The sequence below is a fragment of the Cyclopterus lumpus genome, chromosome 21 (assembly GCF_009769545.1).
Source record: "Cyclopterus lumpus isolate fCycLum1 chromosome 21, fCycLum1.pri, whole genome shotgun sequence".
Lineage (NCBI taxonomy): Eukaryota > Metazoa > Chordata > Actinopteri > Perciformes > Cyclopteridae > Cyclopterus > Cyclopterus lumpus.
In genome coordinates, this window is record NC_046986.1 from 22,296,084 (window position 1) to 22,419,455 (window position 123,372).

General features: G+C 45.6%; 10 protein-coding genes and 1 long non-coding RNA gene across 27 annotated transcripts in view; 6 read left to right on the forward strand and 5 right to left on the reverse strand.

The window, feature by feature from the left end:
* Positions 1 to 7,430: 7,430 nt before the first annotated feature.
* On the reverse strand, positions 7,431 to 9,318 carry kctd12.1 (potassium channel tetramerisation domain containing 12.1). Its single transcript, XM_034561940.1, has one exon. It carries the CDS (start codon positions 8,708 to 8,710, stop codon positions 7,844 to 7,846), a length of 867 nt encoding a protein of 288 aa, XP_034417831.1. The 5' UTR covers positions 8,711 to 9,318; the 3' UTR covers positions 7,431 to 7,843.
* Positions 9,319 to 11,926: 2,608 nt separating this feature from the next.
* Positions 11,927 to 14,337, reverse strand: LOC117750364. Its single transcript, XR_004611798.1, has 2 exons — positions 14,278 to 14,337; positions 11,927 to 14,157 (listed from the first exon to the last, which is right to left on the reverse strand). It is a non-coding gene; the product is annotated as an uncharacterized LOC117750364 (long non-coding RNA).
* Positions 14,338 to 14,705: 368 nt separating this feature from the next.
* On the reverse strand, positions 14,706 to 17,072 carry zgc:162944 (uncharacterized protein LOC569993 homolog). Its single transcript, XM_034561550.1, has 4 exons — positions 16,834 to 17,072; positions 16,103 to 16,274; positions 15,727 to 15,925; positions 14,706 to 14,956 (listed from the first exon to the last, which is right to left on the reverse strand). The coding sequence occupies exons 1-4, from the start codon at positions 17,026 to 17,028 to the stop codon at positions 14,761 to 14,763; spliced, it is 762 nt and encodes a 253-aa protein (XP_034417441.1). The 5' UTR covers positions 17,029 to 17,072; the 3' UTR covers positions 14,706 to 14,760.
* Positions 17,073 to 17,555: 483 nt separating this feature from the next.
* On the forward strand, positions 17,556 to 21,489 carry cln5 (CLN5 intracellular trafficking protein). The gene is given in 9 exon segments (XM_034561256.1): positions 17,556 to 17,704; positions 17,993 to 18,190; positions 18,840 to 19,014; positions 19,657 to 19,746; positions 19,749 to 19,839; positions 19,842 to 19,884; positions 20,328 to 20,377; positions 20,380 to 20,414; positions 20,416 to 21,489. Coding segments are annotated over 8 exon segments (990 nt in total). The 5' UTR covers positions 17,556 to 17,704; positions 17,993 to 18,086; the 3' UTR covers positions 20,818 to 21,489.
* A 2,214-nt stretch (positions 21,490 to 23,703) lies between these two features.
* Positions 23,704 to 29,359, reverse strand: fbxl3a (F-box and leucine-rich repeat protein 3a). Its single transcript, XM_034561257.1, has 5 exons — positions 29,068 to 29,359; positions 26,388 to 26,781; positions 26,140 to 26,262; positions 25,272 to 25,443; positions 23,704 to 24,818 (listed from the first exon to the last, which is right to left on the reverse strand). Exons 2-5 carry the CDS (start codon positions 26,778 to 26,780, stop codon positions 24,178 to 24,180), a joined length of 1,329 nt encoding a protein of 442 aa, XP_034417148.1. The 5' UTR covers position 26,781; positions 29,068 to 29,359; the 3' UTR covers positions 23,704 to 24,177.
* Positions 29,360 to 30,399: 1,040 nt separating this feature from the next.
* Positions 30,400 to 88,815, reverse strand: mycbp2 (MYC binding protein 2). Of its 16 annotated transcripts, none has more exons than XM_034561290.1 (83): positions 88,068 to 88,815; positions 85,905 to 85,980; positions 79,482 to 79,697; positions 77,339 to 77,492; positions 77,037 to 77,233; positions 76,037 to 76,279; positions 75,490 to 75,561; positions 75,216 to 75,312; positions 75,045 to 75,118; positions 72,806 to 72,944; positions 72,536 to 72,612; positions 70,370 to 70,574; positions 70,095 to 70,259; positions 69,780 to 69,938; positions 69,433 to 69,637; positions 69,093 to 69,238; positions 68,445 to 68,531; positions 68,018 to 68,122; positions 66,150 to 66,269; positions 65,900 to 65,981; positions 65,502 to 65,619; positions 64,980 to 65,338; positions 64,473 to 64,645; positions 64,067 to 64,192; positions 63,784 to 63,911; positions 63,400 to 63,491; positions 63,156 to 63,290; positions 62,947 to 63,030; positions 62,750 to 62,846; positions 62,466 to 62,658; positions 61,876 to 62,150; positions 61,217 to 61,438; positions 60,943 to 61,134; positions 59,604 to 59,810; positions 59,350 to 59,487; positions 59,029 to 59,207; positions 58,787 to 58,929; positions 58,572 to 58,672; positions 58,268 to 58,486; positions 57,943 to 58,165; positions 56,194 to 56,312; positions 56,003 to 56,090; positions 55,862 to 55,911; positions 55,585 to 55,757; positions 55,269 to 55,413; positions 54,943 to 55,149; positions 54,584 to 54,639; positions 54,393 to 54,508; positions 54,087 to 54,184; positions 52,630 to 52,746; positions 51,866 to 52,006; positions 49,129 to 49,353; positions 48,048 to 48,180; positions 47,694 to 47,819; positions 44,259 to 44,444; positions 40,544 to 42,178; positions 40,263 to 40,432; positions 39,888 to 40,135; positions 39,632 to 39,799; positions 39,082 to 39,239; positions 38,783 to 38,982; positions 38,483 to 38,632; positions 38,232 to 38,392; positions 37,830 to 37,986; positions 37,504 to 37,728; positions 37,349 to 37,414; positions 36,878 to 37,117; positions 36,687 to 36,776; positions 36,521 to 36,601; positions 36,177 to 36,443; positions 35,345 to 35,628; positions 35,154 to 35,250; positions 34,667 to 34,786; positions 34,474 to 34,575; positions 34,244 to 34,372; positions 33,999 to 34,131; positions 33,787 to 33,890; positions 32,926 to 33,114; positions 32,717 to 32,824; positions 32,302 to 32,511; positions 32,104 to 32,211; positions 31,471 to 31,636; positions 30,400 to 31,338 (listed from the first exon to the last, which is right to left on the reverse strand). In XM_034561290.1, exons 1-83 carry the CDS (start codon positions 88,343 to 88,345, stop codon positions 31,223 to 31,225), a joined length of 14,163 nt encoding a protein of 4,720 aa, XP_034417181.1. In that variant the 5' UTR covers positions 88,346 to 88,815; the 3' UTR covers positions 30,400 to 31,222. The 16 variants fall into 16 exon arrangements, with proteins under 16 accessions (XP_034417181.1, XP_034417190.1, XP_034417184.1 ...); XM_034561299.1 differs by having other exon boundaries at positions 49,318 to 49,353; positions 68,445 to 68,555; XM_034561293.1 differs by having other exon boundaries at positions 49,237 to 49,353; positions 68,445 to 68,555.
* A 12,935-nt stretch (positions 88,816 to 101,750) lies between these two features.
* On the forward strand, positions 101,751 to 110,987 carry slain1a (SLAIN motif family, member 1a). Its single transcript, XM_034562096.1, has 9 exons — positions 101,751 to 102,175; positions 104,110 to 104,240; positions 106,904 to 107,020; positions 108,096 to 108,191; positions 108,307 to 108,456; positions 108,782 to 109,144; positions 109,776 to 109,964; positions 110,142 to 110,469; positions 110,859 to 110,987. The coding sequence occupies exons 1-9, from the start codon at positions 101,751 to 101,753 to the stop codon at positions 110,932 to 110,934; spliced, it is 1,875 nt and encodes a 624-aa protein (XP_034417987.1). The 3' UTR covers positions 110,935 to 110,987.
* A 1,419-nt stretch (positions 110,988 to 112,406) lies between these two features.
* On the forward strand, positions 112,407 to 113,486 carry wu:fc50b12 (uncharacterized protein LOC103911624 homolog). Its single transcript, XM_034560866.1, has 3 exons — positions 112,407 to 112,427; positions 112,515 to 112,678; positions 113,252 to 113,486. The coding sequence occupies exons 1-3, from the start codon at positions 112,407 to 112,409 to the stop codon at positions 113,484 to 113,486; spliced, it is 420 nt and encodes a 139-aa protein (XP_034416757.1).
* A 1,113-nt stretch (positions 113,487 to 114,599) lies between these two features.
* Positions 114,600 to 117,907, forward strand: kbtbd7 (kelch repeat and BTB (POZ) domain containing 7). The gene has a single exon (XM_034562466.1). The coding sequence runs from the start codon at positions 115,004 to 115,006 to the stop codon at positions 116,873 to 116,875; it is 1,872 nt and encodes a 623-aa protein (XP_034418357.1). The 5' UTR covers positions 114,600 to 115,003; the 3' UTR covers positions 116,876 to 117,907.
* A 616-nt stretch (positions 117,908 to 118,523) lies between these two features.
* Positions 118,524 to 121,235, forward strand: zgc:101559 (uncharacterized protein LOC492776 homolog). Its single transcript, XM_034561530.1, has 2 exons — positions 118,524 to 118,807; positions 119,799 to 121,235. Exons 1-2 carry the CDS (start codon positions 118,550 to 118,552, stop codon positions 120,243 to 120,245), a joined length of 705 nt encoding a protein of 234 aa, XP_034417421.1. The 5' UTR covers positions 118,524 to 118,549; the 3' UTR covers positions 120,246 to 121,235.
* Positions 121,236 to 121,729: 494 nt separating this feature from the next.
* The window catches only part of katnal1 (katanin p60 subunit A-like 1), a 7,593-nt gene continuing 5,950 nt past the window's right edge, over positions 121,730 to 123,372 (forward strand). Inside the window, exons 1-3 of one of the 2 annotated variants that reach the window (XM_034562507.1) lie at positions 121,730 to 121,829; positions 122,385 to 122,558; positions 122,644 to 122,804. In XM_034562507.1, the coding sequence (XP_034418398.1) occupies positions 121,824 to 121,829; positions 122,385 to 122,558; positions 122,644 to 122,804 (341 nt within the window). In that variant the 5' untranslated portion in view covers positions 121,730 to 121,823. Of the gene's footprint in view, positions 121,876 to 122,384; positions 122,559 to 122,643; positions 122,805 to 123,372 lie in introns of both variants that reach the window. The other variant, XM_034562508.1, reaches the window with a different exon arrangement.

Below are 123,372 nucleotides of genomic sequence, written 5' to 3' on the forward strand. Positions count from 1 at the left end.
AGTCATCCATAAGTAGAGAGAGAAGAGGAGATAGGTGCTCAGTGTATCCTAAAACATCCCCCAGCAGCCTATAAGCCTATAGCAGCATATCAAGGGGCTCAACCTGATTCAGCCCTAACTATAAGCACTATCAAACAGGAAAGTCTTAAGTCTATTCTTAAATGAGGTGACTGTGTCTGCCTCCCGGACTGAAAGTGGAAGCTGGTTCCATAAAAGAGGAGCTTGATAACTGAAGGCTCTTGCTCCCATCCTACTTTTTAGGACTCTAGGAACCACAAGTAGCCCCGCATTTAGTGAGCGCAGCTCTCTAGTGGGGCAATATGGTACTACAAGCTCCTTAAGATATGATGGTGCATCACAAGGCTTTGTAGGTGAGGAGAAGCGACACGTGCTGTTGTGTGTTCCGTAAAAGAGCTGGTATATGATTTGATAACATGATATTGGATCGGTGCTCAGACTTGCGTCCTCGCAGATAACCGATCCAGGGGTTTCAGGCTGTATCTGAGGCGTTCGGTATGGGAACAACCCTGGTCCAAAGGTAACTAAACGCCCCTACCAGCATCCCTATAGCTCACAAGTTAAACCACGAATTTAGCATAAAAAGACAGCGTGAACAGTGAACAGTGTTCATACATTGAGTTTGCGAGTAAACCAGAGTGCACGTATACGTGAGTCTGTGGTGCACTGTGAATGTTGTTTGGCAAGTCAACTTTAATTGACTAAAGAGGAGACTGTAAAGGCAACACGAGCTGCTGTGGTTCATGTACAAGCCTATAATTTACATTATTCCTGCCACGTATCACGTATCGCTAATTGGGCTCCAATATGTCCAAAGATTTTTTTAAAGGAGAACAATGAGCCATATACTGTAGAGTACCAGTACATACAGAGCAGTTGCTGCAGTTACCCCCAGAACTCCACCTGACCATGCTTCACACTCTCTGTCCAGAGTAATACATTTATACATATTTCCACACTCAGAAGTCAGAATTGAGACGTTTTCCCCTTTATTATTCATGCTACTGCACCCTGTAATTCTGTCTCTAAACACAGACAGGCTTGTTCTCTAAACCGAGCCAGATGTGGAAAACCTGAGACGACAGCGATGGCTACCAAACCCAAATCCTCTGAATTTATGTGAATAGCACTCGAACGGGAACCACATTCGTGCAGATGGAGCCCTGTCATTGTGGACGAGGTCGACTCTCACAGGGTGATTCAGACAACTTGTAACAGCCTCCCAGAGTCAGCGAGAAAACAGAAACACATTTGACATTACACCGTTTGTTGTGCCACATATAAGGACTTTTTGTTGTTCCCAAAACAGAGAAGAAACACCTTAGGATGCCTCCCCACATTTTAACTTGGAAACACAAACATGCAAACGCAAAAATAGTTCACAAGTTCAGTTTTTCCAGTACAAGGATCAAATACAAAACGTCATAAAGGGTATTTGCAATCACGTACAGCAATTTAAACTGTGCAGCGCATTAAGCAGATAACAGCTGTCGCTGGCTTAAAAGGACATCTGAAAGAGCAGACCGCTCAAAGGAAAGGCCTCCGTGTGAGAACAGTGGCCTCAGTGCACCATGCAGCGGTGGAAAGAACATTTGCTATTTGATGACTGTAATTTTCAAAAGTTGGCATGAAATGTGGGAGGTTTAATGGCCATGTGAGTGGATGGAGCAGCATCTCAGCTCAGGTGACTGGGGCACATTACTGCACATCAGCCTGGATGCTGCTGATCACAAATTATGACATAACTCTGAAATAAAAGGAAGTCTAAAATAATGCAGATTAGAAACTCTCAGAAGAAGCCAAATGCATTTAAAATGTGCTCAGTCTGAAGTTACTGGCGGTATAAAAATATCAGCGGGTCCATCACACTTAGGGCTCAGCGGGACACAGTGTTTTTCTCCCTCGTCTTGTCTAATATTTTTATTTCGGTCTTTCATTTCCATGCAGGCACATGCAAACACACAGAGGACGCAGTCAGTCGATCTTCGTCCTCTGAAGCGTTTCTCTGGACCACATTTTTAAAAAGCCCAATCATTACTATCACTGATATAATATTCCTAGTGATATTATCATTGCTGACGCTATTCTCATAATAGCGCGAAAAGCTCCCAATCATGTCAAGCTGTGATTAGAACAAGCAAGCACGGCATTTGTTCCTGCAGCGAGTTGAGTCACAACTGTGTCCGTCTTTGCCGTCTTTCTGGATCCGTCTCTCTGCAGTTATTGTACGTTCAGCTGAAGCTTGTGGGATTGGACGAGCATTTCATTCTCTCTTGGTTCTTCTCCATATGGTCCAATCTGTCAACCTGAGCATAACATTAACCCGATTCTCTGACAGCAAGTCTGACAGTACATATCTGCTGACACATTATTTATCATCATTTTTATTAGACTACGTTCATTTTCCCAAATTCCTTTTCCTGAGTGCAGATAATGTTACCGCTATCTTTACATGACACCACCAAACTGGTGCTGAACATCAGGGCCAACATATTAAAATCATCTACGCTGACAAATTGTTAAAGCCATTTACATCATTCATATTTTGCTTAATATAGGCTACTGAAGCCTACTTTAAGGTAAACTAAAATGAGCATATAATGCATCTCCAGTCATATATTGTCAGAAGGCAGTCCCCTTTTCCCTATGCCGTTAGTCATGTAGCCGAGTCGTTTGGGTGCAAAATGTTTTCTCCATGTCCACCTGGGTGGATTTCAGAGGGGGATCTTTGCTTCGTCATTCAAGTGACATGCTCACCATGTGAGGGATAAAGGTAGAGAGAGTGCTGTACATTTGACTGTGAAAGCAGACTGTGGGCCAAACAAAAGCTAGACGAGAGATTTTTTTTTGATGGATCCTCTAAAATGGGAACGACCCTCTCCGGAGCACTGACGGATGCACACCCGCCCCCCCCCCCCCCCCCCCCCCCCCCGTTGTGAAGTCGAGTTCAGAATTTATTTCTGACTCATTAGAATAATGACGCCTTTGGTCCAGAGTTACTGTTGAGATGTGCTAATGAAGGCGACTTTGATCTAAAATAACTCGGGAAGCTGAGACGCATCCTGGATCCATGCATGGAACTAAAACATTCTCGATCTGCTGATGGTTCATGTCGGGGAGCATGATGCGCCTGGAGCATGATGCGCCTGGAGCATGATGCGCCTGGAGCATGATGCGCCTAGAGTATGATGCGCCTGGAGTATGATGCGCCTAGAGTATGATGCGCCTGGAGTATGATGCACCTGGGCCTAGAGCATGATATGCCTGGAGTATGATGTACCTGGGCCTAGAGCATGATATGCCTGGAGCATGATGCACCTGGGCCTAGAGCATGATATGCCTGGAGCATGATGCGCCTAGAGTATGATGCGCCTAGAGTATGATGCACCTGGAGTATGATGCGCCTGGAGCATGATACGCCTGGAGCATGATGCGCCTGGAGCATGATACGCCTGGAGCATGATGCGCCTGGGCCTGGAGCATGATGTGCCTGGAGCATGATGCGCCTAGAGTATGATGCGCCTGGGCCTGGAGCATGATGTGCCTGGAGCATGATGCGCCTGGAGCATGATGCGCCTAGAGTATGATGCACCTGGGCCTAGAGCATGATATGCCTGGAGTATGATGCACCTGGGCCTAGAGCATGATATGCCTGGAGCATGATGCACCTGGGCCTAGAGCATGATATGCCTGGAGCATGATGCGCCTAGAGTATGATGCGCCTAGAGTATGATGCACCTGGAGTATGATGCGCCTGGAGCATGATACGCCTGGAGCATGATGCGCCTGGTGCATGATACGCCTGGAGCATGATGCGCCTAAAGTATGATGCGCCTGGGCCTGGAGCATGATGTGCCTGGAGCATGATGCGCCTGGAGCATGATGCGCCTAGAGTATGATGCACCTGGGCCTGGAGCATGATGCGCTTGGAGCATGATGCACCTGGAGCATGATGCGCCTAGAGTATGATGCGCCTGGGCCTGGAGCATGATGTGCCTGGAGCATGATGCACCTGGAGCATGATGCGCCTAGAGTATGATGCACCTGGGCCTGGAGCATGATGCGCTTGGAGCATGATGCGCCTGGAGCATGATGCACCTAGAGTATGATGCGCCTGGGCCTGGAGCATGATGCGCCTGGAGCATGATGCGCCTAGAGTATGATGCACCTGGGCCTGGAGCATGATGCGCCTGGAGCATGATGCGCCTGGAGCATGATGCGCCTGGAGCATGATGCACCTAGAGTATGATGCACCTGGGCCTGGAGCATGATGCGCCTGGAGCATGATGCACCTAGAGTATGATGCACCTGGGCCTGGAGCATGATGCGCCTGGAGCATGATGCACCTAGAGTATGATGCGCCTGGGCCTGGAGCATGATGCGCCTAGAGTATGATGCGCCTGGGCTTGGAGCATGATGCGCTTGGAGCATGATGCGCCTGGAGCATGATGCGCCTGGAGCATGATGCACCTAGAGTATGATGCGCCTGGGCCTGGAGCATGATGCGCCTGGAGCATGATGCGCCTAGAGTATGATGCACCTGGGCCTGGAGCATGATGCGCCTGGAGCACTAGAGCATGATGTGCCTGGAGCATGATGCGCCTGGAGCACTGGAGCATGATGTGCCTGGGCCTGGAGCATGATGTGCCTGGAGCACTGGAGCATGATGCTCCTGGAGAATGCACCTTGAGCATGCTCGCACCTGGAGCACGCTTACAAACAGAGATAAGCAAATGAGGACAGTAACAATGGGCGACAATCAAAAGTATTTTTTCTCTCAGCTATTTTCCTCCGGTCCTCCTCACTTTGTCTCACAGCTCCTCCCGTTTGTTCTGTTATCTTATCATCACTCCATCATTCGCACTGAAAGAGCTGACGCCGCATTTATTGCATTTCCATTTTACTGAAAGGAAGCACAATCATTGGAATTGTAGGCACTTGTCAGTAACTAATTTGTGTTTACTACATTATATGTGCTGTGAATTGCTATATAGTTATTATCATTCCTACTTCTCACAGTTCAATACCAACCAGAATCCTAATGGTAGTTCTGTTCCGTTGTTTTTCTTTCCGTTTTTCTACGTCAATAAGTAATTACATTCAAATTACATTCAGATACCGTGACTGGTATATAAATATCTGCGTCTGAACATGGAAAAGACAACTGGAGCCCAGCCTTAAAGAAGCAGGATGTAAAGATTCATATAAATACAATTATAGACCAAAATGTCTCTCATTTGGGGATTCCTATCATTTAATTCAAATTACAGATAAGCGTGACGCTTATTATCTGTAATTTGAAGCAATGTTGAAAACCCTGCTCTCTCCAAACTAGCTGAAATGTACTAATTTCTACGAGTGCACAGCAGCACCACATCTGCGTGCTGAGCGAGGAATGACACCCTTCGCTGCACATGTTCCAGTGGGCGTCCTCCCACAGTCCAGAGACACGGCCGTGCTGTGGAGACACTGCTGCCCTGTGTGAACACGTGGGTGTCGTTTGTTAGCGGATATCTGTGGTCTCCAGGGTGTTGCCCTGCATTTGGTCCAGTGAACGTTGCTATAGAGCAAGTTATTAATCCAGGGTTTGCTTTTTTCTACATTTACAAAAAACAAATGTTTTAAATGAAACTTGTATCAGCTTTTGGGCCTACTTTCATATTTTAATATTATCAACTTCAGGAGATAAATGGACCATGCAAAAAAAAAAAAAAGAATCCAAAATGGGATTTATTTGTTTTTTGGAACATATTTTATCATCATGTGTTCACCCCGATTGCTTCGACTGAGGTTTCTGCAAAAGATGGACTATTTGACTCTGAATAATTTACATATATGCAGGCGTGTGACAATATTTTATTTACAGTGCCAGATAGATTTGTCTTCTAACAGTTAATATTACTGCAGATGTCTGAGGAGTCGTCTCAGTTACTGCAGCTGCGGTGTGTCGCCTTTACAGCAGTGGTGGTTATAGTTGTTTAGACTGTCACGTGATTATGTGGGTTCAACTCAAAGAAGCCACCAGTAAATTTGAGCTTTTTCCTTAAACACGGAAAACACACGACAGAGCCAACTTAGGTCTTCAAATAAAGCATGCGTCCCCAAAAAACCTCACAATGACCCCAGATAAGTATCAGGTCATCCAAACTTCAACTTCAAAGTAACAAAAGTTTATATAAGTTAGGTTAAATTGATTTTGTTTCACTTCTCCATTCATTAATTTAATATTTTTCAAATGAACTCGTCAGAGAGGCTTGCTCGTGCTCAAATAGCTGCAATGGGACTACATCTCTAGACTCAAAGAGCATGTCCATTTTAACCAGTAGGTCCATTTGACCTACTGGTTAATGTGCATGGAGTAGAAGCTATAGTCATTTAGCCCTTTTTCCCAGAACTGATATTTTTGATAAACCATTGTAGGAAAAAATTAGTAATGGCTCTGTACAATTTAAGTGTCCCAGTGAGCCAGCGTGCACAATACCAGGACCTTTAATCGGAGGCATCTAAATGGAATTCAGCCGCCATCGTAGTATTGTTTACCCATGTGCTCCTCTTACTGTGACTTGCCAATGAAATGGTCCTGCCTATATGCCAATAAACATATATTGAGTCTGTGTGTCCACAACGATCCCCAAACAGATCCCCATCTCAACAATATTTTCAAGGCCAAATTGAACCAGACGGATGTATTTAGAACATGAAACCCAAAAGATGTTCCTGCTTAGAGGATGTTCCCCCGACCCACACTGGGGGTTTTATCACTGCCTCTGGTCCATAAGCCCCGGAGTCTCTCACCACCCATGGCTCCAAATATCCAGCCTCTTTGTCGTGTGGATGAACACACATAATCCGGCTCTGGCTGTACACTGCTCTCGCAACAGAGGTGCACCAAGTCCCCTCTCCATTAATTCTCCCTGGCAGACCAGACCCTCCTATTCATGTGCAGCTGGACCCTCTCATTAGTTACACTTGAAATAATAATGACATCATGTGTGTGCAGCTGCACCATTTGCATCTGTGTGGCAGGCGCCTGAATTTGTGTGACAAAACAAAATAAAAGTGAATAGGTGGGCACGGGTTCCACAGTATTTACAGGCACACCTCTACTCAGGCGTGGAGGTTGTCGTAAGTCAAAGCGGTGACTGATTGAGCTGGCAGCTTCGGTGCCGGGATGGCGTTCACTGGGCAGTGCATCTCCCTTTGAGGCTCTTTGGTTCCCCACGGAGCAAAGTTTAAAAAGTCGGAGGATGAATGCCAGTCGGCTCTGAACTGCACTTTGTGCCGGCGTCGAGAAGAAGATAGGATGATTGGCAAAGTGCGCCCAGAATAACCGAGCACAAGATTTTATTTAACCTTTTTTTTTTTACAAACACAACTCTACCGAGCAAGCAGATACACTTAGTCATGTCAGCAATAGAACTGGGATGCATTAGAGCCTATTGGATGGTACAAGACTTGGCCAAAAACATGTGATCAAGTGAAGAAGTTACAATGACACTGAATACTAATGGAGCTTCTTGAATGCTGCTCAACTCACACAGCAGTCAGAATGGGCTGAGACATTCATATGCAGTTCTATGACGTGGAGAGATGGTGGCATCTCTGTTGGGGTGTTTTCCACACTGCAGGGAAACGTGTTTCTTGGATTTAAAATGATTTCTTTTTTTTTTTTTAAACACTGAGTTGGCAATACTGCCATTCTTAGAATAATGGAACAATATGTTGCAGTCACTCGAAATTCAACACAGCAGACGCAAGACTATATTAAAAAGACATTCCCCTCTAGATTATGAAATGTCTATTTACATCAACCTCGACCTGCTGGTTAATCCCGACAGAAGACATATTCAGTGTAGCTCGTCCAGATTTTGTCCTCGTTCGGGTCATTGCTGGTGTAGGCGCACGTGCCCGTGGAGCTGCAGGCCACCATGTGGAAGCCCACCTCTGTCAGCTTGTCAAACGCCTGCTCTAAAAAATTATACTTGAGATAGTACCGGGACGTGTATCTCTCCGGGGGCCGGTCCGGGTCCCTGCTCTCGTTCAGGGTGTCCCCGAACACCTCTTTGGCCAGGGCCGTCTTCCCGCACACCGTGATGCGCGCCACTCTCCGGAACTTGGCGTCGGTCTGGATGTCCCTGCCGATGGTGTACGAGCCGCGGTATCCTATCGTGATGTAGCCCGACTTCCTGGAGTCCAGCGACGGGGTGCGCGTGGCCCCGCCGACCGACACGACGCGCAAAGTCTCCGCGCCGCCGGAGGGGCCGCCCTGCTGCGCGCCGTCCTCCGTGTCGCTGTGGCCGATCTCCTCGCTGATCGAGTTGTCCTTGCTCACGCGCGGGATGAGTTGCTTGGCGAGTTCCCGCAGCTGGAAGAAGTCGGCCTCCCTCTGCAGACGACTTTTCTCCGGGAAGTAGTCCGGCAGGACCAAATTCAGGTCGCGGAGATAATCTAGGATGTAGCGGAACAAGAAGCCGTCCCTGTCCAAGAAGAAGCGCCCTTTGCTGTCCCTCGCCAACTCCTTGGGGGACTTCTTGTTGAACATGTTCCACAGCAGCGAGTCCGGGACGGCGATGAGAGTCGTGTGCCTGGTGACGTACACCTGTCCGCCGACGTTCAGCTCGATAATCTCCGAGAACGGGGAGCCGGAGTCTCCGCAGCCGGGCACTGCGCGCTCCGTGTCGGCCAGTGCCATCTTCTCTGAGCCGCTGCACTGATGTGGGGGGCCAGTGGAAACACTGTGCAGCCAGGTGGCAGCGGCTTGTTTATGAAGCCTTGGGTTTACCACGTGCGTGGGTGCGCGTGCGCGATGCGGGGCTCGACTGTAAAATTAGCATTTATTTATAACATGTCCAAAAGAAATATAGAAGCAAGCGGTGCCGCGTGCACGTCAGAGCGCATGAAGCTCCCTTTCTCCCTCTTTATGTGTGTGTGCGCGCGCGCGTGTGTTTGTGACAAGAGAGAAAGAGGAGAGAGAGAGACAGAAAAAGAGACAGAAAGAGAGAGAGAGAGACAGACAGAGAGAGAGAGAGAGAGAGCTAATCCAGCCTAGTCTCCTCCAGCATCTCTTGAAGGAAGCGCCACATCTGATTATCTGATTATGTGCCTTTTGTTTTGTTTTTTTCCTTCCTTGTTTGGCATAAATATAAATGCAGTCCACCTCCTGATGATTATTTAATTAAAGCCACAAATCACGATGAGATTTGTTTTTCTTCATTCTTTACAAATCCCATGTGAACACTCCATCCAGAAACCGTGCAGATGCCCGGAGTTATTCCAGCGCTGACATCAAGAAATGGTTCGAAAATATGGAAAGAGTGACACCCATTGTAACTCTGATGGAAATGCAGCCATCTAGAGTAACACACACACACACACACACACATACACACACACACACACACACACACAGACACACACACACATACATACAGGGACAGGGATGTCGTATGTGTACAGATTGTAAAACCCTCTGAGGCAAATTTGTAATTTGTGATATTGGGCTATACAAAATAAACTGAATTGAATTGAGTACACACACACACAGACACACACTGACAGACACACTCACACATACACACATGCACACACGCGCACACACATACACACACATGCAGACACACACACTCACACACACACAGACACACATGCAGACACACACACAAACATACACACGAGCGCACACAGACACACACACATAAACACACTCACACACAGACACACACAGACACTCACACACATACATACACACACACACAGACACACACACACACACATACATACACACACAGACACACACACATAAACACACTCACACACAGACACACACAGACACTCACACACATACATACACACACACACAGACACACACACACACATACATACACACACGCACACACACAGTCTCTCCAACAGCCCTTTGAAGAAGTGAGGATGTGCAAAACTGCTCACTCTCAAGGTTTAAAATTAAAATTGGCTATCCCTAAGTGAGATGAGTAGAAATATTCAGATATTGCATCAACTTCTGCATCACAGACATTCACACATGCACACACACACACACAGACACTCACACAGACATACATACACACATGCGCACACACACACACACACACACATGCAGACACACACACACACACACAAACAGACACACACACACAGACACACACACATGCAGACACACACACACACACAAACACACACACACAAACATACACACACAAACACGCACACACCCTCTTGCTGCCCAGTGAATTTCTCTATGCTCCATTTAAGTGATGGACGTACACGTATCTGGTGTATCATTGTATTTTAGTAGATATTCAATAGTACATTTATAACATAGTTTGGAAATGTTGGATTGGCACACATTAAGTTTTATGTTAAAAAAAGACCAGCGCAAAGGAAGCACAACAACAAGATTTACTGAAGATGCTGACGCACAGAAAGGACGAGGAATAAATCTACAAGACATCCGTATCGGAAGCCCTGTCTTAACACCAAATTGGACATGGATATCATTATCCATGTCCAATTTTCAATAACTAATACTTGTGTGTCTGTAAGTATTTTGAGAGCAGTATTTCCCAACCAGGGCCACTTACCCCGCAGGGTCCATGTACTCCTGCAGTCGCCACGGGGCGCACGTCAAGATTGACTAATTAACTTACATAAAAAATGTAAATTGTGTTGAAACATATATCCATTTATCTCAAACTAAACGGCCACATTGGATCACAAGCTGGTGTGAGGCTGATCATTCGTACATTCACAGTAACTGTGAGGCTGCCCGTCAACCTGGACTGTCCCTGTAACTCCACTGTGTCTTCACTGTAGACTGACAACGAGCTTGAAACTGATAACTGAACAGTTAGTTTTACGGATTGGTCGACGAAGGGTTACTTGAGTTCATCTGATATGGATGTCGGATAGAATTGAAGTTAGCAGTGGTGGGATTTAACCAAGTACTATTTACACTTTATACTTCTACTCCATTACATTCAAACAAGGCTCCACATCGACTAAAATGCTCATTTGTTAGTGATATATAATAACAAAGTCAAAGGAGTTATTCTGCAATTCTTTCACTTTTGATACTTCAAGTATACATTTGGCTCAAAGCACTATATTTCATTTTGAATTCAGGCCTTTTTTATGGGGTATGGACCATGGAATTTCTACTTCTTCCTGTAAAGGATCTACTTCTTCCACCGCTGAATGGTTGTTCCCCCTGTGTCGACATACACACTTGAAGGATGTAAAGCTGTCTTTGCACAAAGTCCCCACCCTCTTGTCCTGGGGTTGTCAGCGGCAACTCATTTCCCGTTAAAAATTTCTCGTGGCAGAGAGCAGAATTTCCACCGTCTGTTATCACAAAACTGGTTGTGATGACATCTTTACACTTTGGGTATTTTATTCACAGGATTAAATACAGCCAATGAAAAAGAAATACTGCATGTATTCACTGTGATGTTTTTCTTTTCTTTTCTGTCATGTGATTTCCACATAACACACACGTCTTTCCTTTTCTTTTTTAATAACCTTTCCGCATCAAAGAAAACCATCCTAGGATGTTTAATATGTCTGGGTCACGGTTTTTCAGAAAAACCTAGAGATTGAGGAGATTTCCCAATACGTTCCGAATAATGAAATGAAAATGAAAGAAGACGTCCAGTCATTGTGAAAGTTCCCACTTCTCCTTCTGGAGGTATTTAGGTATTAAGTCACTTTGGAAATTCGGGAGCCCGGCCTTCAGCCACTGTACCTAACCCTATAAAAGGTAGCTGCATTCACGTTTTGTCAAGGACGCAGCTGAGAGACAACAATGCTACGCAAGGTACAACTGCTTTTCTTAGCTTACATTTTCTCAACATTTCATTATATGGGATTAAATATAAGCACTTTTTTTGGGGGGGGGGGGGGGGTGTTAAAGAATCACTAGATGCAGCACATTTGAACTTCTTCACCTGGTTTGACCTTTCACAACTGCACCGTCTCTGTGGAGGTTTGCCTCTGACTGGCCTTTGTTTCACCTCTGCAGGGTATTACAGCGAGCTTTGGAGCTGCTATCCATGGCCTCTCCCCCCCCCAGCTGACAGATGGTGTGATTAACAGGAGCAAAAGGATGATGCTGGACGCCCTGGGCGTCGGGCTGATGGGAACCAGGACGGCTGTCTTCAACAAGGCTCTCGCATATAGCCAGGTACGGAAAGGTGCCTCACTGATCAACTGCACCCACTGAAATATGGCTCACGACCGCATCATATATAAAAGAAGAACATATTTAATGAGAGATTTGATCTTCAGTAAAGTAGGGTTGAAAACAGTTTTAGGAATATCTGTCAACCTGTGATCATCTTCATATCTTTTGGGCCTATCACAAGTCGTCTGTGTTGATCAGAAACTAAAGTAGAAAGCTACTGAATGTCAAATATCTTTTACAGCTGAGACAAATAGTTAAACTACTGTTTCCCTTTCTGTTCTATGAGAATTCAATAAATTGATTTGATCCCTTTTAGGTTTATTTATGTAGTCATGAGTGTATGTGTTGGACATGGGTCGGAACGCCTCTTCCATATGACCGCACGCTTGTCCTCATGTCGCTGTCTGATTGCAGATGTTCCGGTCCGATGAGAGGAGCAGCGTTTGGGGTAAATCGGAGCTAACGCTTCCTCCTTACTACGCTGCATTCGTCAATGGCGTCGCGGTAAGGCCGCTCACGTGAATGCACCCTGATGGACATAAAACAGAAGCGTGACACAATGATTTTGTGTCTGACCTCCGTCTCACTGTCCGGGAATAGGTTCACTCCATGGACTTCGACGACACCTGGCACCCCGCGACCCATCCCTCGGGGGCTGTGCTGCCCGCCCTGCTGGCCCTGGCAGAGACTCTGCCCAGACGGCCCTCTGGTCTGGACCTGCTGCTGGCCTTCAATGTCGGTATCGAGGTGCAGGGCAGGCTCATGAGGTTCTCGTCGGAGGCCTACAACATCCCTGAGAGGTGAGCTGTTCAATACCAAACATCAGACTCTGAGTTGACGTGCCAAAAGAAAAAATAAGAAAAAAAAGGGGAGAAAAAGTTGTTTTCAAGCAGTATATATTATAACTAATATATGTTCACTATAATCTGTTGAATATTCTTTTGATTAATCAAGTGATCGTTTGTCTTAAACCTTGCTTGTTTTGTCGGACCAACAGTCTAAATCTCAATGATATTCAATTAATTATCACATAACCAGTAAAGGTGTGGTATTTGTGCTTGAAACATTTACTTTTCATTAATTAACTATTCATTAATCTTGAAGAATGCTGTGTTGAAGTCAAATAGAGCCTAATGTTTGGGTCCTCCGCCAGATTCCACCCCCCCAGCGTCGTTGGGGTGATGGGTAGCGCTGCAGCCTCGGCCAAGCTGCTGGGTCTGTCCCCGGCTCAGTGCGCTCACGCCCTGGCCATCGCAGCCTCCTCTGCCGGGGCTCCCCTGGCTAACGCCGCCACGCAAACCAAACCTCTGCACATCGGAAACGCTGCTCGGAAAGGCCTGGAGGCCGCCCAGCTGGCCTGGCTGGGACTGGAGGGGAACCCGGCCATCCTGGATAATAACTGCGGGTTCGGGGTTTACTACAAGGACTACAGTCCGTCGGCGATGGCGGTGTCTGCCTCCGCTGACTTTAAATGGATCCTGGAAGACCAGGACGTGGCCTTCAAGCGCATCCCCGCTCACCTGGGGATGCACTGGGTGGTGGATGCGGCTCTGGAAGCACGCGCCAAGCTTGAAAACACGGCCGGGAACTTTGACCTCAGCCAGATCAGGCAGGTCACCCTCAGAGTGCCTCCATCCAAGTACGTCGACTGCCCCTTTCCCACCACAGAGCACCAAGCCAGGCACTCATTCCAGTTCAACGGCTCCTCTGCCCTGCTGGACAACGAGGTGACGGTGTCCTCCTTCAGCAGAGCTCAGATGAACCGGCCCGCTCTGAAGGAGCTCCTGTCCAAAGTGGAGGTGGAGACCCCCGAAGACAACCCACCCAGCTTCGACAAGATGTACTGCGAGGTCGAGATAGAAACGGAGCGGGGCCAGAGTCACGTAGCCAGGTGCAATACCTTTTACGGCCACTGGAGGAAGCCCCTGAGTCAGGAGGACCTGCTGGACAAGTTCAGCGTCAATGCGTCCTCAGTGCTGTGCACAGAGGGGGTGGAGGGCGTGATCGACGTGGTCGGGAACATAGAGAGGGTGAGGGAATGCTCCGTCCTAAGTTCATACCTGAGAATGACCAGCGGTCCAGAGGAGCAGCGATACAGCACCAGGAGTTTGTGATCATACAGATCACATCTGTGTGAAGACATTTGTTTTTTTACATTTCCACAACAATGACACTGTAAAGGTTTTATATTCAGCATTTTTCTTCTAACGGAAGTGAGAAATACAGCACGCTGAGAAAGTGAACTTTAAACATTTAATTTAGTTTTTTGTTTAGTTATTTTGTACAATACCATAGCTGCTGTTTGTTTTCTAAAACTCTGATGAGCATTGCCACATTGACACTGATCCACTTCATCAGGACAGACACCGGTGAGATTGAATCACAGAGATTTAAACTAAATCAGAGCATGTGGTGCACATCACTCCTACAAACATGTACTTTGATCAAGGGGTTCAGATCATTCTCTGCCCCCCCCCCCCCCCCCCCCCCCCCCATTGCCTCCCCCTCCTTCTGTTCTCTTCTCCATGCGAGTTCTGGGACAATCAAGCGCGTTTCAGCACGTCCTGCACCATCGCCCCGATGCCATCGAATACCTCGTGTATCGGAGCGTTGCACATGTACGCGGCGGTGGTGACCAGCTTGTTCTTCTCGTCCACGTGGCTCTCGCCGACGCCCTTACTGACGTGCTTGCAGCCCAGCTGGCTGATGGCCGCCGCGGTGTCGGCCGTGTCGGGATACCTGAGAGGGGCGAGAGAAAGAGAGAGAGGCGCCGCACAACGGTGAGCTGCTTAGGACAAAGTTATCGAGACGGAGTCGGTGAAACTCCCCGAGCTGTGTGGGCCTACAGGTGATGTTATGAACCCAAACACCAGGGCGTTAGATGTTCCGACGTTTATGGGATGTCCACAACAAGTATAAAGCAGAACTAGTGGTTATTTATTCCGTGGTGAACGGCGGAAATAACTGACACGCCCCCTTTTCCTGCGGTTTATAGACAAGTGCGTCTTATTTATGTACAATTTCTTTTTTCTTTTAAAAATTAGCAGGTGCGCTCTATAGTCCAGAATTTACGGTACCTGTTACCTGTGCATTTTCTGAATAAAGGGTTGGAAATTAATGCTTTAAAAAAAAAAAAATAATCCAATTCATCGAACAAATAATCTACAGATTAATCTCGATTATTAAAATAATCGTTAGTTGCAGCCCTACTATACAGCTGATGTAGTGTGGAGCAGCTATCCACAAGCAGAGATGAGGAAGTCTGGTGAGCTCATCATCTAAAAACACCTTAAGCCCAGTGTTGTTTTTCATTTTCAAACTCACAGTCTCGAGCACCAACTGATGCAGACTCAAGTGATGTCACTTGAGGCAATTTATCCGGCTGCACACAGCTCCCTGTGGAGCCACAAAAGGCTGTATATGCAACTGATATGCAGCCGTATTGTGTGAAGTGACCGGGGTTCCCCCCTTAAGACACGTCTCGTCTGCTCGGCTAAGTTAAGACTCACTTGTCGTCCTTCTCGATGCCGACGGTGACCTCGCAGCCGGGGAACACCTTGGCAGCCAGGACGGGCGCGATGCAGCAGAGGCCGATGGGCTTCCCCTCGCCGTGGAACGCCTGCAGCGCCGCCTTAACGTCGTCATTCACCGAGCAGTCCTTCCCCTGCACGGCCCACGTGCAGAGGTTCTTCGCCGCCCCGAAACCACCTACGAGGCGTTGCAAAGAGTTTGATTATTAGAGCCGTTTAAAAACACTCTGTGGTAGGTCAAGGAGAAAACGTTTATTATTCAGGAATATTATTGGTTAAAAACTCTTTTCCAGTGTATTGGACTATCACACCGACCATAGGGCGAGATCTTCAGCGGTGCTGTTGACCAACTTACCCGGGAATATAACGGCGTCGTGGTCTTTGACACTGAGGTGAGCCAGGTCCTGGATGTTCCCGCGGGCCAGCCTCGCGCTCTCCACCAACACGTTGCGCTTCTCCTCGGACGGCTCGCCCTTCAGGTGGTTCACAACGTGCATCTGGTCAATGTTGGGGGCGAACATGTTGACCTGCGGCAGATAAAGCGACGATCAACGAAGAAGCTGGTGGGAATTTCTTCCAGATACTAATTCATACATCTGTCTATCAAATGTGAATAAATAAGAGAAAATAAACATCACAAGTTCCTGAACTCATCACATGATGTTCACTCTGTGCTTCTTTTGTGAGAACAACATTCCCAGAAACTGAAGGTATTTAATTAAATGGGTCACAAGCAGACTGAATTAGTAATGATCTAATTAGTAATTGTTCATATGAATTATTACTGGTGGTTGTACAGAACTCACCTTAAGAAGGGAGCTCTTTACAGGAAGTAAAGTGACCAGTGAAATGCCCTTATATGGGCATGTGAGTATTGTGTTGTGTGTTAGTTGGAGGGCAGTTTGACCTTTTGACCTGATCCAAAGCCTGCAGGCTATTCAACCACACAATGAAAACACGTCCACACTTATCTCGCATTGCATCAGCCTCACTGGAACCCACTAGATAACACGCTCGTGCGTGGAGCTCACACACTTCCGGCAGCAGCCTCACAAACAGAAACTACACCGTCGGTGTCAAACTTACGCTCGCGCCTCCTCTGCTCAGGTGGACCAACACCGCGGAGGCCTCGTGGATCTCGCTGCCATCATAAACCCCGCAGCCAGCCAACACCACAGCCACGCGCTTACCCATCTGTGTGACGTAGTAGCTGTTGTTTACTGTGTGAACGGCACTGGGTGTCAGCAGGTTGTGACCACAGTGGCGCAGCAGGGTGAGCATGGCGGACTGTCAGGGGAGAGGACGCCCCCCTCCTTCTTCTACGTCTCCTTCTTCTGCAACCCTCGGCGGTTTCTCTGCGCTCCAGCGCCATCTTGTGTCTGAACTGCAGCGCTGCTGCCGCTGAGGAGACCTCTTCTTTCTGCTTCTGGTTCTACGGGTCCTCTTGACTTAGTTCCATTCAAATTGGCCTCATCTCTGAAATCTGTTTTCTGTCAAATAAATTGTCAATTCATTTCAGAAAATCTATTCAAAAAGAGATAATTTATATGAATTTACATGAAATAATGCCAATGAAAAGTACTGTATTTGTACGGAAAAGGTCAATTTAATAGTATCACTGCGAAATAATAATAATAATAATAACAACAATTATTAAATATGATTATATATATATTATAATAATTAGCACAAAACAATACAAATACTGTAACCGAGCGTTCTGGGTTCGTGTGAGGTTCACTTACAACCGGTTAATAAACGGAGTCGGGAGATCAGACATGTCGTTCAGCCCACAGCTTCACTCTCAATTTTATTTTGTCCCCCCCACAGTCCAGTTACTTTTTCTCTCAACAGCAACCCCGCAGGGACATATCATCTCCAACACCAACACATGAGACAGTCTGTTACACTACAATTCATAGAAAGAAATGTAATAAAAGACACGACTGTACATACTGTAAGTTGGAATTGTTTTTTAATTACTTGGTATGTCATCATATGTATTCAGACTTGTTATCCTCATTCAAATTATGGAGAATACTCATTTTATTTTTACATTTGTTCTTAACATGTTATGTTGTTTATTTAATATAATTGTGTAGCATTAGTCCGGTTACCGGTGCCCAAAAGTGACCGGGGACATCCCGACGGATTGAAAATAGACAAATAAAAAACAATTAGCTTTTGTCCACATTGTGTTCAACTTTGCTTTCACGTGAATAACTGCTGTCATGTGACTTCGTAGCATCAACACAACCACGTGACCAGCGACGAGGAAGTCCATTCGGAGGGGAAGGATCCCCGAAGCTCGTTCTTCTGCCAGGTCGCGAGGCTTCAACATGGCTCACGCGGGGGCTCTGCTGGGTCTGAGCCTGCTGCTGGTGCTTCCGGTAGCCGCTCACTTAACTACCGAAGGACCGCAGCAGTGGCCCGTTCCCTACAGGTACGGGGCTTTCTTCTCTCCGTGCTGCTTCTGCTCATGTGACCGTCAGGATAGAGTTCCTGTCTGGACAACGTTTGGACGTATCTGACAAAGTCTTAAAATACGAGTATTGATCCTCATGCAGGTCTAATGGTGGACTGTTGGCTCTCGGGAGGCCAGTTCACAAAGTGTACAGTCTGGTGCGTTCACATGACTTTGAGAACTTCGGAATTCGGAGAATCTAACTGAATGAGCGCGTGAGAAATCCAATTAAAGTGTTGTGTTATAGTTTGTGTACTTCTTTTTCTCTTTTCAATCTTTTTTTTTCCCAATAATTGCCCCATTTCATGGAGTCTACTTGTGCATTTAATTGAATTCGGAGAATCTAACTGAATGAGCGCGTGAGAAATCCAATTAAAGTGTTGTGTTATACAACACGTTTTAAATTCCACCAGTGGCGGAAAGTAACTAAGTATATTTACTCAACAAGATTTCAATGTTGACGTACTTTACATAGTTTTTTCCACTTTTTGCTACTTTATACTTAACTACACTTCAGAGGCAAATGGTATACGTTTTACCCCTTTACGTTCAGATTAGTAATACAAGATGCAATGTTGCACAGCTGCAATATTACGTGATGTAGTGCACCAATTATCCACATCAACAGACGGTTCGACCGTCGCCCTGCTGTGGACTCTTACTGTGAAGCTGTCTACCCGTTCTGTCCCACCGGAGACCGGGACGGACGGGTTCCCGACATGAGAGACAGTGACGTCATCTCCGTCTACCGACTGCAAACTCCGGTGTGGGAGTTCAAGTATGGAGATGTGATGGGGAAAGTTGTAAGTTCACGGAATCCTCCGGTCACCAGTTATAACCTGTTGCTTATATTTCACCACATTGAGGTCACAATAAGATGGTCTAGAAATGCATGAAACAACCAGGTCATGCTGGTGAAGAGACACTTATAAATACTTATATATACTTATAAAGTCTGAATGACTCATTCTAACTCGTATGTCTTTTGTTTAGAATAAAATGTTTTAGTTTAGAATACAATTTACAAAATAATTCATGTTTTCCTTTTTTTGTCTCAGAGAGATTGATTGAGCTCACAAATAAAATGAGTTGAGTGGCATGACTGTGACAGCCTCACATCTGTAATCTTGTAAAAATGGAAATTAGTCATCACACATGTTTTGTTTTGGTTTAATTTAGTTTGATTACATAAAGGAAGTTATTTACGTAAAGGAAGGCATATTTTGCCAGGAAAAATAATTGTGTAAATCATTTTAAACTAAGAGTGGCCTCCCCCAAAACCACGGACATTCGATTAGCACAGATGTTCTCTGCTGCTCTCTGAGGTTGAGATGAAGATGCGACTGTGTTCTCGGACACAGACGTGTTTAAGGATAGTGTGGCTGTGAGACTTGATTCATGTCCACAAACGGAGAGCCGATGTAATGTTTCTGTTGGGTTCACAGCACATCATGCACGATGCCGTTGGGTTCAGCAGTTTGGATTCAGGGGCCAACTACACCATGGAGTGGTACGAGCTGTTCCAGCTGGGCAACTTGCACCTTCCCCGCATGTCAGGCCCGAGGTGTACGCACCGTTGTGGTGCAACCAGGGAGCCGCCTGCTTCTTTGAGGGGATCGATGACCTACACTGTCACAAAACGGCACCTTGGAGAAAATCGGAGAAACTCACAGGTAAGACTTCATGTGTGTGGGAGTCTTAGAGGCCAAAAGAAAATATAATACCATCTTTCAATTAGAATCCTATTAATTTGTACGCAGATGATGTTCTTTTATATTTGAATGACATTTCTTTCTCAGTACCAAGTCAGACATTTTAAATGAACGTTTTGCATTATATAAATATAATCTGTCCGCTTTTTGGAGGCACAGTAGCGACGTGGTCTCCAAAACATGCGGTTCAGGTGACTGATAATCTCTCCAGTGTCATCCAATGCCTTTTTCCCATTGCATTCTGGGAACAACTAGAACACCTTCCTTGGCCCAGAAATAAACTGCTTGGGATGTATGCACTTTCACAATGCTGCTCTGGCCGCCATGTTTCGACAGCCTCCCTTTGTTGGACTTCCTGCTCGACGCGCGCTGCTTATTAAACTAATTCATCTTTCTTTGCTCAGGGAGCCAGTTCAATGACGTGGCCCGTGGGTCCAGGACGACAACAACACCGGATCTACTACGAGACGTGGACCGTTCGCTCCGGGACCCGGCCCCAACGCCACGGTGTGGTTCGAGTCTTACGACTGCTTCCAGTTTTGTCCACTCGCACGTACAGGAAGACTGACTGAGCTGGGATCCAAACTAGCCAGGCAGATCCCAGACCAACTACACAAGATCTACCTGTACAGCGGAGAGCCCGCCTACCTCGGCAACGACAGCGCAATATTTGGGCAGCCCGCTCTGAAGAATCTGGCCGTGGACATCCGGAAGTTCTACCACACATTCAGGCCGCACCAGTCGTTGGCCGACTTCGCCATCAGTCTGTTGGAGGCGTATGAAAAGGTCGTGATAGAGAAGAGCTTCTACCTCTACTACAACTTTGAGTACTGGTATCTGCCAATGAAGCCTCCCTATGTGCAGATTACCTATGAAGAGGTGCCTTTGCCATAACACTTTATTTTCATTAACAGTCAACCTGTTTTTAATTGTTTCTATTAGTTGAGTGAGTCTCCAAAAGCCAAATATGTTAACAAGATAGAGAAAAACAGCAAAGAAATGTTCACGTTGAAGATTTTGAAAAGTTGTTGGTGATCAAAGTACCTTGAGGCATTCCTCATAACTTTTACAAAGCTATTTATTCGATATCTTGAATTGTTGACTTAAATTCAGCTTGCAGTCTTCTTCTTGCCCGCATTTTGAGTGCTCAGAAAAACATGGACATTTGAATATCTAGAATTCCATGACAATTGGGCAAACTGAAGATTATTTGATATGATCAAAAGTTCAGAACGGCTACTAAATAGTACTTGTGGTGAGATTATTATTTTTGATTTAGTCTTTTCTGAAGAGTGTGGAGTCTAAATCAATCAAATGTCTCAGAGTAGGAAATATGTACAATGTCATTCTTTCTACGTATGAGATGGGCTAAGAGGTGCACTGCACCAGGCCATCATTCAGATTGGTACAGGTCTACTATAGTTTGTGTACTTCTTTTTCTCTTTTCATCTTTTTTTTTCTCCAATAATTGCCCCATTTCATGGAGTCTACTTGTGCATTTAATTGAACTAATTACAACGACTGCAGTGTTTTGGAAAATAATAAAAACAGACGCAACAAAGAGTACATTCACAATGTTTTTTATTGTCAGTACAAGATCACGCGTCTAAAACAATGTTAATTTCAAGACGGGTGACCAGTAAAGTAGACCGAGCATGTTCCCAGACTGAAGCCAAACCACGAGGACAGCATGGTCCACACCAGTGGACCCCCCACCACGGGGGTTCAAATAATAACGGATGAGGCTTCTTAACGTTGCGCTTCGTCTGGATGCAAATGAAACCGCGTTTAACGGTAAACCTTACACAGGGTAAAGTGATTAGAACCAGTACAGGGTGGAAACACGACACCTTCACTTTAGAGCCGTTTGACCGCACACATTCTGAAACCGTTGAGATGCACAGGAGCACAGACAGTCAGCACGGCGTCACCTTGGTTACACAAAACACCACACGGATAAAAGGAATGGAGTCTGGCTCAAAGCCAGGGTTATGTACAGCTCTATTGACCTGCTAGCCTTGTCCACAACTGACGGCTTGTTCAACTTTTTATGAAAAAAACATGCCAAATTCTATCTCTTCTTTAGTTGGATTGAGACTCCAGCCAGCGATCTCTCCTTATTTGGTTGACCTACCGGGTTTCTGCAGATTTCTACCACATTTAAATGTAAGCTTTTCCCTAAAGCCCGAGTCAAAGTAAGTCTAGGATTCACATCCGGAGACTGGAGAGAGAACCATGCGAGTTGAGACTACTTTCTTTTCCTGAAAGTCAAACGGGTGTGGAGCAACTTGTTGTTGAACTGCCGTACTGGAAGATGAATCATCCTTCAGACCAAACCCAGGGCAGCGTTTGATTCACTAGCTGTTTTGGATTTAAATCTCTTGTTAAAATCTCCTGTGTGCTGAGAAAGGATTTAAAGCCTGTGGCAGTGGACTCAAAACCGTGAGACCACCACATGCTGCTGGCCTGCTTGCTGGTTCTAGTGATTGCTTTTGAGCAGAAAAACCCAACGTGATTCCAAAAGCAGTATCCATATCAATGAATTCCACAGCTTATCTTCTCCTAGTGTAGATGCTACAGTATGAAACATATCCATCCAACTCACTCTGGTGTGTATAAAAGACACCAGCCGTTGGTTAAGGAAACTTCAAACCCTGACATAGGGCAAAATCAAGAAATAAGTACAATTCTAGTCATAATCAAAAACACACAGCGTTTTATTTACAGATGCATTTGTCTTCCTTCTTAAAAAGGGGAAAATAAGTTTGTGTCTACCATCTGACAAGACCAAATCTCTTTCGACTGAAATTAATCTGTGCTTTGGACAGCAAGGTCCGTAAAGATGATGAAGAGATGGACACCGCCTCGTCTCCTGCAATCACGGCGTGGTGAAGCACATGTGGGCTAACAGGAGGACACGCAACACACAAGTTGAGGTTTAGAGGCAAACAGCAGAAGATACGAATGAATCATATTTAGGGAAATATAAGGAGTTCAATGCACCCGAGAGACACAAAGGGGTAAGTTGTGCATTTCCGTGCGTGCATTGTGAGCTAATCCCCGCAGAGACATCTGTTGAAGTACTACGAAGCAATCGCATTCTTTTCTACCTCCAAATTCAGACATTTGTGCGCTATCTATATTTACATAGAATTATATCTCTTTTTTTCATATTAGTAATTATGGCTTTATTACTTTAAGATACTGCCCATGGTAGTTGATTCAACAGAAGCCCGGAACAGTGTAAATAATCGTGAGAATCCGAGTCCAACTAATACAAGTTGGAGCATCATAAAGATTGTTTCTTTAATTTCTTTAGGGCATCATTTTGGTATTCATGTAAGGTGCTTAGGAACTCTGTCCGTACAGAAAACTTATTAAAAACAAAACCAGTATTAATCGAGCCAACTGATGCAGGAACGAAAAACGAATTGTGAATCATTTGGAAAAAAACTGCATGACTGCGATCAACACGGCACATTCACGTCACAAGGAGAGAGAGACCCCCCCCCCCCACACACACACGCACACACGCACACACACACACACACACGCACACGCACACATGCACGCACTCACACGCACACACACGCACACACACGCACACGACCTCTAACATTTTCAACAATCATGTTTTCTTTCTCGGTGCATGATGAGAGCTCGTCGTTCACGCTGCTGCTGCTCTTCTTGATTAAAGTAGTTTAAATGGAGGCGTAGGACCTTTTGCTACATTAAGTCATTAAGTGCCCCCCCCCCCCCCTCCCTCCCCCTCCCTCCCACCGACGACACCTTACAAACTACCTGAACAAAACACCTTCTGTCACATACAATGGACAAATAATACTGCAGCCGTTTTGGAAACCTCTAATGCCATATTTTGTTAAGAGTGCAGAGCTGCTCTCTCAGACTGGAATTAAGTAAAGTGGCCAAGTGGTAATGTAACAACATGCAATTGTGCACCTAATCTTCCCAATTACTCCAGTGTTAAAAAACATCAACATACACACACACACACACACACACACACACACACACACACACACTCTCACACTCTCGTCATAAAGCTCATGTGAAGTTCTCGCCCCAGATGAAGCATGACGTGATAACGCTGTATAGCAGTCAGGTGCCACATCACATCCCAGCCCTGTTTCAAGAGTGTACGCTCTCCATGTCGGCCCCGAAACATTCCACTACGGCTGAGCGTTTAAAGGCTTTTCTATGCAAAAACGTACTGTAGGCCTCTTTGGCTTCACTTTACCAGGTCGGCATCATGTCTGGGAACCAGACCCGGCCCAGGTGCTTCGAGACCTCCCAGTGGATCTCATCCAGGGAGTATTTGTGGTCTGGAATCAGCACCTCCTCCATGATGGACAGCTGGGAGAGCCTCCGGCCACACAACTTGACGAACTCCACGAACGCACTGCAGGAGACCTCGCACTCGCCCAGGCCGATGGCCGACAGCTGGGTGCAGCGCTTGGCGATGCGGATCAGCTCCTCATCCAGAGGACGCAGGCCGTTGGCGCACACCACCAGCTCCACCAGACGGGGGCAGTGGAGGCCGACGCGGCCCAGGACCTCCTTGCTCACCGAGCGACCAAAGTAGAGGTGCGTGACCGGGACCTCCTCGTTGAAGAAAGGGCCGAACTCGTCCTCGTAGAGGAAGAAGTACATGACCAGGTTGAATTTGGGCGAGTGGCGCACCATGGCGTCCCAGCTGGTCTTCTTGATGGTGTGGAAGTGCTGGCCGGGGTTCTCGCTCACCACGTCGATGCGCAAATGTTCAAGGTGCACGTGTTTCTCCGAGGAGAGGGCCAGCAGGAGTTCGTCACTCAGGAGGTGGTAGTTTAGTGCCAGCTCTCTCAGGCCGTAACACTGGTCTGCCACACACAGGATCCCTGCACATTAGGACAGAATGGTCGTTTTAAATCCAGCTCACCGTGAAATATTATTATTATTATTACATTTCTAAGACGGGTTGACAAATATTGCTCCTAAGCAATACAGATGTCGACTATCTTTGCCAGACAAGTTGGAGCTGAATCGGCATTTATGATCATGGCTGAACCATTAAAAAGAAGTAGAAACAAGGACACAGGTATGCGTGTCTGCTAGTCCACAACGTGAAATCACAACACCTTTTGGAGGGCAAGACAAGAAAATGACACTGGATTAAAAAAATTGGAGTTCAAGAGTTTAGGCTGAAGGACTTATGACTCAAAGGAAATCAAAAACCCATGACATGAAAGTGCAACATTGACATGGTTTAAAAATAAAATGAGAGAAAAACAAACACGCGATAAGGCCACTTCCTCTCAGCTCAGCCACCGGAGTGTCCACGCCCACCGTACCTGCCGGAGAGACGTGCGGGCAGCTGCTCATCTTCAGCAGTTTCAGGGTGTCCCTGTTGTTGGCCACCAGGACCTTCAGAGACGGATCGTCCACCGGCGTGTCGTCGATCTTCAGTGAAGACAACGATTTGGAGTTGACAAACACCACAGTCAGGGCTGAGATGAAGTGAGACTGGAAAAAAGAAAAGAAAAGAGAGAATGAGTTATAATATACGGTCATGTTTTTAGAAGAGACCACCATAACTCTATGTTATGTAAAGTGTCTTTGAGTACCTTGAAAAGCGCTATATAAATTAAATGCATTATTATTATTATTAAGATGGCAGGTTGGTTGGTGGGCATATTTGAATAAACTATATTTGGATTGATGGTGACCCATATATTTATTATATTGTTGGTCAGTCCCACAGAAAAATGCAAATAGGACAAAGGATGTTAGTAAAATGAAGTGGCTTCAATAATAATAAAATGTATAGTTGTCAATAATAGACTGACATTAATACATTGTCAGTCGTATAATTAACTGTATCGTAGACGGTGTGTGCATGGACGTTTCAAATTCCAATGAGGATAATGCCACGAAACAAACAATTCATAGTTCATAGAACAAAAATATCACAGTGCCCTTCAGAGTAATGACAAATATCCTTGTCCTTGGCCATGCACGATACAGACACTGCTTTTCAGCCCCAGATAAGAAGAGAATGGAAAAACTATCCTATCGACCAACTATTACCCCGCTCAGCCACAGCATTAAAAAGGCATAAGGCATATATGATGAAATAAAATCGTCAACTATAACGGAAAGAGCTCATTTGATCTGCGGTGTAAATCTGTCCCAGACCCCTTGGTCTTCTGCTAACTGTACCTTTGGAACCTCCATGAAACTGGGCCTGGCTGTAGAAATGAGCCCCAAGGTCTTCAGTGAGCAATTCACCAACTGTGAGAGGATGTTGCACGCTGCTTCTGCAGACTCTGTACTGCTGTCCACCTGGCAGGTTCAAACAAACATGGGCTGTCACTTCAGAAACCTGGAAACAACATGTGCTGGCGAATTGTTAACACGGAATCAGGACGCATATATCAACACAGACACCAGCGCTTTTCCATCCTTACCTTAAAGCTGACATACTGCAGGTGGTTGGAGTGCCTCGTTATGATCTGCTTGATGAGGTCCGGGTGTGTGGCTTTCAGGTAAGAGCTTGCTGGCTGGTTAAGCTCAAACTCAAAGTATCTCCACAGCTCGGGCATGTGGAAAGCCTGGTTCCACCGGCGGCACACCTGAGAGGCGTATGCCCGATCTAGCAGCGGAAGGTACTGGAAGACGTGCAGCAGGAGCTCCTGAGGCAGTCTCACCCAGTCACTCTCTGGTGTCTCACTGGCCTCCTCCTCCTCCTCCTCCTCCTCGGACTCCTCGCTAGTCTGCGTCCGCACCTTCTTGCAAGCCTCCGGTGAGCTCTCGCTGGAGGAGCCGTTGCCGTCCTCCTCTCCTCCTTTGATCCGCTTCATCCTGGAACAGTGAGGTGACGGGTTGGTTATAGTCCCAGACATGTTTAATTACAACACAGCAATCGATTCACTATTAAGTCCATCCCCAACTGATGTGAAAGTAGATCCGAACACCACTTCATTGATCCCAACCTTCATAGATGTACGCATTAGTACATGTTATTGTATGTGGACATCTGTGCTATATGTCTTAATGTATTACACTTCTGCACCAAGTGTAACGTTATTAGAACACTTCCTAGAATAGTTGACGTTATTATTATTCTTTTAATGGATTTTTCTTGTATGCGTTTATCCCCGTTTGGTTGAGTATGTCTATTTTAACCCCCCCCCCCAAGCCGTTTTTTCACAAACATTGCAAAGGTTTGCATACCCAGACTAAACAGACTGTATCTCCTCTACCACAAGAGCTATTTGAATAATTGTAGTTATAATAAAAAGGAAACTTCAGATGTGGAATTATCACCCTATATGTTACTGATTGAGATTAAATGAAGATGGCACACAGCATAAATGAAAAGGTTTCAGGTGTGCCTTGTAAAAAGCACTTACTATGATTATCTCTTTGGATGCAGCTGAAAGGTTTAAACTTCCTCAGCATTCTAGTACAATATATGAACAGTATCTCTGCAAAGTTTGACTTTGAAAAAGAGAAGCAGAAAAAGATTAGAGCCTTGTTAGTAAAGACAGTTTAGGCGAGGCCTCCAAAATGGGTATTTTGGCACCTCGGGCACCATGTGTGCCATTTGAGTTTTCTCATGTTTTGTAAAAAATGAAAACTGCTTTCTAAATATTGTAGCTCATGTTGTGCCGTTTAATTTGATGTGAAACATCATTATATTATGTTGTGATTATCGTCCCGTTATACCTGGTTACAACCACAGCATCCTGGGCGGAAACAAGTTAAAGGTGTCCTATTCTCTCCATAGAAAATACCGCTATATTACACAACCACGTTCCCCGGTAACTTCCCGTTACTTCAGAAGCAACGAGCCTGGATTAAAGCTCGGAGTTAAGACTACCTTTAAGCAGGTAACGTTGATTTTAGCCGTCAATACATAGTTATCATATAACATATATATATATATATATATATATATATATATATATATATATATATATATATATATATATATAAGCAGGTAAAATCAAGAATCACATTTAAAATTCTTCTCCTCACCTACAAAGCCTTGATTGGTGATGCACCATCATATCTTAAGGAGCTTGTAGTACCATATTGCCCCACTAGAGAGCTGCGCTCACTAAATGCGGGGCTACTTGTGGTTCCTAGAGTCCTAAAAAGTAGGATGGGAGCCAGAGCCTTCAGTTATCAAGCTCCTCTTTTATGGAACCAGCTTCCACTTTCAGTCCTGGAGGCAGACACAGTCACCTCATTCAAGAATAGACTTAAGACTTTCCTCTTTAATAGTCCTTATAGTTAGGGCTGAATCAGGTTGAGCCCCTTGATATGCTGCTATAGGCTTATAGGCTGCTGGGGGATGTTTTAGGATACACTGAGCACCTATCTCCTCTTCTCTCTCTCCTTATGGATGAATTTACATCTCTCCATTGCACCTTATTAACTCTGCTTCCTCCCCGGAGTCTTTGTGACTTCACGTCTCATAGGGTCCATTGGACCTGGAGGTGTCTGATGCCTGGTGAGCCGGCCTCCCGCGTTGGCCCTGCTGATGCCCCGCCCCCCCCTCCTCTCTACCTCCTTCTGTTTCATGGATTGGAGTTCCATTCATACATTGTCATATTCATGTAATGTGTTTATGTAACTTTGTAATGCTGTTCATTCTGTACACATGACATCTATTGCTTCTGTCCATCCGGGGAGAGGGATCCTCCTCTGTTGCTCTCCTGAAGGTTTCTTCCCTTTTTTCCATGTCAAAGGTTATTTTTGGGGAGTTTTTCCTGATTCGATGTGAGGTCAAAGGTCAGGGATGTCGTATGTATACAGATTGTAAAGCCCTCTGAGGAAAATGTGTAATATTGGGCTATACCAAATAAACTGAATTGAATTGAATTAACGACAACCTGACTGAAGGAATCAAAGCTCGGGTTCAAGTGAACGAACAAGAAGCCGCTTCCGTAACGAGCGCAGCGACAGCGAGAGCCGAGTTAGCTCATTTTAATATTAGTCAAATGTATGTGCCGCGAGATATTTACGGAAAGCCATCTGTCTCCAAATGATACTTTGCACTTGTAATACTAAACAAACATTATACACAGAATGACACGCGGCTCCTTTCGTGAGGAGTTCGCCACAACACCAGACAGGTACCTTGTTTACACTCCGCTAGCTTACTAGCTAGCTGTTAGCAGGTAAATCCGACAATTGGCACTTCAGCCCGGGCCGCTGGAGGAGCTCCTCCGCGCGGAGCCAGTGACCTGCATCGGAGCACAATGTCCGACCGCAGCGAGAAGGAAAGCGATGGTGAACCCGGAGACGGACGGACACACTCGGGCTCCTCCGCTCCGCTAAGCTACTTCTTTCGCGGGAGTGTTGGCCCCCCTGACTCTGAAATGGCGAAGAGTTGTTGTTGTTGTGACAGCAGCGGTGCACCATGGGACATACAATGCAAAATGGCTGTTGGTAAAGATCGTCTGTTTTTTGAGATGACTCACACAGAAAATATAAATACATGTCTTATTCTTCCAAACATGACATTAACATTAACACAAATAGAAACCCCGCTGCTGACTTCTTTTTTTTATACCCTCGAGTATGTTGCATGTTAATTACTGTGTGATATACTCTCCATCTGATTAATTAATTAATCCTTGTACAATCAAAATTCACATGCACGTTGTGAATGGAGCAATACAAATCTTTAGTAACACCAACACAAAACAAAATAGTTAATTATTTTGAATCCCCTGGATGTTTACACTACCAACTGTCATGTAATGTAGCCCTTACATGTATTGTAGGCCTTCAGTGAGCTTTATTTTGACGTTCAGGGAGAACTGGCTGATTTAGTTTTGCAGGTTGGCACCACAAAATAAACGGCAGAGTAACACATCTCTGTTCTTTCTTAGTCTCTGCTAAGTTGCACGAGAGTTTAAGCATTTTCAAATAAGTAATTACAGGAATGAAGTGTACCACCCACTTTGGTCTCCAGCTCAACAGTGACAGCAGGTCATTCAATGGAAACGCCTCCACTCATTAATGACACAGTGTATACTTTGCGAAACAGAGAACCTGGTTTATTACCATTCGACTCCATCCACCACAGATATTACAGAGCAGATTCACAAGTATTAAGCTTTTTTATATAACAGCAGCTTTTTTTTCTTCCTTTTCCACACTCTGTTCCCCTGACCCCCCACCCCCCCCCCCCCCCTGCCTCCTACTAGGGAAAAGCGTTACAGGTGCACAATTGTATTTGGTGTAAAGACTGGCCCCCCAAATTATTCAGCTGTAATCAGTCTCACTGTGAGGTCTTTCGTTTGTTTTTGTATTAGTTGGATTTTGGTTGTTTCTTTTCTTTTCGACAGAGCTGCAAATAGGATTTACATCCACATTCACTGCAGGCGCCAGGCTCCTCCTCCTCGCCACACAACAAAAGAGATCCGACATTTAGAAGAGGGGGAATTACGACTGTCTACTGTATAAAAATGTACAGTGGCTTTATTGACATACATTCCATAGTTTAAACAGCTGCAAAATAGGAGGCACACCCAGTATTGCACTTCATTAAAACTTCTGGCTCAAAACATAACCCAGAATATCAAACAAAACTGAAGTGAAGAGTAGCAACTTCGGAATACAGCTATTTTGAATAGTATCATTATATACAAGATTAGATAAATCGTACACTATTTTCCTCCCAAACATAATTATTCTTAACAGTCTTATCCACCTTCTTTTCTTTTTTTTTGTCCGTCAACCCATGATGCACTTGACAGTGGAGAATACTGTGCAAGATTACGAAAAAGTTTACATACAACAATATTTAAAATTTATAGTTAGGAAGATGGAAATACGGCATGTTCCTTTTTCTTTTTTTATACCCACGCTGATCCACAGTTGCCTTTAAGCAAACTTATTTCAAATTAAATTTTTAATCTTGTATAGTTACACTTCAGTGATCAGGAGGTGTGCAACGTCTATAGAAGCCGAGGGAGTACAACGGCCGCATGCAAACACGTCACAAGATATTTTCTTTTTTTTCTTCTTTTTTTAAAATTCTATTGTTCTTCCCCCCCCAATTCAGGTTACTCTGAGTCCAAAGGAGCCACAGCTCGTGTTTGTAGCAGAGCCCGGATACTGATGTTGGTAGAGGAGCGGACCTGAGGACTCTTGGCGGAGGGCAGAAACCTGGTCCGGTGTCCAGGAGACTTGACAATGCAGGAGCCAAGCTTCATGGCTGAGCTTCAGCAGCAGCCAGAAATCACAGTAGACAAACTGGTTTTCAGTAGAAGTCTTGTGTTGTTTAGAAGGTGTGGGCATTTCTGCACACCCCACAGCCCAGCGCAAACTCCTCCCCCGTTGGCGGGTGGACCACATGCAAAGGGCACTCTGTACCCTCCAACTGCTTGCCTTTGGGACCTGTGATAAAAAAGGACAAGGACGACATCTTACTTGTGCTTTCTTATAGTTATTTATGTCTGGTATTTGCCGTCAGTCTGACTAATGCAACATTCTCCAGAAGAGTGTAGTCAATAGAAAACAGTTGGGCACCTGCAGGACAATGAGGCAGTTCCTCCTTGGGGACGCTGGTCATCCTCTGGAAGTCATCATGGCAGGCGTTGCAGAAGTGTGTGGTGCCGAAGCAGAAGAAAACGGCCACCGAGCAGCAGTACCGGCATTTATACTCCAGGAAGTCTGTGCCGTGCTTGGAGCACATCTGGTGACAAGTCAACAAGAATAAATGAGGGGAATAGAACATATTGACACCACTTTTAAAGAAACAGTCACACATTTTGGGAAATTTCCTTCTGCGCCCATTGTGCCAGAAAGAGACAAAAAGATTGATCCCAGTTTTCTGGCGTGATGGTAGTAAACCCTGTAAAAACACATGCTTTTTGTTCTGGATTAAACAAGCATAACATATGAATTAGCGCGCTTCAGGGGATTCTGTTACACTCAGACAGAGCCAAGCTAGCCGTTTCCCCTTGCTTCCAGTCTTTGTGCTAAGCTAATCGCCTGCTGATTCCAGCGTTGCATTAAGCACACAGAAACCTTTCCTTCAACTCTCGGCAAGAAAGAGAATAAATATTTCCCAAAATGTCTGAAAAAAAGAAAGAAAGAAAAGATTCTTCTTTTATATTAGCTCCAGTAAAGCCAGGATCCTGCCAGGCATCATTTACCCACCTGAGCCCTGGACACATCGGAGCACGCTCCACAGATGAGCTCACTGGGGTCGTAGTCGTCTCCCTGTCCGGCCTCCGCATCGCAGCGAGCCTCTCCCCCAAAATAGGCCTGGGAAATAACGGCAACTATTAATTTTCAAAGCCTAAACGATATCAAAAATACGTTTAAAAAAAAAAAAAAGGCTAAGTTGTGTCGTACCTTCTTGCACTTGTAGCAGACATAGTATGCATATCTGTTCATGGCAAAGCCTGCGGGGTCGTTGTGGAAACGTGCTCCTGGTGTGGTTATTGCCTCACTCTTATGTAGACCCTCGTACTCCAGCCTCATCAGAGCCTTCCGCCTCACGTCCTCATAGAGCTCCTTAATGGGGTCGAGCAGGTCCTTGATCACCGAGTGATTGATTTTGTTCTGGAGGCGCACAAAGAAAGAGAGAAACCAGCCCCCGTTTATAAAAGGGGTTCTGTTGAGGTCGCTGTATGTGTCACAGCGACGACTGAACAAAGCTTGCTCAACAAAAGCCATTGAGCCGAATCCACCTGGAGGTGTGGTGGAAACAGTTCTGTGTTCGCCGGGTCAATCTCTTCAAGTCAGAGAGGCTCGGGCAACACCTTACCTTGCAGATGGGACACAGCATGAACCCAAACGTGATCCGGGGCCCGAGCCAGCGGTTGTCAAGAACGCGGCGAGTACACTGGAGGTGGAACACGTGAGTGCAGTCCAGCTGAGAACAGAACGCAGGGGTTAGACGAGAGGAAAATAAAAACTAGTAAAACTCAAGTTTGATTCCGCATGATGGACAAGCGCCCACACGCGTAGCGCTACCTGTACTGCAGGAGCAGCGGACAGCGCCTCTGTGAAGCAGATCATGCACATGTCGTCGGCGTCCTGTTTCAGACAGCCGGTGTTCTTGTCGCAGCCGTGCAGACACGGGAGGCAGGCCTCCTCGTTCTTCACTCCTCCACAGGGGTGTCCACAGGGATGGCTTTTACTGCAGGCCAGTTTGGCGTACTCCTGAGGGAGACAACACAAGAGACATCGGTGAGCACTTCCACAAAGTGACACACTCTACTACATCCTGTAACTCTACGTTGCTTAATATGCGTCTTGAGTAGGCCGGCCCTCTCTGATTAATGGCGGCTGGTCGACGCCTCATCCATTATTTGTGAGACTCAAACTTCAATGGACACTCAGTTCAGGCTATGCTTGAATCCATACTCATCTTCTCAAGTATTCATATACAATGAATATTCTACTACAATGTTTCCACTCAGCAAAACCTCAAATTCCTCTCGCGAGGAAAGACACTTCCATCAAAGTCCTTAGGTTTGGGAGTAGGATCTGTGTGTTGTATTAGGTACATGGTTTCAGAGACAAAACTGGTATTTCTATCTTAATAAAATATTGTCATAGATAGTTATATTAGAATATAATTGCATATACAGTAAGGAACCATTTGTTCCTTACACACACACACTTTTCAAGTTTCAACCTCTGGGTCAAAACCGCTATCATCACCACCTCATGGTTTTCTGTCTCTGCCGAGGATGGGATGGACGGACGGACTACCAGAACACATATTGCCTGCGGCAGTGTTCGTCGCCGGCACGGAGGCATAACCAAATAAAAGGACCAGGTGGTTCCAGTTGTGGTCAAGTTGTCTTGGTAACAGTTGATGTTCAGTACCTGGCAGTCTGGGTCTGAGCAGACACTTCCCACGGCGGACAGCTCTGTGCCATTCCTCGTCCCACAGAACCTGCAGAAATCAGAGCTGCTGGAGGCTGGTTTACCTGCAAAAGAAAAGTTTACTGTACTGTTAATAAAAGTATATATATTTTTTTTTAAATAACACATTTTTTAGCAATACATATACTCATACCCAAAACATGCTATGTTACCTGTGTGCTCTCTGAACTCCACCATAGCCTTCATAGTCTTAGAGTCAGCCAGGGCCATGAGCCAGAAGAGCTTAGTCCTCCCGCAGCCTTCGTGGAGATCTACCTTTATGGCCTCCTCTTCCTCTTTGAACACCTGAAAGCAGCCACGGAGACGAGATTAAACACCTGCTCGCTCTGCTCCACATTCCTTCCGTAACTACATTCATGTCATCACCAGTGGGAGAATCAAGATGGCCGACCCTGACCTGTCTCTGGTGAGAGCGCGTGCGTCGGTGCAGGTGAAGGAAGCGGTCACAGTCGGTGCAGAGGTTGCCGCACACGTTACACAGGATGATGGCCGCCGTCTCGCCATCATCGTGATTGTCACACATGGGCTGTGGACGAGAGGAGGGGGAAATCCATTTGTTATTATTTTAATAACCCATCAGTCATTTTTAACTCTGTATAGCTCCTGGCCATTTAAAATTGTGCTCACCATCTGCTTCTGCTGTCCATCTTTGCCCATCCAGCGACCGGAGGACAGCCTGTCGACATGGTCCTGGTCCAGCACGCATAGCGAAGCTAAGGCCAGCCACAGCTGTGAGGCAGAACACGATACAATACGTGATCAGCTGATACCCGGTACTCGTAAACGTGTGCGTTGCGCATGGTGACATTTGAGTGCGTACCCTTGTGGTGGCGATACAGCGTACAGGAGAACGATGCTCTTCCTCCATTTTGGTCAGAGCTATGATGGTCTCAGCTATTGCATTTTTGGTGACTCTGGACCAACCGTCTGAAAGGTGGCCCTAAAAACAGCAAGCGCAATACAATACATAGGAATATTACATTTATAACAAAGATTGCAGATGTGGTTCTGTATCAAATTCGGCAAGATACAGTTCACCCGATACATCGGGGTCCTAGCTCGTAGAGATGTCTGCCTTCTGTCCAATATAATGGCACCACACTCGGCTTTTGAAAACCTCAACATCAATGTTTCTTTCCAGAAATCAGAACTCAGTTACTCAAGATAATGCACAGAACTTGTAATGAGCAGTTTTATGGAGGAACTATGGTGGAAAGAAAATAGCTCCTATGTGAAACTGCTCACAACAAGGTCTGTGGATTATTGCGTGCACTGCAGGTAAGGAGACTACGAGAAGGAGAACTTACCGCTGCCATGTCTTTGACCAGCTTTATGATGATCTCTGCTATCTGTGGAGGAGTGGAGCCTTTCATCCACCAGTGGCTCTCCCCCCTGCGGATGTAGCTGATCATGACAGAAACAGGCGATAAATATGAAAAATCGAAAAGAGCCTTGCCATTGGCCAAATGTTGATTGGGCCTGGCAGAAAGTAAGTCACCTGGAGTTGAAGATCATGGGCAGCGTGACGGTGGTGACTCCTTTGACCGGGGCCATGCCGGCCGTGCCAGAGATGGTGGTGCCTTTGGCCTTCAGCTGCACGGTGAGGGCTTTCGCGATGCAGCCCAGGAACATGTCGAGGATGCAGAGCTTGTTCCAGTCGCCCTTCTCTGTGGAGTGGATGATGTCGCTGATGTCCGCCGGTGGCAGGGCCTTCACCCCGATGATGCTGGCGAGTCTCACTGGCGTGACCTCCGGAAGGACGCGTCTGAGCAACGATGTGACCTGAGATGAGGTCAGAGCAGACAACAACGTTTGTATAGCGGTGCGAGGGATTCACTTTAATTACTTTTATCAACATGTTCAGGTTCAATCTATATGTAATATAACTTTCTACAACTTGTTCAATACTTTTTCAAGCATCACGTCTTATACACTTTAGATTTTTACTCTGGTACTGAATCTTTGCTGTTGTACTTTACTTTTTCCATTTAAGTTGAATTCTTTACTTTACTTCTTTTACATTTTTTTAATTACATTACATGTCATTTAGCTGACGCTTTTATCCAAAGCGACTTACAATAAGTGCATTAAACCATGAGTCTTTACCTTAGTCGGATTGCTATTGTGTTCTATTTTGCCATGGTGTCGGTATTGTTGCTTTCACACTTAATAATTGTTGTTCTTTTGTTCATATATGTTTATATTGGTATCCTATTGTTTTTTGCTATTCTTTTGTTTATTTCTCTTCGGTATTAATAAAGTTCCATCTTATCTCAACTTAGCAATCAAACGTGGACATAAACAGACCAGGTGCTGTACACGTCACCCACCTGTCTCTGAACTCTCGGGGAGGCCGTGTGCAGCAGAGAAAACAGGTCCTGCATGAGCGTTAGCTGCTGAGCGAGGTACTGGCGACCCACGTTGGAGCCGCTCAGCGCCAGGACCATGGACAGCAGCTCGAAGCAGTAGGCGTCCGAGGAGGCGTCGTCGTCACTGGGCTGAGAGTTGGCGTTCTCTTTGCTGGAGATGGCGTGCTCCCACTCCTCCCTCACGCGCGTGGCCTCCATGCGGATGGCCTGGACGATGTGCGCACACACCTGAAAAGAAAACGCACGTTAGGTAAAAGGGCTGAGAATATAATAACTCCTACTGTCGAATGGTTTAAAGAACTGACCTGTTTCTGGAGGTTGGTAAGTTTGCTCCTGCTGAAAATGATGCCCACCATGTGCTCTTTAAGGTCAGCGTCAGATGGAACCTATTCATAAAAACGTACACGTGTAAAACATCAGGCTGAAGGTCAGCACAGTTTAACAGCACAGATAAACTGTCACAGTGCAGACCTTGTCCTCTCCCTCGGGTGACGAAAGAAGGTTTTTCTCCTCCTGCTCTGGAGTGGGCTCTGCATCTCCACAGATGAGCTTTCCAAAGACCTAGACGGGCACAACAACGTAAACGCACAACAAAGTAAAGCTTCCAAGAGACTCCAGATGTTTGTCATGCGATCACGTGTGGAAGAAGCAGCGAGACGGACCTGTGAGGTGATGAGGCGAAACACTCGGAGAGTCTCGGCCTCGCAGTTCTTCTGCTGGGCCATGCTGGCTGAGATCTGCCCCAGGATCTTGATGCTCTCGCCCTCCTTCCAACCCAAGACCTTCACCTGGCGCACCCTCAGGGTGTTCTCGGGACCTTTCAGCTCCACCTTGATCACATGGTGGTCCCCTCCAGGGAGCTCGCTTGTCACCCAGCCCATGTGACGAGAGTCCAGGTCAACCTTTCGATGAAAAGTCGCGGGGATGTTTAACAGTGTTCTGCCATTTGTGTATGTCAATCTGGAGCGTCAAGGAGCACCTCATAAAAACAACTAGGTATCGTTTCTGCACTTAAAGGAAGTTATTGTGATTCGGAGAAGAGACAAAATAATCTATATCCACAGCTTTACAAATAGACTAGACTTCAAACTGATCACTCCGTAGTCCCACATTACCAAAGCAACTGACCATACCTGTTTGATTCTGCAGAGGTCTTCTACTGCTTTTCCACATAGGAATGTAACCGATGTGACTTTGTTCTGTGGATATGAAAAATATATCATCATCAATTCCACTTTAGTCTAAACTTTGCAGTTGCCCAACAGGAATGCTGCGGTCGCCCCCTTACCCCAATGTCTCTGGAGTTGTCCACATGAACAGTCACATTGGAGGCGTTGAGGCCCTTCACGCAGCTGATGGTGATGCTCTTGGTTTTGTTCTTGTCCTCGTCTCCGGATTCCCAGAAGGTCTCTGTGGAGCCGTCTGTAAGGCTGCCGATCATGGCAGGCCGACTGGACGTCTTGATGTCCACTACGCTGGTCAGATCCTTTAGACAGGTCACCAGGCAGAGGTCCTATTGTCACACAATCAGGTTAGTGCGTGTTAATGTAACGGTTCAATCCGTGTTGACCAACAGGAGACAGATCTGAGGTAAGCAACTGATGGTTTTCTTGCCTGGCTCATTGCTTCGTAGCCTGACTGCACGCTGATGTTGAAGCTCTCCTCGCTGTCTCCATCGTCAGACTTGGACAAGATATTGTTGATGTGATGGAAAACGTTGCTCTGGTGGAGGAACTGGTGGTCGGACTGCTTGAACTTGAGACTCCAGCACCTGGAAGAATAAGTCACAGAGATACGTTTCCCTTAATATGCACAATCCCCGATCTGGTATCAATGAAAAAGAGGCAGTGATCATTTTAAATATGACTCTTAATGTTTCTGTCAGTTAAATTAAGTGCACATGTCAAACCTATTGCCTAAAAGTTCAATCTGTTCTTGAACAGCTTGAAATCAAACCATCCAAAAAGTGTTGGCTGGTGGAATGGTAGTATTCTTAATCATTCAGTGTAAGTGTACCTCAGCGCCATCTGCTGAAGTGAGCTGCCACTGGGAAGTGACATCATGAGGTCAGAGATGGTCTGAAGGAGGCGGTGGAAGGTGTGGGGGAGAGGATGAGCTGCCTCCCCGGCAATAACAATGTCTGACAGAGGGTGTTCACAGACGCCGAGGTCTCTTTCCTGTGGAGCGCAGAAGTCGGCGGTTAGAAGATGTGACAACAAAGCGAGCGAGTAACGCTGCGCAGCTTTTGACGTTTAACCAGTCGTTACCTGTTCCACGTTTTCCTTGTTCCCCTTGTTCTCATCGTCTTCCTCATCCTCAGGTTCAAAGGGCGACGGGGTGAGAGATGCTACAAAATGCCAAAGGATGTCGTGTAGGGACGTGGTCTGGATCACATTGCACAGCAGCCAGTTGAAGGCCTGACAAGGACACCAAGAAATAAGTATACAAATCTAACTCACTAACTAACAGTATCCTAATTGCCTTTAACCTTGATTCACTGCTGGATAAATAGCAACAATTAAAGCGAGACTGAGCTTGGAGATTCAGAGCGATATTGCTGCCCGTACCTCCATGGCAAACACCCTGCAGGCAGACTTCCTCAGTGCATGCCTCATGGCCACCTCCAGGCCCTCCAGGTCATGGTGCTGGATAACGAAAGCCAGGACAGGCCACTGGAAGTTCCTCTCCCCCTTACTGAGGGAGCCGTGCGATGAAATCAGCCGGGACAGCTCGGGGGACGGGTGCCGTAACAGGGAAGAGCCCACCTCTGTTAAGGAGGGGGGTAAAGTGGGTTGATGATACAGATGACGACGCCGCAACGCATTCATTCTTAGGCATCACGTCTCAAAGTAACGCGTGCAATTACCTGCGTCGCCACTCTGGACCCTGCGCCTGGGCACGGCTTTTACCCGAGCCGGAGAGGGCGAGTGTTGCTTGTCATATTCAGATGCTACGACTGAGTAAGACCTCTGAAACACAGTTCGTTTCGCCGTATCGCTGTCTGTGATGGGACTGGTCTCCAGACTGAAAGAGAGGATACAAAACCGTTTAGCACAGACAAAAACATTTAAATACCTAGAAAATGGAGCAGCCAGGCTTTTTTTTGTACTGTATCTAATGGTAAGGCAGGTATTAATATTAGGGCACACTTTCTGAACATGTACAGTAGGGAAAAGAGTACCGAACTACCTTTCTGTACAGTGTATATCTGCAATGACAATTGACACGCATTATCTGCTGGTCTGCTCTGAACATGGGAAAATAACTTCAATTTCTGAAAAACAATACGACTTAAATATCATGGATGCATGTCGATGTCATGCGAAACTCTCCGATAGTAACATATGCAATTCACTCATTTTGCGAGCATGCCGAGAAGTGGAAGTGATTAAAAGCATCGTGCTAAGACGCGTTACCTGGGCGGCATTGATTTCATGTTGCTCTCTGGTTCCTCAAACACATTGGGACAGGCATCAGGGGTGACTGATATGTAAGGTGCAGGAACAGATGTTGAGCGCAAATACCTCATCTCATCTTGGAAGAGGTTATCGTCTTGGTAGCCCCCAAAGTTCTCAGTGTGTTGCCTGAAGGAAGAGAGGAGAGTGACTCAAGCAATGATGTATTCTTATGTGATAAAACAAACAAGGTGTTGTGAACTGAGCTGGAAGCTACCTAGCTAGTGTCTGGAGGTAGAGGCAGCCCATTTTATTGGGGAGTTCGTCCGACACGCCCTCCTTGAGGCTGGGAAGCAGCTGGGAGTGCAGGGGCCGGGGAGGGTGGTGGCACAGCATGCTGGGCTCGGCAGCACTGCTGAGGGACAGCAGGAACAACGCGTTCGCCCGAATCACCTGGTGGGCCTCCATGGTGGGCAGCGCCCTCGGAGTCTTCACCTGCAGGGGTTTCTTCCTGGATTGCTTCACCTGGCGAAGGAGATGCAGATTGGTTTAGTTTTTGTTTTTTTTGTCAACTCCAAAAATTCAGTTTGTAGTGAAAAGCTGAGAGTCCTTCAGTTACAGCGGGACACACATCTAAGCACAAGGAGGATACCTTTTCCCTGGCGGTAGTCTGCTTCTCTCTCAGGTATTTTTCCCGACAGCGATCACACACCAGGTACCAGGTGCTGCCTCCTATGCCTCCATCTCCACAGTTCCCAGCCCAACCACCACAGAAGTGTCCGATGCTGTTGTAGCCCTGGCCTCCAGCATAGCGGCCGCAACCTGCCATGAAATACAGAGGGAGGGGGTTAGGAGGCACAAAGTCCATTACCCGGTAATACAGTACCCTCATTTAAAATGACAAAACTCAAACCATAACTTCTGTATTCTCACCTGGGTGAGCCTGTCTCATATGGTAGGTGACGGGGTACGGGTGAGATTCGCCACACAGCTCACAGATGGTGTCTTTCTCGGGTCCGCCCATGGCGAGCTGAGCCATCTCTCCAAACAGATTCCCCCTTGGACGCACCTCGGCTTTCTCCCTCTTCTTCTTCTCCTTCTTTGCCTTCTTGCCGTCTTTCTCGTGCTCCTTTCTTTTCAGGATGGCGCTGGACCCCGGGCTGGGGAAAATCATGTTCTGAGTGGCTGCCTTGATGGTGGCCAGAGAGATGTCCTCCCAGAATGACACCAGATGTTGTAACGTCAATGGCAAGACCGACTTCGCCCTCATTGCCGGATGAGAAGTCATCTCGTAGGACGTGGCCTCTCCCTTACCCTCCTCGCACTTCTCTGGCAGAGGAGGTTCTTTCAGCATGGACAGCACCTTATTTTTGTTGATGCTTCCCATTTTGGAGATGTCCGGGCCGTGCGGCGCAATGTTAAACATGTTGAGTGCAGAGGAGATCTCTAAGGAGTGGCGGTTCTTTAGCTTGCTCTCCTTCTCCTCGGCACACTGTGCTCCTAGGGAGCCGCGGATGGGGGCGTGCTCTTTGGTTAAGTCTGGGTTGAACTTGAGGAAGGAGGAGCAGGCCATGGCGTCGTGGACAATACCTTCATGCCACAGGAACGCTGCGAAGACCGCTCGCGAACATTCGGCTACTGAAGGTGACATGGCCTGTTTGGCAGGCTCCGTGGCCCTCGAAGTACTCTCGCCTTTGAACAGAGGCCCAGATTTTTCCTTCTTAGGGCGCGTGTGTCGACTGGAGGCTTTGCGGCTGACTTTGGGTGAAGCACGGCTCTCTAGTTCCTCCTTGACGGGGGCTTTGCCGATGCTGAAGTGCACCTTGCATGAGCCATCTTCAGAATTTTGAGCCTCCGAGTTCTCGTCATTGCCATCCTCTGAGAGGAGAGCACTGGAGGTGCACACCTCCACCACTTCACTGTGGAGGTTCTCCTGGGTCACATGTGGAGAGGGAACACGGTTCTCTGGATTGCCAATCACTTCGTTATTTGGATCTTTAGGAGACAGTTTAGGTTTTGGAGAGGTAGACCTGCCTCTAAGCGGTTCTGTTAGTGGGACCTTCTTCTTTCTAAGTGTGTCTGGGTCCAGAGTGTACGAATCAGATTTGGACCTCTCTCTGGGAGGGTCCAGCCGGGCTTTGGAGGAAGGGCTGACTTTAGGTGGGATGTTCTTATCATGGTGGGCTGAAGAGGAGTTCTGGGAGGAGGTGCTGGAGGGACTAGACCTGCCTGAAGAGGATACGCCTTTTTGTTTGGGAGAGGAGGAGCGCGAGCCGGGGTTCGGGGACTCAGCCCGGAGTCCCGGGGTTCGACCATCGGCCTTCAGGGCCTGCAGGGTGTTGTGATTGGGCGAGTGAGAGCGGCTGTGAGAGTCGGACCTCAGTTTGGCCGTGTCCGACCGCAGGATGAGGGCTTCGCTGGCTGAGAGGCTGCCCTCTTCTGTCTTGCTCCTGCTCTGCTCGGACGAGCGGCTTCCTCGACCCTCCTGTTTGGGCGAGCGATTCTCCTGCCGATGTTTGGAGGCTGGGGACATGGGCCGCGCTCCGGGCATCAGGTTCCCTCGCTCACCTGAACGTTAATAATTCAAACACAGTTACAACACAAAAGAGGACTAAATCGGTGGTAAGAGTGTAACCATTTAGCTCTAAGCGAAAAACCCAAAACCTGAGGGGAAAACAATGTAATGCTGAAACTATAAAAAGGTAAAATGCAATGCAATGAAGATAACTAGTGGACCATGGAAGAGCTGATGAAAGATGGATTCCAGCCCAGTCCTGGGACCTCCTACTAATATTGAACCTAGTTGGTGTTAACTTTTAATAGCCTGGTAGTTTAGTCTAGTAACCACAAACAACACTTAAGGTCCAACTATTTTAAAACTGAACTTTAAATCAAAACTGTTTTTAGTACGCCTTTTTAGTTTGTCCTCTTTATTACAATATAGTGTTTGGCCACATCCTACTTTAGGGCCACAGTTGTAAAAGGTTTCAAGAGCTGCCACCCTCGGTTCAGTCTGAGGGAGGCATGCATGCTGTGATTACCCACCCTTTTGCCTCAGAGCGAGAGATGAGAGAGCAGTACCATGCCCAGCCACGGACACATTGCTTTTGTGCACACGCTCGCGAGAAGCAAGGCGGCGTGATGAACCATCTACAGCGGAAAACAGTGGAGCAGGTAAACAAACCAGGCATGGAACGCAAGGAGGGGCCACCACAGAGGGAGAGAAAGAAAGCACAATGAGGCAATGCGGTCAAGTCAAGAAAGTGAAATAGAAAGAGGCAAAAAGTTAAAGTGATGGAAAGATCAACATATAGGTAGAGAAACATGAGAAACACTTAGAGAAGAGAAAAAATGAGAAGTTACAGAACCAAGCGTTGTCCTGGAAATACAAGTATGCTGTGCACACAATTTAGTAATATGTGCTCTCCATTTAAATCGTATACACGTTGCCCCTTCCCCATCATACACCTCTAGTGTGTTGCATTTGGTCAGCTGGAAGTTTGTAGACGACAACGAAGAAAACATTTAAGAAGCGCTCCACAACTCGGAAGCTGAATGAACATCCTTCATGTCACAGTTTTTAGGGAGAAACAACCCGTAGTCCTATAACAGGACGTTGTTTGTAACATCCCATATTAAATCCATTAAAGTGATCCAGAGTGAGTGTGAAGGAAACATGTACGACAAGACTGATGCTAAATTGAGAGCACAAATTATTAATTTATGCACACAGGTTTTTTTTTTCCTTCTTTTTAAAAGACACCTCCAAGGCTCCGTAAGAAACAGACAATCAGGTAAAAAGAAAAAAAGAAAGATTACCACAAGTAGAGAAAAAGTAGCAATACAGAAGAAAAGACAGGGAGAAAGAGAGCTACACGGGCTGAAACAGTTACAAACAGATATTTTGGATCCTGTTAGAAGATATTCTTAATCCTAAATTGTGGTATTTTGTACCTAATTTATCCAGTATAAAAGATATAAGTGTGTGTTGTATGTAATATTACTTAATGACCGGGACTGAGTTTTCTGCTGTTTTAGGGAGATTATGGCCGACTTTAAACCAACAACTATTTAGACGAACGTTGTTCACGTTTGCACTGAAGCTCTGGGCTGGTTGAGGCAGAAAATGAAACAAGTTATTAATCAATAATGTTGATAAATGATGATAAATGCAGATCGGAAATTAAAGCAGCGAGGAAGATGATGAGGAAAAGAATAAGAAAGCTGACTAGCAGAACAAGCAGACAAGCAGAAGAATAAGCAGCTCTACCTGTTACTTCAGCACACGGCAACAATATCCCTTTTAACAAGACCTTTGGTCGAGTATTTACGTTGGAAATCTTGTTTTCAAAAACAAGTGAAAATACCTGTCAATGCATATTGTTTGAAGGTAGTGTCACCGGATTTGTTTTTGTTTTTTTAGAAACAAGATTTAAACATTCAATACTAGACATGTCGGCTTGTTGGGGATATTTGAGCACTCTAGAAACATAACTGCAGTGTTATGTGTCACACGTCGCTGCTGCCCTTCCCAGAAAAATACATGAAAGAATGAATACAGAACAAAAATCAGGAAAAACAAAACGCTGCGAGGAAAAGGATCAACACCTGTGCAAGCAAGCGCTGTCAGAAAGCAGGACAGACTTACTCGGAAGCTGTGGTTGTGGCTGAGACAGTTGGGAGGGGGATTGTCCAAACACAAATGGGCTGTGGACAAGGGAGGAGGAGGAAGAGGAGGGAGGTTGGGCGGCTTGCTCAAATACGGAGGAGGAGGGAGCTGCTGAGAGGAAGGGCCCAGACTGAATGGAATTCAGTATGGCACTCAACCGGTCACCTGCAAACATGGAGACAGAGGATGGGGAAAAACTACAGCTTATACTATGGTTTGAGGCTTCCAAAAGGGGGGTGAGGATCAGTCAGAGTTTATTTCTTATCAGTCATTCAGTCATCTCCCACGACGCCGCGTATGTGCGAAATGGGCGGAGCCGCCAGGGTCCCCGGAAGTATAAGTCCTATTCAATTTCTGTTAAGACAATGCAAGAGGATTGGCGGGGGGGGGGGGGGGGCACTTCCAAAGCTTGGATGGGCATCAAAAGGTGGGCAAAAGGTACAAGGCCCGGGTGGATAAAATGTAAAGGAGAGCGGTGAACTACAACTCCCAAGAAACAGCGGCAGATGACATTTGCAGTCGAGTTCAAATGTTTATTGTGCAGCAGCGGAGCAGCTCATTAGCGATGCAGACCGAGCGGTGCACTTTAATGCCGTGAATGTTTGCTTGGTGGCTCGGGACAAGACGAGTGTTCCCCGTTCGTGATTTAGAAAAGAACGAGACTTCAGTCTGAGCGACTAACGTTGTTGCTTCACGCAAAATCTGATTGGCTGGATACCTCGTCTGAAATAAGCTCTCCACTTAAAACAGACGGATACCTGTAACGGTATTCCATCAAATTCATGCAAGACCAGGGTGTTTGCCGTAGCAGACATATGCAATCTAATCTAAAATTCGACTTTGGTATGAACTTCTACTATTGTTAAACTATCCAGGAAACTCTTTTATATTAATTAATGAGATTAGCAGAAAACTCTCAAACAGGGTTGTCCAGAGTTAAACAAAAATACTTCCAGCACCCAGCGGCTCCTCGCATTTCACAACTGTATTTGGGGAAAGGATATGTTGAGGAAGAGGGCATAGAGGGGTGGGGGGGAGGTCTCTTCTCATGTATTCATTTCAGAAGTCATTCTCCTGAGAAAAACCTGCGCGTCCTTGTCAGAAGTTTAAAAAAAGAAACGTGTGGGAAAAAAGAAAATGTGCTGGGAGAAATTGCACCCTTCCTCATCTACCGTATATATTGAGCTGACACTGCATCAGTAATCATTCAAAGACTTGTGTGTATGTGGAACAGAAGTCTCCCACTCTCTTGGCACAACTGAGTAGTTGTGAACCAGGCACAAAACCCAGTCAGTGTTGTTTTTGAACAACAAAAAAAAAAAAGTTAACTTGTTGCCTTTTCATCAGGTGTTGGAGCCAAATATTGGAGGCTTCCTGGCTAAGGCGAGTTGGGGGAAGTCCACCACCATGACTGAGAAGCCTGAGAGGTCCGACAATGAGGTTGCTCTCCAATTTGTTCAAAGAGCTTTGCCGAGGACATGTCCATCGGGCTGACCGATCTGAGGGTGATCCATCTGCCTCACAGCGTGATGGTCCATCACACAGGAGGCGAGTGATTGAAGCCCTCCATCAGGTGGCTCGGCAGTGGGCCACCTTGAACCAGAGCTGCAAAGGCCTTCGGCTTCTGAGCGGCTTGAGCAAACATTCAGCGTGCTGGTGGCAGCTCGCTTCTTATTCAGGATACATGTGCCTCCCGCAACAAACATTGTGTGAGGTTTCAAAATTAAAACATCACAGCACTATTTTTTTCATTTTTGTGTACTTGTCTTCGCTCAAAAGACGTCTCTGGAATGGAACCATCCACCCAGTTTTACACTTTGACCATTTCTGCTTTCTGGGGCAGATCGATCATCTGGCATCGAAAAAGGCCAAGTGTGAATGCGACCAAGATGCTTAGGAGACAGATTGACATCTCAAAACCACCTCGGAAAAAGGACTGTGTAAAAAAATTAACAACTAAAGATTAAAAAAAAAAAAGGTACAAATGCGTCCGTCTCTCCACGTAGCCACAGTGACACTGAAATGAGCCCGCTCACTACTCGTCACATGAAAGCAACAGAAACATTGGGAGTCACACAGAAGGCTTAATAGCATGTTAGTGTTTAGGTGCCTTTTCATCACCCTCTGGACTGGAAGTAAGGCCGACACAGCTTTGCATTGAGCCAGTGAAAGAAAATTAGAGGCAACCAGACTTGGGATCAGCCTAACAAGAGACACATGCGTGGTCAAGTGTAACTGATGAGTGTGAATGGAGCCTTCATTCTGCAGATAACTTATCTGAATAACCATGGTGCTCCGATTAGCACGGTCGAAACAGGTCGGCCTCCTTTTCTTTTCCAAGCAGTGAGGAAGAGTTAAGGCGTTTGAAAGACAATTGACACAGCGTCAGCGAGATATTCAGGCAGAAAGATACAGACACATTTGGGGCAAGACGGTCGGCGACGGTGCAGCAGATTTGATGTGTTCATTCGGGGGATGTTTTCAGTATCCCACCATTATGCTTTTTGTGTAAATGATCAAATAGACTAAATTAAGGCAGCAAAGGGGTAATCTGTGTCGGGCTAGAGCACAGCGCCCAACTAAACAGAGCCCAGAGCAGTCGGAAACGAACGGAAGCACACTGACTGGCCCATGCACACGGACATCGCGGAGATGTTAGGCATGAGATCACAACAGTGGACACGGTAAAAAGCATGCATGAAGAAAGAGAGATGAGAGATCGGTGACCGATGGCACCTGTGGTTCTAAAGAGCCTAACTGAGCCATAGAAATAGAATGAGAGTAGATTGGGCAGAGTAGCATAACAGGATGAGCAGAGCGGCGGACATTTTTATGTGTACTGTCGCCCTCGCAAGAAGCGGTTAGCGGTGAGCACCAGTGTCTTCTGAACGAGTCAAATAACTACGACAGAGTTCTACTCTCATTCTGTTTTTATGGACCGACCCATACTGGATCACATACACCTTGTGGATGTGCTGCTATAAAACTGTGGAGGTCAAGTGAGTTTGAATTCCCTCTTAATTTGAACAAAAAGAGGAAATTGTACTTCTCATGGCGATAACACTGAAGATGGTGAAGATGTCTGCATTTATTCAACTAAAAAGGAGTAATGTATATATAAAAAAATAAACTTATGGAGGAAAGTCTCGATACAAAGCATAGGGGGCGTGGGGGGGTCAGAAAATAAAGACGAGGGGTGCAGAGTGAAGTCAGAGGTGAGATGTACATCAGTAAAGACAGAACATCACTCAAAATCTTAGACTACAGCCCAAGGACTCGTAAATGAGCAGCATAAAGCAAAGTGGATGTTGAAAGCAAAGTGATATGCAGATTTAGGATATGTGATAGAAAGTGTGTCTGTCTCAAAACTTTTTTTTTTTTTTTAAAGAAGCAATTTTACTGCACGTCGCTCACCTTTGTTGTTGGAGATGCCGTAGTCGAAGCCCTGCGCTCCGTTTGAGGCCGCGGCTCTGTTGAAGGCCTGCACGGAGAACGGGCTGGGTGGTGGGGTCTGGGCCACGTGCTCAAGCAGGGCTTGTTCTGTCAGAGCACATCAAATTACATTATCTAACCATTTATAATAATGATAACCTTTTTTTTTAACAGAGCATTTCATACAGACGGAGGAGCTCAAAGTGCTCGACATAAAAAAACAATTTAAAAAAGGGAAAGCTTACTTTTACAAGCATGCAACATTTCACTGTCATTTAAAGAATTTCAGCGAAATAAAAAAAACGGAAAACATTTAGAGTGAAAAGTGCGGCTCACCGTCATCATGGCGAAGGTACTGATTTCCACCGCGGTCTCTGGCCAACGACCAGGCCTCCCCTTCATCGCTCTCACAGAACTCCACTACACTGTTCTTATCCAGCTGAACCCAGTTCCCCTCTGAGTTGACCACCTGATACACAAACAACACTCTTTATCCACACTCACTGAGCACTCGGTCTCCCACACACAGCACCTTCGCAGAACATCATTAACATGCAATCATTGGATTCCTCTGATTGGCACGGACAAAACCCACAGCAGCAGACCACATGAATCAGATTGTGTGCATCAGCAGACACTGCGGGACAAAACTGATGTAGCTCAACGGAAAAAGAAAAGAAATAAAACTTACTCCAAGAAAGGGGTAGCCTATTGAAAAGGTAAATGCATTAAGTAGCTTTTTCTCAATTCCCTGAAATATTATCATTTGAAAAAAAAAAAGAAAACAGACAGACGGAAGTATTAGTATGTGCAGGCGGCACCTCTCAGATCTCAGACAGGGCATTCCAAGTGCAGAGGAAACTATTGAACAGCATGACACACCACAGCAGCCAATGACAGGTCATATCCAAAAGAGGCGGAGCCCCGCTCATCACCTCGCCAAAGACAATTTAGAAAAGTACCGGAGTTATTGACAGGACGGTTAAAAGGGGCAAGAAAGAGACATTCAAGGCACAGACAGGCTTCAGTATTTCGTGAGCACACTCCCACTGAGAAAAGTCTGGAAGGCGGCCGAAAAACGACACGCTGAAACTGCAAAGGATTCGTAGACAAACTGAAATTAGTGAATCAGGAAGCACGCGAAAAGGGTGGCAGCCGCAGGGAGTTGATCCTCGAGTGGGAAAAGATACACAACACACACCCGCACCCAGAAGCACCTGATGCATCCCCCTCAGACAGCCAGATTACATTCTTTACATTCAAAAATCAGTTTAGGAAAATAGAGGGAACTGTGATCTCCCTGAGAATTAAGGCCAAAGTCTACCAACATTGGCTACATTACATTATTTCAACTCTAGCCACAAATAAAAGAAACCAAAAAAGAAAACACATTGCATCATTTGGGGTGAGTGCGTACCTCGCCTATGGCCTTGACCTTGTTGCCAAGAACTAACATTCCAATGGGGATACCCCTAAGGTTTGGGCAGCTTCTGATGTTGTGACCAGAGGGGCCGGTCTTCACTACCTTATAAAGCCCCGGGCCGCCGCCCTGCCCTGCCCTGCTTTGCGCCCGAATGGGGGCCTCGTGGGAAGGGCAGCTGCTCACCTCCTTTAAGCTTTCCTCCGATTGGCCCCTGACCTCCTGCAAGAGGTGAGAGCAGTGGATTAGAGGCAACGTACAGTAACACAACAACAGGCTGCAAAGATGTTTCAGTCCAGGAAAAGACTCGGACCGCCAAGTCCTGGAAATGTGACGGCAAAAAGCCACTGAGCAGTGTAACGGGCAGAAGAGCACGTGTGCTCAGAGCAACTACTTTGTGGCTCTATGTTTTCCTGGAATCTTCTCGATACTGTTCACGGCAAATGAAAAGTCCAGAACACGACCCAAACAAAACCAGGAGCTGCCGTTTGTACACTTCAGTTGCTGTGAAGGTTAAAACTTGTGATGTATACGTTTTACCTAGTGAGCTTTAGGGCTTCCTGGCAAGTGGACTTTGTTCCAGGATCCCTGTGTCCGGTCTTTAAGCTAAGCTAAGCTAACCAGCTACAGCTTTCTCCTCACAATGCCAACATGAGCAGTTCTTACGGACTACTTTCAGAGGCCGTGTCACGCTTATTTTACAACTCATACATGTCACAATATGGATAACTGGAAACCTATTCAGAGTTCCTCAACAGCAGGAAGTGGTATTCAAAAACTCCCATGTATTCCCAAGGATATATACAAAAATGTAAATGCATGTACTGTACAAAACATTGTAAGAGTTTCAATATAATTGAAAATGCTCGCAGTAGAACCAACATGAGAATTCAAACACGCCATGTAGTGATGCTGTTAAATGACCAACAGACAGCAGGTAGAACTTTCCATTCAGGCTAAAGGGAGGCATGCTATGACGCACACGGACATAGGACTATAAAAGCCTTTCAAACAAGACCTCATGCAACAGACTGGTCGTTAGTATCCTCGATCCCCATGCGACACACAAGCTTGAACAGCATTTACTTTTGAAAAACACAACAACAAATGGGATCAGTGCGCCGAGTCTGTGCGATCATCAGAAGCTGCCGACGTACTGTTGCGTCACCGCATCGTCAAAATGAAACCAAGCAGACAACCATGCAGCTGTTGTTCGACCTCTTACGCCCGATTGCAACACTGTGGGGAGACTACAAAGTCACAAGGGGTACAAGGGGACAAGTGACGGGTAAGATGATGAGCTATGGGGCGCGTGTCCCTCTTTCAAACAACTCACCTGTGATGGGAATATAGTTAAGGGAGTCCACGACAAAAAGCCGATATCCCTGACTCCTTGGCTAGCGTTAAAGACAGTCTGAGCAACAGATCGTGAGACAGTCAACAAAACAGTAGATGACGAGTGAGAGAGGGGGGGGGGGGGGGGGGGGGGGGGGGGGGGGGGGGGGGGGGGGGGGGGGGGGGGGGGGGGGGGGGGGGGGGGGAAGGCGCCTGTGTATTTTTTTGGAAGAAAATAAAAAAATATATATTTGTTGGCTTGGCTCCTTTGGAATTGGGCATCAGAGGGTTATTTGAGCCGGTGAAGAAGAGAGGACAGAATCTGATAGGCCAGACGGTGAAATTGTGGAGCACCGATTAAAAAAGGGGCCGAGAGGAACTGTCGCTCCAGGCCAAGCCTGTAAAACCGTTTCAACACTTTACAAATGAGTGTAAAATACAACAATAAAAACAGTTGCCGGGGTAGAATAAAAAGGAATTGAAAGGTCACTCCAAACACAACAGGGGGGGGGGGGGGGGGGGGGGGTCGGTATTTCCAAATCCACGACCAAATGAAGTAAAAAGAAGAAAACTTCCAAAAGAATTCCCCACTTGGATGATGTAGTGTGTCATGCTGTTCAGACAAGAGACCTTACATGGAAGCCTCCTAAGCACCTAAAGCGTCCCAATGCAAAGGGTGGAATTGTAGAGCAGTACAATTTTGCGGACCAGTGATTGCTTCATGACAGAAAACCACCTGGATATCAACGACATCTTTCAGATACTTTCCCTGTTACTGCAATATTCATGTCTTTGATCACTCCCAGTCACCTTCCCATTTTTATAATTAATTTAGTTTAGTTATTCTGCTGTGGCGGTTTTTGTGGCATGGAGCAAAAATGTGAGGGGAAACACTTGTTAACACATGCCGTGGTGTCAGGGTGTTTATGAGTTGGGACTCGTGAGAGGCGATGAGGAAAAGTGCAGACTATCCAACTTCACCACAGGATGAAATTACGCCATGGCGACCCTTTTTGTTCCCGTCTTCCTGCATTGCGGTTCACTCGAGCGCACTAAACAGACGCTACCTAAACATGTGAACATTTACAACTGCTGTCACTTTGTGGTGAACCTCCCAGTCAACACATGCAAGCTCCTAGCAGCTGTTGCTTTGCACAGTGCGGTAGTGATAGGGTCTCACTTGGCGCCGCTGCAACTAGACGTTTCATGCGAGAGAACAGTTACACTCTGATGAAGCTCTATATATTGGGGAGTGAAAAGTAAAACTGTGATTGTTAAACAATACGGGTGATCTCTGATCTCAGAGCTTCTCTTCCCCCCCCCCCAAAACAAACAGCACAGGAGCCTCTGCCTTTATCAAACTATGACGGGCCGCTCAGCGGGGCCGTCTTCTACTTACGTCGGCTGGGACCAGTAGGCTCCTGCCCAGGTGCTGGTTAAAAGAGAGGCACCAGGCTTCAGTGTAACCATTCATGTTGGGAACATACTTCTTGACTGTTTCGTCATTGAGCCTGAGCCACACGCCATCATCATTGTGGATCTACGGGGAGGGGAGGGAGGGGAGAGGACAAGAGCAACAGGGCAGGGCACAGCCATGCCGTCTTGTTACTATGGAAATAGGATGGGCAGCACACACACACACACACACATACACACACACACACACACACACACACCACTTCTGAGGTTGCAAGTCCAACTAGAGGACAGTAAACCGAGGTCACAGCAGGGTGCATTGAAGACGGATAAAAATACAGATTATGTGTTGCATTACAGAACAATCATTAAGCAAAGGCTTTGGTGCTCCAATTTGACATTTTTGCTGTGAATGCTTCTTTAGATTTATGTTGCAGGCGCTCAAGCCTTTCATGGAAACTCTTGCAAGAGTATGAAACGATCAAAGAGCAACACATTTATAAGCTTTGCAAGAAAGTAGTTATCATTATTTAGAGAGGTAATAACACATAATACATAGAAGACACCAAGCAGGACTCAAAAGTTCTAAAACTAGCAACAACAACAAATAGTGTACAATAATTATGATTCCACCCAAACCGATTTAAAGAAGACGTAACAAGGAAATAGAATGGAAGAGGACAGTGCTCCAGCTGATATACTTATATATAACATGACTCATACTCTGCCTGATCTAGAGCCAGTTACCTCGTCAATGAAAGTGATGGTGCCATTGACATGCACTATGCCTATCTGTTCGCTCTGCAGGGAGGGGTGACTACGCACACGCAGGCCTGCGCTGTCCTTGGACACAAATTTGCGAACCTGAGGGAAGCAGAAGGGGAGATGGAGACCGTGAGCGGCAGGAGCAAAGAATAAAAAGAAAGAAAGACAAGAAGTGCAGCAGGAGGTGGAGGAGAGAGAGAGAAGAGGGAGCAGGGCAAGTTGACGGTGGGAGGTCGCATGCTTTGACCCACACGGCGCATTCCAAGTACACACAAACAAAACGGCGAAAGACGAGGAGGCTCCGTTTGCCGCAGCGCCAGTTGGATGGAGTTTGTTCTTGATCCTACATTCGCATGCGTGCGTGGATAACCATGAACACTCGCTCCCATGGAAAATGTGCAACGCCACTTAAAAAGGCCGCGGAATTTGAGCTGGTTTCCCCGTTAATCTAAATACCACAATTGTCACAGAATTATGATGAGCCCCGACATGCCATGTTTCAGTCTGATGCAGCATCGGGATTATTTCGATGACTTAAAAAAATGCATCTATGAGCAATAATCAAACAATGCAGTTTGAATAGATGAAGAGGCTAAGATACATAACTAACACAAATATTATTTCGCAAAAAATGGACAAAAGGCCTCAATAATAAACTTTTGCTATTAAGTGCATCATATTATCAAGCGGTTGCTTATTTGCAGTCTGCAGAGTCCTGTGAAAATCACAAAACGAATATCTTTGCCATATAAATATAAAGCAATGCTATCATACCATTTTTTTTGTTAATTGTGCATTTTGACAAAAGAACTAAACTCAAAATATGAGTGTAGTTGCCTAACCATAACACTATATATATATATATATATATATATATATATATATACAAAATGGATTGCTAACATAATATCATCATATGTGCATTACTAAGAAAATAACAATATTGCAATTCTTTAATATCACGGTTATCGTTAATACCAGTGTATCGTGACGCCTCTATCTACCATGATTTTTTAAGTCACTCGTGACAATATTCCCAATGATCCCGATAATTGAAATTCGCTACGATGGACTTTTGTTGGTTTTTATAATCTTGATCCATGATAAAAACCCGATATCGTCCCAACAGCTTGCACACAAAGTGTGTCCATTGCTTTCTATGGACAAGCATTAGCTCCAAAACAAGGAGGTGCAAAATAAGATGAAAGATTTTCAGTGCAAGTGGGCAGCACTCTTTTATATTACAGGGACGTCCATGTTTCAGTGTTCAGATCAATTATTGCTCAATGTGGCTTTCATGGTCAGAGTTTAGTTAGTTACTAATTGGTGTTGAGGAGTATGGAAGACGGCACATTTGGTGCATTTGATGGGGGATAGCAAGCATGCATGCATTTTACAGGTGTGTTTATGTGCATGTGCATGCCCCTGGTTGAGCTCACCTTGTTCGGCTGAGGTTCAGCCTTCGGTTTGACCATCTGAGTGCCAGGTGGTATCATGCCTTTGGGGGGGTCTTTGACTTCTACCTCCAAACCAGCATCTGAAAAGAAAAAGATTTTGCAGCTCAAAATCAGAAAATGACAACGATGAACTGATTCATCAGAAAGGCCGTAACAATTTAAAATGAGGGATTAATCCATATGCATGGCAGCCGCATGACGGTATGTCACTTGGTGGAGTTGGGTGACGCTCATCAGTGCGTACCCTCTAAGTAGGAAAATGCTTCAGCCGTTTCCATTGACATATACCTATTTCAATGCCATCAATGGTGACGTGGATTGTGTAGAGGCCTACTGCTCCCGGAGTCCAGTTGGCGCTGTAAGTTCCGTCAGTGTTGGCACGAATCAGCATGTTCTCACTGGGTCTGTGTAGGAAAGGATCAATAAGTAGGTAGTACCTCACTGGGAAATGAGTTCTACTGCTGCATGTCTTAACTTACCTCTTTGGGGTGGGGGAGGCAAAGCGCAGCTCTTCAAACGAGTAGTTTTCATAAGCCTGCAAAGACAATGCAGTTAATAACAAAAACACAGCACTACCAGTTATGATGTTCCCTATATAAAAAATATATTTATTCACAGAATAAATAAAAACACTATTAGATGGCGCAAATAACAAGGAGGATGCCTTGTTGACAGACTCGTACAGTAAGTCCACATCGAGCAAATCAGACTACTTCCTCGACGTCTTTTTCAGTCAATTTACTCTCCTTTTAGTCTTCTCTGATTACATCTCTCTTTATATTAAGTATCTTATTGTAAATAAGAAGTGTTTATTGTGAACCAGTTCCTGGACGCTGACCTTCATCATGGTTATAGCGATGTATCGAGCCTCTTTCACGATCATGGGCTCGTACGTGGCCTCCAGCTTGGGCATCGGCAAACCCCCAAAGGTTAGGTCGGGGCCGGAGGACGAGGGCGAGGAGCTCCCGGGTAGCCGCTGCAGCCTCTTCACATTCTCCGGCTGCATCGACTTCTTTTGTGAAACTGGCACAGCCTTGACCTCCACCTGGACATGAGAGATGAGAAGCGCATGTCAGAGTTTTGCAAATGCAGGCAAAAAAAAGATTCCGCGGCTCCGATCTTCGAAAAGATGAATCTCTTGGAAGCCGAAGCAATCCCCCTGACCTTCATGTGAGGAACGTGCACCACATCTCCATACTGGTCTTTGGTCTGCACGACCACTGTGGTGGGCCACCCACAGCGTATGTCGTCTTTGTTCAGGATCAGAGATGTCTTCTGGGGGTCGGCGTAAGAGTCCGGCTGCAGCCACCTGGATGGACGAAAAGGACAAGAGGAGAGATAGGCAGGGAAGTCAATTTTATAATCTGTGACGGAATTAAATTGCAGAGGGAAAAACACCCACACAACCAACACAGTTCAAAACGGGAAACGTTTTGCTCTCTTCAGGTAACTAGAACCAACACGGGACAGACAGGCTTACCTGGCCAGACGTCCTCCGCTGGAGGTCTGTACACAGGTGATGAAGTCTTCAAGGAAAGAGTGCTCATTGGTTTGGAGGTGCAGGGGCAGATTCCCCTCCAGGGCTTCCAGGATAGTGGGGGAGTGAGACAAGGCCAGACCCTTACCCAGGATCCCGCAGTGGGACTTACAGACCTGGGGTGACGTCGAAGGAAATAAGAATCAGGGATGATGCAATGTAAAATCCTTTCCACGACACAACAAATAAGAGTATCTCTGAATTTCAAAAGATGACACACCTGAAGAGAGGCTTCCTCGAGGATCTCAAGATCCTCCTCCAGTTCATTACCTTAAATTAAAGATTAGAGTCACAGATGAATGAGTTACTCAAGACGTTATTCACAGCCGAAGCAAATCCCCTCATGCACAGTGTTCCATACCGATGGGGAGGGCCAGGTCTTTCTTCATCAGAGCTGCAGCACACACACTGCCCAGGAAGGCCAACTCCTTCTCCAGCTGGATGATACCCTGAAATGTCCATAATGCAATGGTCATGGAAGGTTCTCCCCCCCCCTACTATGCAGAAAAATGGTAGTCCACCCCGCTGCATAAAATACAGAGGAATGTGTACCTCATCGGGGCCGGGGTTGAACTCGTATCCCACAGCCACGCACTTGAAGCCGTAGAAGCAAGCCTTCTCGTCTTTGACGTAGTCCGAGGCCGTCTCCAGCGAGAACAGTACTTCGTTTCCTGAAAAGCAGAGAGGGCAGAAACATAGATGAAACGAGAGAGAGGTCGGCGGAGGAGTGCATGCAGAGAATCGCTGGTAAACTAATGGCTCAGCGAAGCATCATGAAGGAGATTAAAAGCACAAGACGGGAACAATTAAGATCAACGAACTACGGCTGTGTTTCGAATGGCGTCACTGCGCATCACTACCACGTCGTGCTGCACATCTATACACACAAGTATTGCTGGTGCTGTCACCGTTCACACATTTATGCGTTACCTCAATAAAGAATACGTTTGCCTGTTTTTCCCCCCAAGAAAGGAACAGTTTGGTTTTTTGCGGGGTTGTATGCTGTACTTCTCCAGTTAGTGGACTACAGGAGACGGAGTCTGGAGAAACAAACAACTGCCAAAGCTGTACTGCTGCAGATTGGGTGGCACAAAACCTATTTTAGATACCTACAATTTTATTTTTTAAAAATCAATATCAGATCATGGATACGCTATATTTAGAATATTTTCACCGCTTTACCCTGCCGTCAGACAGTTTTCTGACAGGGAACCAAAGTCGTTATCTGTGCTGTCTTTTAAAAGCCACAGAACTCCTTTGACTGAACCAGTGATTCAACCTTGCAGAACACAGGAGTTGCTGGTCCACCGCTGCCTCTGGCGCTCAGTTTGTTCGTGTTATTGTGCGACTTCTGACCGAGCAAACTAAATAGTTAAAAGTAATGTCATACAGTAAGGTAAACTAACTAATTTATCGAGGCAGCGGTAGACCAGCAACTCCTGTGTTCTGCCACGTTAAATTACTGCTGCTTGTCAAAAAGGAGTCTCGTGTCTTTGCAGAGACCATATATGGATATTCCGGCTTCGGTTCCCCGTCAGAAAGGGCTGTCTGACAGCAAAGTAAAGCGGTGAAAATGTTCTAAATATAGCGTACACTTAAACTGTGAAGGGTGTTTTTAGGTGTCTAAAATACATCCACAGCAGTGCATTGCTTTGATCCCGTGTCGGTGCTCCAGACTCCTTCTACTGTAGTAACACACCGACTTTGGAGAAGTACCTCAACCACTTGGAAAAATCCAAACCATCCCTGACAGGTATGAAGCACATCATCCCAGACTCGGCTGCTGCTGCTTTGGAGCAAGACACTTTGGTTGGGCAGTACATGCTAGCTGAGCATTTTATGATTCTGTCCAGAATATCATTTAAAAAGACAAACATTTGATCGTCATTCAAATTGTTGGTAAATTCACTGCAGTGCATACTTTTCCTGATCTTAATAAATTGTGTCTGACAAGCACTTCAAATGACAAAAGTAGTATTACATCCAATTGTAGTGCCGATGAAATTAAATATCAGAGAAGTGCAATTACTTAGCAGCCAATAATGATGACAAAAAACACTAATATTTGGAAGTAGAAGTTGGCAAATGCAATTAAGTGCCTTCAAAAGGTTAATGTCTTGATTTTAGAATGTATCTTTAATCTCATGTGGTAAACCTATTTCTCTCTATCGGCCTACTGTATATTAAATCAACCAAGTCTCTTGGCTTTTGAGAAGTTGTGGATGTATTACGATTCTGTTATTGCCAAAACAACAGTCTAATCATAACTGCTGATGTGTTCATTTGCACGGCCTCGCCTACCTGGCAGCACCAGGACGGTTGTTGGCCAGCCGGTGGAGCCAGAGAACTTCTTGAGATCAGTCCAGGTGTTGATGGTGTCATGGATCAAAGGTTTGCCCCCCAGGCTGGACAGGTGGAGGGTACGGCTGGGGATGAGCAGGCGCAGGACGTCCTCTGGCTGCGCCGTGCCGCACTGCTGATCAAACTCGATGGTGGTCCAGCGGACGCAGTCAGGGAAAGACACCTGAGGAACGAAGCGGAGCCAGATTCACTTTGAGACCTTAGACCACAGTGCGCCTTTGACTTTGTACTGGTGAGAGTCTCTGCATGCCAAAGGATGCCTTACCCTGTATTGTGTGACGCCAGCTTGTTTGTAAGGGTGCTCGCTCTCAATCACCGAGTAGTGGTTCGAGGTGGTGCAAGCCGACAGGCCCTGCTCCGGCTGGTTGCCGGTCGTGCTGTCTGTTGACTGGTTGGGGTTGAAGGTGGGGGGGGCGTACTTTTGGTTGAGGGCGGAGACAGCAGGTAACAGCTCCTGAACGAGTCCGAAAACCTCAACGGCGGCCTGGATAAGGGAGAGCGAGGCATTTCACTACGATGTCAGAGAGAAACAACTCACGAAACCAAGATCAAAGGCTCTGCCATCTTACCTTCGGCACAGACGCGGCCACGGGGCCGATGTAGGCCAGGATGAGGGGCAAGAGCATGGAGAACAGGCTGGAGGAACTCAGTAGCTCGGGAATATCGTCCACTGGAGATAATAAAACGACATTGGTTAAACTGAAGAGAGGCTGAGCGGATAAGAGCCAATTTAAATATACGTGTCTCTGCTGCAATGCTTTTGCAATACGTTTGTTGCTCTTACCATCGACAGCAAAAGCCCTGTGAAGCAGGTCCTTCGCAGCTCTGACCACAGCGCTGACCACGGACAGAGCTCGGCTACAGTTCTTGTCTTCCTCATTGGCTTTGCTCAACAGCTGAGACTGGAGATCCCCATCGTACTCACTCCTTCAGCCAACGAGAAACAGAAACAAAGTCAGATAAAGAGCCCCCCCCACACAAATACTGCACAGCTTAGATGTTAGAAAATGCCAGCTGTTTGTGGACCTGTAGTAGAGAATCTGTGGGATCTGTCCTCTGGTCTGGTTGGTGCCATTGCTGCTCAAGCTGCAGGTGCTGAAGGTGAAGGACACGCCGTCGGAGCACTGCACCGTGGTCATGCCTCCATCCCCGTTTGCTGTCCGGCTGCCATAGTTCCGTAACCGCACGGCGTACTTTACACCCTCCTGCGACAGAATCAGTTCATCAGTGAGACTATATGCATATTAAACAAAGACCAGCACACAATTGTAAAACAAAAAGAAGTTATAAATCAGTTTGTATTTGTATCTCAACTGTGAGTATTATTTTCTTGAGAGCCCTCTGTACCTTGAGCGGCACGGCCTTGTCCATGCGAATCTCAGCAATATCGCTGGGGGAATCGTCAGTGCTGTAGGTGCCCTTCACCAGCTCCAGGGACGTCCACCTGTGAGAATGTGCCGAGTCACCTGGGTGCTCCGTCTGTGCCTGAAGGGTGATGGCAACACAAACAAAGATTTGTTTCAGAAAGGAGGCAAAAGAAAACAAGAGGCAAAATAGGAAACACAATAAAATCAAGCTGAAAAGGATGCCGAATCACTTACATCGTCGGCCAGCACCTCCAGTTCATACTCATGGATGCCCCCTCCTCCGTAGACGCACACGCCCACCAGCACAACACCTGGCTTGTCCACGGTCATACAGATGGCATCCGGAGAGCCATTGCCCGTGTTCCAACTGCGGCCCTGGCTCGTTTTGGTGAAACGGTTGGGGGATGCTTTCACGGAGTGTAGCGAGTTCAGCCCATCAATCTAATCAGCAAGGACACAATAAGTGATGTGGCACAACCATATCTTTCATAACCACACAGGGCTGATTAACACATTCGAGGAGTAACGCAAAAAATGTAATCCTGAGCTCAAATTACCGCCTCGCAGATGTATTCCTCCGCCAACAAGTCTTGTTGCAGTTTACATTCATGTCAGTCCAAAACGTCATCACTTCATCTTTATATTGGATATTTGTGTGAAATTGTCATAACTAAGATGTGAATTATGGCCAAAAAGGAGTTTTATGAGATCCAGAGACCTTCGACCACCAAATTATAATCAGTTCATCCTTACATTTGTGCCAAATTTGAACAAATTCCCCCAAAGTGTTCCTGAGATATAACATTGATGAGACTGGTACAGACAGACAGACCAAAAACAGAGAGGAAATGGATGATCTCTAATAGATCCATTGACTGAAATAAACAGAGCAAACTATTCAGCCTGCTGACAACAGAGAGCCAGACACGACTGCAGAAGGAACCCTGTCCAGGTGCTCAGGGGAGGAAGACTTTGTTTCCCTGACAACAGACTGGCGAGAAGAAAAAAAAACAGTGGCTGCTGTTGAGTGACGGTTACTATGGCGACGAGCACGCCGGAGTCTGCAGCACAAGGGGTGTGATGATAATTAAACTAAGAGTGTGACAGAGGGAGGTGACAGGGATATGTCCCACCCACTTAGTGACTCAGCATATCGTAAAAACAATAAAGGAAATCTAATTCCCACTTCTTCTGTTGTTCTTCTGTTTTTGGCAACAGCACAGACGTCACCTTGTTCCAAGAAAAAGGTGTCACTATGAACGTTAGTGCAATAAAAACAAAGCCTTAAGTAAAAGGATATGGCACGGGAAAGGAGGAAAGAAAAAGAATAAGGAAAGACATGAGAGCCTCGTTGAAATCTACAGCTCTGAAAGCTGCATTGTGACAATTTTGAATTGAACCCCTGAGGTTTGAAAAGAGTCTATACATGTTCCTGAAAAAAAAAAAAAATACACAAGAGCACAAAAGAGGAGATTAGTTATTATGTTGTCTTATAGGACGCTGGCTCTGCAGCCCCTAACGTACACGCCTTGCGTTTGTGAGGGTGCGTGAATATCAGCGCGGGTTAAGTTACCTCGGAGCCGAGGGCCGAGGCGGTGAGCTCGGAGACGATGGAGGCCAGTAGGCCACAGGTGTTGGAGACCAGGTGTGGGGAGAACAGCTCCACCTCCTTCCTCAAACTCTTCCTCACCGGCAGCACCACAATCACCAGCATCTTCTCCAGGACCTCCCGGAAGCTGGTCATGCCCATCAGGTTCTCCTCCGTCTGGGGGGAGATATGATGTTACTGTTTTACTGCCGACCACCTCACATGTTGAAGGCACCGTGTACAACGTGCAAAATCTCACATGGCTCAGTTTCTCCATGTGGGCCACCAGCAGGGGGAAGCGGTGAGCGAGAGCAGAGTCGTTCTCCGTGCTGACTTGTTTGACAAGTGAACGCAGCAGCACTTCCCCGTCGTACGCGATGGGCAGGATGGACGTCAGCTTGACCGAAGTGTGGCACAGAGCCGACATCACGGCCGCCAGCAGGCGGCTGCTGGACGTGCGAAAGTTGGCCTCGGCAATGTCCTAAAAGAAGAGGGTGGGCAAGAATGAATCTCGGATGTGATCCCCTTTTTTGCTTCACCTCACGATCTCAAATGTTGACTAAATGTGCACATCTGCTTTACGCTTGGTAAATAATTGGTTGATTGACAGAAAATGATTCATCAACTTTTTTGATTATCATTGTTCAAGTCAACATTCAGCAAAAACTTACAAACATTCAGCGGTTACACGTTCTCAAAATGTGCGGCCTTTCTGTTTTTAGAAATTTTAATATCTTCTGGTTTAGGACAAACAGAAGCAATTTTAAGATGTCGCCATCGGCTTTGGGAACTTGCAATAGGGCATTTTATACACTAATGACGCATTAGGGGAAAAAAACACATGAATTGCTAATGAGAATACCACTGTAACTAGTTTCAGTCCTATTCAAAAACTCCTCGTACTCTTCCGTCACTGACCTGGTCCAGGCAGTTGAGCAGGTCGCACAGGCAGGCCCACTGCAGAGCCGGGGTCGGGTAGAACGAGTGGAAGCAGGCGGTGAAGGTGTTGTGGCACTCCTGCAGCACAGCTTCCAGCAGGGTCAGAGGCTGAGACAGGTAGCCCTCGGGGTCGTTGTCCAGCTTGGTCAGGCAGTTGTCCATGCCTTCCGACAGGATCTTCTTCAGCAGGCTGCGCGTCTTTCCCACGCACTCGGCCAGCTTGCTGGACTCCTCCACCACAGCTTTGGTGCTGGCTAGAAATCAAAGGACCGACAGTAAAACAAAACGCTGTGAGGTCGTACCAACAGTAAAGCGTTCACTTGAAGCGTACTTTTTTAAAAGATATAAACACAACCGGACCGTTTTAATAGACATAAAAGGATCGTCACACTGAGTATTTCATTCAGGAATGAATAAGGATGAATACTGTCAATTGTTTTTTGTCATTCAAAAAGGCAGGAAACCAGCAGTGCCACTAACAGCTTCATAGTAGCAACGCTGCGGTTCTCCTTTTCGCAAAGAACGAGCCGTTATTTACAAAGTCCCGTTAGAGTTCTCTGTGCGCCTACCGGCGATGGGGAAGATCTCACAGATGTAGACCCTGAGCAGGCGGAGGCAGCACGTGCCCACAAAGCGCAGCCTCTCCAGGTCCAGCAGGGTGGCTGTGTACTGGAAGCCCTTCAGCCCTCGCAGCTCCTCCACACCCAGAACCAAGGTGGTCCAGCTCCAGTGAAGGACACTCAGCAGAGACTCAAAACATTCCTACACAGAGACAGAGAGAGCCGCAATGCTGTTTTATATGATCTGTGAAGACAATAAGCAGGTAGAAACTCAGAACCGAGAAGATACTGACCACTGAGACGGTGCGAGCGAATGAGCGCTTAAGGATGTGGACCGGTTCACTGGTCTGCTGCTTCCCTTTCGATGCATTGCCATCATTTGAAGGAAGTCTGGCGTTAAAATATAAAGAAACAATCAAAATAAATTACTTGACTACGGACAAAGAAATGCTTGAATCGCTGTGAGCAGAGTGTAAAAAATGATACGTGCCTGTACAGTAGCTGAGGTATCTGACCCGCGTTAACGTCCGTACCGTTATTTGACTTCTTAGAGCTTTTGAACTGAAAGACCACACTTCAGGAAAGAGGGGAAGAAAAAGATATTCAAATTCAAACATTATCAAACTAAATGGAAAATGTGTAGGATGTATCCGTGTATAAATGCCGGAGCATCCTCTATATTGAGAAAAGGAGTGTTACCCGTCATCTGTAGTAATGGTAGCCTGTCCGTGGGAGCCACAGTCACTGCTGGGTCCAGACACTCGGGCCCACGCCACATACCACCAGCCCAGCTGCAGCAGCACCGGCTCGTCAAACATCATGGCGTACTTCTCCCTAAAGACAGGAGCAGCATTGCTTCCATGAATACTTTCATTTTCAACTAAATAGTTGGGAGCACCGAAGGAATCCATGAACTTATTTGTATTCTTTTTTTTTTTTTTACCTGGCAGCACAGTCGTACGCCAGCACGTCGGTCTCAGCCAGCAGATCGCCGTCTGTCTCGTGGTCGCCCCCGTCGGGTCCCAGCTCGAAAAGCTGCACAACAACAGGACTGAGTGAGTCTGGTGTGGTCGCCTACATTTAAGGCCAGGACTCTACTTAATCCATCAAAGTGTATTATCCTCCAGTTATTGGTTTCAGGAGTTTTCTCTGACTGTAACAATGCAATTATTGTAGCTTTGCAATGATTATGGTCACACAACGTTATGCTTTTGTCAGCATTGTCATTTCTAGCAATTGCAGCTAAACATGCTGTAGATACAAGTTTAAAAAGAATCAAGTGTCTCTTCTTTAAAACATTGTTTTAAAGTGTCCCGAGGCAGCTCACCTTGATCTTGGCAGTGTACTCCCCTCGACCCCCGAACAGACCCAGTCCGCCCAGCAGGATATCTGCATCGGCACAGAACCGGATGGCCTCCACCGAGTGGGCCGAGTAGCCCCAGCCACCGCCGTGACCTACAGCATCACACATGGGGGTCAGTGAAGCTATGCAAGGCTCACAGATGACGTGTATCCACTTTGGTTGTTTACTACATCATAAACTGTCCAAGCCAAATGCCTGTCGTATCACACATCATTTACCATGAATCCTGCACAAAGAGTCCACTTACTCTCAAAGCGGTTCACCACACTGTAGTCCTCCTTGGAGTAGACCTTCATCACTGCCTGGGTTTCTTCCTCCCCGCTGGCCACGCCCATCTTCAGCTCTTGCATGGCCGCCAGTGTATCCAGGCAACCTAAGCAGACGACCCAGTATACTTCCTCTCAGCATTGAATGATGAAGAGCATGAATGAATCTTGTGACAGCTTGTCATGTTTGGCTACAAGAGCAAATGTGTCTATCAAATTGATATTTCCCAACAATTGGGGTTTGCACAGTGGTAACATCTACTTCGAGACACACGGATGCATTGTCCATCATCCCTTGCGTCGCAGCATGTGTGTACTTATTCATTAGATCTCAATAAAAACAGATTCATATGACCAAAGACATGTTGCTGAGGAGCAGAGGATTACCGAGGATGTGCAGGGCTCCGTGAGAGCGAGTGGTGGTGGCGTGTGATCCGGAGGGCAACGCCAGCTCCGGACTCAGGATGCTGCAGCGAGCCTGCAGATCTGTGGCAGAGGGCATCCTGGCATCAGCTATCACCGCATTGTAGCACAGCATCTCTTTAGCGGCAGGCAGGAACCTGGAAGCACACAAAGGAATACGTGGAGGGTTGACACATGGAAGAAGTTACATTCATTTGGTTAGATGTGTATGTTTTGTGAAAATAGACGGACTACATTCATTCCCACGGTTCACAAGTTTAACTTAAATTGGTAATTTGAAAAAAGTATGGACCCTTTAAAACTTTAATTGAACCTTTTGTTGGAGCTTTTATCCAACTACCAAACCAAAAAAAAGAAAAGGAATTTAATTGTCCAGCCCTCAGTTTCGCTTAATGTTTCGCTTAATGCCCAGGTAGTACATGCAGGTTAACTACAACAAAACCTAAATGTTAGTATAGTCCTTGGACTGACCTCCATACGACATCATACACAGGGTCCAGACACAGCCCAAATCCCTGCAGGTCCTCCTGCTCAGAGTCATTGAAGGTCCTGCAGCTTCCGTCCATTTTGTTGATCAGCAAGCATTTAAATGGAGGCGGCTCAGAAACAGAGGAGGGCACAAGGCCAATAATGTGTTTGCTGGCAAAGATCTCTGAAGTGGCGAGGACATGGGAGTTGATAAGAGCCTCATCGATCCGCAGGAACGTCTGGTCCCCGCTGGCACCAATCCAGGTGGCCTTTCGCCCATATTTGGCCCCAATGTTGGGCATGGGAGAAGGCTTGGCATTCCAGTAGGGCATGTCCAGGATGGGCCGGCCCAGCTGTCCTTTCTAAAGAACAAGGAGTGTATGTATTCACTCTAAAGAGCACTTCATAGCCAACAATGTCAAAACGGGTGTGAAGCAGCGAACATTTGAAATACTGCCATCATACGAGTAAGACGAAAAGATTTTCAAAAACCTGCAACCTCTTAAAAAGCGAGCTTGTTCTTACCGAGAAGCTGCCGAATGTAAAGACCTGCCCGTCCGTGAGGAGGACGGCTGTGTGGTTACTGCCCGCTGTCACCTGAACACTGGGACCTGGAAGGGCCTGCACCAGAGTCGGAGAACCCCTGGTAGGTGGAAGCATCAGGTTCAGGTTGTGTGTTTACTTAAGTGTTTAAAGTAAGTCAAAAGGACTTTTTAGGCTGAATTAACAAATGTAGGCCTGTGCTTTCCTAGAACACAAGTCAAACAAACAACAAACTCCCCTTCCTGGCCAGTAGAATGATGGGTACTGACGTACTATTAAATGTTGTTGCTTAATGTGTAAATGACATGAAATACTGCCCTATATCTGACGTATTACGAATAATTCCGTCCTTTCGCTTGAAGATGCATCAGAAGCAATACCTAGAGTTCACGTCTCCATGTCCGAGCTGCCCGTGTTGGCCGTAACCAAACGTGTAGACGTCTCCGTTCTCCATCAGCACCACTGTAAAGCAACACGATCAGGGTGGTTCTTTACTTCAAGGGAAAGGAAAACCTTCTTCATCTCTTTCTTCTTTAAAAAAAATAAATAAATGATGTTCATTAAGTAAAATGCAGACAAATGTACCCCGGTGCCTGATCCGAAGCAGGCACGCGGGGGAACGAATCCTACCTGAGTGGTGAAAACCGCAGCTGACCTGCACAGCTCGCAGCTCGGAGTCAAATCTCACGGCCCCGGGGGGGTAGGTGGTGATTTTGCTGGCGTCCTTCTCCCCGCGTTCACTGCTGCCATCTATAAAGACAAAAACACTAAGTCAGCACAATTGAGGAGAGGACGGGTGGGTGGGGGGCATGGGGGGAGTGGGTGGTGGAGAGTGAGGTTTAGTAGCAACTTCAGACCACAGAGGTAGATGTCTCTGCTGGAAAACAGAGCTTGAGGGAAAAGCATGCCGAGATAGAAAGGAGGGGAAACACAGCTCTTTAAACAAAAGGCTTTTGGCAACCAGTCACATTACGGAGGGAGTCTGGTTTACCCTGAGCCATGTCTAAGAGGGCACAGTTGTGCTGTGGTGTGTGTGTGTGTGTGTGTGTGTGTGTGTGTGTAAAGTTGGATAGAGTCCCATGCGTCGCTGTAAAAGCAATGACAGTCAATACCCTTTTGGACCAGGAAGCAGCTCATTGTGGTAAACCTCTGTATATCTGAGATCGGCCAGAGGAGATGACGGCTTCAGGTTTTCAATATTACCTCGCAGTAAATGTTAAATAAAGTTTGACTGGCTTATGGCCCAAACATTCATTAAGGTTTAACAAATGTTTAGCTCATGGTGACAACTGTCAATGTGAGTGTAAAAAAACAGAAGGGCTCTTCATGACATCTAAAGCACAATTAGAGCTTCCTGGAGGTTACGGACGGACTATTGGCGGTGGGTCGGGGCTTCCCTCTTCGTGAGTGTAAAACCATGAGGATGTCCAGAGGACTGTGATGTATAACTATACAGCCTTACAACTGTGCAACAACCACAATGAATGCAAAAAACGGTCTCAACTTCTTCTGCTCTGAAATGGAGCACACTGTTGCATCATTATTTCCACATATAACAGTGGAAATTAAATTTTTAAAAAAACACCTTTGTCCTTAACAATGAGTTTCTATTTGGAAGGTTTTCTAATGGGAGATGAATGCACAAAGCTGCAATTCCACTCCAACCTGCGCCACCTATTGGCAAGAAAAGCAGCAGCAGCCCAGACGGCCACGATCTACAGACCGAGATACCAAAGAGATGACCCATAGTCTACAGGGAGAGTATATATATATGTTAATTATACATGTGGGTCTAATTGGAATCACGAGTTGTTCGTTGGTTGAATAGTTGGCTTTGAGAAAAGTAACAGCAGACTAAAAACACGTGATGGTCCAGTGCCTGAAAAGTTAATGCGATGACAGGTTCATGGATTTGTTTGCCTTTGTGGGGGAGGGCCAGGGGTTACTGCACTGTTTCCATGAGATGAATCGCATCTAAAAACATGGACTGTGAAGCCGACGGGCCCGCTTCCTTCCTTCTGCGTCACATGGTTCAGCAGTTTTCTTGTATGCTTGCAATGCTAATGTTGTACCCGTGAAGTGGCAAATCAGCCACTACGGGAGTGATGGCAAGTACATTTTCAGGATTTCTATTTAGGTCAAACAACGGAAGCGGGCAGAGCAGGCGTCCTACTCCGAGGATTAGAGCGGTTAAACTAGAAAACTAATTGGCATAAAAGACTTATTACTGTATTTACTGTACTTGAGCCCTTTCCCATGTTGGAACTGAAACAGGGAACCAGCCAACTAAGGTCGGTCTTTAACCCGGATCTAAAAGCTTCACAGTGAGTCCCCTCCTGCCAACAGGCCACATTGTTTTGTTACCACGAGACCTGGAGAAGACATGAGAGTCCCACCATCACAGAGAGTGAGAGAGGAGGTGGGCGGGATAGCCAGATTGGGAGATGAGTCGAAAAAGGGTGTCTCTACACCCGTTGAGTTAGTGAAGACCAAAGTACCTTTGTGCTTGTCCCGCTTATGCCTTAGTGCCTGAAGGGGTCTTATTCTGGCTAGGGCCTGCTCACGCTGGTTCATTAAAATGGGACCGGGAAAAACAAGGGGGCCTGGGGGAGAAAGACACTTTCACATGCATGCACAATGCTCACAAATGGGAAAGAACACATGATAAATACTTCACCACAACAATGCACACACACACTGAAAAAGTATAAGCAAAAGGGGGAAGTCACCAAGGCACAACACCCAAGCTCACACAGCAACAGAGTTTGTGGCTCCACTCTATTCATTGACTGCTACTGCCATCTTCTCACTCTCCCCGTGTCTATGTTTTATTCTCTAATGTAGAAAGCATGTCAAAAGACAGCAAGAAAAAACAACACAGCCCTGCTCTAAACAGTCCCCAAACTGTTTAGCCACAATTCATACCTCTGCCCTCCTCCAGCCTGTGCCGGCGGTTGATTCTCTGTCGCTTCTCCTCCTGACGGATCTGAATGTGTTCCTCAATGTTCACTCCTGGAGGGGGGGGGACAGGCACAGCTGAAAACCCCCCAAAAAAAAAAAAAAAAAAAAGAAAGGACCCAGGTACAGGCAGCCCAGACAGGATGCAGGAGGAAGAGGAGGGAAGACGGAGCAGAGCAGAACAAAACAAGACACACATCAATGAGTGATGGAAAGACGTCATGGAGAAGCAATGACTCTGCACAGCGCGAGAACAAAACAAAAAGGATGAGCGGCGACAAGCGCGCCAAACGGCACACATTGGAGCGAATGGGACAGGCAGTGTGATGCGTGTGGCGTAAGCAGCGCGCTTGCATAGCCCCACCCCCCCCCCCCAGCCCACCGCCCGCTTCTGATCCAACATGCTGCAATACCACTGAAAATTGGAATATCACATGGCGCGTATGTGTGTGTGTGTGTGTGTGTGTGTGTGTGTCATTTTAACCATGCAGCTGATTTATCAGACACGGTGAGCAAAATGTAAACATTGTCAGCAGTGATGCAGGTGAAGTGTAAATACAGTGTGATTGAGCGACACAGGGGGGGGGGGGGGAATGAAGTCATAAGTTGGCATACCTAGCAGCAGGTCCAGAGGAATCATCTCCTTCACTGCATCAAAGATGCCTCTCTGTCTGGCCTCTTGACCGTCCAGCTCTCTTGCACAGGCCTTGCAACAGCCACACGCCGAGCAGCCAGACTCTCCAGACCCACAGCCACAGATACTGGGAGGACACACACGGACAAATACATTCAAATTACGAGAAACAATTTAGCAAAAAATGTGTTTTTTAAAAAAAGGACCCCCCCCCCACACCCCAGATGCCCATTTTCTGGCTCACTCATTAATAAACACATGTGCTGTGCATATACTGTAGCTAGCACCTTCGACCCTTTACAGTTCTTTGTGCCTCCTTACCCTCCCGGTACTCTGTCCGGCCGTCCGCTGCTGACACAGCTAGCGCCGTAGCCGGTGCAGTCTCCGCACACCGTGCACACCATGCACTGGTCCAGCTTCCACTTGTGCATGCCTGGCTGGCACATCATGCTCTTCTCTTCCTTCTCTTCCAGCTCGTCCTCCAGGTCCTCATCCATGGCCGTGGCCATGCTCTCCACACCGAACGCTACGGTAAACACACACACGCACACGCACACACACACACACACACACACAGGAAAGATGTCAGAGTGAGCTTAGCACAAAGACAATGTGCGTTTATGAAAGACACAATATACAGTAAGTTGTATAAGTGTGTGTGTGTTCACCTTTCCCTGCCTGGCTCATGGATCCAGTGTCTCTGCCACACTGGCCCTTGTTGTTCACCCCGAATGTCCACACTTCACCGCTCTTGTTTAGAACACACGTGTGGGCCTTGCCCATGGCGACCTGAATTACAGAGTGACCTTTCAGGTCCGTCACCTGGCCTGTGGACGAGAGCGAGAGAAACGATTATAAAGAGCGCCAATGGCGTGGCTTTCGACGGAAAGATATTTTAAGATCTTTTTCTGAAAGCCTCTCATCCGTCTTCATTAAAGAAGCTACTGATGGTTGGAGGAACAGCCCTGGCCCAGTCTACTCACAAGTGCTGTCACTGTAAATAGCATCTTTGCCAAACATGTAGAGCTCTCCGTCCTTGGTGACAATGCTGCTGCTTCCGTTGTTGCACGCGGTGTACACTGCCGTCTTGGTCTCTAATTTGATCATCTTCTTGGGCTTGTACGGCTTGGGCTGTCTGCGGCTTTTGGCTGCGAGGGAAGAAACCAAACAGACATCGACGTCAGGACTTCAACTGAGGGGGTTTTGATACAACAGAATGAATTGTGAAACCGTTGCCCAAAGGTTGAACTGGTCTTACTGGACTCTCCGTCCTCTCCCTTGCTGGCAGAGCCTGTGAAGAACACGCTTCCGTCTTCGGCCACCAGCAGCGCATGAGAGCCATCGTGGCCGACGGAGAACTGGATGATTTTGGGAGACTTCGTCACGGGCAGTTCCACCCATTTCCCTGCTGAAGGGCCACCCTGCTTTATACCCAGGCTCTGGTACTTTCCTGTGTAGTAAATCTGGGAGGGGAAGATGAGGAAAGAAGATCAGGATCAAATTGTTTTCTGACAGCATATCCATTTGTTTACACTATGCTGTGTCAAAAGTTTAATCTGGGTTCTTTATTGTTCGCAGCAGATGGCCCAGAATCGGGAATCTTGATCCCACTTGGACAGCCGACATCCCTCCTGCATCATCGGGCTGTCCCGAAAACAATTTGGGGTATTTACGAGCATCAGTTGCACTCTCACACTTAACTCGGGGAGCCAGTCAGTCGGTAAGCTAAATAAATCTGTCAGATTTACAACTGCGAGAAGAAAAAATGTAAGTCAATACTGGCGGGTTGCGTCAGGAGAGATATTGGAATACTGATTAGGACTTCAATTAACGGGGCAAGCTTTAAAGCATTGGGCACAGGCCCAGCACCAACACAGGGGTCATAGATGAATAAAGACCCTCTTGTTTTTCTTTTTTTGGTCCACTGTTATTTTTTTGTCTTTAGTATCCAAACAACACAGCAGGTATAAATGCTACTTGTACAAATGCTGCTGCTGGAGGAGATCTTCCTTATAGAACTCAAATCGTCCAACACTCACTTCCTCAAAAGAGAGAATACGCAGAACCAACAGCATAACACACTGAGCCTTCATTCCTTTACATCAAATGCCTGGCATGATGTCCAACCCTAGTGGCGACTTTGTGCCAAGATGTGCCAAGCTGCTCCTATTTTTACCAGTCTGGGTTACGATAATTTGCAGATAAAGTGTGCGGTGAGATTAGGCCTCCACAGACACAGAAATGTGCAACAGGCGACTGTCCCGGCCTGCTATCTCCATACGAGGCACACCGCACCACACCTACAGCACCGAGACACACAACCACACCTTCCACACCCCCCAACAAACATGCTGGTCTAAAAGAAATGTGACTTATCTCACTCAGCAGGCCCAGTCACTCTCTCCAATAATTGGGCCTACTGCTCCATTACAGGCTCAGACTGTAATGGACTTAAGAATGCAGTCTTAACCTTTGTTTATACATGTGCGTGGAGCCAACCTGCTCCGATGGCTCGCGACCAACGAGCATGCACGAAGGCCTTTATGCCTTTGCATTATTCTCCGAAACATATTCGTGGACAACTCTACTTCCTTTATGCAAGGCTTGAAGGCAAAAAGGAGCCAAGTAGTAAACTAAACATAGTAGTAAAAAAAAAAAACTAAAAAGGTTAATTATCCTGGAAACAATTTTAATTGGGTCGCAAAATATAAACAAAAATGTAGATTTTTAAAGAACATTTCCAAAAGCATAAATAAAAAAAAAAAACGTATTGATTTTCTTTGTAAAAACTTCAGATCGTGTCAGTAGCACTTTTATCAGTCAACTATTTGTGGCAGTCACATCTGAAGAGTTACCCATTCAGAGGCGGACGACCAACAGTGGCTGCGATGACATCATTTTCTGGAGTGTGCGCACCTCCTCTTCCCCCAGACACAAACGGAGTCTAAAATGTACAATTGTTTGTGTTTCTGCTCTTATATAAAGTCATGAACACAGAAGGCTTTGCAGTGGGCAGTGGTGTTGTCAGCCTCAGCTACTGCTTAGCCAGGTGAAATACTTCCATACTTCTCAAGCAGAGAGGTCACTGGCTGGAGAAAAACAAACTCAGATGTTGTTCCAGAGCGTATTCTATTTTATTTAAGGGCAACCAAATATATCCACAACATGAAAAGATGCCTTATGGTTATGCTTTGGTGTAGTGCAGTCTGACCCAAAGAACATCTGACTGCAGCTAACTACACACAGATGTTATGAGACAAAGGGAATGGGCTTCATGTGGCCAGCGTGACGAAAGAAGGAAGAGGATGCGTGCAGAAGCACAACTCATTGAGATCTTGGGTTTTTTCCCCTGTTGGAGCTCCACGGTTCAACCCGTTCCAACGATTGTTTTGTTACTACTGTTTATGCGATTTTTCACACTCACCTTTCCCGAGGCGGTTTTCATCAAAGCAAACTCCCTGCCTGCGCCAAGCAACGCTGCCTCTTCATCAAAGCCTGTGCCTGGCAGGACGACATGTAGAGACAGAGACACAATGAGACAACGTTGGAAAGTAGTTTTTTTACTTTTTTAAAAAATATTAATTTGAGTTTCGAACTACAACGTCTGCAAGCCTTGTTGACCCAAATGCCTGTAGCAGGTATACATATGCATATGAAAGCCGTAGACAGATCAAAGTATGTTTTCATCACTCACTGATGATGTGCAGATCCTTCTCCAGGTCGAACAGAGAGATGCCGCAGGCGTGCAGACATTTCCTTGCCAGCTTCAGCTGCAGTTCCTGCTGCAGGGCCGGGTCTGAGCTCATGGTATAGATCCGCACCACGAAACCATCCTGTGGGAGTTGGGGGGGGGAAGAGCCGTTTAGCTTCATGACTCAACGTTGCAACAGCGCGGCACTTAAGAGTCCAGCTGATCATTTTAGGATACAGGAAGTCTCTTAATGAAAACATAGCCCCACTTTCAGCTCACTGAAGTCCAGCTCTTCAAAAAGGAAAAGTTCAAAATCATGAGAAATAAGTGACAAGAGAAGATTAATCTCACTTTCATGTTTAAAACACTTTGAGTGCACATGTGTGATTGACTTTAGTGGGCGATGAGGTCATGTGCTACATATGCATTGGATAAGCACATGGATAGGTCTAATAACTGGCGCAACATGTATTTAACAGTTGCAATTCGTTATCCGTGTTGGAATGAACCGCTAGCAGGTCGAGGCTGATGTGGTTTGCTTTTCTTCCCGGGAAAGGATCACACGTAACGGGTCAAGGAAGGACGCGTTGTGGCAAACGTGGGCGTCTTAATCATCGGTTTTTTTAACGGCCTTCGTTTCTGCAAGTCCAGATTAAAACTCAAACGGCTTTGACAGCATTGTTAAACGCCTCTGATTTAAGGGGTTCTGAAACGCTGTGCGTTTTTTAAATGTATGGGTGTGGATGCAGCCTCTGAATCAATGCGCGGCAAATAACAGATGACGCAACTGCCAGAGATGTGGGCTCGTCAGACTGCAGGGGTTCGTAATTTACGAGGGGAGGGAGGAGGGAGGGGGGGGCGGGGCACAGTAAAGAGAGGAACATAACTAGGAAATAATTGGGAGACAACAGGGGTGGAGAAAAGGATGATGGGTAGCGTGGGGACGGTCTGGTAATGAGCGGAGCACAGCACATGTGCCCCTCACATCATTAAATAAGCGCCTCTATCCTCGGCCTAGCGCCTTGACCTCCTATAGTTCCCGCACATCACCCTCTCCCTTCCCAGCATCTGAAACCCCCTCGTCGTGTGAGCTCTTCGATTTCCCTCAACCGCTAAGTGGTCTGTGCTGTGGTTGCATTTGCTGGCTGCTCACAAAAATAAAATTTAAAAAAATGCATGCATCTTCTGAGGACTCCCCCACTGCCCAGACTGCTATCGGGCTAGAGGCGACCGCAGATATATGGATTTCACAGCTTCCCCTCCCCCACTCACATTACATAGTCCTTATGCAGATAACTGCTCGAGAGATTAAGCTCTCTGGAGAATACCCACATCTGGTGCCACACCCACAAATAGGCTTCACACACAGACACAGCTACACCCCCCTCAGTGGCGCAGCTGGTGATCAGCTGGGAGAAAGTGTGTGTGTGTGTGTGTGTGTGTGTGTGTGTGTGTGTGTGTGTGTGTGTGTGGAGGGGGGGGGGGGGGACAAATGCTTCAAGGAGCCGTGCAAGAGGAGCAGCTACCTTATTTTGACTAACAAACGATTTGGTTTTCATGAGGGGAACGTGTATCGCGTGTGTGTGTGTGTGTGTGTGTGTGTGTGTGTGTGTGTGTGTGTGTGTGTGTGAGTGTGTGTGTGTGTGTGTGTGTGTGTGTTGAATGGCACCGTAAACATATGATCTCTGCATTTTTCTTCGGTAGGGACAACTGCTCACAAACGCTGACAATTGCCTATAATTTAACTGCTGCAATGTAGTTCGGGATGACTCGCCACGCTTCTGGTGTAAAAGATTTGTTTGTCACTGGCACATGTGAAGCCACAGATACCTAGAGCGTTAATCTTTGCAGCTGGTGTCGTGCATGCTCGCATCTCAAGGGTGTAATCACGACCTGACGCCTTTGTTTACGTCTAACTTTTTGCTACACGCGCCTAAGAGCAAGGTTTGATCCCAATAAAACACTGCTACTTAACATATTTAATGATTATATCATTAATCAATCACTAAACTTGGATCACATCAGCTTTATTTTCCTATTATCTGACCATGTTCTTTGATAGTATTGTGTCCGATGGCATGTGTTCTCACTTATTGCCGTTTATTTATCTTATATATTCTATATTGTTTAACGTTGATGGCCAACTGATACTGATTACATTTCACATTTTTTGAAGCGCCTTAGAAAGATGAGGCACGCTATCGTCATGGTGACTGGCAGTCCCAGCAGGGACATGACGTACGTCTTTGCAGGCTGCGATCTGGTTGATGTACTCTCCGTCTGTGAAGATGATGTTCTGTCCGTCAGCATGTTGACCTGCAAAGAGAAGCAAAGTGAATAATACGCAATAACTTAGCTTTCATGATGTGGGTATTTTTTGTTGTTGTTTTTTTAAACAGTGTTTTCTCAGAACCTGGCATCGTGACAGTCCCCTCCTGCTCCAGAGTCTCAGGGTTGATCTTGATGGCCGACATCATGTGGTTACTTGTGTCCCGATACAACAAGTACCCCTTAAGACACAAATGGAATAGTCAGGAAGCAGGATCTCTAACTGAAGCCTCACAGCTCACTGACACATATTGTGGATAACTATGACGACGATACTGTATTTGAAACTTGAAGCCTTTTCCAAAGCCACTCGATTGAAATGTATGCGCGGAGCATCTGGATAAATCTCCACTACCAACCTGAGCAAAGCCCAGCCACGACCTCTTCTCCTTTCGGTTCCTGGTACGGGACGTGGAGTTGTACACATGGCCCTGTAAGGCATTGATAAGCAGCACATGATTAGACGACCACAGACAGACGTAAATATAAATATATATATATATTTTTTTCTTTATCAGTCATCAACGAGAGTATTCCATTATAAAAAAGTGTTATGGCTGTAGCAGTGTTCTCTGCTAAAGGCCCTTCTGTTATCTAGCCTGCCCTCATTTATATAAATGTCTTGGGGAAAAAACAGCTGTCATTAGAAATACAGTTCAACAGCAAAACAAACTGACACCTGCAAAAACCTGATAATAACCTTCATGAATTTAGGATTTACTGCTGGATTAGACCGCATTAGTTTCAGCCTGGTGTACCTAATAAACTGGCAACAAGGTATATAGCTTGATATAAGTAATCCAGTTAAACGGTGTATTTCTTGTAAGATTTAAGCCCATCTAAATCCCCAGACTTAGGAGACATTGTGTTCGTCAAGCTACACATGCAGCTGCGAGTGTCACGTACCCTGACGGTGCCACTGTATCCGGAGCCCACTTTGTAAAGTCCGTCCTTGCAGAGCAAGTACAGGAAGGAGCCGTCGGTCTGCAGGAGGCAGCGTTCGTCTTCGTCGATGGCCACCTCCTTCAGGATCCACTTGTTCATGAGGGCGCCGCGCTTGATGCCGTTCCCAAACCAGTCCTGGATCTGAATCTTTCCCACCAGGACCGCCTGCACGCTCCTCTGTAGGGCATTGAGTATGGTGGGCACCTGGTGAGATGAAAGACACGAGGAGGGGGGGAATTAGCACAACTGCCAACCTCTACTGGGCGGCTGAGTCAAATCCTTTCATGGTGGCTCTCTTTGCTCTGCATTTCCACACACTTACATATTTCTCACATCCTTTTTTTTTAAAAAAACACACACCGCTGGTCTCACCCTTTACACAAGTACAAACAAACATGAACACACAGACACGTACAGCACATAAGCACACACTTCTCGCCTGCCTGCCCGCCATTGTGATGATTCACAGCCCAGTCCACCCACACACACACACACACAGATCTCTGAACACAGGACTTCAGTAAACGACATATGCTGCAGAATGCAGAGTCTTATAGCCTTATATGGCATTATTGGGGCGTTCAATATGCTAATTTACAATCCTCATGACCGCACAGTTGGCATTAATCCCGTTTACGTTGGTCATTTACACGGTTATCTAAAGTTAGAAGTGTTCGATGAATCTGACATGACACACTTGCATGACTCGCATGACGCAATCAATTAAGACCGTTAAGATAAGAACTCAAACAAGGTTCTTGGGTGAGGTCCATTGTCATTCCAGCTGTGTGCTTCATCGAATACAATACAATTCCTCTTGCAAGATAGCGATCAGAACAGGTGCTCAGTGTAAAAGAGTTTGACACAGAAGCCAGACTCACGTGTGTGTTCTTCAATCGTGTCCAAATTAAGATGGAGACCAAAGACCAATTCAAATGGTTTATCAAAATTGGTTCATTACCTGTATCGTCTGGCAGGCGTGGCTGCCGTTGTTGGTGAGGATGGCGGAGACGGCCTGCAGGATTTTGCCGGTGTCGCCCCAGGCCACCACCAGACTGAAGAGGCAGGCGCAGGACAGAGCGGTGATGGCCTGTCCCGTCGGGTCGTTGGGCCCTGTGCTCCGGACCGTGGTCTCCAACAACAACTGGAAAAGGGACTCTGAGGGAGGCGCACGGGTGGAGGGCGGGTTAGACGTCAGTGGAAGGATCTTTAGGTTGCAACAACATATCTCTGACAGGGTCAAGGGAACGTGCTCAGCCTTACCCAGCACATCCGGAGGCTCAGTCTGAAAGCCCTCGGGCTGCTGTCCCTGCAGCATGTCCAACAAGGCCTGCAGGCTCCGCAGGCACAGCGAGGGGTGAGAGAACCGAGTTTCTTTTATCAGCTCAAACACCCCGCACAGCCCGATGCCGATGATCTATACACACACACACACACACACACACACACACACACACACACACACACACACACACACACACACACACACACACACACACACACACACACACACACACACACACACACACACACACACACACACACACCACACACACACACACACACACACACACACACACACACACACACACACACACACACACACACACACACACACACACACACACACACACACACACACACACACACTTTCTGTGAGCTAATGAACACCGAGAAGTCTTGCTAGAGTAGCAGCTGGGATGCGGCATCATACATGCGAAATAAGGATGAAACATACTGACAAAAACAATATTTTGAGGTTCACATCTGCTAAATAAAACAGAACAGATGAATAAAAAAAAAAAAAAGAGGCTTGAGGTAGATGTTTTTTTACTGAGGACGTGTCCTCCTCATCCAACAGTAGAACAACCTACAGTTACTACCGCTGGCTTCAACATCCACGATGAACACTTTGTGTAACAGACCCACGGGAGAAGAGAGTGTGGCCTAGAAAAGGATGCTGTATCCGTGTGGCTCGCTAGTGAACCAAATTATGTGCCAATGTTTCTCTTACGATCTCATTGAAAAACTTGTACCCAAAATAAGATTATGCCAGGTGAAAAAAAGTTACAAAATACCGTACACCAAAAATTGAATAGATATAGATTAATGTATGAAAGTGAAATACTGTTGTTTTTTTAAATATAGAAATATATACACCTTTTCTTTTTTTAAATTTTTTTTTTTTTTTTAAAGAAAAAAAACATATACTACACACACACACACACACATATACATATATATATATATATATACTTACATACATACATACATACAACAATAGCCCCTTAAATATGTGTCCGGATGAAATTCCAGTTTAACCCGATGACGACTGCAAGGTAACCCTTTCCATCTGGGACGCTCCAGTATTTACCTGATAACCCGTGTGTGCAGTGAGCACACAACACAAGTTAGAATCTGACACACGCACATAGTTATTGAAATACTGTAGGACGGTTTGTCTTGTTGGGGCGCAGTTTTTGCAGTGGCATTCATTGTGTGCTTAAAAAGTAACAATTGTGATTTATAACACAATGCAAATATTGATTTTGTAAGTGCATCTGAAGGTGGACACTAGGGCTGACGCAAGCAATCCCAAAGCAATTATCGTCAGAGAGAGAGCGAGAGCCTTGTATTGTGATGCTTTGGAAATGTTCTTTTCACTTTCATGCCAATGAAATTTAAGTGACAGAGAGAGAAAGAGAAAGAAAAAGAGACACACAGACACAGAGAGAGAGAGAGAGAGAGATCCGGTATAATTAAGAACTCACTTATTTTTACAGTCTATGAAACACACAGATTTTCTAAAACCGCCCCGATTGATGAGATGACAGACATCCTTTGGTTCCTACTGGTGGATACAGCTCCTGGAGCCGCTCTGGGGCCCGGACTATTTGCTTGAGCAGCCCCAGTTTGCAGTCAGTAGCGAGAGTCTTAAAATTCGAGCACATCATTTTTTGTAAGCGCTATTTCACCAAGCCTAAGGATCGTTTTCCCTTGAAGCACTAATTCACTTTGGGACTTTTTCTTGAGGGGAGGGGGAAACAGCACATTGTTATTTCTATAAATCAACTATGTGTCACCAAAGCATCAGTAATACAGTTAATTAAAAGAAATTGGAAATGTGTTGTGTAAGTGTGTAGGAAACCGACAGCTCTGACGAGGAGTACAACTGATAAACCGGGGGGCACACAGAGATGAAGAGGTAAGCTGGGGGGGAACAGAGGCTGTAATCCTCACAGAAAGAGGGTGTCAAACCTCTCGAATAATGAGTCCTACATACCAGCCCGGGGAGATAAAGGGTCGATACACCCCCAAGATAAAAAGGGCACAGCCTGACTCTCGCCTTGATACCGTGCCCCGCCACCAACCCATCAGCAGCCAACGGCGGCCCCGCTGCTCATACCTTTGGCAGCTTCACGGCCGGCTCGCGGTACTCCTCCTCCTCCTCGCTGTCAGAATCACCGCTCTGCACCGAGCTCCGGGAGGCCAGCACGAGGGAGGCCTCTCTCTGCTGCCAGTCCAGCACACAGTGCCGCACGTTGCAGTAGACATTGAAAGCAGATGGGTTGCTGTGCAGCTTGATGTCCGGCACGCAAAGGGCTCCATCTAGACTCTCGGCCTGTGGAAAAGAATAAATAAAAGAAAGAAAGAAAGAAAGAAAGTGTGTGAGAGAGAGAGAGAGACAGGTTAGTCACCAGATGATATAATTCGGTGCAACGATAAGCTATTAAGCACACCCCATAAACGTTTATAAACAGCAGTGTCCATTCATTAGAAGGATGCCTAATCGTAAAGAGTTAGCCTGTTGTGTTTACACCCGACTTTCAGTTCCCTCGGGCCACTGAAAATGTCCTTAAAGCTACTTTGATGTTGGTGGTCCCGGTGGACGAGAGTGGTAGTGTTTCCGAGCGCCAGAGGCCCTTTTAGAAATTCTCTATTTTACTGCAGCAGGCGTCTGACAGTCCGCTACGCTCAGTCCTGGTTCTGGTTCTCCCCGTACCCCACTTCCCTCCAGCAGGCCCAGCTATACGGCCTGGACCTCCAGCAGCGGGATGTCAGTGCTGGCTCTGTGGGGGGGGAACCGGGAACGCAGCGAGGGTACGCTCAACTCCTGGAGGAGGAGCCATGAGCTCTATTCCTCCAGCTGGACCTGGAGTCGGTCCGCGGTGGGCTGGTCTCTGTCGGAGGCAGCAAACCTGCATGATGTCATGAGATTTTGCGCTGAATCCGAACCCGAGGCACCAATGAATAGACGAGTCTTCTTAATGATGGTCACATATGTCATAAATCATATGGAGGCATCAGTATTAAATTGAGACTATTTCCAAACCAGTTAAAATGTCCTCACAGCAACTTTAACATCATGATAAAAATGAAATTTTACTCTTTTCAAAAGAAATCCCCTTTATGACAATTTAAAACAATATGAAACAAAGTGACTGGACTGATGTCTTACTGTAAACTGTAAGTGCTTTTTAATCTGATCCCTATGGAGCCGATCAGGTTTTTATGCTTCGATAACACGGGCTGCTGGCATCCTGTCACATTGAAGTCGTTCCCTTTGGGTTGCGTCTCTCGACTGCTCGTGACTCGTGCAGTTGCTTCAGAGGCAATTTCAGTGCTCGTCCACCAAAGACGTGCCCACTGACCACCATAAGCAGGGCTCGGCTTGGAAAGTCCTCAGAGGACCAGCGGTTCCTGGACCTACAGGGCTCTAGGCAGAGTTTAGCGGTTGGTTTTGACTTAACGAAGTTATATAACATCAATATGTCGGGAGTGTCGGTCTTTACACCGTCAGTTGTGTCTTCATGCCTAGCCAGTGACACATCTGTGGTCTGAAATGAGTCCTCACTCTTCGGGAAGCTCCCTTTTGTACACAGTGGGCTGGGCGAGTGTTTACCCATTTCAAGATCAGCTCAACACTGTTACAAAATGGCTTACCCAATATTTTACATAACCAGTGCAGGGGGGAAATATAGAAAAAAGATTTAAGATTAACTTAATGGATTTATTTTTGAAATGCCAAAGCATTAAAATATCTATTCGAAGATAAAAAAAAAAACTAGATGAAAATGAAACTGCTGAGAAGAGCCGAATGACAACCGATGAATCAGCATGGAAAACATTATCTAATCTTGAGCTATATTTAGGAGATTCTCCCTTCATTAAAAAAAGTTTTCTTTGGGGCTGCTCCTTGTCCCAAATGAAGCTCTAAAAAGATAGAAGGCAAATCATTTTGCTCAGACAGAATTTAGGTACTTTTAACAAATGAGATTGTGGGGCTAAATTCAGATTAGGTGCTGTTGTATTTGTATTTCTTTACACGAGGGAATCCAGCCTGGATATCAATGAGGTAGAGAAGCCAAAAGGGAAGATTTACAATAAAGAATAATCACAACAAAGCCCTTACACCCAAATAGTCCTTATGATCAGAGAAGCTACACCCCACAGACTCATCCCACCAAAGCTTTGGTAACTACAGCCCCGAGGCAACCTCCAGAGAATCCTATCGATCGGGCCTCTCTTGCAGCGTTGCGCTTTTGGCATCCCAATCGCAGAGAGTGATGTCATCTATTTGGGGAGAAAGGTCAGTTGTTCTCGGCTCAAACGGGTGGGGAGGATATCAGCTCCCCTCATCTCATTCGTGACCAGGTAGCACTCACTTTTAAAAAATAAATAAATAAAAATAAAAAAAACATACATACATACATACATACATACACATAAAGAACAGTCCTCCAGGAACAACACAGTCTGGACTTTGTACCTTCAATACAAACGGAGCAGCTGGAAAACAATCAATGCATTTTTTTGAGCAAAACAAAAAACACACAGAGAACGGAAACTTAATTTTAAAATTCTGATCTGTTCAATAAAATGTAGAAAATTCTAGAAGAACTGTATCTGAAAATGATTCCCATAATGCAACTCGATAGCGTCACTCAAGAGCCTCCCTGTCCGCCTGCAGTTTGCGTGTGATGGTCGTTCATGATTACAGTGAACTGTGACACTGCATCCGATTGGTCACACCTTGCAAACAGAGCATGAAGCCGTGTTTGACAGGTTTCACTAAAAAACGGAGCCAGCCATCAGAAATGTTTCAGTGAAAGTGGCTCCTTTAAAGGTATGTCATGAGTCATATAAGCAGAGGCTATTCGTGGCTCCGCACAGCCCGACGACCTGCTGATGTTTTGGGGTTCGCACTTTGCACCAACCCATAACCCGAACACGCTGGTTCATCTGATGCTTCCCTTTTGTGTTTCTGTCTGCACTGAGGATTTAATGGCCATCTAAAAGCTGCGGAGAAGGCTGGCATAAAGTCCCCCGACCGCACTTAGACGGATACACATTTCACACTGATGCCTTTATGGAAAAGGACGAAGAAAAGTGGTTCGAGCTCACAACTGTTCGGATGAGTAAATATGGAATTTAGCAAAAAGGGAGAAGATTTTAATCGGGAATGGTCATCCAATAATCACCAATAAGCCTGTAATTACTCAGACTCAATCTCTGGCGATGCAAAAATCCCCTCCTGTCTCCGTGTTGACCCGTGACGAATCTTTGTTTGCATTAGGAAACCGTTTAAAGTCCTTCTAATCATGCAGCAGACATAACTTTTTCCATCCAGAATGGTGAAAGAGTATTTGGGGATTCAAAAGGGTACTAGAAATACCTCCAGAGCAGCAGTACATTTTGTAAAAACGACCTTCTGCATATTTATCTCTCTGAGAAATTAATGCTTTTGATCTGAGAGTATAAAGCTTATCACGCCTAACAGTGGAAAATAATTAAAGTTCCAAAATCAATGCTTTTTGTAGTGATTCTGTCTTTTTCAATAAATTCTTCAAAAAGGTGAGATGCTGTAGAGTTGTACTTGCACACAACACTATTGTTCTCTATCTATTGTTCATTTTACCCATGTATACTTGCACCATGGATTATGAGCACATCGTATTCAATTCAGCTTCTGAAACACATTATGTTCATATGCAGCTATTCTGCAGAGGCATAGATTAGCAGCGTTCAGTGCAGGAGGTAGTGTGACGCCCAACTTCACCAAAGCACTAATATTACTGGTACGAGCAGTGGAAATTGATGTTTTGCAGATACGATTGCAATATTCTGAGACATTGAAGAGAGATGTAATCCTGGCAATATCAACTTTACTCTGCAGTGTACCAGTTGGATATGAATGGAATTTGTAGGCGATGCCGTTTAATTCCATTACTTAGTTATTTCCTGTGAGTCAATAAAAAAATACACAGACAAGACACACACACACACTCCCTTCTCCTCAATAAAAGGTTACAACACATGAAGATAGTAATAGTAGAAGTTGTGAGGGTATGGCGAGGCCATATGGCCAGAATCTTCTATCCCGATATACTGTAGGTCTTTTCATACCTCGATAACAATATACATCACAATAAAAGATAATTCCATATCTAAGGCTATTTATCACAATATAGTTAATTTCATACATCAACTACGATATATGTAATTTCATATTTCAGAAACCATTTACATCCCAATATAGGTCATTTAATATCTCATTAAGGATTTATATCGCAATATAGTTCATTTAATATCTCGGTAACCATTTATGTCACGATTTAACATGTTTTCTAGTCATTCAGTGAATAAATAGTCGATATGACATAACCACATGGTTTTGTTTTCTCCTGTGGGAATTAATAACTTGACATATGAAAAGTATGTTCTCATTTAATTAAGAACTGCCGTGCACAATGCAGGTGCTTGTTATTATCCGTTTAGATAACCTTATTGTTTATCACGATATCTTGAGAGATGATTTCATCACACTATGATTCAATTGAAAGACAATACACGTTCAAATAGTGGAGAGTTCCCAGAATTCAATGGAGGCCCAGAATCATAGTTTCATGTTAAGATGACAACAGCATGGACGACTAATGTATTAAAGCTAGGGTTGGTAATCTTGAGAAACTAGCAAGATTACGCTAGATTAAAAAAAATCATGCAATAGAAAAACGTTGCCCACTGTTGCCAACTTTACTTTCAATGAATGCAGCACTAGCTCCAAAAGTCGATAAATCTAGCAAGAAAGTTGCCAACACAGCAACAATGACAGCTCCTGCCACAAGTTCACCACTGCTGCCAGGTTTGTTATGATAGATTATATTTTGATTATATAGATATTACATAGTTTTCTGACCATGTCTTTTTGCATTAATATATATAATAATGTACTATTAAGTAGTTACCATAATTGCAGTTTTTGAAAAATCCCATCACACATATGCTCGTACACAAGACGTTGCATCACCCTCTTCACTTGGATGATAAGTGTTTCTGCTCGGTGCTTTGTTCCGACTCCACTTCCCCATGTTTATGAGCACAGAAGCAGACAGAGAGGGAGAAGAGGCTCTTTCAAACCACACTCTTGTCTGACAATGCCGGTGTGCGAGGCGTGACGGAGCGAGAGCGAGCACAACAACACAGGTACAAAGGCAGCAGGACTGCCTGTGGAGCTGCCCACGTGTTTATGCCCGCCTGCCTGCCTGCCAGTGTTGTCCATTCGCTGTCTCCATGGAAGATCTTCCAGGACATCAACTCACCGAACAAGTCAACCCGAAGAGAACGAGCCCACTCGACGTTGAATTTGCTGCCTGGAATAGTTTTGAGGTGAACGATGACAAAGCGCTGGAGCCTCAGTCCATCTCTGCTACGATCACATTAATCTCTCTTGCCAGCCTGCCAAGTGGCTGTAATGAAATTAAATCCAAACTCCGGCTAACAATATTACAGCCCGACCACAGAGCATGGCTATACTATTTCTCTCAGGAAAGAATTGCAAAGAAATTAGTCAATGTAATAAAATGTATGCATGTACTGTGTAACTAGTTCATTTAAAAACAGGATTACGGGTCATTTGAGCATGGAATGTACTTTATGCGTTAAGTCTGTTGTTTCAGATATGTGATTTTTTTAAATGAGTTTTCACTTTTAGCTGTCGGTTTTTTGAGTCTGTTATTTGTGTTTTTATATAGTGCATGTGTAAAACTATTACACTGATTCAATTAAAAATGAAATGTATATATATATATACACAGCATCCACTGATACAGACTAGGTTCCCTCTTTGGACGAAGGAGATGGAGGCAGGCAACTGTTGCCGTGGAGATGGGGAACACATTAGGTCGCTCGGCAACAGGCCATCATGCACAAGCCAGGGCCACTCCCATGTGTCTCATTCTGCCTATCCACCTCTGCGGCTCCGGTGTGGATGGGCTTCCTGGCACCTGACCGGCCACCGCCAGTGACAACAACCACTTTCTACCAAACACTTTCTACCAAACACCTTCAGGATTTTAAGGAATCTAACTTTATCTTTAATCTCTCTGTTGATTGGAGTCGAACCAGCTGTGAGGATTTATCGGTGCATACCTGAGGCTGCGACGGTTGCAAAATAAAACCGTCAGTCATGTTGTTTTTATTATTATTATGAACAGAAAATGCAAAATACTACACGTCGATATTTAATTTAAATGCACCCGAGTAGTACTGAGGATGTTAGGCATGATTATGCCCCACTAATAAATATTGCACCCGTTTGTGATTTAACACTGCAACGATAGTATTAAGTTTTCATCGAGGGGCGTAAATAATTTGGGTTATTTTGTAATGGTTTAAAAACAGCTATTCTACAATGTAGCCTTGGCTTTACAACCCTTCTGAACATGTGTTAATAATATCCCAACCTAAATACAGCAATAATCACAGTACACAGAAGAACAAGTATAATATTGTGGAACAATGAGTTAGACAATCGTGCATATCTTACCTTTGTTCTTGATTTGACTTTTGACTTGACCTTCTGTCGCCTTTTCAGTTTCTTCTTACTCAAAGCCTTCTTTCCCCTGAAAGTACACAGCGATCACTCAGTATTGCAAAATATACTGTGTGCCTGTAGCAATGGCTACACTCAAACACATAGCACAGCATCTTGTTTCATCCGATCACAAGCGTTACTGCAGACATGATGCTGTGAGGAGAACGGGAGGTAAGGTTTCCTAGTTGACAAAACATTCTTCAAGTCATTCATATCATTTGTTTGGAACAGCTTGTAAAATCTCCAAATTGTCTTTAATGATAATCTCACTTTCACCCTATATATATATATATATATATATATATATATATATATATATATATATATATATATACATATCTTATGCAGCTAACAAACGATGTGCCCTTGGAAGTGCAGCGTACCCCTGGTCCCTGTCAGAGGTGTCATTACATTCAGTATTACTCCTCTCTCTCTCCCTCTCTCTCTCTGACAATGACAGCCTGATTTTAACTAACTAGGGACCACAAATATAAAGACTTTTGAAAAAGGAAAGGTGCTGCATGAATTAGTAATCATTACTACACTCTACTAAATACAGAAATATATCTTAAGGCTTTTTTTTAAGCATTGATACAGTAATTGTTTACACTTCTTAACTAGATTCTGTGGGTTTTTTGTTGCACTATTGATCTGTAACGGTACTGTCTGTCTACTGTTTGACTATTGATTTCTAATAGCTTGTCAAGGAAGCTTCAGATCCTTCAGCCATTTGAGCATACGGTGACAGCACAGGTTACTCTTACTCATCGAAAATACCCAAACAAACAATATCCTAAATAAGGCTAACAGAAATGTCCACCTGATGTTTACAACAGCAGCTACATATCAACAGATACGAGAGAGAGAGAAAAGACTATCTGGCTCCTTGCTTCAAGAGGTTTCCAAAACAGTACCATTTGCACAAAACGTACACAACATGTTTCACTACCAGATCAAATGAAGAAAGACTGGTGACATATGAATATTGTTTTGGGTTCATGCGTTTCTTGTTCAGACTTCTACATTCAGGAGCTGGGCTAACAGTATGTCAGACACCCTGGAGCAGTGTATTGACCCAAGCTTAAAGCAACTGTACAGGGAGGGGTTGAGAACAATTCGGTTAGTGAGGGAGGATGCTGCAATGATCAAGCGACTCTCGTCCACAACCTGACTGACAGGATGACGTAACTGTATCACCCGCTTATGCCAGAAAAGCAACAGAGTTCATCCACCTCTCAACGCATCCTCCTCACCCATTAGGCTACCATGTCGGACGTTTAAGGCCATTTTGTGCACACACACACAACATGTGTCATAATAACGTGCCGTGTGTATTATTGGTTTAAATGTATATCCGGTTTTTCTTAAAACAAATACATCGCTGAGTTTACGATCAGATATGGGCTGATGCTCCTCAACGTCAGTGAACGTTAGCTAGCAACCGAAACAGTGACGCCGTTGGGCCTAGAAACACACAGCTCACATCAAATGATACTGAATTATGAAGTCACGTAAAATATGGTGACAATGCAGTTAGATACTATTTTAAAGTGTCCAGCAACCCATGAAAGCGGGCTGTGAGCTAACGCGAGCAGTACGTTAAACGTTAGCTCAAAACTGAAACTGCTGTTTTGACAGTTAGCCTGCCCAGCTTGTTTTGAATATTGCCGATAGAGCATTTCTTCGTGTCGTAATGGACGAATTTGGTATTGACTCTTTTATTTTTTTATTTCAGTGACAATGTGCCTATGTTTAGCGACACAATGTCCAAAAAGCACCAAGCAAGGGCAAGGGTGAACTAACGTTAGCTTAGCTGGCTCCGACAAGCTAAGGAAGTCGATTGCCAAAATGCTACTTAGCAAGCTATCCCCCTGCAAGAGGATGTGCCTGAATGATGGAGACATGGTACATTCATTGTAGTTAAATCAGCGACTTGTGTAGTAAAAGTCCGGCGAGCTCAAGAGCCATACATAACCATTAATGTAGGTGTAGCGGGTGGTCAACGACGTGCCGCTAAGCAAGGGGTTAATGCTAGCTTACGTTAGCCCAGTTAGCCCCACAAATGACAGACCTGCCTCTGAGATATCTGGATCTCTTTTCACGTTCGCCACTCACCTTCCTTGATTTATCCCTTGCTCTTTATCGTTGATAGCGGTGGTATAAATCCGCCTGTATCGTTCGGCCAGAGCTCGCCCTGAGAGTAAAAGCTGGTACCGGGTCCGACAATCCGACTGGGCTCCGGGTGTCGGGCAAGAACCCATTCCCGAACCGATGGTGGAAAACTCGGCTCCTGCTCCAGAAATGACCCTGACACCCAACCCCATCGACGGGGATGAGGAAGGCAGAATCCCTCCACCGGCGGCGGCCGCTGCCGCAGCAGCAGCACACATCATCGTTTTGGAGAACAATGCATATATCACACAAAAGATACCACAGCGAGATGGTATCTAGCCATCCGATGCAATCCAATTGTCATTAAATCCTCCACGGGTCACATTATGTGTCCGCTCAGAGTTGCCTAAATACCACAATTAGCATCCACGGTGCCCGGTTTATTATAAGAGCGAATTGTAGCCGATCCTGTGGTGCAACTACAACGCTCGCTCTTCCGATCCCGGCCACGGCGTCAAAGTGGTGCTCGTCTCCCGAAAATATGTCCTCTCAAGCCATAACATGTTTCTCGTGAAACTGCAGATACGGCACCGTAAATTCCCGACGACCGGCCCGTCGTGATTTATCGGGCTTTATTCGCTCCTTGAGTGTTTTCTTGACCCCAGAGAGGCAGCACCCTCAGTTGGGCTGCCATCTTAGCTCCATCATCCCTCCCCTCCCTGGCGGAGTGTTGCGTCGCTGGCATGCCGGGATATCTTCATACACGACTGAAGCCGGGGCGATGCTATCGCCGATTTATTTGATCAATACATCTCCCTGTGTGTACATATTCTAATCTGCCGTTCTTCATTCAACACACACACACCGGCAATCGTGCAAGTGAATATGAAGCCACATTGTTATACTATACTATATACCATGCAAGCTGTATTTGCACAGTTGGAGACATTTAATTTGCAGAGGTCCATCCAAGACCCCTCCCAGTTTGATCTAAAAACCGCACAACTGAGACACTTTTAAAACCGATTAAATGTAACGTTGTCCACACAAAAGAACAGCACTGACGCTCCGCTTTGACCTTTTAAAAACAGGGTTGCAGACTGCTTTAACTTCCTAGCGCAGACGTTCCTCTCTGCTATTAGAATATGCAATCATATACTGTTACGTCATAACTAGAAGCTGGGACCATGTGCGCTGTGTTGGCCTTGTACACAGTACTGTGTAAGTGTAACATGTTCCCATTTCATCTCAGACAAGCCTCCTTGAGATACTCATTAGTTTGCACATACTGTATGCTTTTATTACATTTATCTGGTACAGTGAGTGGTCTTCCTCACTGAGCCGGCCCCCAGCTGAGGCCTACATGGCTTTGTCTACCTGCAGCAAAAATGTGCACCTTTTTTATGCATGATGAGGCATGTTGTGGCTCACACTTGGCGAGGTAGCAGATGCAATATGGGTTTGTTTATGCCTAGAAATCGAATGACATGGGAATATATAGTGCAACATGTTACCTTCTGACAGGAGGAGTGGGAGCAGGAATGCTACAGGAGGGAGGAATCTGGGAGACAGCGCCTGGGGTTATACATCCAACAGTATATGGCAGAAAAGGCCCAGACGCACTGCGATGCACACAGAAAACAGGTGCATAATATGTCAGGAGAAGTACATGTGTGATCCGTTTACTTTATGTGTACAATCTATCTATCATTTTGTCATCCTGAAACTGCAATAGGATTATGTTGGTGTAGTCTTTTGGCAACACACGTCACATCTGTTGCACGACCGTCTATCCTCAGAGAGGGATGCCTCCCCTGTCGCTCTTCCTTGAGGGTTCTTCTTTTTTTCCCCTCCTCTTAGGTGTTTTTTGGTTGGAGTTTAAATATTATCTGGATCAAAGGTGTATGGAATGCATGGTTCATTTGCTTTACAGATTGTAAAACCCCTTTAGGAAGATGTGTGTTATTTGGCGATGTAAATAAAAGCCAAATAATTAACGTGTATCGAGGAAGCATATTTCCAAAATGCCGTACTGAATCTCCCGAATGGCACAGTTCAATTTAATGTAATTTTTTTTCTCTCTTTTTTTCTTTTTTTCTGGTGGTATAGATGTATGTTCGTGTGTATGTGCATGCATAACTACTGAGAGAGAGAGGTAGTGGGAAATAGAGAAAGAGATGTACACAGGCCCTGGTGCTACTTTATTGGCTGCCAGGCGGCGCCATGGCCCAATGACAGGCGAGGGGTCGGTCTACTGTCTCCCCCTCATAGCAACCCAGGAAGCATTGGGAGATTATCATGCGCAGTATCAGAGCAGCCAGCATGTATCAGAGATGACAGCTGACTCTTCTATACTGTAATACAACATAGGGATCGTCATATTAGGATTTCTGTTTGAAATGTTGGAGATGAAAAGCAGCGCCCTCCTTTCCTGGTTGCCTTTAGGTAGGAGGTTATGAAAAGAAAAAAGATATTGGTATTGTTGGACTGGCAAGCCTGAAGAAGCAGCCGCATTCAAAGGGCTGCCTGGTTATCCTTGCTATCTTGGCTGTGTCCTGTGAGGAGGGGAGGGGGGTATCTAGGTCGAATGATGCTATAGATCAGGCATGAGTGTCACAAGCATGAGATGAACCGGTGGAGATGAAACCCAGTTGGTGTACACACATCAGGGAAGTGAGGCGGTGTGTAAAAGAAAATCTAGATGGGAACTGAACTTACTGTGCTTCAGTAAAAAAAAAAACATGAGGGTGATGATGTTCATGAGTAAAGGCAGAAGTATTGTGTCTATTTGGAAATGCACTTTCTTCAGTGTTACATCTTGACCTTCTCATATTCACCCATAACAGATCGGGTTGCACTCATTTCTGCTGCTCTGACTAACCGACTGTAAAACGATCAATATGCTTAATGTTTATTACCTTGGGCCACTTGTGAGATTCATCTATTTCGGGGTTGTGCAACACAATGTTGCCATTTCCATCACAGTAGCTCGAGCGCCACCCGGTGTCAGCCGCTCTCCACTTTGAGCCGTGTGCGTCCACAAAGGGGCCCGCCAGCTGTTTCCTAATGACAATGACACCAAAGGTACAACATTTGAGTTTGATTGTGGTTCATTTGCTGACTCAAAGATAACGTCAACGTCGTCAAGCAGCTGAGCGTGTTTTCCAGCTCAGCGAGACTGAAGTGAGCGCGGTGGACTTCACAGTGACTCCTTTAATAAATGTGCCATTCAGCTGGGCTTGTTCGCACAGACCTGTCTTTTTAATGTTTGGCAGAGCAGCTGGATCATTGCCAGATAGTCCGCATTCCTGTCTCCCTGTCATCAGGACCGGGAGGGGTTCTTCACCTCAGTATCATGCAGTCACACCCCTGAATGCTATGTACCTTTCATGTCTCTGATCGCTTCAAGGCTGCGGCACACCCCACAGTCACAGAGTGTCGCTTACACACGTTCTATGGGTATACTCTGAAGGATTTTGGACTGCTGTGTCTCAGGGAACCCTAAATCTCCCATCACTTTCATGAAGTAATTGACCCGGGTAGTCCCCCTTTGGACTGGCACTCCAGGAGCTGTTGATGTCGAATGCCATTTAGTAGAAGTTTGAGTGTGACTTGTTCAGGCATCAGTAGCCCACCTTGTTACCTTGGTGCCCGGACTGTGAATGTGTCAGTAGTCCACCCGAGTGATCCCCTCACTTGAGCTTGAAATACAAGTTGAAACCACTTTTTCTTACAGTACCTTTATCAGCATACATGTGTAAAGTGCAACGTCCACTGTCAGCCATGTGTTGTAGGTAAAAAGGTATATTAATATGCAGTCATACTGCAGGGTAAGACTTCAGAGGAGGCCTTTTGTTTAAATTCTCAAGGCAGGTCAGACGTATATAGAGCCAAGACCAATATATATTAGTTCTGTCAATATGTCACAGGGAAACACATTTTTCAATCAAATTCCATTCATTCAAGCTTTAGAAGATCATAGAAGCACAGGCTCCCACACCCACATCGCAGCTCTGCTTCCTTGCCGCTGAAGTTGTATTGCAGGTCCTTCAGCACTCCACCCAAAGCCATTTTCAACCCTGAACAGACAGAGGACCAATTAATAAGGCCCAACCAGGTGATGACGGAGAGATAAATCACGACTGAGAGCTGGAGCGAGTGTTCTTTGATTGTTGTGCGGAAGCCACACCTTTGGGTGGCCTTGGAATCTCCTCCCTTCAGGTTAAAAGCAAAAGGAGTGAACAGGGTGTGATTTAAACTGCAAAGTATCAGGCAAGTGTTTAAGTCCTGAGCTATTGGGAGAGTTTTAATTCATCCAGTCCGGCGAGTCACAGTAGAGGTACGTACCCTGTCTCTTTCCACACTTTGTCTCTTCACACTTTAGGCCGATATGTTCGTATACAGACTTTTCAGATTTGTTTTGAGTGCTCAGACATTATTTTGAGTTCGACACACACAGAGCTCTTTCAGACAAAGGCTCAATAGTCCTGGATACATAGAAACAAAAAATGTATGTGGACTATGTAATGAGGCACTTTTAGTTCCTTTTAAGTGGCTTTACTTTGAGGAATGAAATGTGAAATGCATATCGTGCTGATATTGGGGATCCACACGTACTGGATTTCATGTCTAAGCTTGCTGTTAACTCTTATTGCATTCACACAAGCCTTTTCTTTCCTTCTTCTTTACCTTGAACACTAATTAGGTCATGATTTCATGACAGCTTGGATTCTTACTGCGTAATCTTCGAGAGCAAAAGCTGTAAATCTTTTACGAGGCTCACTAAAGAGCAGGCACTTAGATATGAGACTCTGCTCAATCGATTTTAATAATCTCGACGGTTCAGAAAACTCCAAGGACAAGATCTGTTTTAGCTCTTGTACGTTACACGGACCTTACAATCTATTTCACACAGACCATGGATGAGATACGCACTAATAGCAGTCATGATAAAGCAGATTATGTGACTGATAGTTAGAGACACAATGCATTTACAGTTGTACCTTCCCTCACAGCTATTTGCCTCAGGGCTCCATGATATGGAAGTGTCTGTGCCGGAGCGTGCATGTAGTAAAGGGCACGATCTTTATCATTAATAGCTAATGTCACCAGTACGCCCCTCTGTTTTGCTGACAATGGTGTGTTTGGAGAAGGTGTGTCTTCATGTGGGTACAGATCAAGACAAACCAGTTTAAGAGCTTGATCAGTGAGTCTGGAGTTGAGCTGGGCCAATAAAGGGACATGTTCATAAAGCTTTCCAAGGAAGATATAAATGTGACACCAACACACTGTAGAGGAGAGCATTGTTCCATAACCTAGTCTGGTGTAGTGATCTCAGATGAGACGTCGTACGAAAGGTGTCACAGCACCACCTGGTGGCGACATGCGTTGTGCAGGTTCATTGTGTGACGAAATCCCTCTTTTGTTCTCTCACACTCACAGGTGAAGTTTAAAGAAAATGAGCAGGTATTCGACTGGTAAGTATTAAAATATATCAAATAAAAAATAGACCCCCCCCCCCCAAAAAAAAAAATGTCACAACACTTATATAATCTATAGACTTTTTATTCTTTTTCTATTCGTTTTTAGTTCTAATTCTTATTCTATCTTTTCAGTCTTTCTCATAGTGTGAGTATGTTTTAACAACACAAAACGAATAAAAGTGAAATTCTTTTTATCAAACATATTCTTGAGGCTCAACTTTCTCTCGTCTCATGTTTGCAGTCAAGAGCACCTCTCTCCTGAAGGACGGCAGCTGGATCAAGAAGGTGGACGACGAGGATGAAGATGTGGAGTGAGTCACGTGAATATAATCCAATTCAACGTTCTGCACATATACACAGATGTGTCACAGCTGTTGGGGTGTGTGTAAAAAAAGAAGAAGAAGAAGAAGAAGAAGAAGAAGAAGAAAGCCTTTTGGCAAGATGGAGTGCTGAGTGATCTCTACGAGTGAATTAATGGGATCCTTTTTTTACCTCCTTCAGCCGAGACCCAAACTTTGGCAAATCTGTTCTGAGCCAGCGTAGTGAAACTACTGTTGGGTAAGACACACATTCCAACTCCCATAACTTCCTTTTTGGCATCCCTATAAAAACAAAATGATGGGAAGCTCTCATCACTGTGACGACTGAGTTGTTAATCCTTCAATTCTTTTTTTGCTCACAGTCCAGAGGGTAACGAGGCAAAAACCACCGTAACTACAAGCAGGTCAACATCTGTGCAGGCTCTCTCCAAGAAGTATGATTTTAATAAACAATCTGTTATATTTTTTCAAACTGATGCAGAATTAATTTTTAATTTTTTTTCCAAATAAAAATAATGTTAGCAGATATTTATTCTTTTCTGTCATTGCAGATTCGGCGGCAGTCAGGATGAGCTGAGGAGCGGGTTGGTACATTTAGTATTTATTAGAGTTCTTTACATCCTCCGTAACTGTGGCTAAATAAAGCTTGTCCTCATCCAGTTCATATTAAAAAATGAACTTTCTGTATTTGATCCGACAGTCAGTATAGTTGACTTCATACAGATGTTAATACGACTGTTAAGCTACTTCAATGATTATGGCACTAAATCTACTAAATCATCAGCGTGATGTTCTGGACCTTCTGTTTGTAGAAATTCTCTATAACTGGACCTCGTTGAACATTAATCAAATGTCCAAGACCATGAGTTACATCTTTATAATAACACAACTAATTGTACAATATAGCTTTTCTTAATCAGAATCAGAATCAGCTTTATAGGCCATGTGTGTGTATGGAATTTGACTCTGGTTACTTATTGCTCTCGTCGTACATATGATATACAAATAAACAAGATAAATATAATAAAGACATTCAAGACAACAGAGTAGAACTAAGCATCAACATTAACATTTAGCTAGTATGTACAAATAAATATAAATATATATGGAATAATATATATGAACATAAGAACAATGGACAATGAATTTGGGATATTAGTGCAGAAAGGTGGTAATAGTGCAAGTATAGTGCAGATGGAGGTGACTTATTAAGTGTTCATCAGAGTGACGGCCAGTGGGAAGAAGCTGTTCCTGTGTCTGGTGGTTTTGGCGTACAGTGCTCTGTAGCGCCCCCCAGAGGGGAGGGTTTGGAACAGCTTGTGTCCAGGGTGTGAAGGTCTGCAGTGATCTTTCCAGCCCGCCTCCTGACTCTGGAGGTGTACAAGTCCAAGATGGAGGGCAGGCTGGAACCAATAGTTCTCTCTGCAGACCTGACTATCCGTTGTAGTCTGTCTCTGAACCTCCCGTCTGTACGCAGACTCATCCCGGTCCTGATGAGGCCGATGACCGTTGTGTCGTCTGGGAACTTCAGGAGTTTAACAGACTGAGGTGCAGTTGTTTGTGTAGAGGGAGAAGAGCAGTGGGGAGAGCGCACATCCCTGGGGGGGCCAGTGCTGATAGTCTGGGTGCTGGATGGCATTTTTCCCAGCTTTGACTGCAGGGGGTCCAGCAGGGGCCCTGTGATGTCCTTCAGATGGGTCATCACCAGTCTTTCAAAGGATTTCATGACCACAGGCGTCATGGCGACGGGCCTTTAGTCAATTAATCCTGTGATGGAGGATTTATTGGGGACCGGGATGGGATACGAAATCCTCTGAATAATCTGCCTCTTTTTTTTTGCAGCACATACTCAACCCCGAAGCCCGATTCTCCCAGCAGGTGTGTATAGCTCAGTCTTCGACACACATGAAGCAAACATCGACAGAGAAACATCAATATAATGTGTGATTGTTGTTGTTGTTGTTGCATCACAGCACAATCCCCACGCAGAAGACAACTGTCAGAGAGGAACCTAAGACCAGGTACAAGACTAATGCCTCCTATGCAACCAAACAAGGAAAAATACAACGCCTGAGCATTGTTGTGAATTTGTTTCATTTGACTCCTCCTTCAGCACCAGGACCACCAGGAAGTCCAGTAACGGCACAACCAGTGAGACCACCATCACCACCTCCCAGACTGTGAGGTAGAGAACTCCACCGTATCACCTTGTCACCTTGTCACCTTGTCACCTTGTCACCTTGTCACCTTGTTACCGTGTCACCTTGAGTCTGAGTCGGTGTGAATGGCGGCTGTGTTTTCTTGCAGCTCCACTGTGATCAAAAGTCCCACCAAGACCGAGACGTTCACCGAGCGCGTCAAGTCTTCAAGCAAGGGGTAAAATATGAATACCGCTGTTGGGTGGAAGAAGTACTCGGATCCTTCACTTAAGTACCAGTACAACAATGTAAAAAATACCCCATTACCACACAAAAAAAGCCCTCCATTGAACATCGGTAAAAGTACAGAAAAGTACTATATATTCATATGTGATAGATTTACCTGTTCGGGTGCCACTGGTTTCATATTTAACAAATCATTGTGTGATAAAAACCAGTCCAAAGTTCTCAATGTTAAATCTGTCCAGTACAAGTACCTCAAAATTGAACTCAACTCCAGTACTTGAGTGAATGTACTTAGAAACTGATTTACTTGACGTCTTATCACACAGGCCACAGTACTCCAGCTACTCGCCCACCAGAACCACCAAAGCAGTCTCCAGCAGTAACGAGTGAGACCCAGATATCACAGATCTCTGACACGATTAGAAACCTGTGAGTGAGTCACGGCCCTTTGCATCCCTGCATCGCTCACACTCCGTCCTCTGTTTCTCTGCAGCGCCGAGAACAAACCCTTCGACGCTTCCGTCCCCTCGGCTATCGAGGACAATTACTCGCCCACTGACAGGTAACGTTTTTTTTTTTATTTATTCAATAAAGCCTTTGAAATTAATTATGTTGACCATGATGTAATTGTGTTAATGAGGTGTTATTTTTTTCTTTACAGCAAAACAACCGTCTTCACGACCGAGACTGTGATGGCGAAAAGCAGCCCTGAGTGAGTTTTCTTCCCATCGTGGGCCCAATGCAGGGGAGGCTGCGTGTGCCATCAATGACCTGATGACGCTGACTAGTGTTGGCTGTGGAGCCGAGGCCCGTATCCAACCACATGTCTAACTCCTGTGTGAAAACAAGTAGAACGAGTGGAGCCTTATCAAAGAACATGGCCGTTGTAGTGCTGCTGTAAATATTCAGTGGAGCACCCAATGGGTATTAGTCCGCCACTGAAAGTAGTCCCCAACAAATGATCTTTACTCCTGTTTGAGTAATGTTTCCTCAACACTTTAGTGCCCAGCTGACTAAGGAAAATTATTGAGCCTTTTTCTTTCTCCACAAATTAAATAATAGGAATATCTTAGTTACCAATAGGCTTGAGGCTGAGTGCCAATATCTGTCTTCATGGTTATGATACAACAAACAAGACATCTTTTGCGATATGACACTTTTTGAAAGAATAGATTACAAGATATTCCTCTCAGAAAAGAAAAGTTGAATTCACAAGCAAAAATAAAAAGGCTCCCTCTCTCCCTTCAATGCACTACAATCTAATTTCAATGTAACCTGTATTTCTGTGCAGTACGGAGGACAAACTTTTCTCGACACTCATCCCGTCATCTGGCAAGGAGGATTACTCATCCACAGACAGGTGATATTTTCATTCATCAAGCCAAGGGAGTTAATTATATATATATATATATATATATATATATATATATATATATATATATATATAATATATATATATTAACAGCAGGAATTCAATTCACTTCAATTCAGTTTATTTTGTGTAGCCCAGAATCACAACTTTCAAATGTGCCTCAGAGGGCTTTACAACATCCCTGTCCTCACATTGGATCAGGAAAAAAGAACTGAAAAATTGAAAAAAAAAGGGGGAAACCCTTCAGGAGAGCAACAGAGGAGGATCCCTGTCCCCGGATGGACAGAAGCAATAGATGTAATACTTGTATTCTGTCACCAGGTATATTTTCTGAAAGCACAGATGACCGAGTTGCTGCAGGACAACCTTTTTTCTACTTTGACACTAATTCAACATCAACATTGACATCAAATTTGTGATCTTGTCTTCTTTTTCCAGCATTACAACCCCAACCACAATAAGGTCTTCCTCTATGTAAGATAAACCTTCATCAATATATATATATATATAGTTTGATAAATATACTTAATGCACTCATGATTGCAATATATTTATAATGCTGTTGCTTTGCAGGGCTGAAGATGACCTGTACGGCACCCTGCTGCCTCGATCCATTACCTCGGTATCTGACCGCACGTCTTCCATCAGGTGAGATGTCTCCCTGAATAATTATTCTCAAAACACGCAACCGTCTTAATTATCCCGTCGTTTCAAATGAACCCGTCGTCCTTTTCTGGACAGCAGCAGCAGCAGCAGCAACAGCAGCAGGAGCAGCAGCATCACCACAAAGAGAGAGATCATCACAGTGGAGAGCAGCAGAGGGTGAGTGCTGGATCTGAACGGCCCAGTTTGTGCAACGGTTCCGTACGATACCGTTACCGGATTCCTCTGACGTTGTCTCTTGTGCCATTCAGGGTTGAGAGCTCAACTCCGGCCTCCATCAGAAGCACCAGGTACTATGATTTATAAACCACGCTAGATCACCTGGTAATGGGTTGGCAGATTATTAAATGTAGTGGTCAAACCTAACATATAATTTGTATTTGAACTAACTGCAGATTTTATAGACTGATACATAAAAGCTAAAACCCTTTTGATTCAGGAAGGCGTTTTTGACTTTGTGTTAAACCACTGCCAGCTATTTTCTGTGTTTTTAACTATCTACTGGCTCTGTAGCACTTTACAAATAAAATGTATTATTATTATAAATGCTATTTGATTCAGCCTACACTGGCTAAAACAAATATTTTTAAAAAAAGGCCAAAATATTTTTCAATTATGATGTAATGTCTGACTTTAAAGAACCAAATGAATACATCAATAAAAGCATTGTTCCGTTGCGACCCTGTCCAACTCATCCGTGCCTCTTTGACAGCTACAGCTCGTACAACGAGGATCTGCCCTCCACCCGCACCTCCTCCTACACCATAAGCTCCAGCCCCAGGTAATCATTTTTACCATCGTCAACATCCTCTCACACTCAGACACCCACCTGTTGTCTTAAAACTCTCTGTCGTCACTAATCTGTTCCGTGTTTGCACACGCAGCGACGACTACAGCAGCAACCAAAGAAGCTACTCTTACTCCAGGCCGGACTCCAGGTAGGAAGCAGAGCAAACTAAGCTCTCGCATGATGATTTCTCTTTCATTTCTCCGAGTGAGATTAAGAAATATCACGAAATGTCACGTCAAGCGTGGTTAATTTAATTTGTGTCTTTGTGTAGTTATGAGTACAGCAGCATCACCAGTCCCACCACCTACGACTCAAAGTCGTACAGGAGCAACAGGTATTCCATGACGTCAATCACCGCTTGCTTTGATATTGGTATTATATGACGGTTTATGATATGATATCTGTTTAACTTTCACAGCAGGTCGGATGACACTGATTCAATCTACTCATCCTCCACAAAGAGTGTGTATGCAGCCCCTGAGAGGTAGGAAAAGTGCACCAGCCTGCTCACAATGACGGCCGTCCCGACATGCTGATAGGTCAAATGTTTGCAATGCCCACTGCCGCCGTTTAGCATGCTAGCATTTGCCAAGTCGCACAAATGTAACCGAGGCCGATGGGAATTAGTTCTGCCAGTATTTGGTCATAAACTATTGGAATTACTGACATGATGGAGGTGCTACGTGAGAAGTTGAAGGAGCACCGGAGTTATTTGAAATTCCTCCATGTTTCATGGCAATGCACCCAACAGCGGTTGAGACAGTTCCCAAATGTCACAGGAACACCAATGTATTTGGGATTCCTCGTCTGGGAACCGTCACTGTCCCGTACCAATCCGTCCAAAAGCTGTTTCACCAAAAGCCAGAAATATAAACCGGCTGTGCGTCCGTTTGAAGTCAATATAGTACAGAGCATGGGCTAAGATTTGTTTCTACCAAGCTCCTGTTGCCAAGGTCATGAATACACTTATATGTTGTTGTTTCTTTCTGTCCCGAGCAGGACAGTGCTTCAGAAAGACCTGTGCACCTACTGCCGTAAGCCCTTCATCGGGGACGCCAAGATGGTCCTGGATGACATGAAAATCAACTGCCACGCCTCCTGCTTCAAGGTGAGCGGTCCGCTCTCGTCTCTCATTCCATGAAAGTCTGTAAGAAGCAGTGGTTGAAGAAGAAGCATTGAGCTTCTTCATTTAAGAAAAAGTGCTCTGCAACTACCATCATTACTTTGTATCTTTACACCCTGGCTTTTCCCTACTGGGACAGGTCCAAACATCTTTCTTACTAGTACGTGTGTTTGTGTTTGGGCAGTGCGAGGTGTGTAACAACTCGCTGGGTCATATGAAAGCTGGGGACAGCATGTGGATCTACAAGCGCATGGTGCACTGTGAGAACTGCTTTGAGGTCACCAGAGGTAAAAAAAAATATTTAATTAATTAATTAATGAACGATGAATGTCAAAGGTTTATATGTGTTTGTTTATTTTGCATGCTGAAAAAAAGATGAAACAGGTAATATTCATATTTTTTCCTTCCACAGACAAATGGCACCGCTGAGTTTCTCCAGAACCCGAGAACAAGCGCATGTGATTTAAGATCAAATGGATTGTTGTCCATCGATGTGTTTTGGGTGACACAGTATCATGTACTTATGATTCTACAAGCTGACAAAGGGTCAAATCTGGGTGTTTTGAAAAATGATGACAATTACATTATGAATATATTCTAGTTTGAAATACCATTGCAGCTCGCTGTAACTGTGCTGTTGCTGTCTCAATGCTTCTCACAAACTTGAGACAGCACTTGTGATATTCTCTTAAGTCTTCAGACTTTATTGGGATTGTGTGATATGAAGTATATTATATAATATAAATATATAGCAATATTTAGGGCCGGGGGCTTTTTCTGTGTGCAATAAAGGTCAATCAATAAATCTGAAAATGTGTTCATTTGGTGTTTATTGCCGTCTTTTCGGTAAACTACTGTCTATAAGGTAAACTACCTTTTGGCTACTTGAGGAAATGAATACATTATTGCATATTACTCCATAAAAAATGTCCTTGAAAGAGCATTTGGATGTTTAATTAGGGAGGGAAATACAAACAATTAAATGTATAGTAACAAAAAAAAAAAAAAACTTCTTGTTAATGTCTAGGGGATAATGTTGATTGGACATGCTATTCAAAATTATGTCTGGCAGGCTAAAAAAATATTTTGATATGTGTTGTTTTCATGTTTGTACTACCAATCATGCTATACATTTTAAATATTTTTATATTTTTATATTATTACACAATTTCAAAAAGACATGCTTGAATACATAAAACTTTGATTGTGTGTTTGTGTGTGTGTGTGTGTGTGTGTGTGTGCGTGTCCATAGTAAAGACTTCCTCAGCAGTGGTGTGATGGGAGTTGAATTCCAAGCTGCTGACCAATGAGATGGAGGCTTTGCAATCATCCCAGCAGCAGCATCATTGTGTGTGTGTGTGTGTGTGTGTGTGTGTGTGTGTGCGTGTGTGTGTGTGTGTGCGTGTGTGTGTGTGTGTGTGTGTGTGTGTGAGAGAGAGAGAGTGTGTAGTAGTAAACGGGGGAATCTGGACACCCTCTCTGAATTGAATAGGACCCTCTGCAGGCAGGCCGTGCTTTCTCTCTGCCCCTTCTCAATGTGCTCTTTACCAAATGGAAGCAGAGGTGTTGAACCCGCAGAGGATGGCAGACGTCAACGGCAACAACAAAATCACAAACGCGGAGCTGGAGGTGCTGAAGCTGCAGGAATTGGTCCGAAAACTGGAGCGGCAAAACGAACAATTGCGGACCAGAGCGAACGCTGTAAACAATTGCTCCGGCGGCCCTCCCCATCTCCAGGCTCCGCTGTCGTGTCTGCGCGGAGGCACGGCGTGTCCGGGTAAAAATGGCCTTCCGAGTCCGACACAGTCGCATCCGTGTCCCCCCGGAGCACGCGGATCGGCGGAGGAGCCGTTCGCGTATTTTCAGCCGAGCTCGGTGTCTCCTGGCGCCGCCACCGGAGCCACCGCCACGGTTCTGGATGAGGTGGATGTGTTGGACCTCGACGCCGCGCTCCCGGTCGGAGAGCCCGATAGCTGGTAACCCGCTCTGTTTTACACACACACACATATATATTATATATATATATATATATATATTATATATATATTATATATATATATATATATATATATATATATATATATATATATATATATACAGTTTTTAATAAGTACTGTTGTGATGCTTCATAGGCCACAACATTGTCAACAAGCACTTATTTATTTATTTTTCACATTATATGTAATGCTATTCTCTCATCGATTACATTATTGATTCCTCTCCTGGAGGAACAGACTTGCAGACTCCACCACAGAGAGTGACTTATTTTAGTTTTTGTACACACAAAAAACCTGATTTGACACAAGCAAGTGGGCATCCCAGAATGCACCGAGCGTGCAGCGTAGGTGTCTTTCTCAGAGTAAGACAGCACCGGGATGAGAGCACAAAGCTCCGCTCCGTGATCACACAGCCCGGCTTTGTGCCCCTTTGTAGCTCCTGTCGGTCCGCTGACTGAGAGGCAGCTCACACGCCGACTGCCGAGCCGTCTCTCCGGCTCTTTGTCCCCGACGTGGTGATGTGGAAGATCCGCGTCCCCTCGCCCCGTCTAACGGGACTAATGAACCCCCGAGGCCCAGTTGTAGTGAAGAGTCGGTTCTGCTCGGTTTGTATAGGTGACACATCACCTCCAAAACCAAAATCATCTACCACAATACCAATATATATTATAGTGTATATTACTACTATTAGTAAGGATATAGTTTTCTGGTAATTCAGTAAATAATTGTACATGTTTTATACAACTGAAAAGTACTGAATAGTTTCTTATTTAATAGTATGTGTTAGTTATCGTATTCGGATCATTTCATAAATAAATAGTCTTTTTTTTAAATATAACTAATAAAGAAAGTGCTGACACTTTCATTAAATTAAGAACATGAAAATGGCAAAATGAAAAGAACGGCATAGAGAAAATAGCCCTAAATATTTCCAGTTACAGTGACATTACACACAAATACGGATTCATTTTCATCAATTCAGATTGTTTGGATTAATTAGTACCCGGGCTTGTTGTGATTAGCTGAGACGATGTGATTGTGAGTCACGATATCTCGATGATTTCGTGGCGAAACGAAAGGCGATGCGTTATCATGTTGAATCATCGCCCAGGAATCTATCATTCCTGTGTATCACTGTCACACACGCCTACATATTTAGTTTATGGATTTGTTTTATAGTCTTGTCAATATAAGCAAAGTTCAGAATCAGCTTGTTTTTAATACGTTCAACTGATAGCAACTCGATCCAGGGAACCAGTTTCCATTTCTTTTGGGTTTTGTCTGGGCCAACATACTTTGATTTACAATTGATTTACCATTTGGTTTGTGGAAAATGTCTTGTATAATGACGAGGTGGCATCTTCAGATTCATTTTTCAAACCCAAACCCCACAACTATCAGCTCACTGTCATTCTTGATAAGGAATTATGTGGAATATTTGGCATTATTGTTGTTGTTTTTAAATCACTGTAATGATGAATCTGTTATCCAAATGGTGATTAATCCTGTGTTGATGTTCTAATCTGTTTATTGACTGATTGTTTCTGTGCTTCAAGCGTCTACAACCTGCGCAGAATGAGGATGTCGCCATTTGAACTTTTAGTGCACACTGTTGCTTTCACAGTTTATGTTGCCGCCAGTAAAATGCCAATTGCTTTTTGATCTTTTACGGTTTGCCGGCTGTCGGACTTTTATGAAAATCGCTCCCTTTACACAGCCACAGGTTTTACCTCAGCAAAGTCATGCCATGCTGAGAAATATCGGCGCTGTAAAACGCGTCCCTACAGATCTCGAGTCTGTACAATAAAGCAGCCTCTAGTTTATTTACCCTCCGCTCTCTCCAGACAGTAACAATATGAGCTTCGCTGTAAAGGTGTCAGGACTGAATTGTGGGTTGTGCTGTGTCGTTGCAGGCTATATGTTAGTCCCAAAGCCAAAGGCAGGAGTGTCCTCAGCCCTCTCCAGTGGTGCAGGCAGGTACTGGACCACCCGGGGCCCGAGGTGGAGCTGGCCAAGATGACCCTCTGCCACAGGCTGGACCAAGGTACTTTACCACTCAGATTAACAGCCATTGACTGCGGCCACATCTGGACATCTGTCCCTCCAGCTGCTGACATGCAATCATAAGCTCTGACACGCTTTTTCGCCCACGCAACGTCTCCCCGTGCAACCGTATTTCAGCGGCCGAGCCGTGGGAGCGTTTCCCTGCACACCGCTCAATCGCTTCGAACCATTTAACTCTCTCTCTTTAAAGTTATGGGTTTTTAAGTACCTCAGCCGACTTCCAACAGAGTGATTATTTTCTGTGGTAGCTGGAAGGTCTCCCATTTACACATTGCAGTATCGCCAGAGAACAATTAAGATCACTTTAAGGGATTTGCCACTCTGCTGATATGTCTATAAAATATTCCATTTAGAGGAAGTCCTGCTGTGCTGCTGAATGGCATTACACTGTGTCAGGTGAAAAACAGCAGAGGGGACTATGAGGCTGCAGTAACACCATTACAGTGATACACCACCAACAAGTGGTTTTACATACACATATTGTACATCTGCGACTTTTTAAGTCTGCATAGTTGCCTCTAAAGCCACCCATGTTCATGTTTACACTCCGGTTGTCGTAGCTATAGAGGTTCTGTGGGCGACTGTGGATCAGTAGTGAGCAGGGTCGTCCTTCAATCAGAGGATCGGCAGTTCGATTCCCCGACTCCACCAGTCCATGTCGATGTGTCCTTGGGCAAGACTCTTAACCCAACATTTCTCCTGTAGCTGGGCCTACGATGTGTGAATGTGTGTGAATGTTAGTTAGTCCTGATGGCCAGGTTGAACCTTAGCTCCTCCCATCAGTGTATGAATGGGTGTGAATGGGTGAACGATGTCATGTAGTGTTAAAGCGCTTTGAGTGGTCGGAAGACTAGAAAAGCGCTGTACAAGTACAGGGTCATTACCATGTACAGAGCCAAGCCATAGCTGCTTTCTGCTGTTGTGTGAATTTATGCTAAGCTAAGCTAACGGCTGCTAGCTGCAGCACCGTTTTCCATTTACGGATATGGAAGTGGTTATCGACCTTCTCATCAAACTCTCAGCAAGAGAGCAGGTGGATTAAGCTTCTCCATCTAATCATCAGTTGCGGCTGCTGTGAGTTAAGATACTGCGTCACAGCGTTTGAATTTCATTTCATCATGTAGACTATTGTTACATCATGTTATCCTCCAGCTGAGGCTGCGCTCGTGGCAGACCTGGAGGCGACCTTATGATGGTCATGTGCAGGTAACACAAAACCAGGATACTTCAGAATCCCTTCTAGCCGGCTACTGAAGGACATTTGCTGCTTGACACACTTCTTTTGGAATCGAGGCTTTACAGTTTCTACACTCACGAGCGGGGATATGGTTGCCATGGAAACCATCCTCATATTAACTGGGGTTTTGAGGCTGATTTGCTCGGCGCTCGCAGCTCAAAACGCTCGCACAAGAGACTTGTGTGCTGTTGCGTGCATGAATATATGCTATGTGAACTTGCCCAAGTGTGTGTGTGTGCTTTGATTTTTAATATATTAAGGGTTTTCTCAGATCAGTCACCCTCACGTGTCCAGACTGTGATTCAATAGATTTTCTTGTCTGTTTGGATGTTTATGTTTATGTGTGTGTGTGTGTGTGTGTGTGTGTGTGTGTGTGTGTGTGTGTGTGTGTGTGTGCACGCGTGTGTGTATGTGTGTGCGTGTGTGTGTGTTTGTGTTGGTGCGGTGCAGTGCTGCGTTACGGTTCACGGCGGCCCTCTTCTCTAGAAGCTGCATTCAGTGGAGGTTGGCTCGCCTCCTCTGGGTCATGAATGCATCCTTGTCTCTGAGCCCCAGTAGCTGTTGTTTTGTGTACCATGCTGTGAATGCTAGTTTCGTCCATTAGCAGTTGAGCCTAATTGGGTCAGGAATGCCAAAGCGCTCCGCTCCGTCAGGTGTGTGCCTCTGACTACCAATCAGGGGTGGGGGGAGCATTGATCAGTGTCAGAGACGAGTACCACTTTCTAATAAGGCATTAAGAGTTGTAACTAATTGCTTAATAGATAGTGACTAAGCCTTTCGTATGGACAATATTTGAGCCTGTCAAGCTTGCCATATGAGTGGTTTATGACTGATCTCTACACCTAATTAATTATGTTCTAGCCGTTAGTTACAGCTTCTAAACCTCATTGAAGTAAATGTGACGAAAGCGTGTACCATGAAATGAATAAAGCGGGAGACATCTGAAGCAGTATTAATGTAACCTCCACACCCCCAAAGTAGATCTAATTCTGATTTTGGGAATGCTACGTAGCCTACATGCACAATCCCTGCTTATCCTAAGATCCCTCCAAAAAAAAAAAAAAAAGATCTGCAGTTTAGCCCAATAAGCCGCAGTGGTAAGCTGAACCACGTCTTACCGTATCAGCCCTAAGATCCCTCCAAAAAAAAAAAAAAAAGATCTGCAGTTTAGCCCAATAAGCCGCAGTGGTAAGCTGAACCTCGTCTTACCGTATCAGCCTTTTCTGTCCGAGCCGTGACCCGATCATTTGAAACACCAATACTGATCTGTAAAAAGCAGATTAACATTTTTGGCCGGAGTGCGTCAGAATCTAATCAATATACACTCCCCGTGTGTGGTTTGTGTGTGCATGTTCCGAGGTAAAGCAATCAGTCTAACATGTCCTTTGCTGCAATCTTGTGTCCAGCTAAGCGGTGGCGAGGACGCTCCCCGGTCCGTCCATACAGCTGCATAGAGGGACTGTTCGCCCTCAGCTGCCCCGTGCTGCCTTACACCAAACTTGCTGCGCCCCCCGAGGCCCCAGGTAACACGCACAGATACGACACGGGCATATAACTCCTGCTCACCACAAAGGAGCCACTCTGACACGCAATGGATCGATCGGCCGATTGATTTATGGACTGTCCGTTTCATGTTTCATACACACCGTCTTATCATTTAGGCCGGTAGTTCAGCACTACAGATGGCAATATGGGCCTGCTAGTTGGTCCACCTCTTTGGCCCAGACTGAAATATCTAAAAGAATGATTACATTTATTGCGGTGACATTTTGTATGAATCCTGATGAATTAGGTGATCTTTCCCCCTGGCGCCATCAGCATGATTTACTTATCCTGTAAAATAGGTTTGAGAATCTACGAGTTGGATTGGACCACAAATCATGGTCTCCGGATGGTGTGTCTTAATAACTTTGGTTTATCTGCTGACTTGGACCTTATTGCTGCCATTAGGATGTGCAGGATTGTTTTTTAAGTTAAGCGTCTCGATAGCTATTTGATGGATTGGCCCAACATTTTGCGAGCGTTAGCATGCTAACATGCCAAACTAAGATGGTGAGAATGAAACAGATTACTTGTTGGATATGAGCATGTTAGCATTTAGCTCAAAGCACCGGTGTGCAGCCTCACACAGCCCCTAGTATGGCTGTTGACCTCCCCCCACATTCACAGTCACACCTGGAAACTACCAAATCATAGGATGTGCAAATGAGGGCTAATTAGCTTACAATTTGGCATGACATTTAAAGTCATCAGATTTAATACAGAACTACCAACTTTCACTTTTAACCTCATTGCTCCGTTTTCAAATCCAAAGTAATAAGAACGCGGAGCCAAAAGTGTGTGTCGCTTCCCAAATACTTTTGGAGCTCACTGCGTGAACATAACCCAGATTCCTAAACAGCCTGTTATTTGCAGTTTACGATCAGATTACAGCAGATTCCCGGGGAGGAGATTATCCGGCCATTCCCTCGGACAGATGGAGACAAGCAAGCTCAAACTCCACTAGAAAAAAAAAAAGCTCCTGCCTGATGATCCATATTTTATATTAACACAAATGTCAGTGAGTTGAGCTGTGATTTGCATGTCTCTCCTTCGCAGCTCCGTTGCCATCCTGCGCTCAGTCTTTCCTCCAGCCACTCAGGGCCGGCATCAGTGACCGAGCGCCCACCTTCCTGTCAAACTCCACTCTCCACAGTAAGACGTCTTCTCCGCTCCGCCACTCACTGACGTTTCAACACTCAGCTGTACCACGTGCAGCCAAGCGAAGTCTCCATGTGATTCTCATGTGTGTGTGTGTGTGTTTTATTAGACGTGGGCCGCCGACAAGCAGCAATCAGCCCCCAGTCTTCCCTGGACAGTGAGGTGGGTGTGTCCGAGCTGGAGGATGACTCCATCTCTATGAGCTACAAACTGCAGGACATGACGGACGTGGAGGTCATGGCGCGGCTTCAGGAAGAGAGTGAGTCCACCAATGAAATGTGTTGCGGGGCAAACTGCAGTTGTGAAAGACTAAATATACCCATCGTGAAAAACAGCCTGATGTTTTGAAGTTTGAATGTTGCTTTGATATTTAGCATATCAAAGGGCTTTGAGTTGACAGTAATATCTTTTTGTCTGTTAGAAATTATGCAGGAGATTTCAGAGTGAACGTATTGGTCTGGTTCACCGGTTGAATCCCTGAATAACGGGCGAGGGGGTTCTTGCAGGATGAAATGCATCATATCTTAAATGAGGTTCAGGTTCAGATTTTCCACGGATAAAAGCGTTGATCTGTCACCCCGTAGGTCTCCGACAGGACTACGCCTCTACCTCGCACACCGCCACCGCCACCGCCACCGCCGTCCACCGCAGATCCAGCTTCTCCTTGCACTCCCTCCGACGCAGCGAGATGGACCTGGAGGAGGAGGACGAGGAGGAGGACGAGGAGGAGGACGAGGGTTACGACCAGCTTCCGCCTCCCCAGCCTCGACTGTTCGGCACAGGCTCTATGCAGCGGGGCGGCCTGCCCCACTCTCACACCTTCTCCAGCATCAGAGACTGCAGACGCAGCTCAATGGCACCTCAGTTCTCACTCAGCGGACTCTCCCAGTACTCTGGACCCCTCAGTCTGACCACGGAAACACACACAGCATACAGGAATAGCACAGGTGAGTGTTTCACCAATACCACGAAGCTGAACCTTTTTGCTTTTTCGGTGAAATTATTATAAATGTTCCAAATACGAACTGACAGAATTACCCACATTCAACTTATCCGTAATTACTAACCAGAACATTTCCGAGATTTAAAGAGTGCTCTCACAGGATGTGATGTACTCTGTGTCATCAATTAAATGACCGATTTTCTCATCGAGGAGCAAGCATGCATGAATATTTTGGGGTTTTCATTGCGTCAGAAGCAATAAGAGGCATCATTTTGGAAATTTCAGGAATTGGAATTCATTCTGACAAATGTGAGATGAGAATATTGATCCCAATCATGTTTGTAAAGTAAATAAAGTCTGCAGCCAGCAGTGGGTTAGTTTAGCTTAGCATAGTGACTTGAAAGCTAACAGAATCCGGCTACCAGATCTCCAAATCTCACTTATTAACAACTAGATCAAATATATTTTTTGGTTTCAATTGTACAAAAACTAATGAGTTGTGCTTTCACGGGAGGTTATGTGCAGGATTATTATTTTGGCCAAAAGCAGTGACTTATCTAACTATTCCTTTAATATTGAGTGAAAAGTTCCCACGCTTCGGTCCGACACCCACAATGTCTCATCTGGTTGCTTAGACAAGCTACGGAGAAGCATGCCCAACCTGATCCGAGCTCCCAGCATGCCCAGTGTTCCCAGCATTCCATGCCTGGCTTCCCCTGTCAACCCACCCCCCCACGGCCCCTCCTCCTTGACAACGATATCCTCCCTGCGGAGCAGCCAGAGCTTTGACTCCTCCAGTGGGCTTGCACGACTCCAGTCCTCCAGTAAGACACTTTTGCTTCAAGCACATGAATATAAATGATCCGCTCGCCGCTCATTTCTATTCATGAGCGTATGTTGAGCGCTGTTTTCTGAATGTAATCACGAAGTTTCAAACGCAGTGACTGCAATCCCGACGTCAGACTCACTGTCATGTAACTTGCTCTCCTGCTGTGCCTCAGTTCCCTCCCCAGGCCAGCTCACCCAGCGGGTGCAGAGCGTGGGCAACTTCCCCACCACCTCCCGACACCCACTAAAAGCCACGGCCTACGTGAGCCCCACGGTGCAGCAGGGCCCCACCTCCACCTCCCTGTCCACCTCCATCAGTCTACACTCCATCCTTGGCAGCGCGGCGCCGCCTCAGCCCCTCAAACCGAGCAGCAGTTTGGTGCCGCTGCCCCTGAAAGCCGGCGGCAACCAGCCGGCCGTCACTCGCAGCTCCCTCCCTCGCCCGGCCTCCTTTGTGGGAGCGAGCGGAGTTCCACGCGCAGGCAAAATCCCCACACGCAGGTTTGACACATCTCCATCCATATGGTAACGCTTGGACGCATGGAGCTTTTTCATATATGCGTATATATAGAACTTTTCTTGGTCTTACACTATAGTACATTTAATTAAGTTTCGAGCTATTGGTCGACCAAAACAAGATATTTAATGGTCTCATCTTGTGCTCTATAGGATATTGAGATGGGCTTTTTTTTTTAATACCGTTTACCACGTTTTACAGACCAAGCAGTAAATATGTATAGAGTCGGGACACAGGGCAGGTGTCCCCGACTCTATACATATTTAAACGTCATACTGATATAGTTAAAGGTCAAACTTTACCAACCTGTTAGTCACGATGCCGGAGGATGACGAAGCACCTTTTCATCCGTCTCATTTCTCCCCGTCCGCAGCATGCTGACTCCTCCAAAGAGCCTCGCCGCCCTGACGGCCCTGAGGGACGGCAGCTGGAAAGACGGCTGCTACTGAACCCAAATGGAACGGAAGCTGAGGAGGGATCACGGGGTGACGCGTCGATTTCAAATGTTGCCGTCAGGAGGGGCCTATTCTTGGGCTGTGACCCAAGAGAGACAGTGACTGTTAGCATTTGTAAAAGGGCACCGCTCTTCACGGAAGGACGGGGAACAGAACGGGTCCAGCGGGCTGGACCGTCACGTTACTACCTGCTGAAACACAGACTGACACACGATGGAACAACCTGGCAATATTCTGAGAATCAGTTGTTCAGTGTGAACTGGATCTTCTTTGATATGTGTTGGTTTTTGTATTATTATTTGTCATTGTGGATAGTTACAGTAAAGCTTAGGGGAAAGACAGCCTTTAATTATTTCATGCTTTTAATGATTTCATACCACTAATTTAGCAACTATTGATTTTTGTCAGACCGAAGTTGAACCTGGGGTTTTGTTACATCCTGTGCCTGTTAAAAAGTAGTGTATTTCATATAATATTTATTGGCTGGACCTCGCAGCACTTTTGATCAGAACTATGATTGACACATCAGAGTGTATGATATTGGTTAAAGTAAGTGTGCACATATTATCTTTTCCTTTCCTTATTGTTTACATAAGAGCTGAGATTTGTAATGCTCTTTGAGGAACATAATCGCTGCAATGACATTGCACAAAGGACCCTGATGCTTTTTGTGGGTGATAAGACCTTAAAGAGGAGGTGAATTTTTAAAGTGAATAAAAGACTTTCAAAAAAAACTATTCCAAGTCTGTCTTGCATAAAGTGAGTTCACTTGGTAGTTTAAAGTATGAGAGAATATGAATTCCTCAAAGGGATTAGCTCCAGTGATCAACTGTAGAGGGCATTGTTACTCCACTGTCCACAGCCACAGGCGGACATTCTGTATGACTATTTGTCAGTTTTGAGTGTTTTTGCAGCTTTTGTTTTAGGTAAAAACTAAAAAAAAAACAATGGTTTAAAAAAGTATCGCTGTAAATCTTGCAGAGATTACCTAAAATTCAAATTTGTGACTGACATCAGAACATTTCGTCGCAACGATTTTAGATTAGATTAGATTATACTTTATTCATCCCCAGGGGGAAATTTCTTGAATTTTGGTCCGTCTTTCGCTTAACTGAAAATACATAAATCCAGAGGCAAATTCTTTAACGTTCAGCCACACACAGTTTAGAAGCCAAAGACCATCGGATGATTGTCCCTGGACCCTGGAGCTAATGGGACTAATGTTTAACAGAGTGCAGTGTGTTGGTGATGAATCTCCCCAGTAACACTCGCATCACGCTCATGTTTTGGCATGCTGTCGGGGGAGCGCCTGCCATTTGGAAATCGGGACGGTGCATTTATTGTTTACCATCAAGCCACCGCCGATATTTATGCAGAGAGACTGTTTTGATCACTTTGTTGAATTAAGTTTATGAACAGTTGCTCAGAGTGGGACTCGCACCGCTGACCTTTTGGAGTTTGAGATCATGCCCAACAAAGCTCAAGAGGTACGTGTCATCCGTTTTCACTCTCATGTACCTTCAATCACATGTATCACCAACGCCTCAATGTTGTCACTTTATTTCGCCCGCTAGGATGCCGTCATCAACCTGAAGACACTGCAGGAGATGTCCAGGCAGCTTGGCTTTGAGTGGACAGTTCTGGCGTATGAGCTTGGCTTCAACAGAACCGAGGTCGGGCGCTTCCACACCAAATCTGCGGAGAGGAGCGTCCAGGCTCGGACCATGTTGGAAAGCTGGTACAGAGAGTGTGTGTGTGAATGTGTGTGACTTGGATGTTGTGTGTCAGATTTAGTCACTTTAGGGTGTGCAGATATTGCTAACTTTACTATACTTTAACCTCCGGGAGGTTTTTTAATCTCCGGGAGGTGTTCCCGGAGATTATTAATATTATGACCATGGGCTACGTTTGCTCCAAATTTGACCTTTCAAGGCGACAGGAATGGATCATACAGGTGATCAGGACTTCTCATGTCGTATTTTATTATGAGTTATAAGATATCGATAGTACTATATATATCATTGATGTTTCTCAGGTGGGGCTGCAACGAAAGATTATTTTCATTAACCATCAATCTGACAATTGTTCGCTTGATTAATGGTTTGGGTGATAACATTTCAGAAAATACTAAGAAATGTTGTCAGATATTCACTTTAATATGATACAAAAGCAGGCAATCTTCATAGTTGAGAGGCTGGAAACGGCGTCTTACTTGCATAAACGATTAATCGATTATCAAAACAATTGGCGGTTATTTATTTCTGTTGACTGACCGTTGCAGCTCCGCTCAGGCGTCCATCTTTCTTCACAGGTATGAGAAGTCATGGGACAAGCCCAATAAGACCAAGCTGCTGCAGGACGGGCTGGAGCGGGCGGGCAGACGGGACCTGGCTGAGAGGCTGCGCTGCCTCCACTGGGGCCACCAGAAGCTGAGCAAGAGGGTCGAGTTGCCCTCGGCCTTCCCCTTCCTCATCACAGTCCACAAGACCATCCACAACCAGGACGGACTGCGCAGGATCAATGACCTCAACCGCAGATTCACTTAAAGCTGGGGGAACGCACACACAGCTGTGCCTGCGCCCATTGTTCATTATTTTACGTGACTGTGGGCTATACGGCACAGTGTAATCTGAAATAAATATACTGCATGTCACTGAAGAAACTAATGAGAAGCATGGACCGTGTGCATAGAGCCATGTCTTGCAAAAAAATGAAAGCGTTGCTGTTTTTTCCATCTTTAAAATCTTTTATTCGATCAAAATGCCTTTTATTATATTCTACTCTTCAAATGACTTGTTTTTTCCGAGGAACAGTACAAAACCGAGAGCTTTTTAATTTGCAGTTATTAACAAAAAGAGAGAAAGGGCAGTATGTTCTCAAATCTGAGAAGCTGCATGCAATCAGGAACTATAAGAATACAAATATATAAACAGCAATGAACAACAAACATACAATATGCAAGTCAACTGTTACTACTGGTAAAGAAGGTTGCTACTTTATATTGGCTACAAGCATAGGTGCGTTTTCTGAACTGTGTCTGCTACAAGTAATGCAGGTGTGCAGGGCCAGCCAAAGAACACTGGATAGTATTGTACGGCTAATGTTATTAGTTACTCTATATAGAGGAGGTGTATGTGCATCTATCGATATAGAAACTCGGTCTGCTTAAACAAACATCTGACAGGAAAGGGGTATTTTTATCATTGTAGCCTACATAGTGTAGCAAGAAATAAGGCTATTTTATAATCATTATTAATAGTAGTAATAGCAGTCGTTTTAATAATAATTGTTATTATTTTTGTTATTATTATTATTATAGTTATTATTCTGAACTGTAATCATTTTTGAATAAATCCCAATCGACCCAGTTACACAAACCAATCGGAGTGGCGAAGCCTTTCTTAGCAAGGTTGTGTGACGAGCATGGAGCCAGAGCGGAAACCTGGTAAAATGGCTTTCAAAGTAAGAGATACAATATTTCTATCTTTGGGTTCAAAAGACTACATTCATTAGTAGAGAGTGACAAGCGTTGCTTTCTGTTGCCATAATAAGTTCACACTTATTGAACAGGATATATACATAAACAAACAAAATATCGTGCAACGCATACACGAAATGGGTGTTTTATTTTGGCAACTTCTCCCGGAAACTGTAGTTCCAACCGTGGACTTCTATGTGGTTCCAACCCCCAGACCGTTTGACACAAGAGCCCGACCATCTCCTACACCCAAAACACACATCAGCGTTGACAGGAACAACCAAAGGCCAGTGGACACTACTGTCACGGCGACCCTCGGTGAATAATATGTATAAATAAACGCGACATTATGACCAGTTGGGGGCCGAGAACTGTCGGCTCGTTCAGACACACGGGCGACCGTTCAGCTGGTAATATATTTTCTCACCATACGTTTGATTTTCTTGTATAAACGGGTGTGCGTCGTTGTCAGCGCACAGACTCCTCCGCGCTGTTGAGTATGTCAACCGCATGGCCGCGTTCTATTTGACACTTTTTTTGGGGGCCGACGTAAAATAGCAAATCGCACCCGCCGGAGTTGCAGCAATGGCTTCGGCGCTGGGTTGCTTCGGCGGTCCCGAGGTGTTGGAGGACGTCACTCACGCGCGGGGTTTGATGGACGAGCTGAAGCTGCTGTACGACTGCCGGCTGCTCGGCGACGTTACCATCCGGGTCGAGTGTGACGAGGAGCCGCTGGAGCACGGCGGGGGGTCTGCCGGAGGTGACGTCGACCAACTCTTCCTGTGCAGCCGCAACGTCCTCGCCGCTGCTAGCCCGTACTTCAAAAGCATGTTCACCGGGGGGTTGAACGAGAGCGTGCAAGAGAGGGTGGTCATCCGCGGAGTGGACTCCGAGTCCATGTCTGTCATCATCGACTACTGCTACACGGGCCGGGTGACCATCACCGAGGGCAACGTCCAGCGGCTGTATGCGGCTGCCAACATGCTCCAGCTGGAGTACATCAGGAAAGCCTGCTCCAGCTTCCTGAAGAGAAGGCTGGACCTCTCCAACTGCGTAGGGATCCTGAAGTTCGCCGACACCTACGACAACCCTGGACTGAAGGAGAACGCGCAGGCGTTCATAGCCAGGAACTTTGGCCAGGTGTGCCATGGAGGGGAGCTCTGCGAGCTGGATCTGACCCAGCTGAGGGAGATGTTGTCCCTGGACACCCTGGACGTGGAGTGCGAGAGGAAGGTGTGCTCCGCCGCCCTGCAGTGGATAGAGGCGAACGCGCCGCTGAGGCGGGAGGACGCGCTGCTGGCGCTGAAGTGTGTGCGCTGGAACTTGTTCACGGATCAGGATAAGTGCTACCTGGAGGGCCTCATGGCCAGGCCTTTGATTGAGAAATACCTTGCATCTTTCTACAATGGGTCGGCCGAGGACGGCTGCGGGATACCCGCGGCCCCGGACGCGCCCAAACACAGGGTGGGCGTGAGCGCAAAGGAGATGATCCTCTTCTTCGGCCTACCCAACGACAACATCATGTGCTGTGACCCATACTCGGCGGACCTGTATTTCATGGCTCCCCCTTTAGAGAACCTCAGCAGTCAGGATTACAAGCGCTCCACCATGGAGTCCCTGATCGCCTGTGCCGCTCCCGATAACAACTTGTACCTGGCCTCCCACCTCTCGAAGCACTTCTGGCTGTACAACCCTGTGCTCAACAGCTGGCAGGAGCTGGCGGAGAGGCCGCTGGGGAGGATACACTCCGGGATGGGCTACCTCAATGGCCATGTGTACCTCCTGGGGGGACGGAATCCCGTGACGGATGCCCGACTGAAGGAGGTGGAGTGCTATAGTGTTCAGAGGGACCAGTGGACGTTTGTGGCCCCTCTGCCTCACTCTTTGGGCAAAATGCAGGTGGTGGCGCTCAACGACCACCTGTACGTGGTGAACAAGCGGAGGATGCTCTGCTACGACGCCAAGAGGAACCGCTGGCGCCACTGCGGGTCGCTGAGGAGGGACAAGCTCCACAAGGCCTGCGTGTACCAGGAGCAGATTGTGTGCGTGTGCGACATCCCGGTGGTGAAGGCCTACAGCCCCGCCCGGGGGGAGTGGAAGAGGCTGGGCGACATACCCATCGACAGCCGTGCCCTGAATTACCAGGTGATCCAGCACAGCGGCAAGCTGCTCCTCCTCACTCAGACTCTGCTGCAGCACAACAAAAACCGGGTCCTCATCCACGAGTACGACCCCGCCCGGGACGCTTGGAAGAACATCATGGCGGTGTACGTGTCCACCCTTGGGCCCGTCTGCGTATCGACGCGCGTGTACCCGACGTGCCTGGGCTCCGCGCACAGCTTCTCCACGGAGGAGGACGACGACAGTGGCTCCAGCGCCGACTGGGACTTTGACGAGTTGACGGACGCCGACTCTGACTCCGGCAGCTCCAGCTCTTTCTCGGACGAGAACTGGTAGTCGCTGCGTCAAAGAAAAGTTTAACTTATTTATGAATTTACGGATTGAACAGGGTTCTGTCTGCCAGTAGAGGTCACAGAAGCCAACTTTTAACAGTAGAAGCCCGGCTCCATCAAAAAATCTTGACTTCGGATGGACGTTTTTTTTCTCGTCTCCGGTCATTTACTGACGGAGGGAGGAAACCGAGCAGAGTTGGTTTCAGAAAGGTCTTGCGATGTGCTGTGTAAAGACGCATGTTTGTGACTGAAATATAGATTTTATTTAGCGTGAATAAATTAGCACACTTGTGATTAGTGCAGAATCGTGATTTATTTTCTTTTTTTCTTTTTGGGACATCCAGCAGCTCAAGTGCCTCACGTTTATGACTTTTAACGCAGCGAGGTCATTTACAGGGCTTTAAAACTTCCTGTCCTTTTTGTTTTATGTTGTCAAGACGAGAACACACCCGGTGTTGTGGACACCACTGAAGCCAATGTTTTGTACGCTCACTCAGGTTTAGGCTTCAGCACAAGCCCGTATATTCCATGATTTCTCCTTCTTTTTTTTTAAACGTAGTAAAAAAAGTTGGTGGTATACATTTTATTCAAACTATTTTATGGATCCTGTGAATGTGTTTTCTTATCAATGATGTTCTACTTGAACTGTTGCAAAGCCATTGTGTCCCCCAACCAGCCCACAAACTAAGTTACCAGTTTATTAGAACCGTTTCTAGTGTGACTGAAGGCCGTAGACTAAATGTTAGAACCTCCTCAGTGTAATGCAGTATTGTAAACAAACTGACCATCCAGTTGAATCAACATGTGTGTAAAACAGTTATTGCAACGATTAATTACAGGGGTGTCGTACGAAGTTTCTGCTAGCTGTTCCTAATAAACTGGTAAATGTGTGCAGTTCTCAATGTAGTCCCTTTTTCTGATGGATAGTTGAAGTGTTCCATTTTGTGTGTGTGTGTGTGTGTGAGAGAGTGTGAGAATGGTAACACATGTTCTGGATTAGAAAAACGTTTTGTTTTGTGTCAAATAAACACGACGCAGAAACAAATGTGTGTTTTCTTGTTCCTTCTCCAAAATGTTAGTGAACACAAACACACAATACATTAATTCAGGAGTATTGTAGTATAAAAGTATTTATGCCGCCGCTCCATGTTGAAACTAAAGGCTACTGTTGGATAGGTGAAGATGACTATGATATATGATGACATATCCATTTTATGGTTCGCAAATATTGTTTTAGAAAGTTCAAGTTCCACTCATTCAGATTTGATTAGAGAGTTTTAACGAAGCTCTCTTTGTGTTCTGACTATTCACAGCGTGGAGTAGGAGAACAACAAAAGCCTCATTTGATGTGCATTACAGACAAACTGAATCTGAGATAGCACACACATATTTTGTTTGTGTTCATACTGTATTTATTTCCATTCTTGGATACCTAGGTTGCAGTATAATATCTTAATGTAAATGACCAGGCAGGAAAATAAAATTAATCCACAACAAACCAAATAAATAACATTAATTAAATAAATGAAAGATAAATCATTAAATATATAATAAATCAAATGTGTTTCCTCAAATACATTTCTATATTATTTGAACAACCTGCTACTTTTGTTGTCCAGTGACGTTTATCTCGCGAGGTTTCAGTGCCGCTCACATCCAGACCGCGAGAAGATGAGCGATGGCAATAGAAAACAAACCTGGGGACGAATTTGACACAGTTTTCGGTCAAAGTGACTCCTTGGAACCCTCCTCGCGACGCGAGTATGACACCGCGCCGGCTCGCATCTTCAAGATCATCGTCATCGGGGACTCGAACGTGGGGAAGACGTGTTTGACTTACCGGTTCTGCGGGGGCACTTTCCTGAAAAACCCGGAGGCGACGATCGGGGTCGATTTCCGAGAGAGGACGCTGGAGCTCGACGGCGAGAGCATCAAGGTAAGGAGGACCATCGGACTCTCGCGCACATGCATGATGTCAAACGCACAGACGCGCACGCTCGCATTGTCCTCCGACGTTAAAGCGGCCGGTCGAGCTCCGGTTCTTAAGGGGACGCAGCCTGACCCGGAGCCCCTCTTAAGTCCAGATGAGTCCGGGCTGTGCACTACACAACTACAGGCCGAGCGAGCCTTACGTCTCCCAATAAGATACATAATCACGGTCTCTACTTTTGTATATACATCTATAAACACGATATAACCCCTTTAACCCGCGAGGCACACGCGTTTATCCCTAATGAAAAGGCAGGTATATATTCTTTGGTGTGTGTGTGTGCGTGTGTGCGTGACATGTTGCCTTCTTTTAAGATCTCTTACATGGACTGTAACAAGTGATATTCTATGTTTATCCTTGTCAACCAATCCCATTGGACCACCAGCACCAACAATGACTTGGTCTCACTCCCAGTCCGTGTCGTACCTATGCTATTGGGCTTTTATTGATGCCCAAAAACGACATACCGCTGAGCCAACGTTGTTACAACAGTGATGTGCAAGTGTATGTAATCCTAAATGACGAGAATGAAAAATGAAGATATAATTATGGATCTATGCGTGTTTACATGTTCGACTTTCACATCCATCAACGGTCCATCATGCTGAGGATCATTGCAGGAGGGTTTCCTTCACTACACACTATTTATCCTATTTTAAAACATACTCACTAACGTATCACATTCGTATTAATCTGTTGCAGGAAATAATCCCACTCCCGGAAAATGCGTAATTTAAGAAACTATCCAACATTCTGTTGTTTTAGGAAATGACTGAGGCCTTCTATCCATATGTGACACACTAAAGGATAAATATCTTCAGTCGTGGGCCCCAAACGGTGAAGAGAAGTCTGCGTATTAAGAGAGGGACTAATACATGTTTTTGCTTTATTCCTGTCCTGCCTTATTAATATTAAGGTGTTTTTTTTCCACTGCCAGCTGCAGATCTGGGACACGGCGGGTCAGGAGCGCTTCAGGAAGAGCATGGTGGAGCACTACTACCGCAGCGTCCACGCCGTCATCTTCGTGTACGACGTGACCAGCCTCTCCTCCTTCGAGAGCGTCCCCGAGTGGATCGAGGAGTGCAGCCGGCACTGCGTGGGGCCCCTGGTGCCCCGCATCATGGTGGGCAACAAGTGCGACCTGAGGGACCGCCGGGAGGTCCCCACCACGGCGGCGCAGTGCCTCGCTGACAGCTACAACTTCCCGCTGTTCGAGACCTCGGCCAAGGAACCCGGCGAGAAGGAGCACGTGGACGCCATCTTTCTGACTCTGGCGTACAGACTGAAGAGCCACAAACAGCTGCGGCTGAAGCAGCCGAGCGAGAGCAGCGGCGGGCGTCCGTGGGACCAGCGAAGGCGGGAAGCGGGTACGTGTCAGTGCTGAGGGTGACCCTCCATCCCGTGTGGATGTACTCATCGGTAATGGTGCTGCGGGAAAGCCTGAGACGGAATTCCAAAAGGCCTCTTGTGATTATGAGACGGGGGAAACGGCTTCACACTTTTCCCCTGCCTGATGCAAAGGCACGGCTTGTGACAGGAGGGGCCTTTAAGTTTGCACAATATTATTCAACATTTCAATGAGAAGCATGAATGGAAATGGGGGTGGGTGGGGGTAAGCCAAATATCTGTGACTGCAGACAAAATCACTTTGAGTCAAAGTTAAATTGCAGAGTGAGTGCATTTTAATAAGTAGACAAAATCATATGCAATCAGCTGTCCAGTAGCACTACAACGTATCCACACTATCCAATGCAGATGGTAAATTGGGGGGGAAAAAAATTCCAGTGTGAAGAAGTGGACCAACAAGGTCAGTTGAAGCTGTGAAGAAAACCGTGCAATCCTTTTTAAGTTATGTGTTGCATGAGTTTTGGTGCTGTCGCTGAATGTGTGTTTCTCAAATATAAACGTGAACATAACCAGCTTTGTGTCAGCTCATCGGCCCACACAGTTCTGTTACGAGTTCACCAGTAGCCGTGTTTCTGGACGAAATTCAAATCCATGTGTTCCACTTGAAAAGTATCAGTGAACACACGCTCAGCTGTCTTTTGAAAATCGTTAGGCTGTATGTAAGGTGTAGATGGGATGAGATAAGATAAGATTAAAAATCACAACTAACTGATACTGGGTTTTTTTGCATGTGTACAATAATGCAAACACAAGTATGGAGATCTGTGACAATGTTCTGCTGCAAATCAATAAAAGAGGTTTCATCAGGATGATCTGAAATGTTTGAGATTTCTGGTGTGTCGGTGTTGTTTGGTGCGATAATGCGGCTGTCATCTCAAGTTCATATTGTACTCAATACTTATACATAACCAAGGATACAATATACTACTGTATTTAATTAAAACTTATTAAAAATGTCTGAAAAACAGTCAAACTCTTTCTTCCTCCCATTCGATCACCATGGACAAGAAGTCCTTGAGGTGGAAATGGGAACATCTGCAATCATCTGCTTGTGAAGATCATGGGATATGTTTGAAAGCTCCAGTACAGCCATTAATGTGACCTCGAGATCGTTGCCTCAGCTTCATCTACGGCTTCGTCCCAGTTTGCAATATGTGATTGGATTTTAGCGACGACTAGTGGTCCACGTTTCCATAGGTCTGGCTCCGATGATGTGTTCGATAAATCCTGTAAACTAGCTTCACGATCTAGTTCATCTACGCCAACCGTTAATGGTATTTATGAAATACAAAAACTAAAGCAACATCCGCAATGAGATTAAATTCCATACTGCATCAACATAACTCATTTGATTGCGAGGCTTCGTTGGAGTAATTTAACCGTGGTCGCTTATCACTTAGAGTGTGATATTTACCAGCTTGCAATAAATCCGTGAACGCAGCACAGTAATCGAGCCGCCTTTATTCTTCACACGGCGTCTCTCTGCGGCCATGGTAACACTTTCCTCTCCACTGGACCTCTGATTAAAAAAAAGAAACACAAACAAGTGCTTTTCATGCAGGTTTGTGAATTCTGTTCAGGCTCTTTATGCAGTTTAAGAATATGATGTAGGTTTGTTTTTGTCTCCATGCATATTCAACCTATATTAAGGGGGGTGGGGTGATTAAGTAGCGTTTACGTTATTCATTGGCACACGATTTGTTTTGGTGAGTTTTCTGTCTGTGGCCTAGCAGCTTGCTAGCATAAGCTAACGTCGCAAATGTATAATGATGTAGAAATTAAGCTATTTTAATTCTTTTAATTCCTTGATTCAAACGGAGGGGTACTGTCTGCAATATAAAATAAAATTTAAAAAGGTCATTTAAAATCGCCCTTATATCAGCTAGCTTCACCCAACACGCTGTGCCGGGTGTATGCTAGCAGCGCTCTTCTATCCGACAAGGCGACCGACGTCAGAACCCCACCGTCCTGTCAATAAGTAACGTGGGATTAATAATAACTCATGGCGCGTGCTGTTGGAAATGTGGTTTCGAACTACTACCAGACGGTTTCTACACGCCAGACCTAGCCGACCAGTTATCTAACAGTACTAAGTGTGTCCACCCTCTCCCCCTAGCTCGTATTCAGCATGAACCTGGCAGAGATATGCGACAACGCCAAGAAGGGTCGGGAGTACGCTTTGCTGGGGAACTACGAGTCCTCCGTAGTGTACTACCAAGGCGTCATTCAGCAGATACACAAGCACTGCCAGTCGCTCAGAGACCCCGCACTCAAGGCCAAATGGCACCAGGTGAGGTCCCCGGTCCTCCAAAACCATGTTTCACTGTTCTGTCACGCGACGCTGACACGACGCTCTGCTCCCTTCGTGACCGCAGGTCAGGCAGGAACTGGCGGAGGAGTATGAGCAGGTGAAAGGCATCATGGGAACGCTCGAGAGCTTCAGGTCCGAGAAGCCGGCTGACGTTCTCGCTCCTCAGTGGGAGGAGAGGCCCGAGGATCCAGCGGTGTGGCCCCCTCCCACCCCTGCAGAACACAGGTGTGTGTGTGTGTGTGTAAGTTACACTTTTCACCCAAAGCCTATGTGGGCTTCAGGCAGGGCTCACTGCTATAAAATAAAAACTAATGGATCTTTTTTCCCCAACTTTTTCCCCATTGGTTGAAACAACAAAATACCAGTTTAAAAACACAAGCTAGCATTTATTTAGTGTCCCGCTGTGTTCTCGAAGGGAAGAAATTATTATTATTATTATATTTATTCTTTTGTAAATAAACTAAAGCTAAATTAAGTATTCAGTCGTTAACATTTTACTGTCACATACATTTAAAAAAACCTTTCATTCAGGATACTATCAAAAATCTCCAAGAAGCACATGTACAACATTAATTGTGTAATGTAATGATATGCACTAAAAGCTGACAAAAAGTACCTACACAATGCTGTCTGGTTGCCTCTTCTTATTTCATTCCATGTGGGATTAAAGAGCTGGGAACAACATGGCACTGTGTTGGTACTTTGGTTTCTTTTATTCAGCCGCCTGCTCAGGCGCTGATCCAGGAAACTTCTTTACCTTCTGGCAGAACTGACTGTTGCTGATACTCCATAA

Excerpts from the sequence above, each read along its gene's own strand:
- kbtbd7 (XM_034562466.1), top strand. The coding sequence starts at position 115,004 with ATGGCTTCGGCGCTGGGTTGCTTCGGCGGTCCCGAGGTGTTGGAGGAC.
- mycbp2 (XM_034561289.1), bottom strand. The coding sequence starts at position 88,345 with ATGATGTGTGCTGCTGCTGCGGCAGCGGCCGCCGCCGGTGGAGGGATT. Across the intron at positions 72,945-75,044 it reads AGATCGCAGCCTGCAAAGAC|GATGGTTTCGTGGTGCGGAT; the intron begins GTACGTCATGTC and ends CAACTCCCACAG. Across the intron at positions 54,640-54,942 it reads TCGCTATAACCATGATGAAG|GCTTATGAAAACTACTCGTT; the intron begins GTCAGCGTCCAG and ends TTGTCTTTGCAG.
- slain1a (XM_034562096.1), top strand. The coding sequence starts at position 101,751 with ATGGAAGCAGAGGTGTTGAACCCGCAGAGGATGGCAGACGTCAACGGC. Across the intron at positions 104,241-106,903 it reads CTGCCACAGGCTGGACCAAG|CTAAGCGGTGGCGAGGACGC; the intron begins GTACTTTACCAC and ends TCTTGTGTCCAG. Across the intron at positions 109,965-110,141 it reads TGCACGACTCCAGTCCTCCA|TTCCCTCCCCAGGCCAGCTC; the intron begins GTAAGACACTTT and ends GCTGTGCCTCAG.
- zgc:162944 (XM_034561550.1), bottom strand. The coding sequence starts at position 17,028 with ATGCTCACCCTGCTGCGCCACTGTGGTCACAACCTGCTGACACCCAGT. Across the intron at positions 16,275-16,833 it reads TGAGCAGAGGAGGCGCGAGC|GTCAACATGTTCGCCCCCAA; the intron begins GTAAGTTTGACA and ends TATCTGCCGCAG. Across the intron at positions 15,926-16,102 it reads CGACGCCGTTATATTCCCGG|GTGGTTTCGGGGCGGCGAAG; the intron begins GTAAGTTGGTCA and ends AACGCCTCGTAG.
- fbxl3a (XM_034561257.1), bottom strand. The coding sequence starts at position 26,780 with ATGAAGCGGATCAAAGGAGGAGAGGAGGACGGCAACGGCTCCTCCAGC. Across the intron at positions 25,444-26,139 it reads GTTTCATGGAGGTTCCAAAG|TCTCACTTCATCTCAGCCCT; the intron begins GTACAGTTAGCA and ends TCTTTTTTCCAG. Across the intron at positions 24,819-25,271 it reads CCCGCACGTCTCTCCGGCAG|GGATCCTGTGTGTGGCAGAC; the intron begins GTACGGTGGGCG and ends CCTAATGTGCAG.
- zgc:101559 (XM_034561530.1), top strand. The coding sequence starts at position 118,550 with ATGGCAATAGAAAACAAACCTGGGGACGAATTTGACACAGTTTTCGGT. Across the intron at positions 118,808-119,798 it reads TCGACGGCGAGAGCATCAAG|CTGCAGATCTGGGACACGGC; the intron begins GTAAGGAGGACC and ends TTCCACTGCCAG.
- wu:fc50b12 (XM_034560866.1), top strand. The coding sequence starts at position 112,407 with ATGCCCAACAAAGCTCAAGAG. Across the intron at positions 112,428-112,514 it reads TGCCCAACAAAGCTCAAGAG|GATGCCGTCATCAACCTGAA; the intron begins GTACGTGTCATC and ends TTCGCCCGCTAG. Across the intron at positions 112,679-113,251 it reads CGGACCATGTTGGAAAGCTG|GTATGAGAAGTCATGGGACA; the intron begins GTACAGAGAGTG and ends CTTTCTTCACAG.
- kctd12.1 (XM_034561940.1), bottom strand. The coding sequence starts at position 8,710 with ATGGCACTGGCCGACACGGAGCGCGCAGTGCCCGGCTGCGGAGACTCC.